Source organism: Hyla sarda, chromosome 2, assembly GCF_029499605.1.
Source record: "Hyla sarda isolate aHylSar1 chromosome 2, aHylSar1.hap1, whole genome shotgun sequence".
NCBI classification, from domain to species: Eukaryota; Metazoa; Chordata; class Amphibia; order Anura; family Hylidae; genus Hyla; species Hyla sarda.
This window is the reverse complement of record NC_079190.1, coordinates 243,274,743-243,418,921: the sequence shown is the minus strand read 5'-3', so window position 1 is coordinate 243,418,921 and position 144,179 is coordinate 243,274,743. Positions and strand designations below refer to the sequence as shown.

The following is a 144,179-nucleotide window of genomic DNA, read 5'->3' as shown; positions in this document are numbered from 1 at the left end:
CCGTGTTTGGGAATCACTGGCGTAGAATACCCCTATGTCCACCCCTATGCAAATCCCTAATTTGGGCCTCAAATGTGCATAGCGCTCTCTCACTTTGGAGCCCTGTTGTATTTCAAGGAAACAGTCTAGGGCCACATATGGGGTATTTCCGTACTCGAGAGAAATTGCCTAACAACTTTTGGGGAGCTTTTTCTCCTTTTACCCCTTATGAAAAGGTAAAGTTGGGGTCTATTCCAGCATGTTATTGTAATTTTTTTTCTTTTTTTACACTAACTTGCTGGTGTTGCCCCATACTTTTTATTTTCACAAGAGGTAAAAGGAAAAAAAGACCCCCAACATTTTTAACACAATTTCTCCTGAGTACGGAAATACCCTATATGTGGACGTAAAATGCTCTGCGGACGCACAACATGGCTCAGGAATGAGAGCGCCATGTACATTTGAGGTGATTTGCACAGGGGTGGCTGATCGTTACAGCAGTTCTGACATAAACACACACAAAAAAACATCCCCATGTGACCCCATTTTGGAAACTACACCCCTTAAGGAACGTAACAAGGGGTATAGTGAGCCTAAACACCTTACAGGTGTTTCAAGAATTTTCGTTGAAAATTGAAAACATTAATTTTTTCACTAAAATGCTGGTGTTATCCCAAATTTTTCATTTTCACAAGGGGTAATAGGAAAAGAGCCCCCCAAAATGTGTAACACCATTTCTTCTGAGTATACAAATTCCCCATGTGTGGATGTAAAGTGTTCTGCTGGCGCACTACAGGGCTCAGAAGAGAAGAAGCACCATTGGGCTTTTGGAGAGAGAATTTGGCTGGAATTGAAGGCCAATTTACAAAGCCCCCATGGCGCCAGAATGGTGGAACCCCCCCCCCCCCCACATGTGACCCCATTTTGGAACTACACCCCTCACGGAATGTAATAAGGGGTGAAGTGAGCATTTAAACCCCACATTTGTCTGACAGATTTTTGGAAAAATGGTCAGTGAAAATGAAAAATGTTATTTTTCATTTGCACAGCCCACTGTTCCAAAAGTCTGTCAAACTTTTGGAACAGTAGGGTGAAAATGCTCGCTGCACCCCTTATTACATTCCGTGAGGGGTGTAGTTTCCAAAATGGGGTCATGTGGGGGGGGGGTTGGGGGTCCACTGTAACTGTTCTGGTTACATGGGGGCTTTGTAAATGCACATGGCCCCCGACTTCCATTCCAAACAAATTCTCTCTCCAAAAGCGCCTTCTCTTCTGAGCATTGTAGTTCACACACAGAGCACTTTACATCCACACATGGGGTATTTCCATACTCAGAAGAAATGGGGTTACACATTTTGTGGGGAATTTTCTCCTATTACCTCTTGTAAAGATGTTAAATTTGGGGAAAAAACTGCATTTTTGTGAAAAAAAAAAATTCCTTTACATATCCGAATTTAACAAAAAGTCCTCAAACACCTGTGGGGTGTTTAGGCTCTCTGTACCCCTTGTTACGTGCCTTGAGGGGTGTAGTTTCCAAAATAGTATGCCATGTATTTTTTTCATTTTTTTTACTCTTATGGAACCATAGAGACTTCCTAAATGCGACGTGCCCCTCCAAAACCATTTCAGCAAAATTTGCTTTCTAAAAGCCAAATGTGACTCCTCCTCTTCTGAGCATTGTAGTGCGCATGCAGAACACTTTACATCTACACATGGGGTCTTTCCATACTCTGAAAAAATGGGGTTACAAATTTTGGGGGGCATTTTTTCCTATTACCTCTTGTAAAAAAGGTAATTTTGAGGAAAAACTGTATTTTAGTGAAAAAAGTTTTTTCTCATTTACACATATGTAGTTCATAATATAGTGTATATACCTGTGTTTGATGGTTGGCTTGCAATTCTTATGTGTCTTTACCCCCATGTTCATTTTTAGCAGCATACAAAATTAGTGTTGTCTCAGCTTTTCCCAGGTTGTAGTGTGGCCTGAGACATTACATCACTAGGTGTTTAAAGGGTGGAGCGACAACTGGGTTGGAGGGAAATCATTCTCCACAGGGCTGCAGGGAATTGTAGTTTCAATCACAGCAAAGCATGCAAGGTAATGCAAAAGTGGGGGAAAAAAACTACAGATCAAATTTTAGGGCAATGTTAAACATACTTATTTTGAATTTTTTTTTTTTTTTTTAAAGCAGTACAATATTAGTAAAGCATGTAAACATGGGCATCATTTTAATTGTATTTATTCATAATCAGAAGCATTATGGGGGAGATTTATCAAAACTTGTGCAGAGAAAAAGTTGACCAGTTGCACAAACCAATCAGCTTGCTTCTTTCATTTTTGAAAAGACCTCTGAAAAATGAAAGAAGCGGTCTGATTTGTTACTATGGGCATCTCAGGGAAGTTGTCTCCTCTGGCTGCTTGATATTATTTTTCATCCTTCCCTCCTTTTCAGCATGAATACTACATTTCCCGGCAGCCATTGCAGCTCTGTTCTCACTGTCCTCCAGCTCCTCACAGCTCGCTCTCCGAGAACAGTTCCCACCCTCCTACTCTGTGAGCAGAGAGATACAGTTTCTGATTGGCTAAGTTTGCACACACCTTCCAGCTAAATGGAGCATGACTCAACAGTACAGGACAGAAACATGTCTGTGTCTCTCAGCAGGGTGGGGGCTGCTTTCAGAGAGGGACTTTGAAAGAATGACGTATTTTCCTCACTCCCTGCATGTAAGTAAAAACTGACAGAGGAGAACCTGTTCTATATAGCTAATGAATATTCGTTAGACAATTAAAAAGGTTAGTCAGAGAAAAAGGATGGACTATGGGTTTAGTTTCCTGGAGAACACTTTCTTTTAATAATTCACACAATTTCGTAGGCAGTGATATAAAATTAAATTTTTTTTTTTTTTGTTAAATGGAAAAAAAAGAGACAATGGTGAAGGGGTGAAGGAGCAATAATACTGAATTTGTTGAACATTTTCTAAGTCAAGGAGGGATCGCATGATGTTGCTCTTTTGATTATTTATGTGAGCGAAGACCTCCATTGTGGTATCACCAATGCAAGCCATGTCAGAAGGGCATGTGTGACCCCAGGGTGCCAGAACTCACTTGGGACTTGACTGATGGCACACAGCACGCACTTTTTCTCTCACTCTTCTGAGCACTCACCTCTAGCGTTCCGGCCTTCTGGCTCTTGATCTGCGGAGGAATTTTTATAAATCCGGCCGGATGTACATCCACCTACTTATTTTATATGTTTTGTCACTGTGCTCACGTTTGTGTTCTTCTTATGTTCTTCTTATGCACTAGGATTTGGTCAGGGTGCGGTAGCCCTTCTGGGTATCCCTCCTTCCGGTCTTGGGGAGGTGTGTGTGGCCATCAGGTTCCTCATCTCCCTGCCATGCCCGTGGCATTCCTTTTTCAGTAGGAATGCTGAACCGGTTTTACTTGTTCCTCGGTTTTACTTGGTTAACGCCTAGTTGTTCACCAGGAACACTTTTCGGTCCCTGAGTAGCTTTGGCGGAAGGGGACATCGTACCTGGAACCTTGCATGTGCCTTTTGGCCCAGAGGCGAAGGGTTTGGTTTGTTGGGGGGCCTCTCTTCTGTTGGAGAAGGGCTTGCGATGGACCACATCCTCGTGCATGTTTTTTTGTGTGAACACTTGCACTTTTTACTTGCACTTGGGTGATTTGAGAGCGTGTACCTTGGCTTTCAATAATAAAAAAAAAACAAGGGCATGTGAACATATAGACCACAAAGTGAGATGTGCATGTGTAACTTCTTTTGAGCGGAAAGGGTTGACCTGTCTAAGGATGTACACAGGAGTCACACTTGAGCAGATTTCAACTGCACAGCCAGCACAATTTAGACAGGGGAAGTTCCCATGATTGGGGGGTAGAAAAGAAAAGGTTGTGTAGGGCCCTTCCTTATCTCTGCTAGGGTATGTTCACACAGTAGGAAAATGTGCGGAATGTCTGCCCGGAAAATATGGGAAGACATTCTGCACATTTGCACATTCCGCGATGGGAAATCTATTTTCAAGCAAAATCCGCACAAAGAATAGACATGTCTTTCCTTTCTGCAGATACCAGAATCGTGATTTCAGGAAATCCCTCCGTGTGCACAGTGCAGCAGAATCCTATTTAAATCAATGGGACTCTGCTGCAGCAGAATGTCCCTGCAGAATATTTCAGTAGAATTTCACACGGACATTCCACCATGTGAACATACCCTTAGTGTCTTTACCATAAGGATCAACTAGTGACATAAAGTGCCAAAATTACTTTATTTTTATTTATTTTTTAACTCAGGCCTTCCAGCACTTCTTAGCTGCTGTATTCTCTGGAATAAGTTGTACAGTGGTCCCTCAACATACAATGGTAATTCATTCCAAATGGCCCATCGTTTGTCGAATCCATGGTATGTTGAGGGATCCGTGCAATGTAAAGTATAGGAAGCTGTACTCACCTGTCCCCGCCGCTTCGGACCAGGTCCTCACCGCTCCCGATGCTGTCCCAGGGGCTACCGATGCTGTCCCGCTGCTCTGGTGTCTTCTTCGCGATCCTCCATATTCTTCCGCATCTTCTGCAGGGTCCGGGCCTCGCTTTCTGGTGACGTTATTACGCTGTTGCGGCGGCACGGTGGGCGTAGTGACGTAATAACAACGCTGAAAAGCGAGGCCCGGACCCCGGAGAAGATGCAGAAGACGCCGGAGGATCGCGAAGTGGACCCGGAGCAGCGGGAATAGGTAAGCGAACCTGCCCGGGATGCTTAAACTGCTATCCGACTGCAGCTTAAGCATTTTGCGCTGTCAGATAGCAGTTAATGCGATGGCCCCGACATATAAAAGCATCGTATGTCGATGCTGACATCGACATGCGATGGCCTCTGAGAGGCCATCGTATGTCGATTTTATCATATGTCGGGGCCATCGCATGGTGCAAATACCCAAAGTAAATCTGCCTTCTGTCTCAAAGGTTCCCACAAAGGTTTAAAGTGGGGTAACCTTTTTACTACAGCATTGCCTGGTACAAATCAAAAGTGCAGTGTACGGCAGCATAAAACATGATCAAACAGCTAATAATTCAATAAACATAATTACATTAAACCGTACCTGTCAGATCTGACAAAAAAAATATTATATGTTCTTCAGTGTCACGTTCTGCGCTCCGGCCAGGCACCCTGTCCGTGAGTGCTCCCTTCCCGCATTTGCGGTGGGGCTGGCTTTCGCATCGCGGGACGCGCCGGCATGCGAGTCCCAGCCTGTCACTCACCTCCGTCCTCTTCCGTCCCTTCTGTCTTCTCGCAGTGCGGGCGCGCATGCCCCCGTCTCTTAGCGCGCATGCCAGCGTTCTAAAATTTAGAGCGCCAGCGCCCTTAATTAGTACATGTACCTGCACTGTTTTTTTTGTTTTTTTTTATAAATATCTGCACCTCCCATCACTCCCTGCTGGATCTTAGTTGCCCCAGAGCCTAAGAGAAAGCATTTGTTGTCTAGCCTTGCCGTGTTCCAGACCCTTGAATTCCATGACCTGACCCCGCTCCTTGCCGCCTGCCTATTGACCTCCTGCTACGTCCCTGTCTATGCATCTGTGCCGCCAGCCCTGACCTCCTGCTATCCTGACCACATCTTGCTTATCCCTCCTGTTCCTTGCATCATTTCAGCCACCTGTGTGGTCGAGTAGTGCTAGGGGTAGCGACCTGGGTGCCACCTGCCGCAGCAAGACCATCCTGCTTTGCGGCGGGCTCTGGTGAAGTCCAATGGCACCTTAAACTCCACTCCCTGGCACAGCCCACGTCATCTGCCACACAGGTCCAGCGGATCCACTACCACCAGAGTGTCCTGCCAACTGACGTGAGTCCTTACACTCAGTACCTAATCCTGATCATGTATATATAATTATTATGCCTCTATCACCTATATTTTTTACAAAATACTTCTTTTCATTAGCTCACAGTGTTAGAAATCCTCACGGGAAGGGGGCTTGTGTCCTCATATAATGACCGGTTGTCATACCTGCATGGTATGCATGGTAACCCTTCAGATTTGTTAGCAAGGTTATTTTAGTTATCTCTTTGCAGTTATTGAACCAGTATGAGTCCCCTTCATGATCCATAGCTGTTTCTTATTCTCTCCATTTTTCCAGCAGCATTCTCACCTGGACTACCTTGCCTTTCCTCTGGCCAATGACAAGAGACCACCTATTCACAACTCCTGCGTTCTATCATACCTGTATGACATTACTAGAGAATTGTACACACAATGCTAGAGAGAAGTGTGCTGGACGTAATAAACAGGCCGTCACTTTTCTGGCAGATGATTTTCAGTATATAGTACCACTATAATGGTATGTGGGTGGAGAAGGGGCTATTAATGTCCTATGTTTTCAAGATGTAGCATGAGCAGAAAACAGAAGTTTGTAGAGAAGTGAAATATCTTGTGGCCAAATGACAGTTCCCATTTAATTATATTTTTAAGCTGGCCATAGATGACATCACTGTCATCAGTCAATAGCTAATCCTCCTGTCTATAAACATGTACCTTGGCTTAAAAATCAAAGATAACATCCTAAAACATAATCTTTCTGTAACTAAAGGAACCCTACCCTAAAAACTATCCATGACATACTATGGTCTGAAACTGCCCCCATTGAAATAAACATGCACCCTTAACAAAGTCAAGCATGCAGATTTATGGGGACTTTGGAGGATATAGCTGTGTGTGATAGCTATCTTTCCGCTTTCCCTTATACTTTTTCCTAAACTTCTGCTTTTGGTCAAGCAATGCTTTAAATGAGCCATAAAATGTACAGCCATCAAGTTCAGAGTTAGGCTGGGTTTACATCACGTTTTAGGCAATACGGGATCACATACGGCTGGGGGAAGCTAAAACCGGGCGCTCCCGTATGCGGCCCGTATGAAATGTATTGCAATGAGCCGACCAAAGTGAAACGCTGACTCCGGTCGGATCATTTTTGCCCCGTATGCGGTTTTCCCATCGGTATACCATGGTTTTAGGTCCAGTGGGAAAACCGCATACGGGGCAAAAATGATCCGACCGGAGTCAGCGTTTCACTCTGGTTGGCTCATTGAAATACATTACATTCGGGCTGCCCGGTTTTAGCTCCCCCCAGCCATACGCAGTCCCGTATTGCCTAGAACGTGGTGTGAACCCAGCCTTAAAGGAGTACTCCGACGCAAACCTTTTATGGGGGAAATGGAGCATGAAGCAAAGTTATATTACATTGTAATATACTTACGTTATCCATATCGTCTTCTTCCCGGACTTCTCCTTGCGTTTCCATCCGTCCGGAAGCTGGGTCCTTTGATGACGCTCGACCGCGTTTTCTTCATGATTCGGCGCCATCTTAGCCCGTTGACTCATAGCTCCCATGAGTCACTGCGGGCTGTGCCGGCCTCCCAGCCCGGAGTCGGCTTCTCCTCCCTAAGTAATTTATTCATTTATGCGCTGAGCTGCCATAGGCTCAGCTCAGCAAACGCCTATCGCTAGGGAAGAGCAGAGGGAGGGAGAATAGGACCGGACATACTACCAGGGCATTGTGGGAGATGTAGTCATTCAGGCTGAAAAACATGTGAACAGAACCCGGAAGTACCAGGAACTTCAGAGCGGCGTTGCAAGCGAACGGCTGGACCAAATCGCACGATTGGGGGCTCTATCAAAAGGTATGAGCTGGGGCTACATTTAGGGATTAGTTTATTTTTTATTGTGAGCATCGGACTTCTCCTTTAATATAGTAATAACCGTTTAGTTTTTATAAGATACAAAGATAGTGATAACATATGATTTCTTAACCTAATAATTCCATATAATAGTATATATATATATATATATATATATATATATATATATATATATACACACATACATGTATAAAAAAAATTAAGCATTTTCTCAGTTATAAGTGGAAACGTAGTTAAAAAAATATTTAGCAATGGTTTTCAGAATCCTGTTTTCTTTCCATGTATGGTCGTATGTTCTGAACAAATTAATCACTGTATATCCTCGGACTCCTCCTGAAAGCCCCTATCAGTCTCCACTTTCTATCAACAACCAGAGATTTGTAATTTTAGGCACTATCTGCTACTGCCTTCCTGAAACTTGAGCCACACTTTCTCTGAGCCCACCTGAAAGTCTTTTTCCAAGGTTCAGTCTTTGTGATTTTTTCTTTATTTATCCACACTAGTAAGGTTTAGGAATAGAGCCTTATTCCATTAATAGAAGCTACAGATCAAAGGCATAAACTCCTGACTGAGCTAGAGTGACAGCCCTATTGTCCACATGATGACTAATAATTATTTTGCTTTTTTATGCAAGTTCCATGATCTAACCAAAAGCAGCAAAGCAGGTTTTGAAAATTAATACGGTCTTTGGGGAGAAATTGAAGATGAGGTATGTATGTCTCTTTGTATAATATTCTTCTGTGAAACCTTTTATTCATCTGTGTGTATGCGATGTTTAATAACTTTATGAAAACATTTAACAAAAAATTTACATCCAAGATACTATATGAAACTGAATATATCTTACAAGCATTTCAAAGCTGTTGCAGTAAAAAGAACTACATAAAAATCTTCTCTGTCTGGACATTTGTATGTCCTTGTAATATTATTCTATTCTTAGTGTAGAGAATATTTTAAATAAAATTATATAGAAAAACATATACCTATTTTACTCTTGCAGCTTTTGCAAGTAAATAGCAGGGATAGGCGCCCATATTTTGAGTATACACTTTAGTAGAAGAGCTGATCATACAGAAGATCGCCACAGAGTAATTATGTTCGGGTAAGATCTAGCTAAAGGCAAGAAGAGTTATTTGTAATCGGCCCCCACAGTGCATTCCTAATGTGTCAGTATGATGAATGCACAAGTGGACAGGTTCTGTTTGTATAAATAAGTTAAAGATAGCTATGGTCCTATTTGATAAGTATGTGTGAATTAGGAATAAAGCTGTGCAGATGGCAAAGAAGATGTGGGCAATTTTTGGTACTCTTCCTTAGACCTTAATCCCAACTGCTACTGTTCAGGCATTGTCACTATATAAGGGAATCACAAACAAGCAAATTATGTGTGTAAAAATAACGAATGAGTTCAAAATATACTATTCACATAAATATAAATGTACACATGAAAGCATTTCTTCACGCGAAAGTTTAATTTGACGTCGGTAAAATCTGCAACTAGTAGACTACAGTATAGATTCCCATTAAAGATAGTGAAATTGAAGTGGGTTTCGATAGGTGCAGATTCTTAGACCAAAATTAGCACCGATTTCCATCGTTTGAATGGGGCCTTAATGTCAGTTTTCATCATCCACAATTATCACTAAGAAATAAGAAATTGTTACTAGATCCCCTAGAAGCTCCCTGATGTTACAGCTACATCGAAAGATATGCTGGTAGTCTACAATTAGCTAGGGTTGACTAGGTTAAGCCAAAATGCAAAGTCTGATGGGAAAGTGAATTTATACACTTGTTCGCATGTGCTAAATCATCAAATATACATCCTTGCAAACGCCACAGACAAAGACTGTTAGTAGTATGGATTGTTCATTGACTTTACATGTGGCACTGCATAGGATGTTGCTTATCCCATGAATCTGAAATTCTGGCCTGCTAGGTCTACCCTGGTCAACTGTAAGTGCTAGTAATATGAAGTGAAAGTGTCTGGGAGTAACAACAGGTCAGCTACAAAATAGTTTAAAGTTTCAGTCTCCCCAGCCAGCTTTATGAAATGGGTTTCCATGGCCAAGCAGTTGCAGACAAGTCTCAGATCCCCAAGCAAAATGCCAAACCTCAGCTGGAGTACTGTAAAACGTGTCACTGGCCATTGGAGCCATGGGAGCATGCTCTCTTAATTGATGACTCACGCTTCACTATCTGGCAGTCTGATGGGAGAATTTGTGTTTAGAAGATGCCTAGAAAGCACCACCTAGTGGAATGCATAGAGCCTACTATAAAATTTGGTGAAGGGCAGATAATGATATGTAGCCTTTTTTTTTTTTATTGGGATTAGGCTCTTATGTTTAGTGAAAAGTAATTTTATAGCAAACCAGTCAGCTGTTTTGGCTTTGGGAAGTCTATACATACCTGATATCTTGTACAAGTAAGATAAAGATTGCACAGCCACCACACGTACCCAGAAGGTGGGTTCATTTTCTTAGGTACCATGAGCTTTCTTCATTAAGAGTGTTCTTGGCCACTTCTCTCAGCAATGACTGATAGCTCGAACAGTCTCCTAAATGGATGCTTAAAGGAGTAGCAGCCGAGAGCATTGTGGCCAGGCTGGAAAAAATTACACAACTTCCTCTGGAGTATACAGCAGCTAATAAGTACTGGAAGGATTAAGATTTTTTAATAGATGTTATTTACAAATCTGTATAACTTTCTGGCACTCGTTGATTTGAAAGCATATGTTTTCCACCAGAGTATCCCTTTAAACAATCGTCATAGATGAGAGTAGGGCCGTAACCACTCTAAATGCAGAAAGCTCTGGGCACCTAAGAAGAAGAACCCTCTTTCTGGACACTTGTGGCATCTGTGAGATTTTTCATAAAGCACTGGGAGTAATTTATCAAGGATGGAATAGGTGAACAGTTTTTCTACACCTTTTATTTTGTGAGGTGGTAATCCATATGTGGAAACAAAAGAAATGTTTAGCATCACGGTGCGGTAAAGATGAGAAAAACTTTATTGCTTTATTTAACGAAAGACACACATATCACAGTAACTCCCGGGCTTAACTGTTCTGATATGTCTTTCGTTAGATGAAGCAATAAAGTTTTCCTTGTTTTTACCGCACTGCGAAGCAAGAATTTCCTTTTGTTTCTGCATAGTTGGAAATGCTGCCGCCCTGTCTGGGCTCAGGTGTTCAGTGAGTGGAGATGGGAGCTGTTATTCCAGGACTTGTAATTTGTACGTGGACCATATTTATTAAATGGTCGCATGGCATGTAATAAATATGGTGCTAGTACAATTTTTTTCTGAATAGGCATAAATTCCTTTGGAAATTCCACCCTTCCCAAAAGAGTGGAGGCTATTAGACATATAAGGGACCCAACTCCAAAAACACCTATGCTCCTGTGTGATGTCAGATATCCCCATATTTTAGGCCACATGATGTTTATCTGTTACAGTATTTGGATAATAACAAAATTCATGGGGGAGATTTATCAAAACCTGTCTAGAAGAAAAGTTGCTAAGTTGTCCATAGCAACCAATCAGATCGCTTCTTTCATTTATGAAAAGGCCTCTGAAAAATGAAAGAAGAGATCTGATTGGTTGCTATGGACAACTCAGCAACCTTTCCTCTGGACAGGTTTTGATAAATATCCTCCCATGTGTCTGCATAGGCTTTTATTGAAAGTTCTCCTTTCTCATAAAATACTGTATATTGAAAAGCTTATATTTAAATGTACTATTGATTTTGCAAAGTTTATTAAAAGGGCAGTGCACATGAGTACTCGAATAAGGATTCTAATGAGTTAACTTGTAGTACTGGGTTGGAGCATAATATGATGAATTATCATTAAATAAAAGTATGTGTTTATATTATTGTATTATAAGAATAGTAAGACCCCATCTGCAGCTGAACAGCATCACTTGGGTGGCTCTGGTGTGCTGGGGACTGCAGTTTACTTTATTCACAAGTCTGTGTTGCTGTTCAACTGCACAGAAGGTTGATTGGGGGGGGGGGGGGGGGGATGTGCAGAGGGACTATAAAGGGACCAACGTTGAGGTTCACTGGTCATTCAGTGATGGCAAATTATAGTGACGTGATGGGAATGCCCAAACTATGTGTATTGGTGTTATACTTTTATTTCTACAGTATATCCCCTGTATGCAATGTATAAACAGTACTGTATGGTACATTTTTATATTGTGTCCCACACTGTTTGTGTACATTGTGGTCTGTAGTAAAGTGGGCTGGCAGGCTGTGATACTTGGCAGCACTGCCATACTGTCCGGGTAGCTGGGCAGCAGGAGGTACCAACACCATCACAGGTCCAGAAAAAGCACTTTGCTGGAGTAAGCATATACTTTGTGGCAGTAAAGCACTAACAACAATGGTAAAAGAGGACAATGAGGAGCTTATAAATGGGCAGGTATTTGGTACCAAAATGCGCAATGTGGGCACAAAGACGGTATGAGTTACCTGAGGCTTTTTTCATTGGCCTGTGAGAACAGTAAGGCTGGGTTCACACCACGTTTTGTTAAATACGGTTCCCGTATATGGCTGGGAGGAGGGGGGGCGGAGCTTAACTGCGGTGCCCGCACTCAGCCGTATTCGGGAACCGTATTTAATGTATGTCTATGAGCCGACCGGAGTGAACCGCAGCCTCCGGTTGGCTTCGTTTTCGGCCGTATGCGGTTTCCCGATTGCAGGCAAAAACGTGCTCGACCGCGTTTTAGCCTACGTTCGGGAAACCGCATATGGCCGAAAACGAAGCCGACCAAAAGCTGCGGTTCACTCCGGTCGGCTCATAGACATACATTAAATACGGTTCCCGAATACGGCTGAGTGCGGGCGCCGTGATTAAGCCCCCCTCCTCCCAGCCTTATACGGGAACCGTATTTAACAAAGCATGGTGTGAACCCAGCCTAAGCCTGGAATTGTCCACCGAGGGCTGGAAGCTAAAGCAAGGGACTAAGTGAAAGTTGCAATGTGAGATAGAGATACAGAGGTCCAGAAAGAGGAGACTCGATGCCCTGTGGGCCTTCACAGTGGTCTGTCGCTTTAGTCCTAAGGAACCAGTGCACTTTGTGGGAGTTTGATGATTCACAGGGATCTTGGGAGATAAAAGCATATGAAGAATATCCATCCCTCCTATGTAAAAAAAAAAAAAAAAAAAAAGGCCTGAGTGTTTCCCCTTTCACAGCAAGTCAGAGTTAAGTTAAAGAGGTCTGTGTAAAAGTTAAGTTATTGACCTGTGTGAACATAAAGTTTCGGTGAAGTATTGTTTCAAGTATACTACTGTATTGCTGCTGTTGCAAATAAAGGTGAGGAATTATTTACCAGTAAAGCGATACCCTATTGCTTTCAAGGACTTGAACTGAGACTGTGTGACCACCCAGTGGTCTGTTACCATACTCTTGTTGAACAGAGAGTTGAGTGACATGCACATTAAGTCAAAACTAAATAAAAAAAAAAAACAGTGGTCAATGTTTAGCAGGGGCGGATCCAGAGTCTAGTCTCAGGAGGGGCACAATCAGAGTATCATGCGGGGGTTGACACGCCCCTCTTGACATCACGCCACACCCCCTCAATGCAAGTCTATGGGAGGGGGTATGTCAACCCCCGCAGCCCGCACCCAACTGAGGCAGTGGACTACCCCTTTAAGTACGCAGCATAGTTCCCCCTACATTAGCAGTGGCGTCGCTAGGGGGGGGGGCAGAGGGGGCCATGGCCCCCCCTAGATCAGGCCGTGCCCCCCCTTGTGCCCCCCCAATTTAAAATAAATAGGGCTGTTCCGATCAGTGGTGGGTCCGGGGGGGGGGGGGGTAACGGGGCAATTGCTGACCCCCACCCCCCCCCCCGAGATTGCTGCCCCTCCCGATACTATAGTATTGATGATCGGGAGCTGTCAGCCCCGGCTCCACTGTCCCCTCACCTGCAGCATTTGCAGCGTGTGAACCGCGGGGACACCATCCTCTGCAGGCTGCCTGTCAGTACTGAAGATGCTTCGGTCTCAGCATCATTCAGTCTGCAGGCATTACACTGTGCAGGGGCTGGGAAGAGAGATAAGCTCCTCCCCCTCTCACTCCTCTGTATTTCCTGCAGGCCGGGCTGAGTTTCCTGCACCTCCACCACAGGCCCGGACACCCACCCAATGCCTCCAGCCCCCACATGTGACTACTGTCGCCTCACCTACTTACCTGCTACCCGGCTTTTGGATTCCGTTTCTTCCTTAATTACTCTTTCCCCGCAGCAATCCGGTTTGAGGAAAGTCATTATTGACCGAAACGTCACATATCTTTGGATTGCAAGGATAAAATTTATCCTTATTTTCACATAATTTTGGATTGCAAGAATAAAATGTATCCTTATTTTCACCGCAAGTGGAGTGCTATGTTATCATTTCTTTGATTATTACAAGGGTTGGGACCCTAACTGTGCACCCACGCCTTGACAAAGAGTGCTGTATCTTCTATCAATAGTGTGATAGCTTAGTACAGGAGTTGCTCTCCTGCACCCTTTCTGTCCTGTGTAGCGGACTCTATTTCAGAGCCCCCTGAGTCCACCTTCATTATATGTACCTAAATGGTTAACAGTGTCCTATGTTGTTTGTTCATTTGTCTTTATAATGTTCATATACCTTTAAATGTTGTTACAGAGTCCTATGTAACCAGGGAAGGTGTCAGTGACCAGGTGACTTGTGTGGTGACCTATGAGAGTCCTACAAATTGCTCTCTTAAATACCAGGGAGGAGCTAGCTTAGAGCAGAACAGTTTAGACCTTGCTGAGGAGCAGTACAGTCAAGACCTGAGAGTGTCTGGTGTCCTGAAGAGACCCAAGGCTTAAACATGCAGCCACGCTTCTATTAACAAAGTGCCCCTTCAGGTGAATGTCAAAGCCTGGTAAGCAGTCACAGGGGTGAAGCCTAGTCAGTCATAGTCAAGTCAGTCAAATCTGCTAAAGTCAGCGTGGGTCTTCATAATTCAGTCCAACTCCATTACAAGTCCCAGTGAGCCCGCAAGTCTCCTAAGTCACTGGTCATCTCCTTTGGCCTAACTGAGCTTTAAAGACTATTCCATCTGTCTGCCTCAGTAAAGCTGCCGTTGTTCTGTAACTTTGCATCGGAGTGATTATTTGCCCTGTGCCTAGCCCAGGAACCAGCGGCCATACCTGGGGTGGTGTAGAGGGATAACCACGCCCTGGTGTCACGAACTCAAGGAGTTAATGCCATCTTCCCCTAGGGTCATAACATCTGCCCTTACCATCAACACCCTTACCACAACAGCATGCCTAGACTGGAGCACCAGAGTGACAGCGGGTTTAGGAATGAGTAAAAATCCCCTAAAAAAAAAACACCATTTAAATTAAGGGAATGGGTCATTAACTGACAACATACAGCATCCTCTCTCTAAATTTAAGATATATAGGCAGAGGAAAAAAAAAAGGCAGAGATGGTGCTAATATAGTGCAGTTAATCCAGGTTTAAAGGGCTGGATATTGTTACAACAAAAGGTATATTGCTCACCTGTAGGTATGTAAATGTAGATTAATATATAGGATGGGCATGTGCACAACTCAGAAAGGAAAGCTAATCAATCAAATATTACATACTGTATACAATATACACTGATTTTGTGGTTTGCCTATGGGTGCCACTTTAAAGTGAAACCATCAAGAGGTTTTTTGGGTATAAAGTAAGGGCCTGGCCGTGACCCAAAATCTGTATATACCTCTCCTAATTAATTAGCCCCATCAGCGCCGAGATGGGAGAGTTTAACATAATATGCAAATTGGCTTCGGAGCCCACTGGGCATTCCTATCTGCTTCTAGATTACAGGGAAGAGGCAGAGATTACAGTAAAGTCTGATGGCTGCTAATCAAGGGGGATTGAGGATGTGATCAGTGTGTTCATTACATTTCGTGTCCCTAAGCAGCTTTAAACTGTGTATGGGAAAATCTATGGGAAGGGGGTGCGACCGCTGTCACGCCCCCTTCCCATAGACTTTGGTTGAGGGGGCAGGCGTGACGTCACGAGGGGCCGGGCGTGACGTCACAAGGGGGCGGCCGCGAACACGGAAGCCCGCACACAGCGTTCAGAGTAATGAACTTCCGGACGCTGCGAGCGGAGCTCCAAAAGGCAGGGCAGCGCACAACCCCTTTAAAAGGTTGTGCAACAAAATATTAAGTTCAGGTACCATTATTTTTGTCCAGGACAGTTTTACTTTTTGTTTTTCAAAATTATTATGTTTAACCACAATATAAAAGCAATGCTCATTTTCATCAGTTAATTTTTTAGTAAATTTTTATTCATTATTTCTTTTGTCACTTTCAAGTTATTTCAGGGAGCACTGTGAATTTTTCAGTTTTTTTTTGTCCACGTCTGTATATTGTTATTTCATAAGACTTATTGTATGCATTTACCTACTATAGACCTATAATTCTGGTCCTTTAGATAAGGCAGAAATATCTTTAGCAGCTTGAGACTGACCTTAGGGCTGTGCCATGACGTGAATGCAGGCACCTGCCTAGGGCGCCTTTGCCTTCCTCACCCATGGGGGCACACTAGCAGCAGGGAATCCAGGGCACTTGTCCTAGATACCTATGCTAGCAAGCAAGATGATCCTTCCTTTTTGTGTGGGAGCACGAGTAGGTATTGGTAAGTGATGGTTTTTTTTCTGGCCTGAGGGGACATCTATCTACTTGCACAGGGAGGCATCTGTCTACTCTACCTACAAAGGGCACTTGTCTACGTACAGTGGCATCTAGACAAATCCAAAAGAAGAACGCAGCACTCCAAGATAAGGTGAACAAAACGTAGCTTTTATTCCATCAAGTTCAAAGTGGCAAGTTTCGCTTGAAAAAGGCTGCATGCACGCAGCTGAAACGTTGCCACTTTGAACTTGATGGAATAAGCGCTATTCACGTTTTGTTCACCTTATCTTGGAGTGCTGCGGTCTTCTTTTGGATTTATCTATGGTATATCCCGTGACCGGGGATCTGCACCGATAGCACCCACATCTATCTTAGGTGTGCTGCTTCCTTCTTGTCTTTTCTACAGTGGCATCTATCTACCTTTAGAGACCTATTGACCTGCTGGGGGGGGGGATTGTCCTTATACTGGGGGCACCTAACTACATATTTGGTACACCTACTGTATTTACCTAAAGGGGACTCCCTAGGCTACCTATCTACTTTTACATACTTTCTTGGGTGACTTACCTAACAGGGGAAATATTATAATTTTTGGGGGCACTATGGGTGGGTAAAAGGTGAGAAAGAGGCTGGAAAAATGTGCCTAAGATGTTTGTCTGGCAGGTTCTGCAGAGAAAATGAGTGGACGGGGGAAGTTTTAAAGGCTAGTATTTTCTTATATGGTCTGCAGAACCTGTGCACAACTGGCACAGCTATAAGGTCACTGTAAAAGCAAGGAGATTATATATATGGTATGTATGGTGATAATATTTGTTCCTTGTACAGTACATTAGAGAAATGTTATCCAAACCCACCACCCACATTCAATGTGTAATGTGGCTCTCCTACTGTTCCTGAAGGCAGATTTTGGGGGAGATATGGGTCTGGCCATTGGTTTTAAACTACTTTATCCTTTTGCTCTCAGAAAGATAAGCCACACCAGAGATTCTCTCTCCTCTGCATTAACAACACATACACACTTATCCTAGCTAAGCAGTAGGTGTATGGGAGATCAGGAGAGACAGAGCTGTCTATTAAAATGTAAATACATTGTAATATATAATATACATTGGTTAAAAAATGTGTATATTGTTCAGTGAAAAAAATCTGTCCCAGCAGCTATTGCCTGTGTGTCTCTGTGAGGAGACCAAATATAGGAAGTCAGGGCAGGACAAGCAGGGCTCTGTGCAGGCTCCTGGCTTGTGAAATCATCTAGATGTGTGAGACGGGAGTGTGTCACAGAACCTCATTGTACAGAGCCCTGCTTGTTTTCACTGCACAGAGCCCTGCTTGCCTTCAGTGCACAGAGCGCTGCTTGTCCTCACTGCACAGAGCCCTGCTTGTCCTCAGTGTACAGAGCCCTGCATGTCCTCACTGCAAAGAGCCCTGCTTGTCCTCACTGCACAGAGCCCTGCTTGTCCTCAGTGCACAGAGCCCTGCTTGTCCTCAGTGTACAGAGCCCTGCTTGTCCTCACTGCACAGAGCCCTGCTTGTCCTCAGTGTACAGAGCCCTGCTTGTCCTCACTGCACAGAGACCTGTTTGTCCTCAGTGCACAGAGCCCTGCTTGTCCTCATTGTACAGAGCCCTGCTTGTCCTCACTGCACAGAGCCCTGCTTGTCCTCAGTGTACAGAGCCCTGCTTGTCCTCACTGCACAGAGACCTGCTTGTCCTCAGTGTACAGAGCCCTGCTTGTCCTCACTGCACAGAGCCCTGCTTGTCCTCAGTGCACAGAGCAATGCTTGTCCTCGGTGCACAGAGCCCTGCTTGTCCTTGGTGCACAGAGCCCTGCTTGTCTTCAGTGCACAGATCCATGCTTGTCCTCGGTGCACAGAGCCCTGCTTGTTCTCGGTGCACAGAGCCCTGCTTGTCCTCACTGCACAGAGCTCTGCTTGTCCTCAGTGCACAGAGCCCTGCTTGTCCTCAGTGTACAGAGCCCTGCTTGTCCTCACTGCACAGAGCCCTGCTTGTCCTCACTGCACAGAGCCCTGCTTGTCCTCACTGCACAGAGCCCTGCTTGTCCTCAGTGTACAGAGCTCTGCTTGTCCTCACTGCACAGAGCTCTGCTTGTCCCCAGTGCACAGAGCCCTGCTTGTCCTCAGTGCACAGAGCCCTGCTTGTCCTCACTGCACAGAGCCCTGCTTGTCCTCAGTGTACAGAGCCCTGCTTGTCCTCACTGCACAGAGCTCTGCTTGACCCCAGAGACACACAGGCAATAGCTGCAAGGACAAAAATATGCATATTTTCTAACCAATGTATATTACAAATATAATGTTATTTTCCACATAATATAAAAAGTTTATCTAATGACCGTGTGGTGTCCCAGTACCATATTGCATACCGTACCTAGTGTAGAGGTCCCCTGCTTGTCCTCAGTGCACAGAGCAATGCTTGTCCTCGGTGCACAGAGCCCTGCTTGTCCTTGGTGCACAGAGCGCTGCTTGTCCTCACTGCACAGAGCCCTGCTTGTCCTCAGTGTACAGAGCCCTGCATGTCCTCACTGCAAAGAGCCCTGCTTGTCCTCACTGCACAGAGCCCTGCTTGTCTTCAGTGCACAGATCCATGCTTGTCCTCGGTGCACAGAGCCCTGCTTGTTCTCGGTGCACAGAGCGCTGCTTGTCCTCACTGCACAGAGCTCTGCTTGTCCTCAGTGCACAGAGCCCTGCTTGTCCTCACTGCACAGAGCCCTGCTTGTCCTCAGTGCACAGAGCCCTGCTTGTCCTCAGTGTACAGAGCTCTGCTTGTCCTCACTGCACAGAGCCCTGCTTGTCCCCAGTGCACAGAGCCCTGCTTGTCCTCAGTGCACAGAGCCCTGCTTGTCCTCACTGCACAGAGCCCTGCTTGTCCTCAGTGTACAGAGCCCTGCTTGTCCTCACTGCACAGAGCTCTGCTTGACCCCAGAGACACACAGGCAATAGCTGCAAGGACAAAAATATGCATATTTTCTAACCAATGTATATTACAAATATAATGTTATTTTCCACATAATATAAAAAGTTTATCTAATGACCGTGTGGTGTCCCAGTACCATATTGCATACCGTACCTAGTGTAGAGGTCCCCTGCTTGTCCTCAGTGCACAGAGCAATGCTTGTCCTCGGTGCACAGAGCCCTGCTTGTCCTTGGTGCACAGAGCGCTGCTTGTCCTCACTGCACAGAGCCCTGCTTGTCCTCAGTGTACAGAGCCCTGCATGTCCTCACTGCAAAGAGCCCTGCTTGTCCTCACTGCACAGAGCCCTGCTTGTCTTCAGTGCACAGATCCATGCTTGTCCTCGGTGCACAGAGCCCTGCTTGTTCTCGGTGCACAGAGCGCTGCTTGTCCTCACTGCACAGAGCCCTGCTTGTCCTCAGTGCACAGAGCCCTGCTTGTCCTCACTGCACAGAGCCCTGCTTGTCCTCAGTGCACAGAGCCCTGCTTGTCCTCAGTGTACAGAGCTCTGCTTGTCCTCACTGCACAGAGCTCTGCTTGTCCCCAGTGCACAGAGCCCTGCTTGTCCTCAGTGCACAGAGCCCTGCTTGTCCTCACTGCACAGAGCCCTGCTTGTCCTCAGTGTACAGAGCCCTGCTTGTCCTCACTGCACAGAGCTCTGCTTGACCCCAGAGACACACAGGCAATAGCTGCAAGGACAAAAATATGCATATTTTCTAACCAATGTATATTACAAATATAATGTTATTTTCCACATAATATAAAAAGTTTATCTAATGACCGTGTGGTGTCCCAGTACCATATTGCATACCGTACCTAGTGTAGAGGTCCCCAAAGTCAGAGTAACTACGTTCAGGTAGGGTTCCTCAGGTGGGACAGCCCCTAGTCACCTCTCCTCAAGTCTAATTATCTAATGATAATACATGTATATATTTAATAATCATATATATTTTAGGATAATGTATAGTGCTTACCTTGTTTGGCATCGCAGGACCTTCGGTCATGTGACCATGCTAATAACCTCTATGGTATGTTGGAGGACCTTTGGAGGTCCTTGGGTCATGTGTTACCCACAAGTCTTTGTAATGGTGATTGACATCAGTATGGACCAATTAGCACTAGTCCAGCCCCTTCCCACATAAGGGAGCTGTGTCCAATTATCGCTCTCTTGGGTTGCTGCTCTCGTGGATGCCGGACTAACAGGGCGCTTCTGCGCAACTTTCAAAGACACGCTAGGCCTCAGCTGAACCAAAAGTTCAAATCTAAATCTAAATCCCCGCTAATGCTAGCGTGACTACTGGACCGCAACTAAACCCCAAAATCCAGTGGAACATCGCACAATACTAAAAGATTCTAAATGCTAAAGTCCCAACCTTTGTCAATCTCCAAGGGAAGCTGTTGTTATGCTTAGAGACTATTTTGTTATTGAAGCTTGCAGAAATTCTTCAGTAAAAGTTAATCCTGTTTCGGAAAACTCTCCGGTTGTGGACAATCTATTATTATATACCTCCCTATCGCTCTTGGGAAGGGTGGCGGTAGGACAAGTGTTACTGAGGAGTCCTCATCCTGGTGTCACGAATAGCAAGGGTCAACAAACACCCTTTAATTACTGCACAGCTACGCTCCCCATGCCCTACATCCCCCAGGCTATCACATAGCTTTTTGGCGTCCTACGAACTGGAAACGGGTGTGTGCCTCCAGCTGTTGCCACCAAGTTAAGTGTACTCCCCCCTAGGCAAAAGACTTTATTGATGTATTGTGAATCTCCTGCTAAACTACGGGACTGTGTTGCTGGTGCGGTGTGCAGAAAGTGCGCACGAAAAGTAAGGGGGGAGGCGAAAAATACTGCGGAGCCGCAATTCGCAGCGCAAGGGTTTAAGGGCACAGCTAGTCCTTCCCGCGCGCGTGATCCTGAAACTCCGCCCACCAAGGTCTTCGGAGCCGCGGCGGCCATTTTGGCGGAGCCTCGGACAGAAAACCTGCGGACAAGCCTAGCTGGTGCGAAAAGGAAATGCAGAGTGGGGCTGAAGACCAAAACCTTTAAAGAGCCAGTACAGTGTAAAACCCTGAAGCGCCAGATCGCTAAGCTGAAGTCTTGGCTGAATTCTATTCAACTCCCCATGGTCGCACTCAAGTTCCAGATCAAAGAACAGCTACGTCTCTTAAAGGGACTGACGTTCCCGAGCTTCATTTAAAGGGACAATTCCGTTTGCCAACATGTCGGATCCAGCATTAGCAATACCGCTTCCAGGACCTGCCCCACCACCGGATCCTGCTCCGGTACCTGCCCCAGCGTCACCTGCACCCCCTAGTCAGAAAGATGGTGGTGCTCTAGTGGTTTCCTCAGCGGAACCAACACAGCCGGCAGGACAGGTCCAACCTGATTCATCTCCAGCTACTGCATTGACCTCCAGGACACCTGCTGCTGCTCCTGTCTTTCTGGGGAACCCTGTTCTCCCACATTATTGTGGTGATCCGTTTACACTGAGGGACTTAAGGAGAAGATATCCAGCCTCTTCGCTTTTTATGCTTTCTCCCCTCATCTACAGGTGCAGTTACTCACATTAGAGGAGGTACGCACATGGCCATCGGCCGGCAAGTCTACAGTGGAGAAAATCTTTGAGGGGCTCTATCAAGTGTTCGAGTCTCACTCCCCCTCTGAGGTACGTCTTAGCCCCCCCCCCCATGAGCGACGTCAGAAACCAGGTGAGACTCTTTGGGCCTATGCTGTAGCCCTGCAGAACACATTAGAAGCGGTACAAAAGCTAGATGGCATCACGCCCAATCAGGGTAACCGGGTGTTGATGGACAGGTTCATTGATGGGGCCCAGAATAAGTGGGATAAGGCCCGATATGGCTTTCCCTGCCTTTAAGAGGTTGGCCATTAAAGTCATTGAGTAAGGGCCCGAAGCAGAAGAAGTTAGGCCCCCTTCTACTGAGTCATTGGGAGCCCCGGCTCCGGCCGTAACCACATCCCGGCCTGTCGCTGTCTCACCTCCCTTTAGTCTAGGGTTAATGACTTACAACTCATACGACAGGACATTGATCAGTTGACTAAAGCTGTTAAAGAGATGGTGGGCAGGGCTAACTCCCCTACATCCAAAGAGACTGCCCCTCGTCCTGCCAGGCCACCTAGTGCCCCCCCCTGTGCGGCCCCCTGTAACTCAACGACCTATTTGTAGCCATTGTAACAAAACTGGACACTGGAATGTTGGGCTTTAAACGGGCGTACCCTGGGGTCGAGGACTGCACCCCGGGAGTAACCACTGAAGGTCTGGAATCTACCAGCACCAAAACAGGACTCTCAATGCATGTTGCCCCCTGCCCCTATGTACAAATTGTAGTAGAGGGGGTTAAACTGCAAGCCTTAATCGACACTGGGTCCCAGGTGTCCACCATTCCTCAAGGGGTGTTTTACAAGTAATGGGGTCCTGAAATGTTATGTGAGCCTAATGACGTAGACTTTCAGGTGATGGCGGGGAATGGGAAACCAATACCCAAGCATGTCTACTGGGAGCCCACAGTGCAAGTAGTGAATCATGTTCTTAGAGGACAAGGTGTTATTGTTACTTGTGTTGTTGATGAACATGCAGCTGAGTTTATTCTGGGAATGAACATCATGAGACACTGTTTTGAGGACATAGTTAACTCCTTGCATGCTTCTCTTCCCTACATGTCGCCCTCTGGCCAGAGAGCCGCACAATACCACCTCAGGACACTCCAAGCCGAACAAAAGTTTGTCAATCCTCGCGGAGAGATCTGCCGGGTGAGAATCCAAGACATATGAGCCGTTACACTGCAGCTGTAGACGGAGACTATTATCTGGTGCCGCGCCCGACCCGGGGTGAAGAACCAAGATTATCAGGCACTCTTGGAACCCATGCAACTGGAGGACTACCCTTAGGTACGTGCAGCTAGAAGCCTTGTAACTGTGCGAAATGGGAGAGTTCCGGTTCGAGTGATTAACCTCTCCCAAGCCATTACCAGATTAACCAAGTATACCACTATTGCTCAGTTACACCATCTGGACCCCCGAGACGTGATGTCATAGCCACACATTGCAAGACAATGGACTGCTCAGACTGCCCCAGGGGCCGACAAGAGCCCTGTGGACCCTTGGTGGACTCAATTGCAGATAGGAGACGACGATACTCCCCAGGACCAGGTGGGAGGAGTCATTCAGGTGGCTAAACAGTTTCAGGAAGCCTTCAGTAAACACCCCACCGACTTTGGCCGGACCACGATGATCCAGCATCGGATCCTAACTGGAGATAGTCCCCTCATCAAGGAAAGGCACCGACCGGTCGCTCCTGCGATGTACCAGACAGTGAAAAAGATGCTGCAGGAGATGAAGGAAGCTGATGTCATTCGGGAGAGCCAGAGTCCTTGGGCTGCTCCCTTAGCCCTTGTCAAAAAGAAGGATGGAGCCATTCCATTTTGTGTGGACTACAGAAAGTTGAATGATGTAACCCACAAGGATGCCTACCCTCTTCCTAGGATAGAAGAGTCCCTCACTGCTCTGGGATCCGCAGCCTATTTCTCTACACTAGACCTGACTAGTGGGTACTGGCAAGTACCCATGGGCGAAGAGGATCGAGAAAAAACGGCATTTGTGACCCCAATGGGGCTCTTTGAGTTCAAAAGTATGCCCTTTGGACTTTGCAACGCACCGGCTACCTTTCAATGGTTGATGGAAAGGTGCCTTGGGCACCTGAACTTCCAAGGTGTTCTTCTTTATCTGGATGATGTCATTGTCTACTCTCGGACATATTAAGAACACCTCGATCATCTCAGAGAAGCCTTCCAAGTTCTGATACAACATGGCCTGAAAGTCAAACCCTCTAAGTGCCATCTACTGAAGCCCAAAGTCCACTATCTGGGACATGTCATCAGTGCCGAAGGAGTACAACCTGATCCTGAAAGATTGGCCTACGCCTAGAACTGTATGTGATGTCCGGAGTTTCTTGGGGTTTGCCGGCTATTATAGGCGGTTCATCCCTCATTTCGCTGAAATTGCCGGACCCCTGACTACACTGTTACGGTGGATTGCCAAAGAGAACTACAATGGAAGACTCCCGATACAGTGGGATAAAGACCAAGAAGTGGCTTTCCAGGCCCTGAAGCATCTCCTTACTGAACCTCCCATCCTAGCGTACCCCGACCATTCTGTCGCAGCTACAGGATGGTAAGGAGAGAGTTATAGCCTATGCCAGCCAACACCTTCGGGGCTCAGAAAGGAATGACGCTAACTACAGTTCCTTCAAGCTCGAACTTCTTGCTTTGGTCTGGGCGGTCACTGAAAAATTCAAGGACTATTTGGCAGCCACTCCCTTAACGGTTTACACCGACAACAACTCATTGGCACATTTGAACACTGCCAAGCTGGGGGCCATTGAGCAATGCTGGGCCTCTCGACTGGCCAACTACGATTTGAACATCAAGTATTGCAATGGGAAGACCAATGTTAATGCAGATGTGCTCTCCCGCATGGCTCCCGGTGAAGAGCCACCCATGGAAGATGTGTGGGAAGATTTCGAGATGCCGCCCTTTTACCAGAGGTTCGTGAGTCAGAACACTCTGACAGCTCAAGAAGGGGACGACCCAGGGCCTCTCAAGGTCCCCGAAGATCTGTATACCTGGAAAACCCTGCAGGACGAGAGCCGGGTCATGGGGGATCTTCTGGACTATCTATTGCAGAAGGGAGTGCCGACTAGGCTCCGCAAGGGGCAAGGGGACTTGGAGTTGAAGCGGTTATGGTGACAGAGAAATCGTCTGTTTCTCCACAAAGGACTGCTATGCCAAAATTCCTTAGACCCAGTCTCTGGAGAACGCCTGCATCAGATTTTGGTCCCATGAAGGGATGCCGCCATGGTTCTAAATGCCTATCACGACCAGTCGGGACAATTTGGGGTCCACAAGACCGAAGCTACTATCCGAAGGAGGTTCTATTGGGTGGGGATGCGTGGAGATATTGAGAAGTGGTGTGCCGAGTGCACCATCTGTAATGTCACCAAAAATTCTCGCAAACATGCAAGAACCCCGCTACATCCCATCTGTACTGAGAGGCCTAACCAACTGGTTGCTCTGGATCACGTGAAGTTATCCCCTACTTGATCAGGATATACCTATGCCCTGACCATGGTGGATCATTATTCCAAGTGGGTGGTCGTTGTGCCCGTCAAGGATCTAACTGCCAGGACAGCCGCCCAGGTCTTTACAGCCATGGGTCCAACCTCGTTTGAGGCTCAGCTATTCCAGGAACTCTGCCGATTTCATGATTGCAGGAAGCTCAGGACCACTGCATATCACCCTCAAGGGAATGGGCTGTGCGAGAGAATTAATCAGGTGTTCATTTACATGCTAAGGGCAGCATTTGTTTCGAAGCACGAAGAGTGATCCCGACTCCTGCCTGAACTGTTGGAGATCTACAATAATACTATCCACTGTTCCACCGGGTACACTCCCTTCTTCCTGATGATGGTCCGACACGGTCAACTGCCTAAAGATAGAGCCTTTGGGTTGCAAGCACCTTTCAACAACTCTCCTCAGGCCTCTCAAGACTGGGTTTCTGAGCATCAAAGGAGGATTGAAGAAGCTAAGGATATTGTGGAGAAGAAAATGGGCGAGGCTCAGTACAGACAGCAAAAGGATTACAACCGCCATGCACCCGCTCAACCACTGCAACTTGGGGATAGAGTCTGGCTCAGAAAGTTTCCTCGGTCACATAAGCTGCATTTTCTGTGGGAGACCGAGCCTTACACTATTACAGCAATGCCATACCCCGACACGGATGTTTATGTAGTACAGAAGGAGGGGTTTCAGACGCAGGTAGTCCACCGGAATAGGATAAAGCTGTGCATGAAGGACGACTTGCCCGAGCTGCCTCCTTCAGCTCCCTCAGAAGCAAGGCCGACAAGAGAGTATGTTCCAGGAGAAGGAATCCACCCCACGATGGATGTTCCACAGTTCTCCTCTCACCAGCCTACAATGTTCTTTGGCATACAGTGTCCGGCCGCAGCCCAACCGACTTTGATCTCCTCGCCTGGCACTGAGTGCGCTCCAGTGACGGTTCCAATGCTCCCGTACCTTCTCCTAGTACTCCAGGACTCCCCTCACCAAGCCTTATGGGTCACACCAGTCTTGCAGAAGATATGACTCCTGTTTCTAGCCCTCGAGAAGGACCGAAGTTGCCAGGGAGTTGTCTTTCGAGGAAGTTCCTGAGAGTCAAGAAGTGGTGTTGTGTCGGTCTCAAAGGTCCACTCAAAGGAAACTACCCCTAAGATATCAAGACTGACCTTACACATAGTACTGTGCACATAGTACCTCAAAAACAATCATTTGCCTCACTTAAACTTACCTCACTTAAACTTAGTACACAAAAAACAGCCAAACAAAAATATCTCACACTCAAGCAAATGTTTTGGGAATTGTAGCTAATGTCATTTACCAATTCCTGCCACTGTTATGTACTCTAATTCTCTTCTCTTATACGTGTGCGAGATGCCCTGCCTGGCCAGTAGGTACTCTTGTGAGCTAAAAATAATACACAGAGTTAAAGGTAACCTAGGTAAGGTTTATCTGTTGTGTTCTAGGGATAGGAGCGTGTAGCCTATGGACCCTAGTAGCCAGTCTTATTGGTAGAAAGCCTCAGGCAAGCCAATATACCCTCAATGTACTAAACAGGTAGCTAACATGGAAAAAAAAAATATATAGTGAGATTTAAATTGTCTAGTGAGCTTAGAAAAAAATGTTAAGTAAGATGGATCTCATGTGCATAATATCACCCTGTTACTAAATTCATGAACCAACCAATCCTGTTCATGAGCTTACCCAAACAAATGTATGTACCACAAAGAAAATGTAGCTTTATAATGTTGTACCCGACCTTCACTTTGTCCCTCTGTCTTAGGGGACAGACGTCGAGGCCGACTTATCTTAATTAAGGGGGTTTGTGGTGTCCCGGTACAGTATTGCATACCGTACCTAGTGTAGAGGTCCCCAAAGTCAGAGTAACTACGTTCAGGTAGGGTTCCTCAGGTGGGACTGCCCCTAGTCGCCTCTCCTCAAGTCTAATTCTCTAATGATAATACATGTATATATTTAATAATCATATATATTTTAGGATAATGTATAATGCTTACCTTGTTTGGCGTCGCAGGACCTTCAGTCATGTTACCATGCTAATAACCTCTATGGTATGTTGGAGGACCTTTGGAGGTCCTTGGGTCATGTGTTACCCACAAGTCTTTGTAGTGGTGATTCACATCAGTATGGACCAATTAGCACTAGTCCAGCCCCTGCCCATATAGGGGAGCTGTGTCCAATTATCGTTCTCTTGGGTTGCTGCTCTCGTGGATGCCGGACTAACAGGACCGTTCTTTCAAAGACACACTAGGCCTGAAAAACCTGCAGGCCTCAGCTAAACCAAAACCGTGAGTTCAAATCTAAATCCCCGGTAATGCTAGCGTGACTACTGGACCGCAACTAAACCCTTAAATCCAGTGGAACAGCGCACAATTCTAAAAGACTCTAAATGCTAAAGCCCCAACCTTTATCAATCTCCAAGGGAAGCCGTTGTTATGCTTAGAAACTGTTCTGTTATTGAAGCTTGCAGAAATTCTTCAGTAAAAGTTAATCCTGTTTCGGAAAACTCTCCGGTTGTGGACAATCTATTATTATATACCTCCCTATTGCTCTTGGGAAGTGTGGCGGTAGGACAAGCGTTACTGAGGAGCCCTCATCCTGGTGTGATGAATAGCAAGGGTTAACAAACACCCTTTAATTACAGCACAGCTACGCTCCCCATACCCTACATCCCCCAGGCTATCACAACAGGTACACTAATGGTTCAACAGCTATCTTATTTGTATGGCGAACTTATTGGGCCTCATTTACTAAGAGTGTTGGGTTTTTACTAGTGGGAAAAGTTGTTTCAGACTTGCAGGTTTCCTCTCTATTTACTATTGGGAAAAGTCGGGAACATTTTCTGACCAGCTTTTTCTAGGTCGATATTTCCAGCCATTTACCCACAGGATTTTCTGTGAATTCAATAGTAAATCGGTCGGGTTGTGAAACCTCGCCCCTTTTTTGGGCCAACCACGCCCCCTTTGCAACAGACCACGTTTCACATTGCAATGTCGGGTTTGTTGGATTTTTCAGGCACACACTGTCGCAAACTGGCGCAGACTGGCGCAGACATGTCTCAGACACTCTGCGCCAAAATAACCAGACAAAAACTGGTCGGTTTCAGCTTAGTAAATGAGGCCCATTGTCTTTTATGGAACGTAACATTATTAAAGGTGTTATCCAGGGATAGAAACACAGAGTTAATTTCTTCCAAAAACAGCACCACCTCTGTCCTCAGGTTGTGTGTGATATTGCAGCACAGTCCCACTGAGGTGAATGGAGCCAAGTTGTAATACCACACACGACCTGTGGACAGGACAGATGTTTGTGGAAAAAATATCTCTGTGGTTCTATCCCTGGATAACCCCTTTAAACATTCTTGTCTTAAATGAAGAAAAACTACTGGCATAATGTGTTTTGTACGCCTTTGTCTGCTCTGCTCAATTCTACTTTTATCTGATATCAAGGCTTCTTTGCTTCACAATGGGAAATCATATTTCTTATAGCAATTAAAAGAATTATATTAAATTCCTATGAATTTACTTGTCATCGTCTAGTGAAGATAATAAAAATTTTAACCAAATATATAATACAAAGCTTTCTAACAAAATTGGCTAGCAATATGAGTATAGCAAAAAACACAATGGTCAGTACAACAGATGACCGCATTCTGCTCTTGTTTGTTAAATAGCCATGCCTTGTCTCTACTGTGCCCTGAAATCATTCCAGTGCATAGTCTTCAATACCATCTTTCAGCCATTTTCAGCATTTCACAAATGAGGAGGGCAGATTCCCTTCGTCAGACAAAAGACAACATTATTCCATTTCAACCACAGAATGTTAACTGAATGAAGTATTGAAAACACAAAATTAGTCAGTAGATTGACTTTCAGCCCATTACAATTTTAGTATACAGCTACATCATAAAACATAATCTGTATTCACTTGTTACTCTCCATTTACACTTGATGACCAAACTTGTACTATGGAGCATGAGAATATTGTTGTCACTAATTGTATGTATCTATATGGTGGCTATTTTATCCTACTCCCTATCCACACTTATGGTTAGTGAGGGTAAGGACTAGAATAGGTAGGGAATTATATTGTCAGGCTACTCACCTGTATCCTTATCCCCTCCTGGTCAGCTCGTTTAGCTGACACCCTCCACGGTCATCTAAGGCTAAGTTTCTACATGTTTTTTGGAAAAACGCCAAGAAAAACACCAATTCTGCCGCATGGCGTTTTTTCGGCCAAAAAACGCTGTGGCCAGATGTTAGCTGTAAATCAATGAGAAATCGCTAAATTCTTATTCCACTTGACGTTTTTCACTTTGGCGTTTTTGTAATACTTTTGGCGTTCTTTCACTCTTTTTTGGCATTTCTCTGCTCCTTGGCGGTTTTCCAAAATCGCAGCATGTTGAGTCACTGGCGATTTTTTTTGTCAAAATCGTGGCGTTTTTCTACCATAAAAGTCTATGGGAGTGAAAAAACGCCAAGAAAAACGATATGTGGGTTTTAACTTTGGCATTTTTTCAGGCGGTTTTTATTCTAAAAAGTGATGGAGATAACTTTTTTAATAAAATTTCGTAGGGTACCATTAAAATTTTTTTTTTTTTAATGATACAGTAGTGAAGGAAAAAATAGTATCTAATGAAATGTATCTTTTTTAGAACAAAATTTTTATAAATTTTTAAAACAGGGATCCATTTATGTTGGCGGGTGGGGAGCTAAAAATATAGCCGACAATAATAAAAATGTAGTGTGTGTGTGTGTTTTTCACTTTTTTTCTTTATTTCTTAAATTTTTTTAGGTAGTACTACTACTCCCAGCAAGGAACACACTGTTCCATGATGGGAGTAGTAGTACCTGTACTAATTGACAGATCGCTCGTTGCGATCCTCCTGTATAATTTATAGATGCGGCCGGCCGCTCTTCTATGGTCCCCTGCACTGAGGTATATATATGTATATATTTGCCGCAGAGAGCTGTGATTGGCCAGATGGTTCCAGCTTATCACAGCTCTCTGTGGTAAATAGGAATATGTGTATATATACGTCAGTGCAGGGGACCATAGAAGAGCGGCAGGCCACATCTATACAATATACAGGAGGATCACAGCGGGTGTCAGGAGTGACATCCGCTGTTTTTTTTCCTTATCTGCAGGTACTACTACTCCCAACATAAAACACATTCTGCTCCATGCTGGGAGCTGTAGTACCTGCATTAATAGATCGCAGCGGGTGTCAGAAGTTACACTCACTGCGATCTGTCTATTAATACAGATACTACAGCTCCCGGCATGGAGCAGAGTGTGCTCCATGTTGGGAGTAGTAGTACCTGCAGGTAAGAACAGATCACAGCGGGTATCACTACTGACACTCGGTGCGATCGCTAATGCAGAGATGGAACGGCTTTCTCCTGCGCTCGCATCTCTGCACTGTACTCCAGCCAGTGATGTGAATAGAACATCGCACATTCATATTTCCATCAGGGCTGTGATTGGCTGCAACCAATCACCACTCTGGGCGGAAAATATGAATGAGTGATGTTCTATTCACATCACTGGCCGGAGTAAAGTGCAGAGATGTGAGTGCTGTATAGAGCCGCTTGCATCTCTGCTATATTATGGACGATCGCATCGGATGTCCCATCATGGAACAGTATGTTCCATACTGGCAGTAGTAGTACTACCTAAAAAAAATTAAAAAATAGAGAAAAAAGTGAAACACACACTTTATTAAAAATTATAAAAATTTTGTAATAAAATATATAAATTTCGTTAAATAAAATTTTTTCCATCACTACTGCATCCTTTTTTTTTTTGGTACCCAACAAATTTTGTGTACCAAAAGAAATTGCCAAGGTGCAATTTCCACACAAATGAAAAACGGCAGAAAAACGGCAGAAAAAACGCCAGAATTGCGTTTTTTCAGGCGTTTTTTTATTCAACCCAAAAAACGCAGGACAAAAAACCAAGTAGAAACTTACCGTATATACTCGAGTATAAGCCGAGGCCCCTAATTTCACCCCAAAATCCCAGGAAAAGTTATTGACTCGAGTATAAGCCTAGGGTGTGAAATACATCATCCCCCCCTGTCATCATCCAGACCCTCATCATCATCACCGCCTGTCATCATCCCCTTGTCATCATCCCACACCCCACCTTCATCATCCCCTTGTCATCATCCCCTTGTCATCATCCCACACCCCCCCTTCCTCATCCCCTTGTCATCATCCCCACCCCCCTTCATCATCCCCTTGTCATCATCCCACACCCCCCTTTCATCATCTCCTTGTCATCATCCCACACCCCCCTTTCATCATCCCCTTGTCATCATCTCCTTGTCATCATCCCACACCCCCCCCCTTCATCATCCCCTTGTCATCATCCTCTTGTGAACTATCCGCCCTCAGTGGTCTTCAACCTGCGGACCTCCACAGGTTTCAAAACTACAACTCCCAGCAAGCCCGGGCAGCCATCGGCTGTCCGGGCTTGCTGGGAGTTGTAGTTTTGAAACCTCTGGAGGTCCGCAGGTTGAAGACCACTGCGGCCTTCGACATCATCCAGCCCCCTCTCACCCCCTTTAATTCTGTACAGTACTCGCCTCCGCTCGGCGCTGGTCCGGTGCTGCAGGACTGTCCGGTGAGGAGGTCGTTTGGTGGGATAGTGGTTCCGGGCTGCTATCTTCACCAAGGGGGGCCTCTTCTCCATGCTTCGGGCCCAGAATAGAGGCGTTGCCTTGACGATGACGCAGAAGGACGTTGGTAATGAACGTACCTCTGCATCGTCGTCAAGGCAACGTGACTATTCTGGGGCCAGGCCCGAAGCGCTTAGAAGAGGCCTCCCTGGTGAAGATAGCAGCCCGGAACCACTATCCCACCGGACGACCTCCTCACCGGACAGTCCTGCAGCACCGGACCAGCGCCGAGCGGAGGCGAGTACTGTACAGAACTAAAGGGGGTGAGAGGGGGCTGGATGATGTCGAAGGCCGCAGTGGTCTTCAACCTGCGGACCTCCAGAGGTTTCAAAACTACAACTCCCAGCAAGCCCGGGCAGCCATCGGCTGAAGACCAATTGCGGGTGGAGCGTTCACTAGAGTATAAGCCGAGGGGGGTGTTTTCAGCACGAAAAATCGTGCTGAAAAACTCGGCTTATACTCGAGTATATACGGTAGCCTAATAAATATAAGTATATATTTGACTTGTAATTCAATGCTGAGGCTATTTTTTGCACTCTTGTAGTTGGGCACCACTTGTGGTCGTATGTATATTTTTGTATATTTTAATTGATATTTAGTAAAAGTTATATTTTACACTTCATCTTTGTGTCTAATTGGTAGAAATCAACTTCTGCTACATGTAACAATATTTTCTCCATGGACACCACTATCTTAGTCACCTAGAGGAGTGACGTACTATCCTATTTTTCTCTTTATATTTTTTTAGTCCGTAAAGTAGTCAGAATGACATTAAAGAAGTTTATTAACCCTTTAGGCGTTTCACAGAAATAAAAGCAAAGTGGAGGCAGACTTAAAATTATTATAATTTTTTTTTTTTTTGTAGATTTTTCATTTTAATCCATTTTTTTTCTGTAACACAGACAGACAAGAAATGACAAACAATACATGTTTATGGAGAGGGGAAGAAAGGAGATGTTAGGGGGGAGTGCACACAAGCTGCAAAAATCACACACAAGGATCACACACAAGCTGCAAAAATACAGTAATGGTATACCTCTCTAAGTAATAGATCTCAACCCAGGGCTTTATTCACAGTTTAGACAGTTCACCACTGCTTTATCGTGCTTTCCATGCTACTGATGCACTTTAGGCTCTGAATAAAGACATAGATGTGCAAGATATCCCCCTCTCTTTATGTACAATGTGTAATGTAAATGCTAGGCTCTGCCCACCGGCCTTAGGAGGACTGAAACTTATGGATAAAACCTGTAGAGCAGAAATCTGTTAAAAATGCTATAAATAAGTTATATAATGGCCATAAATAGTGCCGCTTCTTATGTACATACACATGGCAGCTTATCCTGAAAAGTCACCTAAAAAACAGGTATGCTCTAAGTAGGTGTTGACAAAGAAATAAAACTCAAGATTTATTCCCCGAATTCTGATATACTTAGAAATATCCCATATGTGACCTTTGTGGGCTACGTGTCTCTCACACAGGCCTCAGACATGAAAGCATGCTGTGTGGCTTTTGGGGCATCCTTTTAGTTTAGGATATTTGGCTGGCATCATATAAAATTACAGGGGCCTTGGGGTGCAAAAATATTTTTGGGAGACAAGTGGACGCTTTCATTGGTACCATTCTGGGGTACATGTGACACTGATTTTTTTTTTTTTTTTTTTTAATAAGGTGGTATACATAAAAAAATCTATTCTGTGTTTTTTTTTAAATTTTTTAGATAGTTCATCATGCGGTATAAATGACATGTTAACGTTACACTGCAGGTTGATAAAATTATGGCGATACCAAATTTGTATACTTTTTTTTATATTTTAGTTCAATTATGGCATAAAAATCATGTTTGTAAGTCCTGCATTCTATGAGCTGTAACTTTTTTATTTTTTCACTGATGCAATGATGCAATTGTGTGAGGACTCTTTTTTTGCGGGACATGTTGATGTATTTGGGGGGGTCTATTTTTGGGGGTGTATTGTGCACATTTTTTTATTTTTCAATTTTTCTAATTTTTTATACTTTTTTTTATTTTACAACCTTTTTCACTCTTTTTTTTTTTTTTTTACTATTATACACAGAATTCAATGGAGTACACATCTGTACTCCATTGAAGTATGCCTATGTCTGTCAGTACTGTAGGTAGGGACTGATCGCTCATGGGGCCATGACAACAGAGGCCAGTGTAAGGCCTCTGGTTGCCATGATAACCATCGGCGCTTTGCTTTCCCTTTGCAGAGCGACGATCAGTGACAGAGGGAGCTCCCTCCCTCTGTTACCCTAATAGATGCTGCGGTCTCAGCGTCTACAGGGTTAACCCAGGATCGGAGCGCAGCTGTGACAGTTTATTCTCATCTGGTACATGTACTTGGTGATGCGGGAAGTCATCCCTAATCACCACATCAAATAAAGTTCATAAAGTATACCTATTGTTATAAAAGATTTTTGTAAACCTGCATGGTTTTGTTAGATTAACAAGCTCAGTAACCTCTAGTATGGAGGACACAAGCATCTCAGCAATATGTGCAGGGCATCCTTTTACCATATGTGTCATTTTGTCTTTAGGCTAAAGGCCGCCCAACAGGGTACTAGGGTCTCCTTTTAGTTGCACAGTTTTCCTCACCTCAATAAGCTTATATTTTCACTCTAATATTGTAATCATTTACATATATCTTTATTAAATTCTCACATATTAAGTTTCATTTGACTTCAACAATTCCTTTTGGTGCATACATTTTGTCAATGAGTGTGTAAAGTTTCTCTTCTTCAAGCCTGTGTTAGAAGGCCAGGTAATTTAGGCTATTTGATTTGCTGATGCTTAAAACCAGTTTTCTCATACTACCTTATCCTCATCAAACATGAGTAGGTTGAACTAATTAAGTGACCAAAAATTATCTATCTATCTAGAGAAAGGTTAAGGAAATATCTGTATACTATTGTGCTGTTATAGATATATCATACTTTCTTATTTTTATTCTTTAATTCAAATTTTTTAGACCCTCTGCACTGTAATCCAACATTTCCATACCCTGTTATAAATGTGTCTACTGCGCAAAAAACACGGAACAAATGCCCTTGAAGGAGCAGAACTGGTGTTGAAGTAAGTATACTTTTGTGGGTGTCTACATTACACGCATTATGAAATGTGCACTAATGAGCATAATTGTCTTTTCTGTCCTAATCATAAGAGCCATACTAAGTTGAATTCGGATTTCTTCCACTTCAGGTTATAGGTCTGGAGGAAACTAATGCTTGTTACGTTGGCCAGAAATAAGAGCAGCCTAGGCTTACCAATGAACCCTGACCTTAACAAGGGACCACAAACTTGGTGATGGTCCCTACTCTGAGGAAAGTGCAGAGCGTAACAATGTCAGGGTCAGGTTAGGACACAATGGGATAAACAGGCTCAGACCAGGAAGCAATAACAAAACACAGGGAATGATTGAACAGAAAGATAAAGAGAAGTCAGGCAAGTCAAATTAAAACCAAGATAGCAACACAGTACCTAATCAGAAGGCAGAAGGGTACTAAGGTCAAAAGCCAAAGTAGTAAATGCAGGTCAGACAGTAACACAATAGATAGAGGACCAATGCAAGGAAGAATCTCTATCACAGGCAATGTGTAGAGGACAGACTGAAGTTTAAATACCTCAGCTCAATTTTGTGCATGCCAAGGCAAGATGCCTTTGGCTCATCATCCACAGTTCTGATTTGGCGCAGGTTTCGTCATGACAATGACTGACACTACAGCCAAAACACAGGAGGGTTTGAAACTGAAGCTAGGACTAGAGGTAGACACACAGGTTAGAATGCTCTTTTAAGAGAGCAGCATATTCTTTTTCTTTTTGTCCTAGGGTTTAATTATAGGAATGCTTTAACCAGGTGCCCATCTGAATAAGCTTACTAATGATCCCCTTATGAGCAGCCCAAATTATCGACGGAAAGATGGAATCAAAATAAAATTTTACCTCGTCGCCTATTTCCTGAAGACAGGTTGGGTTGAGGAGGGCAATATCATTAAATAGGCACTGTTATATACTGTTAATAAGCACTACTTTGCATAGATCAATAGAACAAGCCATTATTAAAAAATTTGTAATATATGTTATTCGGCAAAATCTGCTCAGTTTGTCCTGCAGTTCACTAAAGAAGAAAAATGACAAACAATACATGTTTATGGAGAGGGGAAGAAAGGAGATGTTAGGGGGGAGTGCACACAAGCTGCAAAAATCACACACAAGGATCACACACAAGCTGCAAAAATACAGTAATGGTATACCTCTCTAAGTAATAGATCTCAACCCAGGGCTTTATTCACAGTTTAGACAGTTCACCACTGCTTTATCGTGCTTTCCATGCTACTGATGCACTAGGCTCTGAATAAAGACATAGATGTGCAAGATATCCCCCTCTCTTTATGTACAATGTGTAATGTAAATGCTAGGCTCTGCCGACCGGCCTTAGGAGGACTGAAACTTATGGATAAAACCTGTAGAGCAGAAATCTGTTAAAAATGCTATAAATAAGTTATATAATGGCCATAAATAGTGCCGCTTCTTATGTACATACACATGGCAGCTTATCATGAAAAGTCACCTAAAAAACAGGTATGCTCTAAGTTCCAACGAAAAGCCAGTGGCCTTGACCACAGCAGGCTAAAATCAATCAAGATATCATAATCTGACCATGTACATGGGTGATTTTAGGCAAAGTAAAAAGGGGTAGAAGAACAGCATGGACAAGAATATGCTCAATCCTTCAGAAGGTTTTATCGGCAGATGAGATATACTCTCTTCTTGTCCTGTTATGATTGCACCAGGCATTAGTCAAGTCATTCTTTAATAACAACTATGCTAACAGGAGACCCCTGGGGTCAGTGTGGAGAGCTGAGGGTTTGATCTATCCAGGACATGGTCAAGTGCCACATTTCAGAATCTACACCCAGAAACAAAGAATGCTCTACGTGGGGAAGTAGTTGCTTGAATTAGTGTTAGGAGCATAAAAATAACTAAAGGAAACCACAGAACCCAATGACCAAAATAAACCGACTGGTTGGATGATGTGTGATATAATGGTAAGTGAAGGAAACCCAGTAAATCCAGACTCCCATATTATTCTCTGTTGCTTAGGCTAGGAAGCCATGTTTGAGACCATCTATGAAAATGAGTAGGAACAGAGTTATTGGAAAAGTGGGGCTCCTGAAGACGTATGTCAGCTGCCAAAAGAATGGTATTACTGAAAGTCTTACCTCCATCTAACTTGGGAGTTTAACCCTTGCACACTGTGGGATAAAATTTTTAAGTAAGAGCTGCCAGAGGGGACAGAGTAATAACACACTCTAGGGAGGCCAAATGTCAAACCACTTCATCAAAGAAAATTACTCAAGCTAAAGGCAGAGCCAAGCTTTCAATAGGACTAAAGGACGAGACAAGCAAACAAAAAGACACACAAGGAGAAGGAGAAAAAAACATTGGGCAAAATGTATATGAAATAGGTCAGTGACTCTAATGAACAAAGTAAGAAACAGACAGGAAGCTAATGTAAATAGCAGTTATGTACAACAGGTCCACCCAAAAGATCTGTATCCAAACACAGCATATAGAAAGTATAATAAAAATAATTATAAACAATAACTTGAAAAACAAATTGAGCCCCTCAGTGTGCCCCCTCTTCCCCCGAACCCATTAACAAGAGAAAATGAACAACAAAAGTGTCAGTAAGAAGAAAAAAGTACAAAAGAGGAAGCCATTTAATTTATTAAGATGACCTGGCTTGTCTTTTTTTTTCTTAAGAGGGGTTATGCATGTTGGTGGATCTGTTCTTTTGCTTTTGCTAAAGTAAAAAAAAGTGGCTGTCTGAAGTTGGGAGCTCCCTCTTGAAAAGAGACAAGGGAATGCATGCGGTTCTGATAGGGAAACCGCAAACAGAACAAAAATCCCTAGTGATATTTGATCTCATGGCGGGACTTGTATAAGCAGCTTCAGTACCCCCTGGATGGTTAGTGGAGCAATTTTAGCAAAAATGTGAATTGCATGGTCACCAAGCTGAAGTCCTTATTTTAGACCATCAGCATGACCTTCTCCTTACTTTTCTAAAAGGTAGGTGTCACGATGCCGGCTGGCAGGTAGTGGATCCTCTGTGCCAGAGAGGGATAGGCGTGGACCGTGCTAGTGGATCGGTTCTAAGTCACTACTGGTTTTCACCAGAGCCCGCCGCAAAGCGGGATGGTCTTGCTGCGGCGGTAGTGACCAGGTCGTATCCACTAGCAACGGCTCAACCTCTCTGACTGCTGAAGATAGGCGCGGTACAAGGGAGTAGACAGAAGCAAGGTCGGACGTAGCAGAAGGTCGGGGCAGGCAGCAAGGATCGTAGTCGGGGGCAACGGCAGGAGGTCTGGAACACAGGCTAGGAACACACAAGGAAACGCTTTCACTGGCACAATGGCAACAAGATCCGGCGAGGGAGTGAAGGGGAAGTGAGGTATAAATAGGGAGTGCACAGGTGAACACACTAATTGGAACCACTGCGCCAATCAGCGGCGCAGTGGCCCTTTAAATCGCAGAGACCCGGCGCGCGCGCGCCCTAGGGAGCGGGGCCGCGCGCGCCGGGACAGGACAGACGGAGAGCGAGTCAGGTACGGGAGCCGGGATGCGCATCGCGAGCGGGCGCTACCCGCATCGCGAATCGCATCCCGGCTGGAGACGGTATCGCAGCGCACCGGGTCAGTGGAGCTGCCCGGAGCGCTGCGGTAGCGAGAGAGAAGCGAGCGCTCCGGGGAGGAGCGGGGACCCGGAGCGCTCGGCGTAACAGTACCCCCCCCCTTGGGTCTCCCCCTCTTCTTAGAGCCTGAGAACCTGAGGAGCAGACTTTTGTCTAGGATGTTGTCCTCAGGTTCCCAGGATCTCTCTTCAGGTCCACAGCCCTCCCAATCCACCAAAAAGAACCTTTTTCCTCTGACCGTCTTGGAGGCCAGTATCTCTTTCACTGAGAAGACGTCAGAAGAACCGGAGACAGGAGTGGGAGAAACTAATTTGGGAGAGAAACGGTTGATGATGAGTGGTTTAAGAAGAGAGACATGAAAGGCATTAGGAATACGGAGAGAAGGAGGAAGAAGAAGTTTGTAAGAGACGGGATTAATTTGGCACAAGACTTTGAAAGGACCAAGATAGCGTGGACCCAGTTTGTAACTGGGGACACGAAAGCGGACATATTTAGCGGAGAGCCATACCTTGTCTCCGGGAGCAAAAATGGGGGGAGCTCTTCTTTTCTTATCGGCAAACTTTTTCATGCGAGATGAAGCCTGTAAAAGAGAATCTTGGGTCTCTTTCCATATGATGGAAAGGTCACGAGTCACTTCATCTACAGCGGGCAAACCAGAGGGCAAGGGAGTAGGGAGGGGGGGAAGAGGGTGACGGCCGTACACCACGAAAAATGGGGATTTGGAGGAAGATTCAGAGACTCTAAAGTTATACGAGAATTCGGCCCATGGTAGAAGATCTGCCCAATCATCCTGGCGGGAGGAAACAAAATGTCGTAAATAATCACCCAGGACCTGGTTAATTCTTTCTACTTGTCCATTGGATTGAGGATGATATGCAGAAGAAAAGTTTAATTTAATCTTGAGTTGTTTACAGAGAGCCCTCCAGAATTTTGACACGAATTGGACGCCTCTATCCGAGACTATCTGTGTGGGCAACCCGTGAAGACGAAAAATGTGTACAAAAAATTGTTTAGCCAACTGAGGCGCTGAAGGAAGACCAGGAAGAGGGATGAAATGTGCCATCTTGGAGAATCGATCAACGACCACCCAAACAACAGTGTTGCCACGGGATGGGGGTAGGTCTGTAATAAAATCCATACCAATCAGAGACCAAGGCTGTTCAGGGACAGGCAGAGGATGAAGAAAACCAGCGGGCTTCTGGCGAGGAGTCTTATCCCGGGCACAGACAGTGCAGGCTCGCACAAAGTCCACGACATCCGTCTCCAGAGTCGGCCACCAATAGAAGCGAGAGATGAGTTGCACAGATTTCTTGATGCCAGCATGACCTGCGAGATGGGAGGAGTGACCCCATTTGAGGATTCCGAGGCGTAGGCGTGGAGAGACGAAGGTCTTTCCTGGAGGAGTTTGCCTGATGGAGGCTGGAGAAGTGGAAATCAGGCAGTCAGGAGGAATGATGTGTTGCGGAGAGAGTTCAACTTCCGAGGCATCCGAGGAACGAGAGAGAGCATCGGCCCTAATGTTCTTATCGGCAGGCCGAAAGTGAATTTCAAAGTTAAATCGGGCAAAGAACAGAGACCACCTGGCCTGGCGAGGATTCAGCCGTTGGGCAGACTGGAGATAGGAGAGGTTCTTGTGATCGGTGTAAATAATAACTGGAAATCTTGATCCCTCCAGCAGATGCCTCCATTCCTCAAGTGCTAATTTAATGGCTAGAAGCTCTCGATCCCCGATGGAGTAGTTCCTCTCCGCCGGAGAGAAGGTCCTAGAAAAAAACCCACAAGTAACAGCATGCCCGGAAGAATTTTTTTGTAGAAGGACCGCTCCAGCTCCTACAGAGGAGGCATCAACCTCCAATAGGAAGGGTTTAGATGGGTCAGGTCTGGAGAGCACAGGAGCCGAAGAAAAGGCAGACTTGAGCCGTTTAAAGGCGTCTTCCGCTTGAGGAGGCCAAGACTTGGGATTGGCATTTTTTTTGGTTAAAGCCACGATAGGGGCCACAACGGTAGAAAAATGTGGAATAAATTGCCTGTAATAATTGGCGAACCCCAAAAAACGTTGGATAGCACGGAGTCCGGAGGGGCGTGGCCAATCTAAGACGGCAGAGAGTTTGTCTGGATCCATTTGTAGTCCCTGGCCAGAGACCAAGTATCCTAGGAAAGGAAGAGATTGGCATTCAAACAGACATTTCTCTATCTTGGCATAAAGTGGATTGTCACGAAGTCTCTGAAGAACCATACGGACATGCTGGCGGTGTTCTTCTAGATTGGCAGAAAAAATCAGGATATCGTCCAGATATACAACAACACAGGAGTATAAGAGATCACGAAAAATTTCATTAACAAAGTCTTGGAAGACGGCAGGGGCGTTGCACAGGCCAAAGGGCATGACCAGATACTCAAAGTGTCCATCTCTAGTGTTAAATGCCGTTTTCCATTCATCCCCCTCTCTGATGCGGATGAGATTATAAGCACCTCTTAAGTCCAGTTTGGTAAAGATGTGGGCACCTTGGAGGCGATCAAAGAGTTCAGAGATGAGGGGTAGGGGGTAGCGGTTCTTTACCGTGATTTTATTAAGACCGCGGTAGTCAATGCAAGGACGTAGAGAGCCATCTTTTTTGGACACAAAGAAAAATCCGGCTCCGGCAGGAGAGGAGGATTTACGGATAAAGCCTTTTTTTAAATTTTCCTGGATGTACTCCGACATAGCAAGAGTCTCTGGGGCGGACAGAGGATAGATTCTGCCCCGGGGTGGAGTAGTGCCCGGGAGGAGGTCAATAGGACAATCATAAGGCCTGTGAGGAGGTAGAGTCTCAGCTTGTTTTTTGCAAAAAACATCCGCAAAGTCCATATAGGCCTTAGGGAGACCGGTTACAGGGGGAACCACAGAGTCACGGCAAGGGGTACTGGGAACCGGTTTTAGGCAGTCCTTGAAACAAGAGGGCCCCCAACTCTTGATCTCCCCAGAGGACCAATCCAGGGTTGGGGAATGGAGTTGAAGCCAGGGTAGTCCAAGGAGGATTTCGGAAGTGCAATTGGGGAGGACCAAAAATTCAATCTTCTCGTGATGAGGTCCGATGCACATTAGAAGGGGCTCCGTGCGGAAACGTATGGTACAGTCCAATCTTTCATTGTTTACACAATTGATGTAGAGGGGTCTGGCGAGACTGGTCACTGGGATGTTGAACCTGTTGACGAGAGAGGCCAAAATAAAATTTCCTGCAGATCCGGAATCCAAGAAGGCCATAGTAGAGAAGGAGAAGGCAGAGGCAGATATCCGCACAGGCACAGTAAGACGTGGAGAAGCAGAGTAGACATCAAGGACTGTCTCACCTTTGTGCGGAGTCAGCGTACGTCTTTCCAGGCGGGGAGGACGGATAGGACAATCCTTCAGGAAGTGTTCGGTACTGGCACAGTACAGGCAGAGATTCTCCATGCGGCGTCGTGTCCTCTCTTGAGGTGTCAGGCGAGACCGGTCGACCTGCATAGCCTCCACGGCGGGAGGCACAGGAACGGATTGCAGGGGACCAGAGGAGAGAGGAGCCGGGGAGAAAAAACGCCTTGTGCGAACAAAGTCCATATCCTGGCGGAGCTCCTGACGCCTTTCGGAAAAACGCATGTCAATGCGAGTGGCAAGATGGATGAGTTCATGTAGGTTAGCAGGGATTTCTCGTGCGGCCAGAACATCTTTAATGTTGCTGGATAGGCCTTTTTTAAAGGTCGCGCAGAGGGCCTCATTATTCCAGGATAATTCTGAAGCAAGAGTACGGAATTGTACGGCGTACTCGCCAACGGAAGAATTACCCTGGACCAGGTTCAACAGGGCAGTCTCAGCAGAAGAGGCTCGGGCAGGTTCCTCAAAGACACTTCGAATTTCCGAGAAGAAGGAGTGTATAGAGGCAGTGACGGGGTCATTGCGGTCCCAGAGCGGTGTGGCCCATGACAGAGCTTTTCCAGACAGAAGGCTGACTACGAAAGCCACCTTAGACCTTTCAGTAGGGAACTGGTCGGACATCATCTCCAAGTGCAGGGAACATTGGGAAAGAAAGCCACGGCAGAATTTAGAGTCCCCATCAAATTTATCCGGCAAGGATAGTCGTAGACCAGAAGCGGCCACTCGCTGCGGAGGAGGTGCAGGAGCTGGCGGAGGAGATGATTGCTGAAGCTGTGGTAGTAGCTGCTGTAGCATCACGGTCAGTTGAGACAGCTGTTGGCCTTGTTGCGCTATCTGTTGTGACTGCTGGGCGACCACCGTGGTGAGGTCGGCGACAACTGGCAGAGGAACTTCAGCGGGATCCATGGCCGGATCTACTGTCACGATGCCGGCTGGCAGGTAATGGATCCTCTGTGCCAGAGAGGGATAGGCGTGGACCGTGCTAGTGGATCGGTTCTAAGTCACTACTGGTTTTCACCAGAGCCCGCCGCAAAGCGGGATGGTCTTGCTGCGGCGGTAGTGACCAGGTCGTATCCACTAGCAACGGCTCAACCTCTCTGACTGCTGAAGATAGGCGCGGTACAAGGGAGTAGACAGAAGCAAGGTCGGACGTAGCAGAAGGTCGGGGCAGGCAGCAAGGATCGTAGTCGGGGGCAACGGCAGGAGGTCTGGAACACAGGCTAGGAACACACAAGGAAACGCTTTCACTGGCACAATGGCAACAAGATCCGGCGAGGGAGTGAAGGGGAAGTGAGGTATAAATAGGGAGTGCACAGGTGAACACACTAATTGGAACCACTGCGCCAATCAGCGGCGCAGTGGCCCTTTAAATCGCAGAGACCCGGCGCGCGCGCGCCCTAGGGAGCGGGGCCGCGCGCGCCGGGACAGGACAGACGGAGAGCGAGTCAGGTACGGGAGCCGGGATGCGCATCGCGAGCGGGCGCTACCCGCATCGCGAATCGCATCCCGGCTGGAGACGGTATCGCAGCGCACCGGGTCAGTGGAGCTGCCCGGAGCGCTGCGGTAGCGAGAGAGAAGCGAGCGCTCCGGGGAGGAGCGGGGACCCGGAGCGCTCGGCGTAACAGTAGGCTTGACCACAACATCACAAGGAATGCAATCCAGACAGGGAGCCACAGAGCCCTGTGAATTCTGTCTCATAGAATATATATGGCATCCCTGGACAAATGATTTGTACAAGCCCTAAAGGTTTTTTAGCTTCTCGATTTTGGAGGTGGACAGATTAAAGTTGGTCATACAAATCAGAAATGTCCACATTTTGGTTGACCTTCACTACAGTAGAATCCAGCTTATTCTCCATCAGGTCAATCTGCTGAGCGAACTGTGTGGTCAAAACTATATTTCCCAATTAGGCTGCTTCCTGCAAACTTGTCCCTTAGCTTTAGAAGCCTACAAGAAGATAGCTGCCATTGCTTGATCAATAGAAGACTGGAGAGAATGTCATTGATCAAAAAATAAATCTGATCACAGACTCAGCAAGGATGGACTCACTGGATAAGTGGCAGCACAACGTACGGCAAAATAGATTTCCATTGGACACTTAGACATGATTGAACATCTTGTCACCAGCAATGACATAGAGGATGAGCGTCTCTAACAGCGTAGCAGAGTAATACATTTCAAAACCCACAGCAACACTTAAGAGCAATCAGAGTAAGTAGTGCAGATGATAATTGAGACCCTTCAGATGTAAGAACAGCCAGTCGCTATTCTCCAGAGCACTAGGTGGCAGCAGAAAACTATGGAAATGGGCTCAATACAAGTTCAAGAAGCTCAATGTAAGTCCAGGGGATCTTGTAGTGCAGAGTAAGCCCTCTGTATACAAGTCCTATCTAGAAGTTGCAATAAAGTGACAAGAGGCTGCTAAAATAGCACACAGTGTTAGGCTAACTTTGAGAGGCTGGCCAGTCCCAAATATATATGGGCACACTTTAGATATTCTTAATGCAGACAAAGCGTGGGCCTAGAAAAAACTGCCACTGTGTCCTGTTTATTAGGCTAAGAGGCAACAGTGCGGGTAAAACTAAAGGAAGTCCTGGCAAGTAATAGCAATCAACAGTGAGCCTGGCACCCCAGCTAGAAAGCTGCAGAAAACTTGTATCTCATGGGGTTGGCAGAAAGCCACTCAGAGTGGTCAGCAGCACAAAGGAGAGATGATGAGCATTCCTGAATAGCTCACTTTCACATAGCGGCACGGAGAGGTCAACAGACGCAAGCACTAGGTGCCAGGCAATCTCTTGAATGAGAGGTGAGTTAGAGGAGCCATCAGTATATTGGCAGCAGCACAAATATCTTCCTCACAGCTGCCGAGGGGGTGAGCAGTAAGAGTGGTGTGTGAGTCCCACCACAGGCCAATGTAGCCGATGGAACCATAAGGGATAATCCAGGCAGGAGACCCCTCAATGTGCTTGTGTTTGCGTTGACTGGGGAGAGAAAACTAGATACAGAAAGGGGCTCTAGGCTGGCACAAAATAAGGGAGAAGGGTCTGAGAGCAGGATCACCACACTCTCACGTATGCTCTCCTTGCTGCTAAAGCCATGCCCTCATCACATGGATTTTAAAATATATTTTGAAAATACAGTCAATGAAGGGAACCACCCATCCTACTACAGGCTTTGTTTTAGTGGGATTATGGAAAGAGCACAGCTCAGTTCTTTGTTATATTAACAAGTATTACTATTAAACTCTCAAAATAAGTCATTTTATGGCTCAGGTGACTTAAGGGCCACCCAGAGAGAATTGTATTATGTTGAGAAAATGCATTACAAGTTTTTTTTTCTTTTTTTCCTTTTCCCTTTCTGGAGATACTGCTTGGGAATTAGGGTTAGGTTGATGTGTATCAAACAATTGCCATGTCTTTTTTTGAGATTTAAAAAATAAAAATACAAACAAACCCATTCTAAGTCAATAGAGAATGTAGCAGGTATGTATGGGTAATTAATTATATATTCCCCAACAATGGGTGCAGCTCATTTGCCTTTCAGGAACAGAGTTTTTGCTAAAGAACATTGCCTAAAGCACAGTTGTTTCAGTCACCTAGACACATCTGGCAGCAGCAAGATGTATTCATGTATCATAAATCAACTTTTTACCTTCAGTTCCCTGTCAGTTTTCCAAAGGTTTCCTCGACCATGTCCATGAGTGAATGCTATGTCAATGTGGGGTGGCCACCAGTGCTGCTAAAGGTCTTAATGTAGCTGTTGCTGGTGCCAGTTCTATGTCTGCAGCTGATGAAGGTGGTGTGGTCCCTCTTGACCCTTCTGTCTGCTCTTGAGCTGCTCCCTCTGTATCCTCCAAAGGCTTCATGGTTGAGGTACTAGAGGATACCTACTACATCTGTTGATGCTCATCTTATACATCAAATGACTCTGCTAGGATACTATACAACAAAATATGTTCACATTGCTGTTTCCTAAAACTATGCTTGCTAGAGCTTGTGTGCATGCACATTAAAGGGGTACTCCACTTCCCCAGCGTTTGGAACATTTTGTTCGGAACTCTGTGTGCGGGGGTTGTGATATCATGGCCACTCCCCTCGTAACGTCATGCCACGCCCCCTCAATACAAGTCTATGGGAGGGAGTGTGACAGTCTATGGGAGGAGGCGTGACAACACAACCCCCGCAGCCCGCACCCAGCATTCAGAACAAAATGTTACGAACACTGGGGCAGTGGAGTGCCCCTTTAAGTACAGTGCAAGACAACATCTACATACTGCAAAATAGAAACGTGAGGTTTCTGTCCTCCCTGAGTTCACATCAATAAGACAAAAAAAAAATACCTCTTAAGGCATCCTCCAAATGTAGAAGAATAAACAAAGGACTCACCAGGTCTTCCCACCCCCCACACCACTGCTCTTGTCCATTCCCCCGCACAAGATGTATCCCGCTGATTTTCTACATTCAAGTTTGAAGATATTTGCTCTACAGACCCGGTGAGTGCTTTGTTTATTGTTCCACATTTGGAGGATTACCATTCACCTTGTTTCTTATGCATGAGCACCGCATATAGGGCTGAGCATACAGGGTTACGTAGCTGCCACAGACAAGAGTGGGCTTTCAGTGGTGTAGCTACAGTGGTGCCGAGGACTGTTTGTCACGATGCCGGCTGGCAGGTAGTGGATCCTCTGTGCCAGAGAGGGATTGGCGTGGACCGTGCTAGTGGATCGGTTCTAAGTCACTACTGGTTTTCACCAGAGCCCGCCGCAAAGCGGGATGGTCTTGCTGCGGCGGTAGTGACCAGGTCGTATCCACTAGCAACGGCTCAACCTCTCTGACTGCTGAAGATAGGCGCGGTACAAGGGAGTAGACAGAAGCAAGGTCGGACGTAGCAGAAGGTCGGGGCAGGCAGCAAGGATCGTAGTCGGGGGCAACGGCAGGAGGTCTGGAACACAGGCTAGGAACACACAAGGAAACGCTTTCACTGGCACAATGGCAACAAGATCCGGCGAGGGAGTGAAGGGGAAGTGAGGTATAAATAGGGAGTGCACAGGTGAACACACTAATTGGAACCACTGCGCCAATCAGCGGCGCAGTGGCCCTTTAAATCGCAGAGACCCGGCGCGCGCGCGCCCTAGGGAGCGGGGCCGCGCGCGCCGGGACAGGACAGACGGAGAGCGAGTCAGGTACGGGAGCCGGGATGCGCATCGCGAGCGGGCGCTACCCGCATCGCGAATCGCATCCCGGCTGGAGACGGTATCGCAGCGCACCGGGTCAGTAGAGCTGCCCGGAGCGCTGCGGTAGCGAGAGAGAAGCGAGCGCTCCGGGGAGGAGCGGGGACCCGGAGCGCTCGGCGTAACACTGTTCTCTATGTCTATGCTTTACCTTTTAAGGCATTTACCTTGGAAATCAATACACCATGAATTTTCACCCTCTGGTAGGCATGGATGCTTATTCACTACTTACCTCTGTATTTTCGGTGACACATATTTTAAATTTAAATGAAACAATTCTGAGAAGTCTGAAGAGAGACATGGATTTTCCATTAAAATAAATAGGTGTATTGTTAACAGACTACACATTTAAGGGAAGATTTCAGCATGGAATCAGATGTGCTGGTTGGTGACAAAGTGACAAAATTAATCTTCTCCTATAGCAGTCACCTTTCCTGGATCCTAATTGTGGCTCAAAATAACCCCCAGGACCAACTCATTAATAGACAACAAGAACCAAAGCGTTAGGAATGATGATGATGGAAGTCACCAACAAAGCAGAGAATAATAAACAAAGCAAATACAAAGAATTAACCCTAGAAAGCTATAACTACCGTATATACTCGAGTATAAGCCGAGTTTTTCAGCACGATTTTTCGTGCTGAAAACACCCCCCTCGGCTTATACTCGAGTGAACTCCCCCACCCGCAGTGGTCTTCAACCTGCGGACCTCCAGAGGTTTCAAAACTACAACTCCCAGCAAGCCCGGGCAGCCATCGGCTGTCCGGGCTTGCTGGGAGTTGTAGTTTTGAAACCTCCGGAGGTCCGCAGGTTGAAGACCACTGCGGCCTTCAACATCATCCAGCCCCCTCTCACCCCCTTTAGTTCTGAGTACTCACCTCCGCTCGGCGCTGGTCCGGTCCTGCAGGACTGTCCGGTGAGGTGGTGGTCCAGTGGGATACTGGTTCCGGGCTGCTATCTTCACCGGGGAGGCCTCTTCTAAGCGCTTCGGGCCCGGCCTCAGAATAGTCACGTTGCCGTGACAACGACGCAGAGGTGCGTTCATTGCCAACGTACTTCTGCGTCATTGTCAAGGCAATGCCTCTATTCCGGGCCGGAAGCGCGGAGAAGAGGCGCCCCCGGTGAAGATAGCAGCCCGGACCACCTCCTCACCGGACCACCTCCTCACCGGACAGCCCTGCAGGACCGGACCAGCGCCGAGCGGAGGTGAGTACTCAGAACTAAAGGGGGTGAGAGGAGGCTGGATGATGTTGAAGGCCGCAGTGGTCTTCAACCTGCGGACCTCCGGAGGTTTCAAAACTACAACTCCCAGCAAGCCCGGACAGCCGATGGCTGCCCGGGCTTGCTGGGAGTTGTAGTTTTGAAACCTCTGGAGGTCCGCAGGTTGAAGACCACTGAGGGCGAATGATGAGAAGAGGATGATGAAGGGGGGGTGTGGGGATGATGAAGGGGGGTGGGGATGATGAAGGGGGGGGTGTGGGATGATTACAAGGGGATGATGAAGGGGGGATGTGTGGGATGATAAGGGGGGATGATAAGGGGATGATGAAGGGGGGATGTGTGGGATGATAAGGGGATGATGAAGGGGGGATGATAAGGGGATGATGAAGGGGGGATGTGTGGGATGATAAGGGGATGATGAAGGGGGGATGTGTGGGATGATGACAAGGGGATGATGATGAGGATGTTAATGACGGGTCTGGATGATGACAGGGGGGGATGAGGTATTTCCCACCCTAGGCTTATACTCGAGTCAATAACTTTTCCTGGGATTTTGGGTTGAAATTAGGGGTCTCGGCTTATACTCGGGTCGGCTTATACTCGAGTATATACGGTAATTGTCTTTTTGACCCTAAACTTAACAGCATCTCACCTCCTCCTCAAATGCACTTTTTTGCTCCAATGCATCGTCAGGGGGCGTGACGAAGCATTGGTGCAAAAATGCGTGATTGGGGAGTAGGTGAGATGATTCCCTTCGGGGTGACCATCTATCTGTTGTAATTTGGGCATCATTTGTTATCTACTATTGTCTGAACCTTTCTTAAGCTATCCATTTTGTATATACCGGCATTTAACATACCCCATTGGGTTTATCCGTGGATGTTGGTATTTGTCCTTTTGTGTATACACCACATGGCCCACTTTGACTATGCTATATTACCACTGCAATAGTATCAGATGCTTGTATTGCATACCATATCATCAACTCTATCTCCATTTTTCTGCCTGTGTAACTGATCTATCCATCTCTCTCTTTTTACAGTATATGTATTTTTTACTGTGCGTATCAATAAAGATTAATATTATTTAGATATATTCACCTTGGTCTCTTTTTGGTGTACTGTATATGAGCATGTGCACATGCTTCAATGCCCTTCTTAGCAATTTCTTAGTATCACAATATTGTGCAATATAAATAATTATAAAATGCAACTAAGGATGATGAAAGTAATAATAATTATTCTGATATTCAAAATATATATTCTTAGTTACAGTTTACTGTTTGTTATTTCATAATAACATTATATAAACTGACTTTCATGAATTCTATTGACACATGCACCATATATTCTCATTAGTATATAGGTATGTAAATTAAAAAAGTGATTAGTTCCATTTGAGAATCCCTTTACTTATATATTTTTGTTTTTCTTCAGGTTTAGGGATCTCTCCCAGAATTTGGGGGATAAATGATTATTGGTGCTATAATATGACTGGAGAAATGAAAAAAGGACCATACCACTTAGTTGAACATCAAATATTTAGACTGGCTCTCTGGATGCTGACTGCTTACTTTGTGCCATCTTTTTTATTTCTTCTTCTAGTCAGTCCATCAGGTAAGGTATTCATATTTTAGATCTGTTGTCAAGCCTACTTTGCGTGTTGAGTATTTTAGTGATGATCAATTTTCTTTCTAACCTGTGTACTCTGGAAAGGAATTATGAATTAGTTTATGTTGACACTAATTTAACACAAAATCCATTCTGACGTCCAACAATTTCAATGGGGTTTCCACAACAGACATAGTAATTGACAATAATTAACATATTAGTTCTTCAGACAGAATCTGTCAGGAAACATCCTAGTCAATGGGACTTTTTATTAAGGGAGGTTAATTAATTAAAGGGGTATTCCAGGAAAAAACTTTTTTTTATATATCAACTGGCTCCAGAAAGTTAAACAGATTAGTAAATTACTTCTATTAAAAAATCTTAATCCTTTCAGTACTTATGAGCTTCTGAAGTTAAGGTTCTTTTCTGTCTAAATCCTATCTGATGACACCTGTCTCGGGAAACGCCCAGTTTAGAAGCAAATCCCCATAGCAAACCTCTTCTAAACTGGGCGTTTCCCGAGACAGGTGTCATCAGAGAGGATTTAGACAGAAAAGAACAACCTTAACTTCAGAAGCTCATAAGTACTGAAAGGATTAAGATTTTTTAATAGAAGTAATTTACAAATCTGTTTAATTTTCTGGAGCCAGTTGATATATATATATATATATATATATATATATATATATAAAGTTTTTTTTCCTCGAATACCCCTTTAACCCCTTAAGGACGCAGGACGTAAATGTACGTCCTGGTGAGGTGGTACTTAACGCACCAGGACGTACATTTACGTCCTAAGCATAACCGCGGGCATCGGAGCGATGCCCGTGTCATGCGCGGCTGATCCCGGCTGCTGATCGCAGCCAGGGACCCGCCGGCAATGGCCGACGCCCGCGATCTCGCGGGCGTCCGCCATTAACCCCTCAGGTGCCGGGATCAATACAGATCCCGGCATCTGCGGCAGTTCGCGATTTAAATGAACGATCGGATCGCCCGCAGCGCTGCTGCGGGGATCCGATCATTCATAACGCCGCACGGAGGTCCCCTCTCCTTCCTCCGTGCGGCTCCCGGCGTCTCCTGCTCTGGTCTGTGATCGAGCAGACCAGAGCAGGAGATGACCGATAATACTGATCTGTTCTATGTCCTATACATAGAACAGATCAGTATTAGCAATCATGGTATTGCTATGAATAGTCCCCTATGGGGACTATTCAAGTGTAAAAAAAAATGTAAAAAAAATGTAAAAGTAAAAGTAAAAAAAAAGTGAAAAATCCCCTCCCCCAATAAAAAAGTAAAACGTCCGTTTTTTCCTATTTTACCCCCAAAAAGCGTAAAAATTTTTTTTTATAGACATATTTGGTATCGCCGCGTGCGTAAATGTCCGAACTTTAAAATAAAATGTTAATGATCCCATACGGTGAACGGCGTGAACGAAAAAAAAATAAAAAAGTCCAAAATTCCTACTTTTTTAATACATTTTATTAAAAAAAAATTATAAAAAATGTATTAAAAGTTTTTTATATGCAAATGTGGTATCAAAAAAAAGTACAGATCATGGCGCAAAAAATGAGCCCCCATACCGCCACTTATACGGAAAAATAAAAAAGTTAGAGGTCATCAAAATAAAGGGATTATAAACGTACTAATTTGGTTAAAAAGTTTGTGATTTTTTTTAAGCGCAACAATAATATAAAAGTATATAATAATGGGTATCATTTTAATTGTATTGACCCTCAGAATAAAGAACACATGTAATTTTTTCCATAAATTGTACGGCGTGAAAACAAAACCTTCCATAATTAGCAAAATTGCGTTTTTCGTTTTAATTTCCCCACAAAAATAGTGTTTTTTGGTTGCGCCATACATTTTATGATATAATGAGTGATGTCATTACAAAGGTAAACTGGTCGCGCAAAAAACAAGCCCTCATACTAGTCTGTGGATGAAAATATAAAAGAGTTATGATTTTTAGAAGGCGAGGAGGAAAAAATGAAAACGTAAAAATTTAATTGTCTGAGTCCTTAAGGCCAAAATGGGCTGAGTCCTTAAGGGGTTAAGTTTCTCTCAGTTTGTTATATTACTTTGCCTTCAATCACTCTCCCATGATTTGTTCCTCAAAAGCACTGATTTGTGGGGTAACTGTCAAAATGACGTGTGCTTGGACAGTCATGTGCCCCATTTATTTCAATGGCCTGAGTTTAGTCAGCTAATGACTTTGTTTGGGCCATTTTCCGATATTATACAAGTTTTGGCTCAGACTCAGAAGCGTGGCTTGCAGTATTTTTCAGTTCCAGACAAAACTGGAATATGTTTGTAAAATGACCTGAATATAGTCACTAGTGTTGCTCGCGAATATTCGCAATGCAAATTTTATTTGCGAGTATTGCATATTCGCGAATTCGTGAATATTCGCGAATATAGCTCTATATATGCGCAATTACGAATATTCGTATTTTTTTCACAGTACACATCACAGTGATCATCCCTCTCTGCTTCCAGCTTGTGTGGTGTAAAGAAGGCTCTAATACTACTGTGTGAGACTGGTGCACGAATTTTCATGTGCGAAAATTTGCAGATGCTAATTTTTGCATATGCGAATTTTCGCATACGCTAATTTTTGCATATGCGAATTTTTCGCTTATGCTGATTTTTGCTTATGCAAATTTTCGCATATGCAAATTTTTGCATACGCAAATTTTTCGCATATGCGAAAATAAAACGTGAATATTACAAATATGTGAATTAAGCGAATATATGACGAATATTCGTCCATATGTTTGCGAAATACCACAAATTCGAATATGGCCTATGCCGTCAACACTAAATTAGTCACTAGCTTACTCTGCTCAGGCCATTGAAATGAATGGTGCCCATACCTGTCTGTGCACAGATAAGTTGGCATGCCGTATTGATAGTTTCTCGACATATTCAAATATTGTAAGCACAAATCATGATGTGAAATTTGCTAGTGGGTTAGTGGGATCTCAAAACAATACCAAGCAATGCCAAATGCAAACAGGAAAAGACATAAAAAGATAAACATGTAAGAAAGTAACATATTCTTAACAATGTAAAATCACAAGCTCAAAATCACCACATTATACTATGAATATTGCAAATTCTTCCTCATTTATTTTTTTCATTATATCTAGAGGTAACTATTATTCCAATTTCTATTTAATATTGGTCTTGAATTGCCTAAGGTCCCAATAACAAGAAGTCATGTTGTTACTATTTCATGTCTTTTTTCAGTTCTGAGCATGATTTGACAGTACTTTGTTTGTATAACCAGACTAAATCGATATATTTCTCAATTTGATCATTAACGAGGACATGCGGCTAACCCTAAGTGCACCCTAAGCTATTTAATGGTAATGCAATCTCATATTTTTGGCTGTCAAATCTTTCAGCATCATGTTATAGAGAAGGAGGAGTTGTATCAAAATATCCAGGCTAAGGTTGAAACCAAACACCTGAGGCATAGGGCGTGCCAGCACTTTCAATGTAACCCCAGTGTTTTTGGAAATGAAGGGAATATAAATACAATATTCAAAGCTTAAAGGGGTACTCCGATGGAAACCTTTTTTTTTTTTTTTTTTTTTAAATCAACTGGTGCCAGAAAGTTAAAGATTTGTAAATTGCTTCTATTAAAAAATCTTAATCCTTCCAGTATTTATTAGCTGCGTAATACTACAGAGAAAATTATTTTCTTTTTAGAACAGAGTTCTCTGCTGAATCAAGAGCAAAGTGCTCTCTGCTGATAGCGCTGTCATTTTAAGTCCAGAGTAAGAGAAAATCCCCATAGCAAACATATGCTGCTCTCGACAGTTCCTAATATGGACAGAGATGTCAGTAGAGAGCACTTTGCTCGTGATGTCAGCAGAGAGCACTATGTTCCAAAAAGAAAAGAATTTCCTCTGTAGTATTCCTCTGAGTACCCCTTTGACTTGCCTTTTTTTTGTGTAAACTGTGCCAAAAAGTGGTGTAGCATACATTTTCAAATTTTGCCTTATTTGGACCATGTACAAATTTTTTATATTAATCAGACTTTTTGTTCACTTTTTATTCCATTCATTTATCGAATGTGATGTGATAAAAAAAAAAATTTTTTTTTTTACATTTACGCTATTCACTGTATGGTTTCATTAATGTTATATCGGTTAACACCATTGGATGTGTTTTTCTTTTACACTTTATTAGCCCCTGAAGGGACTAATAAATCTGCGCTCTTTTGGAACAGTAGAAGAGTCCCAGAAATGATAGAGGCTCAGGCAAGTGCTCTGGCTGCTAGGGCAAGGTTTAAATCTCCTGGTCGAGTTATGATTGTGGCAAGGAGAGCCAAACCACTGCACCACTAACAATGGCTGTAACCTGCATTAAGATGAAAAGTTGACAGCAGGATTTAAATGGTTGATAGCAGCCAGTGGGAATCAGTGGCTCCCAGCTACTAAAATCAACTGGGAGTCACATGGTATGGAGTGAGATTGCATCAGGATCCCACTCCCACGAAACACATAAACACATAAAACGGCTGTCCGGGAATGCTGGGAGTTGTAGTTTTGCAACATCTGGAGGACCGCTGGTTGAAGATCACTGTGACCTATACTTTACATTGTATTCTAGATTTTCCTCATTTAAAATAAGGTGCGTCTTATATGCCGGAGCATCCTATAGTGCAAAAAATACGGTATACAGTATACTTTATACACAGAATTAATTGGCTATCCTACAGAGCATAAATATAGCAATGAATGCAAACCAGTGCTGGATACTAGACAGGGGATTAGATGGATGCAGGTATGAACAGGTCACAACATGTGCCCCCCACAGAGCCATGCATTTTAGGATCACACTCCCAGACCAAGGGGTTGAATGGGCATGGCCTCAGGAAAGGGTCAGACTAAGGACAGGGCTTAAACTGTGCACATATTTTAAAAGCCTGCCCCCCACCCCAAAAAACTGTCCAACTCAGAGGTGGTGTAGACTGAGCACACAGTGTAAGATGCACCAGATTTTTAAACAGTCACTTTAAAAAATCTAGCACAATCTTAGACTGTTTAGTCTAAGTAAAACTAGACACGGTTTTGTCTATGTCCTCCACAGTTTTTTTTTAGAAAGTACTTTAATTTAAGAAGAATAGTATACTAAAATGAATAAATAAAATGTAATAGTATATTGTGAATGTACGGAATACAGAATAGTTGTGTAATGTAAAACTATAAATGGACTGGGAAGCAGAGACTTGATAATTGGATAAAATATCTCAATGTGTTTATAAATATGGCATAGAAGTAGTGAGGGATGGTGAATATATCATATAACATCAGGAACTCTTTCAACTCACAAAGAAGCTGAGAAAATGTCAAGCACGGCATTATTTCAGGAGAAATTCTGAGCCGACTGCCAAGACCGGAAACCAAAGACAGACTGATGATTAGAAGATAAAAAAGAGCCAAAGTCATGTAATAAAAGGTCCAGGAAGTACACCGATTGCACAACAGAACACGGCTAAGTGAAATGGCAAATAACTAGACTAGACTGCTCTTGGTATGGTTGCCAGAGTAATCCCTTACTTGGCACACATTCAAAGGTTCCATCTCCCACCTATCACTCACAATATAAGGAAGAATAAATAAATCAATTCTGTTTAGTAATATGGAAATAGACTATTAACCGGTAAAAGGTTGAACAGCATATGGTTGCAATACCAGAGTCTGTGCAAATGGTGAAACTCTCTGCAAAGAATCCTGTACTGCATAAACTAAATTAGGCACCATATTCACCAGAACAAAGAAAAAACATTGCAAATCTTTTCACTGCAGTTTTTTCTGTTTTAATTCCACTACTGGATTTGATTGAAAACACTGACCAAAATACCGACCAAATAATGATCAAAATACTGTGTGAGAACATCAAGATCTGCTTCTAGGAGAGAGTAAAGCTGGGTTCATGTCTAGCATCTTGAACAGTATTTTTAACCAAAACCAGAACTGGGTTTAAAAAGATGAAAATCTTCTCATTATAGTTTTTCTGTGTGTTGGTTCCACTGTTGTAAACATTTATTTTATTGCAGCCGTTATACATAAAAAAATATATTGGCCCATATTTACTGTTTGTAACACATGTTTCTGAAGACAGGAACTCTGGTGAATGTGGATCTGCTGGACCTGTGAGGCAGATGACTCGGACCGTACCAGGGAGCGGAGTCTAAGGTGCCGGTGGTTTTCACCAGAGCCCGCCACAAAGTGGGATGGACTTGCTGCGGCAGGCGGCACCCAGGTCGCTACCCCTGGCACGGCTCGACCACACAGGCGGCTGAGGAGATGCGAGGCACAGGAGGGATAAGGCAGCTCATAGTCAGAATAGCAGAAGGTCAAGGCAGGCGGCACAGTAGCGTAGTCAGGACATAGCAGGAAGTCAGTGGGCAGGTGGCAGAGGAGCAAGGTCAAGTCACAGAGCAAAGGATCAGATACACGGCAAAACAACTCTCAGGAATGCTTTCTCTCAGGCACAAGGCAACAAATATCTGGCAGGGAAGTGAGGAGGGTGGAGGAATTTATCAATGAGCCACAGGTGAATTAAACTAATGAGCACACTGGCCCTTTAAATCTTAAAGCTCTGGCACCCTAGGGGACAGGGACACGCATGCTGGAGCAGAGATGCAGAGGTGGGGGCAGGAGAAGCACCAGGTGAGTGAAGGACTGGGGCTAGCAGAATCTCTTTAACCTTGAAGACGTCAGAAGAGCCGGAGACAGGTGTGGGGACAAGATTCTTCTGAGAAAACCGGTTTATGACAAGAGGCTTGAGGAAAGAGATGTGAAAGGAATTGTGAATATGTCACGTAGCAGGTAGATGGAGTTTGTAGGAGACAGGGTTGATATTTTGTAGAATCTGGAAGGGACCAAGGTAGCGAGGACCAAGCTTGTAACGGGATCTTGAAGCGGATGTATTTGGATGAAAGCCACACCATGTCACCGGGAGAGAAGGACGGAGGAGGTCTTCTACTTTTATCAGCTTGCACCTTCATACGTGAAGAAGCCTGGGATGACTGTCGGGCCTGTTGCCAGATTGTGGAGAAGTCAAGGACCAGCTCATCAACAGCAGGTACTCTGGAGGAAACTGGGAGAGGAAGAGGAGAACGGAGATGGGGTCCGTAGACAACAAAAAAGGGAGACAACCTCGTGGACTCGAAATCCTTATGATTATAAGAGAATTCAGTCCAGGGGAGAAGGTCGACCCAATCGTCTTGGCGAGCTGAAACAAAATGCCGAAGATAAGTCTCAAGGATTTGATTAACCCCCTCCACCTGACCATTGGACTGAGGGTGGTAGGCCGAGGAGAAGTCCAGCTTATGTCCAGACGATTACAAAGGGCTCACCAGAACTTAGACAAAGTTAAACTGCACACCACTATCCGTAATGATATGTTGAGGAAGACCATGTAAACGAAAGACATGCAGCAAGAAGTACTTTGCCAGCTGTGGAGCAGATGGAAGAACAGGTAGAGGAATGAAATGAGCCATCTTGGAAAACCGATCTACAACAACCCAAATGACAGTGTTATTATGAGATGGTGGCAAATCGATTATGAAATCCATGGCAATATGAGACCAGGGAGTCTCCGGAATGGGTAAAGGCTGTAAGAGTCCTACAGGTCTCTGTTGAGGGGTTTTGTCACGGGCACAAGTTTCACAGGAGCAAACAAAATCAGAAACATCAAATTCAAGATGGGACCACCAGTAATACCATATAAGAAGAACCTTCCAATAAATGTTGCCATTCCTCCAAAGCGAGCTTGATAGCGAGGAATTCACAATCTCCAATGGAGTAATTCCTCTCAGCAGGAGAGAATGTCTGAGAGAAGAACCCACAAATTACTGTCTTGCCCTTGGCGTTTCTTTGAGTAAGAACGGCATCCGCTCCAATAGATGAAGCATCAACTTTCAAAGCAAAGGGCCTCTCCATATAAGATCTTGTAAGCATGGGAGCAGAGGCAAACGCAGACTTTAAATGGGAGAAGGCCTCTTCAGTCTCTTGAGGCCAAGATTTAAGATTAGAAGCCTTCTTAGTGAGAACCACAATTGGAGCAACCAAGGATTAAAAATGTGGGATAAATTGACGATAATAGTTAGCGAATCCCAGAAAGCATCGAATAGCACGTAGGCCCCTGGGACGAGGCAAATCCAACATTGCAGACAATTTATCTGGAACCATCTGCAGGCCCCGATGAGAGACAATGTAGCCAAGAAATGGAAGACTAGACTTCTTGAACAGACATTTCTCCAGTTTGGCGTAGAGATGATTCTTCCGTAGTCGCTGAAGAACCAGACGAACATGAGTACGATGCTCCTCACAGTTGGAAGAGAAGATCAGGATGTCATCTTGGTATATGACAACACAAGTGTAGAGAAGATCACAGAAGATATCATTGACAAACTCTTGAAAAACGGCTGGAGCATTGCAGAGACCAAAAGGCATTACGAGATACTCAAAATGTCCATCATGAGTATTGAAGGCCGTTTTCCATTCATCTCCCTTGTGGATACGAATGAGGTTATACGCTCCACGTAAGTCCAACTTGGAGAAGACCTTGGCACCACGTAGACGGTCAAAAAGTTCTGAGATTAGAGGTAGTGGGTAACAGTTCTTGATCGCGATTTTGTTAAGTCCCCTGTAGTCAATGCATGGACGGAGTGAGCCCTTTTTCTTCCCTACAAAGAAGAAACCAGCTCCAGCAGGAGAAGAGGAGAAGGCTTATGGATAAATCCCTTTTGGAGATTCTCCTGGATATACTCAGCCATGGCTTTGGTCTCAGGAACCGATAGAGGGTATATCCTTCCACAAGGAGGAGTGGTACTAGGCAGAAGATCAATAGTGCAGTCGTAAGGACGATGTGGAGGCAGAGACTCCACCTGTTTCTTGCAGAATACATCAGAGAAATATTTGTAAGGTGGAGGCAGACCAGGCAGAGGAAGAGGACAAGAAACTATTTTAGGCTGGACTGGACTGAGACAAAGATTTTGACTGAACTGTCCCCAGCGAATAATTTCTCCAGTTCTCCAATCTAGTTGCGGAGAGTGATGATGTCAGAGCCAAGGAAGGCCAAGAAGTAGCTCAGAAATACAGTGAGACAGTACATAGAATTCAACCTTTTCTTTATGCAATTTACCCACTTGCATGACGAGAGGCTCAGCACCTTACAATCCAAATTTTGTCCATTAACAGAGGAGATGAACAAAGGCTTGGCAAGCCAAGTAACAGGAAGATGATATTTGTGAATGGAAGAAGCATCAATAAAGACATCTGCAGATCCAGAATCCAAAAATGCTGTAACGCTAAAGGAAGACTTAGCAGAAGCGAAGACTTGTACAGAAATGGTCAAGCGAGGAGAGGTGGTATTCACACCTAGGAGAGTTTTCCCAGATACTGTGGACGAACAGAACAGTCTTTTTAAAAAAAAATGTTATTCGTTTTATTGAAAAGTAAACAACAACAGACCACAGGCCCATACAAGTGAACACAATATACATCCATAAAATATAGGTAAAGGGCCATGACGCCCAGGACACAAACAGAATGTAAGCGACAGAATAATCCAACTTGTATCACAATGTACATCACATATACAATGAACATCATCAAACTGAGGTAGTAGTAACCAGAAACAAGAGGCGAATAAGCGTCTACAACTATAACCTCGAACCATACATTGAGTTATGAGGAAACCACCGTGATTCCTAGGGAGATGTAGGTAAGTAGAAACAGTCGACCCACGCATTAAGGGAAATGACAAGGAGGTGACACAGACAAGCACAGAAAGAGGGATAGACTTGAAGGAACATCAGACAACACGCAAGACAACTGAGGGGCCACTACCAGGCCCGAGGAGAGGACACAGAGTGAGCACATTGGGTCAATGGAGAGGAGCACCAGCCACCCCAAGAACAGTCTTTGAGGAAATTCTCCGGGCAAGCACAATACAAACACAAATTCTCACTGCGTCTTCGTGATCTCTCCTGTTGCGTAAGATGGGAACGATCCACTTGCATAGCCTCTTCGGCAAGAGGTGCAGGAAACTGTAGAGGTGGATGTTGAAACACGGGGGCCAGGTGAGGATATCTCCGTGTTCGAGCAGGTTCCCTCTCTAAGCGCAGTTCTTCCTGCCTCTCAGCAAAATGCACATCAATACGTGTGGCCAGGTGGATAAGTTCAGTCAGAGAAGAAGGAGGATCACGTGCAGCCAGGGCATCTTTAATCCTGCTAGACAGTCCTTTTTTGAATGTGGCACACAAGGCCTCATCATTCCAAGCTAGTTCTGAGGCTAGAGTGCGGAATTGAACCACGTAGTCACCAACAGTAGAATTCCCTTGACATAGGTTCAGCAAAGCCGCCTCAGCAGAAGAGGCACGTGCGGGTTCCTCAAAGACACAGCAAAATTCTTCCAGAAAAGCCATCAAGTTGTAAGCTACCGGATCACCCCGTTCCCAAAGGGGTGTAGCCCAGGCCAGGGCTTTTCCGGACAGTAGGCTAATAACAAAGGCCACCTTAGCATGTTACATCAGAAACAGTTCAGACATGAGCTCCAAATGCATGGAGCACTGTGTAACGAAGTCTCTGCATAACTTGGAATCACCGTCATATTTAGAGGGTAATGGTAGATGTAGCTGGGAGCCAGAAAACACTGCAGGAGCTGGAAGAGGGAGTGGGACAGATTGCGGGTGCTGCTGCTGTTGCAAGGCCAAAAGCTGTTGTATCATAGCAGACCGTTGGGTAAGTTGCTGCGCCTGTAGCGCCAGTTGCTGAGACTGATGTACGACAACCGAGGGAACATCTGCGACTTCAGACAGGGGTACCTTAGCGGGATCCATGGCCGGATCTTACTGTAACACTCATGTTTCAGAGGTCACGAACTCCGGTGGATGTGGATCCGCTGGACCTGTGTGGCAGATGACTCGGACCGTACCAGGGAGCGGAGTCTAAGGTGCCGTTGGTTTTCACCAGAGCCCGCCGCAAAACCGTGATGAACTTGCTGCGGCAGGCGACACCCAGGTAAGTCAGTAGGCAGGCGGCAGAGGAGCAAGGTCAAATCACAGAGCAAAGGATCAGATACATGGCAAAACAACTCTCAGGAATGCTTTCTCTCAGGCACAAGGCAACAAAGATCCGGCAGGGAAGTGAGGAGGGTGGAGGAATTTATCAATGAGCCACAGGTGAATTACACGAATGAGCGCACTGTCCCTTTAAATCTTAAATCTCCTGCGCTCGTGCGCCCTAGGGGACAGGGACACACGCGCCGGAGCAGAGAGGCAGGGGCGGGGGCAGGAGATGCACCAGGTGAGTGACAGACTGGGGCTTGCATGCGGGCGCGTCCCGCGATGCCAGTCCCAGCCCCGCCGGCAGCAGCATGTAACTAGACCATGCGCTCACGGCCAGCGTGTGCAGCCGGAGTGCTTAATATAACACTGTTACCATTGTTAGAAGAGAAAAAGGAATTGCATAGTTAGAGAAAATTATTCCGGGGTTTTGTATTATAATTTTTTATATTCTGTTAATAGTTTGTTTAACCACTTACGGACGCAGGACATACAGGTACAACCTTGTCCCCTAGTAGTTAAGGACGCAGGGCGTACCTGTACGTCATGACACCTTAAGTGGCTTTGAAGCAAGTGCAGGAGCTGCGCTCTCTTCAGAGCAGTGAATCTCGGCTGCTATCAGTAACCAGGCACTTACTACTTATGCCGCGCAGCCGTGATCCCGCCGCTGCCCGGCATTTAACCCTTTAGATGCCGTAATCTATGTTGATCACAGCATCTAAAGTAAAAGTAAAAGTCTGCGGTAGGTCAGAGGGGCTTATCTAACCCCCGCGACCTGATCAATACAGGGCTCAATACATCAAGGAGAATCTCCAGAAGGGTTATATCCAGAAATCCTCCTCCCCTGCCAGTGCTGGATTCTTCTTTGTGGAAAAGAAGGACGGCTCTCAGCCCTTGTATTGATTACCGGGTACTTAATAAAATCACTGTCAAGAATCGATACCCCTTAACTTTGATTTCAGAACTTTTTGATGTGGGGTGCCAAATCCATCTCCAGAGATCTAGATTTGCCTTTGTCCACAGTGCACAACATTATCAAGAAGTTTGCAAACCATGGCACTGTAGCTAATCTCCCTGGGCGTGGACTGAAGAGAAAAATTTATGAAAGGTGTCAATGCAGGATAGTCCGGATGATGGATAAGCAGCCTCATACAAGTTCCAAAGATATTCCAAGCTGTCCTGCAGGCTCAGGGAGCATTAGTGTTAGCGCAAACTATCTGTCGACATTTAAATGAAATTAAACGCTATGGCAGGAGACCCGGGAGGACCCCACTGCTGACACAGAGACATAACTTAGAGTAAGTCAAAATCCTTATGGGAAAACGTCTTGTGGACAGATGAGACCAAGACAGAGCTTTTTGGTAAAGCACATCACTCTACTGTTTACTGAAAACTGAATGAGGCCTACAAAGAAAAGAACACAGTACCTACAGTGAAATATGGTGGAGGTTCAATGATGTTTTGGGGTTGTTTTGCTGCCTTGAATGTGTGCAAATCTGAAATAATGAAATCTGACAATTACCAATGGATTTTGGGACGCACTGTACAGCCCAGTGTCACAAAGCTGGGTATGCGTCCGAGATCTTGGGTCTTCCAGCAGGACAATGAACCCAAACATACATCAAAAAGCACCCAGAAATGGATGGCAACAAAGCTCTTGAGAGTTCTGAAGTGGCCAGCAATGAGTCCAGATCTAAATCCCTTTGAACACCTGTGGAGAGATCTTAAAATTGCTGTTGGGAAAAGTCGCCCTTCCAATAAGAGAGACCTGGAGACTGATTTCAGTTATTCCTTTTCCAAAGGGTGTGCAACCAAATATTAAGTTAAGGGTGCCAATAATTTTGTCCAGCCCATTTTTGGAGTTGGTGTGACATTATGCCCAATTTGCTTTTTTCTCCCTTTTTTGGTTTAGTTCCAATACACACAAAGGGAATTAACATGCGTTTAGCAAAACGAGTTACTGCAATCCTTTTCTGTGAGAAATACTTTATTTTCTAGAAAAAATTCAGGGGTGCCAACATTTACGGCCATGACTGTATAGTCTCCAATCAAGGCCTCCAGATGAACCCTGATAAGTTGTCTTCGGTTCTTAACTGGCCTCGACCTACTGGCCTGCGGGCTATACAACGCTTTCTAGGGTTTGCCACTTATTATTGACATTTTATTCCACACTTTTCCTCCTTGGTTGCTCTGATTGTGGCTCTTGAGACTGAAGAAGCCTTCTCCTGATTGAAATCGGAGTTTACCTCTGCTCCAGTTTTATCGAGACCGGACTCAGAAAAACCCTTCTTCCTTGAAGTAGATGCCTCTTCGGTAGGAGGTAGAGCTATTCTGACCCAAAAGTCTTCCAGGGGTAAAACCGTGACTTGTGTTTTTTTTTCTCCAAGACCTTTTCGCCTGTCGAGAGGAATTATTCCATTGGAGATGATGAACTATTGGCCATTAAGCTCACCTTGGAAGAATGGCATCACCTAGTCGAAGGCTCTACTCATCCTTTTGTACCTTCAGTCTGCTCAGTGTCTGAATCCCCGGCAGGCCAGGTGGTCTCTTTTCTTCTCCAGATTCAATTTTCTAATCCATTTTCGACCCACGGATAACAATATGCAATGCTCTCTCCAGGGCTTCTGGTGTGGTGGGTCTGGACTCCTCCCCTCGGTACATAGTGCCTCCTGAACATTTGGTCTCTGTTGCACTTTTTGACCTACAGCAAGTTCCACCTGGGAAGTCTTTTGTACCATCCCCCTTAGAATGAAGGCTTTGAATTGGGGACATTCTTCTCTATTGGCCGGGCCCCCCAGAATTCAAAAGTCTACTCAGCTCATCTCTCGTCATTATTGGTGGCCGAACTTGGAACGCGATGTTTCTGATTTTGTCCGTTCCTGCACTACTTGTGCCAGAGACAAGACTCCACGTCTTAAGCCGGCAGACCTATTCCAGAGTGCCCTTGGACACACATTGCCATGGACTTCATGACTGACCTACCATCCTCCTATAACAACATAGTCATCTGGGTTGTCACAGATCATTTCTCCAAAATGTCCCTTTTTGTTCCTTTGCCTGGACTTCCCTCTGCTCCTCAGCTGGCGAATCAATTCTTCAGGCATATTTTTCATTTACATGGTTTTCCGTTACACATTGTTTCTGACCGATACAATTTGTCTCCAAATTCTGGCGGGCGCTCTGTTCACACCTCAAAGTCAAGTTGGACTTTTCTTCTGCTTATCCCCCGCAGACCAATGTCCAGGTAGAGATAGTGAACCAAATTCTGGGTGACTACCTCCGTCAGAACAATTGGGCCAATTTGTTGCCGTGGGCTGAGTTTTCTTATAATCACCGGGACTCTGAGGCTACTAAAAGATCTCCATTCTTCATTGTCTATTGCCACCATCCTCGCCCTCCTCTTCCTCTACCTGCTTCTTCTGGGGTACCTGCTGTGGATGACCAGATCCAGGATTTCATGAGTATTTGACAGGAGACTCGACAGTCCTTGGTACAGGCCTCTACCCTTATGAAGTCTCACTCAGACAAGAGAAGACCTCCTCCAATCTTCTCTCCTGGTGATAAAGTTTGGCTGTCTGCCAAATACTTTCGACTGAAGATCCCCAGCTAAAAACCTGGTCCTCAGTTCCTCGGTCCTTTTAGGATTTTACGTCAAGTCAATCCGGTCTCTTATAAGCTCTGTCTGCCTCCTTCTTTACGCATTCCAAATTCCTTCCTTGTCTCTCTCCTCAAACCACTGGTCCTCAACTGTTTCTCCCAGGGTGAAGTCTCTCCTACTCCCGTGTTTGGCGCTGCCGATGTTTTTGAGGTTAAGGAGATTCTTGCCACCAAGACCATCAGGGGGAAATGGTACTTCTTGGTGGATTGGAAGGGTTTTGGTCCCGAGGAAGGGTTTTGGTTCCTGGGAACCTGACGAGAACATCCTAGATCGGGACCTGGTGCTGAGGTTTCTGCAGCGCAAAAAGAGGGGGAGACCTAAGGGGGGTGCTGTTACGAGTAGTGCTGCAGCCAGACGCACTGGCTGCGAGTGCACTCCTGCCTCGTCCTCCTGTGCTGGCTCTGCTGCGGTTCGCATTGCGGGATGCACCCGCATGCGAACACTGGGCCGTCACTTACCTCCCCACGTCTCTGTCCCTGTTAAAGGGCCAGCGCACCATTGATTGGTTCTTGTCTGGTTCTGATGTTATTTAACCCCTCCCTTCCTCTTGACCCCTGCCGGATCTTTGTGCCATTCAGCCTAAGAGAAAGCATTCTCTTTGTGTCTGGCCTTGAGATGTATCTGACCCCATTGCTACATATTCTGACCTTGCTCCTGTGCCGTCTGCCCTCTGACCTCTTGCTACAGTTCTGCCAGTCCTGACCTCCTGCCTGTCCCTCTTTACGACTCAGTCTCATTCCTTCTGTGCCACATATCTCCTCAGCAGCCTTTACGGACAAGTTGTGCCAGGGGTAACGACCTGGGAGCCGCCTGTCGCAGCAAGTCCATCCTGCTTTGCGGCGGGCTGTGGTGAAAACTAGTGGCTCCTTAGACTCCGCTCCCTGGTATGGCCATCGTCCACAACAGGTATAGTGGATCCACACCACCAGCCGTTACAGACAATTTTATGCATACCAATTTTGTTAAATAAAATTTGCATTTTTTTAAGTAGTACAATAAAAGAAAAACTATATAAATTGGGTTTTGTTTTAATTACATTGACCTACAGGATAAAGATATTTTAACCATAAAGTGCACTGCGTGTAAAAACCAAACCCACCAAAATTAGCAAAATTGCTGTTTTTTTTTATACATTTCTGCCCACATATAATATTTTTTTTGTTTTACGGTACATTTTATGCTAAAATAAAAGGTGTCATTACAAAGTACAAATGGTCGTGTAAAAAAACAAGCCCTCATATAGGTCTGTAGGTAGAAAAATATAAGAGTTATGGATTTTAAAATGCAAAAGTAAATGAAAAAATGAAAATTTCCTAAATCCTTGAGGCCATAATGGGCTGAGTCCTTAAGGAGTTAAACCCAATTGGGAAGCAATTTTGTGGAGACATGCACCAAATTAATATATCTGGTAAAAAAACAAAACGCATATTCAGATAAAATCCTAACAGGAAAAAAACTTACAACAATAGTAAGTGAGCATTACAAGACATTTTCCATTAACCCCTTCAGGACGGAGCCCATTTTGGCCTTAAGGACCGGAGCGTTTTTTGCACATCTGACCACTGTCACTTTAAACATTAATAACTCTGGAATGCTTTTAGTTATCATTCTGATTCCGAGATTGTTTTTTCGTGACATATTCTACTTTAACATAGTGGTAAATTTTTGTCGATACTTGCATCCTTTCTTGGTGAAAAATCCGTAAATTTGATGAAAAATTTGAAAATTTTGCATTTTTCTAACTTTGAAGCTTTCTGCTTGTAAGGAAAATTGATATTACGAATACATATTTTTTTGGTTCACATATACAATATGTCTACTTTATGTTTGCATCATAAAATTGACGTGTTTTTACTTTTGAAAGACACCAGAGGGCTTCAACGGTCAGCAGCAATTTTCCGATTTTTCACAAAATTTTCAAACTCAGTATTTTTCAGGGACCAGTTCAGGTTTGAAGTGGATTTGAAGGGTCTTCATATTAGAAATACCCCATAAATGACCCCATTATAAAAACTACACCCCCCAAAGTATTCAAAATGACATTCAGTCAGCATTTTAACCCTTTAGGTGTTTCACACGAATAGCAGCAAAGTGAAGGAGAAAATTCACAATCTTCATTTTTTACACTCACATGTTCTTGTAGACCCAATTTTTGAATTTTTACAAGGGGTAAAAGGACAAAATTTTTACTTGTATTTGTAGCTCAATTTCTCTCGAGTAAGCACATACCTCATATGTCTATGTAAAGTGTTCGGCGGGCGCAGTAGAGGGCTCAGAAGGGAAGGAGCGACAAGGGGATTTTGGAGAGTACGTTTTTCTGAAATGGTTTTTGGGGGGCATGTTACGTTTAGGAAGCCCTTATGGTGCCAGAACAGCAAAAAAAAACCACATGGCATACCATTTTGGAAACTAGACCCCTCGGGGAATGTAACATGGGATAAAGTGAACCTTAATACCCCACAGGTGTTTCACGACTTTTGCAAATGTAAAAAAAAAAAAAAAAATTTTACCTAAAATGCTTGTTTTCCCAAAAAAATTTTATTTTTAAAAAGGGTAATAGCAGAAAATACCCCTAAAAATTTGAAGCCCAATTTCTCCCGATTCATAAAACACCCCATATGGGGGTGAAAAGTGCTCTGCTGGCGCACTACAGGTCTCAGAAGAGAAGGAGTCACATTTGGCTTTTTGAACGCAAATTTTGCTCTGGGGGCATGCCGCATTTAGGAAGCCCCTATGGTGCCAGGATAGCAAAAAAAACCCACATGGCATACCATTTTGGAAACTAGACCCCTCGGGGAACGTAACAAGGGGTTAAGTGAACCTTTATACCCCACAGGTGTTTCACGACTTTTGCATATGTAAAAAAAATTTTTTTTTTACCTAAAATGCTTGTTTTCCCAAAAATTTTACATTTTTAAAAGGGTAAAAGCAGAAAATACCCCCCAAAATTTGTAACACAAATTCTCCCGAGTACGGCGATACCCCATATGTGACCCTAAACTGTTGCCTTGAAATACGACAGGGCTCCAAAGTGAGAGCGCCATGCGCATTTGAGGCCTAAATTAGGGATTGCATAGGGGTGGACATAGGGGTATTCTACGCCAGTGATTCCCAAACAGGGTGCCTCCAGCTGTTTCAAAACTCCCAGCATGCCTGGACAGTCAACGGCTGTCCGACAATACTGGGAGTTGTTTTGCAACAGCTGGAGGCTCCGTTCTGGAAACAGTGGCGTACCAGACGTTTTTCATTTTTATTGGGGAGGGGAGGGGGGCTGTGTAGGGGTATGTGTTTATGTAGTGTTTTTTTACTTTTTATTTTATTTTTTGTGTTAGTGTAGTGTAGTGTTTTTAGGGTACAGTCGCACGGGCGGGGGTTCACAGTAGTTTCTCGCTGGCAATTTGAGCTGCAGCAGAAAGTTTGCGGCAGCTCAAATTTGCAGTCAGATACTTACTGTAATCCTCCGCCCATGTGAGTGTACCCTGTATGTTCACATTGGGGGGGGGACATCCAGCTGTTGCATAACTACAACTCCCAGCATGCCCGTTGGCTGTCGGTGACTGCTGAGAGTTGCAGTTTTGCAACAACTGTAGGCACACTGGTTATGTATCACTGAGTTTGTGACCTAACTCAGTGTTTCACAACCAGTGTGCCTCCAGCTGTTGCAAAACTACAACTCCCAGCATGTACGGTGCATGGTGTACGGTGACTGCTGAGAGTTGTAGTTTGCAACAGCTGGAGGCACACCGGTCGTGAAACACTGAGTTAGGTAAAAAAAAACTCTGAGTTTCACAACCAGTGTGCCTTCAGGTGATGCAAAACTACAACTCTCAGCAGTCACCGACAGCCAACGGGCATGCTGGGAGTTGTAGTTATGCAACCAGCAGATGTACCACTACAACTCCCAGCATGCACTTTAGCTGTTTGTGCAAGCTGGGAGTTGTAGTTATACAACAGCTGAAGGTACACTTTTCCATAGAAAGAATGTGCCTCCAGCTGTTGCAAAACCATAAGTCCCAGCATGCCCATAAGGGAATGCTGGGAGTTGTGGTGGTCTGCCTCCTGCTGTTGCATAACTACAGCTCCCAGCATGCCCTTTTTGCATGCTGGGAGCTGTTGCTAAGCAACAGCAGGAGGCTGTCACTCACCTCCAACGATCCAGACGCTGCAGGTCAGTCCCGCCGCCGCAGCTGCTCCTGGGGCCCCGATCCCAACAGGGACGCCGGGGATCGGGGTCCCCAGCACCGGGGGTCGTCTTCCCGCACCCGCTCAGTGCTTAAGGACTCGGGATTCAGGGCGTATCCATACGCCCTATGTCCTGAAGAGGTTAAGCTCCACTGAATTGAAAAAAGGAAGATGATTTTTGGCTGTTGACAAAATAACAACTTAAAAAAAAAAAAGGAAATATGATGTAAGAACAAAGACTCACAATGTAATTTAATGTTATAGATAATGTTATGGCTTCATAAGTAAAAGAAAAACTCTGTGCTTGTCTACAACATTGAAAGTACAATAGCGGGTTTTGCCCTCCATATTGCAGATCCTTACAACAAAAATCTGTAATACGGCCATATGCCTTGATTAAAAATATTTTTCAGACAACACTGGACATTAAAGTAAAGGTGTACATTGGTAGACACATTTATAGTTATTGAATGTTATGGAAACACTGGAATTATTATTATTTTTTTTGCCTTAATGGGTCCCATTACCTTTGCTATTGGGTGGCAAGAATTCCTAAAGGATTCCCCTCTTTAGGTGAAGCTGCAAAAAAGTTATGGAAATTGCTTAAAGAGAAACAATCATCATGCCATTCTGTCCTAGGTAGCAAAGCCCATCATAATAGTGGGCCCATTTGGATGGGGCCCTCTTTTGCATGCTTCAAATTTCTGGATGCAAAAGCATAAATGATAAGAAGCTTAGAAATATATAATATTGCTAGTCTGAATTCACTTATTTTGCTTATTACCAATAGAAAAAAAACAGTAAAAGTAGATGTTTTCTAATAACTATTGAAATTGACCAAAAAAAAAGGAAGATCTAGTTGCTACTAATCTAACACAAAAGCTCCAGGACAAACTCAAAACTTCTATCAACAAGACAGAAAGTAGACTTGTTCAAAATAGTCTTAGACAGATAAGATTGTGAATAGAATATTTACATTTACTTTACTGTAAAAAAGGAAGTAACGGATTTCATTTAATGATAAGAAGAATGTCAATGTTTTGTCTTAGGAGAAGGGTAATCAGTTATAACAGTATATATTGTCCTGTACATGTCTGACAGAAGAGCATGTGTTTTTGACTTTATCCATCTAAATATATTTGTGAAGACTTTTTACTTTTGACAACACAATAAGTTAGGTTCAACATCATCAAAATGAATAGTAAGTGCAGTGATTTTATATTTACATGGGAAGCAAACATCTCAATGTATATTTCAAGTTAGAAGATTCATTTTTTTAAACTTGACATGTGCTGAACACAGTTGTCACTTTAACCCCTTAAGGACCCAGGGTTTTTCCGTTTTTGCATTTTGTTTTTTTCCTCCTTACCTTTAAAAAATCATAACTCTTTCAATGTTTCACCTAAAAATCCATATGATCGCTTATTTATTGCGCCACCAATTCTACTTTGTAATTACGTCAGTCATTTTAACAAAAAATCTATGGCGAGATGGAAAAACAAATCATTGTGAGACAAAATTGAAAAAAAAAAACGCCATTTTGTAACTTTTGGGGGCTTCCGTTTCTACACAGTACATTTTTGGAAAAAAGACACATTCTCTTTATTCTGTAGGTCCAAACGGTTAAAATAATACCCTACTTATGTAGGTTTGATTTTGTCGTACTTCTGGAAAAAATCAAAACTACATGCAGGAAAATTTATAAGTTTAAAATTGTCATCTTCTGACCCCTATAACTTTTTTATTTTTCTGCATATGGGGCGGTATGAGGGCTCATTTTTTGCGCTTTGTATTGATCGGACTTATTGAGCGATTTTTATTCATTTTTTTCATGACCTAAAAAGTGACCAAAAATGCACTATTTTGGACTTTGGAATTTTTTTTGCGTGTACGCTATTGACCGTGCGGTTTAATTAACTATATATTTTTATAATTCGGACATTTCCACACGCGGCGATACCACATATGTTTATTTTTATTTTTATCTACACAGTTTTTTTTATGGGAAAAGGGGGGTGATTCAAACTTTTATTAGGGGAGGGTTAAATGATCTTTATTCACTTTTTTTTCCACTTTTTTTTTTGCAGTGTTATAGCTCCCATAGGGACCTATAACACTGCACACACTGAGCTTTTACATTGATCACTGGTTTCTCATAAGAAACCACTGATCGATGATTCTGACGCTTGACTGCTCATGCCTGGATCTCAGGCACTGAGCAGTCATTCGGCGATCGGACAGCGAGGAGGCAGGTAGGGATCCTCCGACTGTCATATAAGCTGTTCGGAATGCCGCGCGATCCCGAACAGCTCACTGAGCTAACCGGCATGGTTTCACTTTCATTTTAGACGCGGTGTTCAACTTTGAACGCTGCGTCTAAAGGGCTAATAGCGCACGGCACCGCGATCAAACCGCGCGCTATTAGCCATGGGTCCGGGTTGTTAGAGCCCAGGCCCAACCCGCTATGACTTACAGGTACGCCCTGGGTCCTTAACAGGTTAATTGCCTATGCTGCCATTGATCGTTTTGGCTAGGCAGCAAGGGGTTAATCCCCCCTCACACACACACACACACACTCTCACATGATGAAAAAATAAATAAATAAAAAATGATTTACAGTTACATGTGACATAGCTCATTAACTCACCAAGAAGAAATGTAATGGGACTTGTGGACTTTCAGTACTATTGTGTATGTCAAAAAAGTGTTATGATAGATACAACTTTCCTTAACATTAAAATTGCAACACCAAGCCATAAGATTATGCAAACTTGCAAGAAAATGTTTTTAGCCACATGAACATCAGAAATAGGATCAAGTCAGTACAATAAATTTGGGCGATACCTCCTCTTTGCCAATGTGTCAGTTGGTGCCACATGTCGCAAACTCAAAGAGACAGAATCTAAGAGCTTAAGGGTGTATTCACACATACAGTATTCTGCGCAGATTTGATGCGCGGGATTTCAAGTTGTGTTCAGTCATTCAGTTTACAAAACTTTTCTTTGGTTACTTATCGATTAACCTTTACTAACTCTTTCTGGGTGGATGGAAAAAAACTGAAATTCCATATTGTTTCTGAGGTTTTAAATTTTACAAACATATTACCTTTATTCTGCAAGTCAGTACAGTTGTGGCAATAAAAAATTCATATATATTTTTCTTTATGTTTTACTTCTTTTGCAAAATCATTTTGATTCTAAAAATAAGTGATTTGTTATTCTGTGAAGTACAATTTTCTTATTTTTATGCCAGTGGAGTGGTGTAGGGACTTGTTTTTTGGGGGGAATAATTGGCAGTTATAATTTGTACCAGCCGATCTAGAGCCCCACTGAGTGGCAGTATGTCCATCAGGGCCCGTCAGGAGTTTCCTATATCTTTTTGCTTTCTTCATAGCACAACCGAGTTTTGTTGGATATACACATGATCATGCAGCCAAAAGGTAGATGCAGTGATGACAATTTCATCACAACATGAAACAGTATTTCCCTGGTAATTACTTTAGGTCTTTTACATACTTTAAATACCTTTGAAAACTATATATTTTATTATTTAGTGAATAAAAAAAATGTGTACTAGTACCATTTATCATATGTCCTGCACCATTTAATAAATTTAGTGCATGTACACTCCAACTACATTATCAAAACCTGTGTATAGCATCAGTGCATCTGCACTGACTCTGATAAATGCCCCATATGCTTACATTTTTTATGCGTTATATCAATGATCATATCACACATTTCAAACAGATGCTACTTGTAAGTATTAGATTAGGTTTGTTATGAATTTTCTACCTGTCATAATTTTGAGGTTTTTATTTATTTTACTCATAGAAATGATATCCGTGATGAGAAGAGAAGAAGCAGGTAAGCCACTAAACATATAAAGATTGTAGCTTTAACATAGCTATTATTGAATATTTCTGCTATTGAAAATAATTGCTATAGTTTACCCTGTCTTATTGTACCAATTTTGCATTAAGGCATAACAAAATACATTTTAGTTTAAATTGCAACAATAAAGTATCTTGATGTGGTGCAGAGGAAGTGTCCTAAAACAACTAATGTAAAGGAGGAATTAAATGGAAATGATTTTCTGATATATAATACTTAAAGGTATCACAATGGTGTAGTCTGATGGAATGGCAAAGCCACAGCCTAGATAAACTGCCGAGCTGCAGTCTCAAGTTACAGGACATGCTGCAGTTACAGACGAGATACATACATATGAATTAGCAATGAATGATGAGAGTAAAAAGGTGATAAAAATCAGTATGAAGTCCAATGAAAGAACACCTGCATAAAAATGTATATATAGTCACTCGTTGGAGACAGTCTATAATATAATCAGATAGGTAGGTTAAGCATAAATAAACATATGAGTCATTTGGTGCGCTGCACCACTCACCACCTGCCAGCCGGCAAATAGAGTGAGGTCCCCGCAGCTTTCAGAGGAGATATGTGATCTGGGTAGCAGTACTGTGATGTGAAGACCCACTCTTCCTAATGCTTGCACATGCGTCCGGCCCGAAATGTTAGTCTGCGGCTCCGGAGAATACTGCTTGTCGCGATCTGATCTTGCTTCAAAACGTGCATCCAGCCGTGATGGAAGTGGCTGTAGTTGGTAGCAGTGGTTGGTGGTGGGTGCAGTGGCCAGTTGTGGCATTTTTCATTTTTAGCCTAAGCCAGATTCTTTAACATGGCGTAAAGGGAGAGAAAGTACTTCCCCTAAAAAGATCTGTTATAAAATTAAGGTAAACATAAACCTAATAACTAAATTAATAAATCTGTTGGAGCTATCGGTGGGGTTGGGATTCATAATTACTTTTGCTTTGGGACCCTATGATTTCTGTCTGGCTACTGTCTCCCATACTGACTTCTCTAACTAATCTATCCTCTGCAACAACTTGTACAGTTCCAAATGAACAAAACGTATGCGTAAATTGAAGTAATACCATGTCAGATGCCAAGTCCTGCATTCTGCTTTTTTGAGCACACTACTCTAGTAGACAATCCTACAATCTTAAAAGTCCTCAAAGCAATAACCGAATGGCTCCCAGTGCTAATGGAAAAAACATGACATCTTACAATCAGACTTTGTCTTACTTTATGTAGATGTCAGTCTTTAAAAGAATGTGCAACAGAGATAGAAACCTGACATGGAAATTCTGCCGTGTGCAGAGCACAGCAGAATCCCATTGAATTCAATATGACTCTGCTGCTTGGGAATCTCAGTGCAAAATACCAATACAGAAATTCTAATGTGTGAACACAGCCTTAACCCCTTAAGGACTGAGCCCTTTTTCACCTTAAGGACTGAGCCCTTTTTTGCAATTCTGACCACTATCACTTTAACCATTAATAACTCTGGGATGCTTTTACCGATTGTTTTGATTCCGATAGTTTTTTCGTGACATATTCTACTTTAACATAGTGGTAAATTTTTGTCGTTACTTGCATCCTTTCTTGGTGAAAAATCCCCAAATTTCATGAAAATGTAGCATTTTTCTAACTTTGAAACTCTCTGCTTGTGAAGAAAATCAATATTCCGAATAAATTATATATTGATTCACAAATACAATATGTCTACTTAATGTTGGCATCATAAAGTTGACATGTTTTTACTTTTGAAAGACATCAGAGGGCTTCAAAGTTCAGCAGCAATTTTCCAATTTTTCACAAAATTTTCAAAATTTGAATTTTTCAGGGACCAGTTCAGTTTCAAAGTCGATTTGAGGGGTCTTCATATTAGAAATACCCCACAAATGACCTTATTATAAAAACTGCACCCCTCCAAGTATTCAAAATGACATCCAGTAAGTGTGTTAACCTTTTAGGTGTTTCACAGGAATAGCAGCAAGGTAAAGGAGAAAATTCAAAATCTTAATTTTTTACACTCGCATGTTCTTGTAGACCCAGTTTTTCAAATTTTACAAGGGGTAAAAGGAGAAAAAGCCCTTCAAACTTTGTAACCCAATTTCTCTCGAGTAAGGAAATTGTCACGATTCGGCTTCCAGGTAGTGGATCCTCTGTGTCAGCGAGGGATTGGCGTGGACCGTGCTAGTGGACCGGTTCTAAGAGGCTACTGGTTTTCACCAGAGCCCGCCGCAAAGCGGGATGGTCTTGCTGCGGCAGTAGCAACCAGGTCGTATCCACTAGCAACGGCTCTACCTCGCTGACTGCTGAGAAGGCGTGGGACAGAAGGACTAGGCAGAGGCAAGGTCAGACGTAGCAGAAGGTCGGGGGCAGGCGGCAAGGTTCGTAGTCAGGATGGGTAGCAGAAGTTCAGGTACACAGGCTTTGGACACACTAAACGCTTTCACTGGCACAAGGCAACAAGATCCGGCAAGGGAGTGCATGGGAGGAGGTCAGATAAAGGCAGGGAGCAGATGGGAGCCAATTAAGCTAATTGGGCCAGGCACCAATCATTGGTGCGCTGGCCCTTTAAGTCGCAGAGAGCTGGCGCGCGCGCGCCCTAGAGAGCGGAGCCGCGCGCGCCAGCACATGACAGCAGGGGACCGGGACGGGTAAGTGACCTGGGATGCGATTCGCGAGCGGGCGCGTCCCGCTGTGCGAATCGCATCCCCGACGGCCATGACAGTGCAGCGCTCCCGGTCAGCGGGACTGACCGGGGCGCTGCGGGGAGAGAGACGCCGTGAGCGCTCCGGGGAGGAGCGGGGACCCGGAGCGCTAGGCGTAACAGAAATACCTCATATGTGTATGTCAAATGTTCGGCGGGCGCAGTAGAGGGCTCAGAAGGGAAGGAGCAACAATGGGATTTTGGAGAGGGAATTTTGCTGAAATGGTTTTTTGGGGGCATGTCACATTTAGGAAGCCCCTATGGTGCCAGAACAGCAGAAAAGCCCACATGGCATACCATTTTGGAAACTACACCCCTCAAGGCACGTAACAAGGGGTCCAGTGAGCCTTAACACCCCACAGGCGTTTGACGACTTTTCGTTAAAATTGGATGTGTAAATAAATTTTTATTTTTTTCACTAAAATGCTGGTTTTCCCCTAACTTTTACATTTTTACAAGGGGTTATAGGAGAAAATGCCCCCCAAAATGTGTAACCCCATTTCTTCTGAGTATGGAAATACCCCATATATGGATGTAAAGTGTTCTGCGGGCGAACTACAATGCTCAGAAGAGAAGGAGCGCCATTGAGCTTATGGCGAGAGAATTGGTTTGGAATGAAAGTCAGGGGCCATGTGCGTTTATAAAGCCCCCCGTGGTGTCAGAACAGTGGACCCCCCACATGTGAACCTATTTTGGAAACTACACCCCTCAAAGAATTTAATAAGGGGTACAATGAGTATTAACACCCCACTGGCGTTTGACAGATCTTTGGAACAGTGGGCTGTGCAAATGAAAAATCTGTCAGACACCTGTGAGGTGTAAATGCTCACTGGACCCCTTATTACATTACGTGAGGGGTGTAGTTTCCAAAATGGGGTCACATCTGGGGATTTATTGTTTTGCGTTTATGTCAGAACCACTGTAAAATCAGCCACCCCTGTGTAAATCACCAATTTAGACCTCAAATGTACATGGCATGCTCTCACTTCTGAGCCATGTTGTGCGCTTGCAGAGCACTTAACGCCCACATGTGGGGTAGTTCTGTACTCAGGAGAAATTGTGTAACAAATTTTGGGGGTCTTTTTTTCCTTTTACCGCTTGTGAAAATTAAAAGTATGAGCCGACACCAGCATGTTAGTGTAAAAAAAAATGTTTTTTCACACTAACATGCTGGTGTAGACCCCAACTTTTCCTTTTCATAAGGGGTAAAAGGAGAAAAAGCCCCCCAAAATTTGTAACGCAATTTCTCCCGAGTACGGAGATACCCCATATGTGGCCCTAAACTCTTTCCTTGAAATACGACAGGGCTCTAAAGTGAGAGAGCGCCATGCGCATTTGAGGGCTAAATAGGGTATTTGAATTTCACATCAACTTTCTGGCACCAGTTTCTGGCACCATTTGTTTTCCACCAGAGTACCCCTTTAAGATTATGAAATTGATTTAGATGGAAACCTGAAGAAGAAGGATGTGATAGAGCTATCAATAGTTTCCCTCTGGTTTGGATAAGATATAAAATGAGTGACGTTTTTCGCAAATTGCATATGCTGTACAATTCCATCCTGGGAAGAGCCTGTCGTTTACCTAATACCATGTAAGAATATATAATAGTCCTGAATTCTAAGCCTGGATAGAACATAATGATTGTTGATTATATTAACTTACCTCCCTCCAAAATAAAGACATCTAACTTTTAGAGACTAAATAAAGTCATGACCAAAATTATAAACGTGGACAATTAGGCTTACCACAATTAAAATTTGAGGAAGCTATTCACCAAGAATAATGTAGACAGCGCTAGTAAATGGAGTGCTGTAACCGGGATGAGAATCATTAATTCCTCCGCATTAGAACATGTAACACAATATGAGGAAAAAGCAAATAAAACTTAACTTTTAATAAGTAGGTAAAATTGCAATAATTGCAAAATCGACCCTGTAAACACCAAGTAAGTGACTGCACACTTAAACAAAGGTTATATTAGTACAGTGCCCAAAGTTTGCATAGACAAGTTATCAAAGTGGGACCAAAGGGTATGAATGGGGGAAGGTCTATTTATCTAACATACTCTGACCCCTAGTCAACTCTTTTTGGCAAGTGCTACTCGCCTTATAAAAGGCGGACCCACACAGGAACCTGTCCCTGATTGGTCCTATTATTACCCTCTATTCCCTACACGTTTCATCCACCCGGTATGGTGGAATCCTCAGGGGAATAGAGAAGGGAATATTAAGCTATAAGAATGTTTCAAAAGGACAAAATCACTTAAAGGACAACTGCAGCATTATAACACTTATCCCCTATCCATCGGGGGGCGACCGCTGGGCCCCCCACGATCTCCTGAACTCAGTGAGAGTGGCTAATGCGCATAGCGTTGACCTAGAGAGGTCGACATTTACGCCCCCTCCCAATACAGTTATATGGTAGAGGTGGGGAGGAACAAACGTTGCATCCCCGCCTCTCCCATAGAACTGTATGGAGGAGGCGCGTCGGCCGCAATGTCATGCTGTGGCTGGCACGCCTCCTGCACGGGAGAGCCGCGGCAGAGCCGGGGCCCTGTGAAGGAGATCGTGGAGGGTCCCAGCGTTCGGACCCCCATTGATCAAAAACGTATCCACTAATCCCCTATCCTGCGGATAGGGGATAAGTTGTTTTCGGCCACAGATGGCTTTTAACAAATGTTTATACAGTGCAGTGCAAAAAACTGAGTGTCATATAAAAACATATTCATGGGTCACTTGTCACCAAACAATGTTGTCAGTATAGTAACAATCGTAGCTAAATGTACCAAATTGGATTGTCGTTTGAGTACTGTCATTTGTGTCTTCTCTAATAAAAAGCAGTATTAGCATAGAGCATCAATGGAGAAGCCAGCATAAAGATTATAACAGGCATAAAATGATTAGCTTCTATATGTAACCATGGTGTAGCTATTGTGACAGTGTGGCAGGGAAAGGGTTTATTTCCAGCCAACCCTGTAGAAACCTCCACCTGTGGCATAATTAATGAGGTAGCAGAGAGGGGAAGTGTGTTTAAAAGGAAGTCAGACAGTGTAGTCTGGGCTCTCCACAGAAGACAGAAAGCTGGCTGTAGGGGGAGGCAGGGGTCCTGGTGAGGAACACACAGCTCAAGCTGTGAGTGGCCCCAAGTGTGGACGAGACACACAGCAAGAGGTTGCAAATGCTGTGTGTGAACAGTGAGTAGAAGGTTGCAGGAGTCATAAGTTTCACTGGCCGGGAAAAGCCCACCAGTTGGTAGTCAGGACATGCTGGATTGTTTAGTTAGTGACTAGACGGTCTAGGGTTTTGTTTCTTCCTCTCTTATGTTTTAATTTATCCTGCAACCTGTCTAATAAAGCTGTCGAAGGGCCAGACTTGCATAAAGTACTTTTGTTTGCCTGCTGATTGAAGTAGAAACATGTCCTGTGGCGGTGTCAAGGACGATCCCAGAACTATTCCCAGGGAGAAATCCTTTCTCTATATACAGAACCCACAGCACTGAGCATAAAGGTCCCAGGTTACTACTCATGGTACCAGGAAAGGGCAAAATAGAGCTCAAATTAGAAACAGACAGACCTAGGGAAATAGTAACAAAAGGTAGCTGTCAGGTAGCTGTCAGATAGAGAATACATAGGAGACCTAATTCCTGCTTAAAGCATAGTAACCACATACCTTGCTGCGGGGAGATCCTACACTGACACCATACAATGGTTTCAGGCAGTGTGGTGAATACTCAGAGCGCGTGCTCTGAGACTTGTACATGCCGGGTGTGTGACATCACGTCTGGTCCTCCGTGTCAGCTGCCGTGCGGCGCCCTACCCGCTCACTGACAGCCGCGGGCTGCTTCTCACAGCTGATAGCTGCTGGGAGGAGCACTGGTCAGAAGTGTTAATCCTTTGGTGACTGTAACAAATCGGAAAGAACAGGGGATATTATAGGGCAGCCTACCAATAACGGCAGGAATGTACAAACAGAGACGCATCAAAGGTCCCTGGACTAAACAAAATCATAGTAATTATCAGTGATATCAATAGCGATAGTGATCACCAGTGGTATCAAAAAGGGGAATACTGGATAAAGCAAGAAGAACAAATAAATGATATCAAACACATTAAATCGAAAGTTGGCCCTAATAAAAGGGACAGGGAAGAAGGATGGTGTGTCATGGTGTGAAAGGTCAACGCAAAATTTTGTTCCAAAGGCATATCATCAGTGTTATATACCTATGATACACTGTCATACACTCAACACTAGGGGCGCCCCATTCAAAAACACATCATTACATACCCACCATATATCGTACTCGTAAGCGTACAGAATACATGAAAATGTGGTAATGAGGATAAATTACAATATTGACAGAAAAAGGTAACAATATTGGTATAAGTAGGTAAAAATAAGTTATAAAGAGATTTTTTTTTATATACCGTATTTATCGGGGTATAACACACACCGGCCTATAACACGCACCCTCATTTTTCCAAGGAATTTTTGTAAAAAAGTTTTTTTTACCAAAATATCCTTGGAAAAGTGAGGGTGCGTGTGTGTGCAGGTGTACCTTGATAAACTGTTTCTGGCAACTTCTGCAGTTCAATGATTTAAAGCAAGCGCTTTAAATCATTGAAGTGCAGTGGCTTCTGTGGGGCCAGAGTGCCGCTGCTCTATTCCCTCCCCGTTTTATAGTTACATATCCCGCCGCCACGGCACAATTCCCTCCCCGTCCTTGGTTTTATAGTTAAATATCCCACCGCCGCCATGGCACAATTCCCTCGCCGTCCCCATTTTATAGTTAAATATCCCGCCGCCACTGCCCAATTCCCTCCCCGTTCTCGGTTTTATAGTTACATGTGCCCTGGGGACTGCGGTCCTTCATGCTTCAGCGGTCTCCTGATCTGTCACTGTGCGCCGCGCACTGACTGACGAGTGACGTCGTGTTGAGGACGTCACTCGTCATTACGCAGCGCACAGTGACAGATCAGGAGACCGCCAGAGCATGAAGGACCGCAGTCCCCAGGGCACATGTAACTATAAAACCGGGGACGGGGAGGGAATTGGGCAGTGGCGGCGGCGGGATATTTAACTATAAAACCAGGGACGGGGAGGGAATCGGGCAGTGCGGCGGCGGGACATATAACTATAAAACCGGGGACAGGGAGGGAATCGGGCAGTGGCAGTGGGACTCTGGCCAGGCAGAAGCTGCTGCAGTTCAATGATTTAAGCGCCCGCTTTAAATCATTGAACTGCAGCGGCTTTTGTGTGGTCACAAACAGTCTATCGGCGTATAACACGCAGATAGACTTTAGGCTAAAAATTTTAGCATAAAAAATGCGTGTTATACGCCGATAAATACGGTATATTGAGGGGGTGGATGCAGCATTTATCTACATACAATCCCAAGTACCAATAATTGTGTCTGGTATTACCCTTGATGGAGATCTACATTTGGTTCCCTATAAAAACAGGGCACAATTAATTTGCTCATTAAGACCCAAGGGGGCGGTGAAGCGCAACTGGAAAATCCACCTACATTCCTGTTGCAGGAGGTATCTATCCAGGTCGCAGCCACGTGGAGATATTTTAACTTTTTCTGTACCCCTAAAGGTAAGTGTACGGGGATTACCACCTTGAAACTGTGTGATGTGCCTAGCCAGAGGAGTATCTCTATCATAGGTGATGTCCCCAACGTGTTCCAATATTCTACGTCTCAATTCCCGAATGGTCTTGCCAACTTAGACTAGAGGACACGTACAAGTGGCCATGTATACAACCCCCTTGGTCGTACAATTAATTAAGTCTTGGATCCTGTAAGTCTGACAAGTTACATTGGAAAAAAAGTATTTGTTTAGGTCATGTATTCACAAGCTTTACATTTACCACATTTATAATAACTGACCAGGATTAAGCCAAGTTTTAGGTACTTTCTCTGGACTGAGATGGCTATGTATTAACAAATCACCCAAATGTTTCCCTCTACGATAGGTAATAGAAGGATAGGGTTTGAGAACATCAATGAGATCTTGATTCATTCTTAAAATGTCCCAGTGGTTTATCAGAATTTTGCGCACTTGATTGGCTGCTTTATCAAAAGTGCCAATAAGGCATATTTCCCTTTGTGTCTCTTTACCTACTTATACCAATATTGTTACCTTTCCCTTGCTGTGATTTTCTGGCAATATTGTAATTTAACCTCATTACCACATTTTCATGTAATTCTGTATGCTTACTTCTGAGTGTGATATATGGGCCGACATTTATCATTGTCTTTAGACAGTTTTTTGTGTCTAGAAAAGGCGCCCAAAAGGAGCAAGCAGGGTTCATATGCGCCTTTTTTGCGCCTTTTTGTTTACACATTTCTGCAGATTTTTTTGTTGTAATCCACTCATTTTGGCAATACACATGATATGGAAGGGTTTTAGGAACTGCAAATTTTTTGTGAAAAAGCACAAAAAAGGCACAAAGCCACTGAAAAGTCTCTAAAACTACACCAGCCCAGACTTTGCTTAGCTTTTTAGTGTATGTGAAGAGTGAAATTTCAGAAAATGTGAACTGCACAAAATTTATCAAATGCTCTGTGACCACTTAATGAATTTGGTGCTCCTACACATTACCAGCACACAAAAAAAAGGTGTAGAAAAATGCTTTACCTTCACCTACAATGATAAATGCCGGCCATGGTGTGTATGCAATGGTGTATTTTTGAATGGGGCGCCCCTAGTGTTGAGTGCATGACAATGCATCATAGGTATACGACACTGATGGTATACCTTTGGAAAAATATTTTGCATCGACCTTTCATACCCTGACACACCATCCTTCTCCCCTCTCCCTTTTATTGGGGCCAACTTTCGTTTTAACATGTTTGATATCATTTATTTCTTCTTATTGCTTTATCCAGTATTCCCCTTTTTGATATCACTGGCAATCACTATCTCTATTTATATCACTGATAATTGCTATGATTTTGTTTAGTCCAGGGACCTTTGATGCGTCTCTGTACATTCCTGCAGTTATTGGTAAGCTGCCATAATATCCCCTGTTCTTCCCGATTTGTTACCGTCACCAGGGTCACAAGGGTTAACACTTCTGAGCAGTGCTCCTCCCAGCAGCTATCAGCTGTGAAAGCAGACCCCGGCCGTCAGTGGGTGGGGCACCGTGCGGCAGCCAACACGGAGGACCGGATGTGACGTCTCGGAGCGCGCACTCTGAGCATTCACCACACTGCCATCAACCATTGTGTGGTGTCAGTGTGGGATCTCTCCGTGATCACGGCACCACTGTGTTTTTGCCTGCGGTCGGGAAACCGCATACGGCCGAAAACGAAGCCGACCGGAGGCTGCGGTTCACTCCGGTCGGCTCATAGACTTGCATTAAATACGGTTCCCGAATACGGCTGAGTGCGGGCGCCGCGATTAAGCCCTGCCCCCCTCCTCCAAACTGTATACGGGAACCGTATTTAAGAAAACGTGGTGTGAACCCAGCCTAAGTAATGCTGAGCCACATTCTCAGTGCACAACAGTAGGAGATCAAACACAGGGGGAGGGTAATCCAGCTCCACATAGTCCAGATAAAATTCAAATCTTTAATAGAACTTCATATTAAAAAACATAATCATTACAACACAAAAAAAGGTGCTCAAGTGAGTTAAAACCCCACACGCCAACGCATTTCAAACTTTCCAGTTCTTAGTCATGGTACGTCTGAACTGAACAAACACTGATCTAAATACACCATTATCTTGCATAAGGACACATCCACAAGAACGCCCCCTTCACACACCAGAGGCAATTAAGATCCGGAAAAGAATCGATTGAACCACACTTCTTTGTTTCTTAACCCTATAGGTAACAAAAAAAACGCAAAAACTGTCATCCACGTCACGTGGTCCGTAACCTTCCAGTTGGTGAGTTCATACGTACAAAACGTGCGTCATCCACTGTACAGTCTTTTGCTAATGCTTGTCCTGATATTGATAACAGACTCAGGGCTAGGGGCTATTTTCAGCCCATGCTAACTAGAGCTAAGAATATAGTAAGCAGTTAGCAGTGATGTGGAAATCCTATCTCCCGACGCCCGGGACAAGTAGTTTTGGGCGCCGGGCAGGTGCATTTTTTTTTATAGATTTAGCCCTGTATCGGGCAAGCAGGGACAGACAGACTTCTCCCTTATTTTTTTTTAATGCCGGTGTGAGGTGCAGGAGCCAATGCAAGTCTGCACCTCACACCGGCGCTCAGAGTGTATGGAGGGGGCAGTGGCGGCCCCCAGCTGATCTCAGTAGCCGGGGGCCGCTGCTCAGAGCCCCCCAGCCGGTGTGAGGGGATCTCAGGAGCGAGGGCAGAGCCCGAGGTCGCACATCTGCAGGAGATGATTAAGCCCCCCCCCGGAGGATGGAGAGCGCAGCTATGCATAATACAAGAAGACAGGGGGAGAATGAGGACGTCCACAGATCCTCCCTCCCCTCCCCCACACACAGCCTCTCCCTTCCCCCTGCTCTGTCTACACAGGACCTTATTTATCACGGGGAGGTTTCAAGTATTCACAGGGAAATTACAGAGCGGGAAAAGGACGTGTGTGAGGATACTGCACTGCACAGGCTGGGGATTTCACCTCACACCGGCTCAGGTGAGGAGATCGAGCATGCAGGCGGCAGGAAGGGTGGTTGTATATGAATGTAATGTATGATTAGGGGGGGTGTATGTATGATGTGTGCATATGTATGGTGTAAGTGTCATGTGTATATTTGATGTGTGTATGGTGTATGTGTGATGTGTGTATGTAATGTATGATATAGGGGGCAGCGGCAGGTATATGTATGATGTGTGCATATGTATGGTGTATATTTATGGTGTGAGTGTATGTGTATATATGATGTGTGTATGGTATATGTGTGATGTGTGTATGTAATGTATGATATAGGGGGCAGCGGCAGGTGTATGTATGATGTGTGCATATGTATGGTGTATATTTATGGTGTGAGTGTATGTGTATATATGATGTGTGTATGGTATATGTGTGATGTGTGTATGTAATGTATGATATAGGGGGCAGCGGCAGGTGTATGTATGATGTGTGCATATGTATGGTGTATATTTATGGTGTGAGTGTATGTGTATATATGATGTGTGTATGGTATATGTGTGATGTGTGTATGTAATGTATGATATAGGGGGCAGCGGCAGGTGTATGTATGATGTATGCATATGTATGGTGTATATTTATGGTGTGAGTGTATGTGTATATATGATGTGTGTATGGTATATGTGTGATGTGTGTATGTAATGGGGGGGAAGCAGAGGCAGGTGTATGTATGTATGATGTGTCTATGTATGATGTATGTATGTAATGTATAATATAGGGGACAGTGACCCGGTGTATGTATATGTGTATGTATGATATGTGTATGCATGTATGTTTTGTACAGGGGCGGACTGACAAGTGCTGCTGCCAGTTGTGCAAATTTTTTAAATTTATTTTTTGTGGTTTCTGGCCACCCGCACTAAATTGCACCCCCAGAATCCCACCCTTCATACTCACCCGACGACCAAGAGCCCCACGGATGCACGAAAACACGCCTGAACCAAAACTACAACTCCCAGCATGCTGCACCATAACCTAAACTGTAGAACTATAAAGTGTAACATGCTGGGAGTTGTAGTTTTGGTTCGGGTCAGCTGCAGAGCCATAGGCTGCATCAGGGCATGCTGGGAGTTGTTGTTACTAACTGTAATTCCCAGTATTCCTTGACACAGCCTATGGCTCTGCAGCTGACACAAACCAAAACTACAACTCCCAGCATGTTACACAATAACCTTAACTGTACTACTATACAGTGCAACATGCTGCAACACCCACACAACCATAGGCTGTATCAGGGCATGCTGGGTGTTGTTGTTACTAACTGCAATTCCCAGTATTCCTTGACACAGCCTATGGCTCTGCCGCTGACACAAACCATAACTACAACTCCCAGCATGTTACACAATAACCTTACTGTCCTACTATACAGTGCAACATGCTGTATCAGGGCATGCTGGGTGTTGTAGTTATCTAGTAACTAAATGCAACGTCCAGCATTTTCTGACACATAAATTAGAGTAAATAAAATGCAGCACATAAACTAGAGAAGCAGAACCCCCACCCCCATTAACACAGCGCTGTTCAGTGTTTTCCAAGCAAAAGACTCAATATATAAGTCCCTATCAAGACTGAAAAATAGTGATTTAAATATTTTAAGAAGTGTGTATATATGTGAATAAGCCCTTTTCCTAATAAAAGTTCAGATAATAACAACAGATCATGTCACACAAGATTACCCTCATCCCTGTATATGGAAAAATTGGAGCTATAGGGGTCAGATGGGGGTGGGGGGCACAATTTTCTGTGGTTGCCTCGGGTGTAAAAGGAGCTAGCTGCAGCCCTCCCGCCGCTAATAGCCTGGCATGCTGCGATGACCGTGACCGCTATTAAACCATTAGATAACCACAGTCTAAGTTGACAGCAGTGTCTAAAGGAATCTTACATCCATCCCTGGTGGTCTAGTGGGGGAAATCGTACTATTTTGGTTGAAATTATTTCATCTACCAGGACAAGTGGATTTTCTTGAGGGACAAGTAGATTGTGTTCCGCTTTAGTCCCTTGGACAAGTAGTTTTTTTTTTTAATTTCCACACCCCTGAGTAAGACACGTGATGCATTACTCAAAAATACTACGAAAATAGTTTTCTCTACAGCATACAGCACAGAGTTTGTTCATATAAAATCCATAGTTTTCAAACATCTCCCAGTGCTGTATGAAAATTAGGTGCTTAATAATATTTTACAGGACGGTGTTCACATTGTAGCAAAAAGAAGCCGGTCATTACGTAATTGGCTTTCACCCAGTGACTTCCATAGTAAAGCAACTCAAATTGGATACATACCTAAGGTTGTTTTAAAAGTTCCAAAAAATAGGTGTAACCTATGTAGTCGATTGGTGAAGACCAACACATTTATGTCAACAGCTAATGGTAAAGTGTTCCCTATTCAATCATTCATTAACTGTGATTTTACTCACATTGTTTATTTGATAACATGTAAAGCATGCAATATTCAGTACGTCGGCTGCACTATACGAAAAAGACGCATCTATGAACATATATCCAGTGCTGGATCAGCCATCATTTCATTTAGCCAAAGCTAATATCTGAATTGTAAGCAATTCTCCATAGCAAGTCATAAATACCATAGCTGTCCCTAACCACCATCCCCTCAATGCAAGTCTATGGGAGGGGGCCCCCTCCCATAGACTTGCATTGAGGGGAGGGGGCGTGACGTCACACGGGGGCGGAGTCGTGACGTCACGGACTTCTGTACCGGTGGTCGGGACCCAGACCCTCCAGCGCTTCCGGAGCAGAAACAGGTCGGTGCCACATGCTATATTGCGGGGGTCCCCAGCGGCGAGACCCCCGTGATAGGGGATAAGATGTCTAGGGGTGGAGTATCCCTTTAAGGACCAGAGCGTTTTTTTGCACATCTGACCACTGTCACTTCAAGCATTAATAACACTGGGATGCTTTTAACTTTCAGTCTGATTCTGAGAGTTTTTTTCGTGACATATTCTACTTTATGTTAGTGATACATTTTCGTCAATACTTGCATCATTTCTTGGTGAAAAATGCAAAAAATTGGATGAAAAAATTTAAAATTTAGCATTTTTCTAACTTTGAAGCTCTCTGCTTGTAAGGAAAATAGACATTCCAAATAAATTATATATTGATTCATATATACAATATGTCTTCTTTATGTTTGCATCATAAAGTTGACATGTTTTTACTTTTGGCATCAGAGGGCTTCAAATCCAGCAGCAATTTCCTAATTTTTCACGAAATAAAAAAAAAAAATACAGAGTTTTTCAGGGACCAGTTCAGATTTGAAGTAGTTTTGAAGGGCCTTCATTTTAAAAATACCCCATAAATGACCCCATTATAAAAACTGCACCCCTACGTATTAAAAATGACATTCAGAAAGTTTGTTAACCCTTTAGGTGTTTCACAGGAATAGCAGCAAAGTGAAGGAGAAAATTCAAAATCTTCATTTTTTTACACTCGCATGTTCTTATAGACCCATTTTTTTAATTTTTACAAGGGGTAATAGGAGTAAAAGCCCCCCAAAATTTGTAACCCACTTTCTCTTGAGTAAGGAAATACCTCATATGTGTATGTGAAGTGTTTGGCGAGCGCAGTAGAGGGCTCAGAAGGGAAGGAGCGACAATGGGATTTTGGAGAGTGAATTTTGCTGAAATGTTTTTTGGGGGGGCATGTCACATTTAGGAAGCCCCTATGGTGCCAGAACAGCAAAAAAAAAAAAAAACATGGCCTACTATTTTGGAAACTACACCCCTCAAGGAACGTAACAAGGGGCACATTGAGCTTTCACCCCACAGGTGTTTGACGACTTTTTGTTAAAGTCGGATGTGTAAATGAAAAAAAAAAATTCACAAAAATGCTGTTTTTTCCCCCAATTTTACATTTTTACAAGGGGTAATAGGAGAAAATGCCTCCCAAAATTTGTAACCCCATTTCTTCTGAGTATGGAAATACCACATGTGTGGACGTCAAGTGATCTGCTGGCTCACTACAATGCTCAGAAGAGAAGGAGCACCATTGAGCTTTTGTAGAGAGAATTTGTTTGGAATGGAAGTCAGGGGCCATGTGCGTTTACAAATCTCCCCGTGTTGCCAGAACAGTGGACTCCCCACATGTGACCCCATTTTAGAAACTACACCCCTCACAGAATTTAATAAGGGGTGCAGTGAGCATTTACACCCCCACTGGCATTTGACAGATCTTTGGAACAGTGTATTTTACGTTCCGTGAGGGGTGTCATTTCCAAAATGGGATCACACGTGGGTATTTATTTTTTTGAGTTTATGTCAGAACCGCTGTAAAATCAGCCACCCCTGTGCAAATCACCAATTTAGGCCACAACTGTACATAGTGCACTCTCACTCCTGAGCCTTGTTGTGCATCGGCAGAGCATTTTACGCCCACAAATGGGGTATTTCCGTACTCAGGAAAAATTGGGTTACAAATTTTGGGGGTCTTTTTTGCCTTTTACCTCTTGTGAAAATGTATGAGCAGCACCAGCATGTTCATGTAAAAATTTTAATTTTTTTACACTAACAGGCTGGTGTAAACCCTAACTTTTTCTTTTCATAAGGGTTAAAAGGAGAAAAAGCCCCCAAAATTTGCAGTACAATTACTTTTGAGTACGGAAATACCCCATATGTGGCCCTAAACTGTTTCCTTGAAATACGACAGGGCTCCAAAGTGAGAGAACACCATGCGCATTTGAGGTCTAAATTAGGGATTGCATAGGGGTGGACATAGGGGTATTCTACGCCAGTGATTCCCAAACAGGGTACCTTCAGCTGTTGCTAAGCTCCCAGCATGCCTGGACAGTCAGTGGCTGTCCGGAAATGCTGGGAGTTGCTGTTTTGCAAAAGCTGGAGGCTCCTTTTTGGAAACACTGCCGTATGATACGTTTTCATTTTTATTGGGGGGGACAGTGTAAGGGGGTGTATATGTAGTGTTTTACCCTTTATTTTGTGTTAAAGTAGTGTAGTCTTTTTAGGGTACATTCGCACTTGCAGGGGTTTACGGTGAGTTTGCCGCAGCTCAAACATGAAGCAGGAAACTCACTGTAAACCCGCCCATGTGAATGTACCCTGTACATTTACATGGGGATGGGGGGGGGGGGGGAGAGCAAGCCTCCAGCTGTTCCAAAACTACAACTCCCAGCATGCACTGACAGACCGTGCATGCTGGGAGTTGCAGTTTTGCAACAGCTGGAGGCACACTGGTTGGAAAACCTTCAGTTAGGTTCTGTTACCAAACTCAGTATTTTCCAACCAGTTTGCCTCCAGCTTTTCAAAACTACAACTCCCAGCATGTACTGATCACCGAAGGGCATGCTGGGAAATGTAGTTATGCAGCAGCTGGAGGTACGCAACTACAACTCCCAGCATGCCAAGACAGCTGTTTGGGCATGCTGGGAGTTGTGGTTTTGTAAGATCTAGAGGGCCATAGTTTAGAGACCACTGCACAGTGATATCCAAACTGTAGTTCTCCAGCTGTTGCAAAACTACAAATCCCAGCATGCCCAAACAGCTGTCTGTATGGTGGTCTCAAACTGTAGCCCTCCAGATGTTGCTAGGCAACTCACCGGCTTCCAAAGTCTGCACCAGGGAGCCAGCCGCATGTCATCACTGCCCGCTGCCGCCGCCGATCGCCGCCCACTGCTGCCGCCTCCGTTGATAAGTGACCTCTGGCGCCAGTCACCGACGGTTTCCCTGCTCTGCCCGGACAACAGTGGGTGGGCAGAGCGGGGGAACGGAACTTTAACCCCCCCGACCAATAGCAGGGTTAGGAGGAGTGGCACCCATCCTGTCTTGGACACCCCTGATCCCCCTTATTTTCCGGGTCACCAGAAACCCGTATGACCTGGAATCGCCGCAAATCGCCTGTGTGAATTCACGGCGATTTGCGGCGATCGCCGACATGGGCATTGCCACAGGATGCCTGCTGAATGATTTCAGCAGGCATCCTGGTCCGGTCCCCGCCCAGCAGGAGGCAGGTACGGAAATTCCCATGGGATTATGGGCGTATATCAAGTGTACAAATGCAGCAAACCGCCTTTCTCAACTGCATGCTCAAACAGTCCAAAGTGGGGCAATATATATGTTAGGTCATATAATTAACACATCATCAGTAACCCAGCAACCCACTAAACAAAACACAATAACAGAAACAAAACCACACGTGGCTACTTCTTGAATGAAGCAGATAGTAGATGCTTTCATCCTCTCAGGTCAGTCTCTGAAAACAGAAAAGGAAAGCAAAACTACATATAATATAGAAAAATGATAAGTTCTAACAGATTACAATAGACCTATATCATCGGATAACAACCTAAACCCTATAATAACTGAACTAACTCATAATCCTGATTTCATGTGTCTGGCCTGGTATAGTGTAGTCTCCACCCCCCTCCGACACTGTTGCGTTGCTCCATTGTGCAGTGCAGCCAAGTGGGAGGGTGCACTGGTAGTAAATGACCTCTGTTAAGGAACAGGAATGTTTTTTTTCCCTCCTCGCCTTTTAATAGCCATAACACTTTCAACATCCCCCATTCAGATCTATATGAGGCTTGTTTTATGCGCTACCAATTGTACTTTTTAATGACATCACTCATTTTACGCCCAAAAATTCTACTGTGAAACAAAAAAGATATATTTATGGTCGGGGCTCCAAGCATGGACAGGCTGTCTGTCTAATAAACAACAATACGTAACAATGACGATAATACAATGACGATAATAATAATAACAATAGAGGCGACAATAATAATATAGATAACGATCACGGTAGTAATGATCACAACAACTATAATCTGTAATCAGATTACAAAGATAAGAGCAAAATTAATAACATACCTATAGCGGTCAGAAGTGTGCCCAAAACCGTGACCATGGGCTTGGCCTATAGAGGACCGAAAAACCTGGCTATAATCCAGAAACTAATTATCACATACCTCCTCCGAACACCTGCCATAGTTGAAATCTGAGAAATGATTATCAAGTACCAGGAACCATGTAATGACGACCCCCCCTCTGCTTAGAGGTGCCGGGCGTACCAATGCTCATTTCTCCTCCGATCGATCGGCCGTAAATGGTGAATCCACACCTGTATGAAATTCTGATATTCACAGGCTAGTTAGAGTCATAACCTCTTGCAGGGCCCAGCCAAAAAAGGGCCAGAAAACCCTAACAACATCCTTTGATTCACTACCACCACCTGTCAGGGACACTATTGCTCCGAAGACGTGTCAGTATTCATATGCTTTACCCTGCAGATGTAGCAGGCATAACAGGTATACTACCTGATATTATTGCACTAAAGATGAGTCAGTAACAATAATTGCGCAGTGTATCCACCTGCAGACGTGGCAGACGCATCGGAACTACTTCCTCCTAAGAGTCTTTTTATCGCTCTGGTAACGTGTTAGTAGCAATGCAGTGCATCTCCCTACAGACATGGCAGGCATAGCCAAGTCTTGTACCCTATACAGGACATGATATTATTGCTCTAAAAACGTGTGAGTAAACATAATTGCGCAGTGCAACCCCCTGCAGACATGGCAGATATAACAGGTATACTACTGCATGTAAGCCATGATATTGTCGCTCTGAAAAAGGTGACAGTAACAACAATTGCGGTGCATCCCCTTGCAGGCGTGGCAGGCACAATGGGTATACTACCGCCTATGGTTTTAATGTTTATGCTATGAATGTCAAACAACAATAATTACGCAGTGCATCCCCTGCAGACATGGCAGATGTACAGGTATACTACCGCATGGTTTGTGATATTATAGCTCTGAAGAGGTGTAAGTAACAACAATTGCAGTGTATCCCCCTGCAGGCGTGGCAGGCACAATGGGTATACTACCGTCTATGTTTTTTTTTTTGGTTAGGCTATGCCTGTCAATAATAATTACTCAGTGCCTCCCCTTGCAGACGTGGCAGATGTACAGATATACTACCACATGAGTCGTGATATTATTGCTCTGAAGATGAGTAAGTAACAACAATTGCGGTGCATCCCCTTGCAGGTGTGGCAGGCATAATGGGTATACTACCCCCTATGGTTTTTTAATGTTATACTATGCCTGTCAATAACAATTACTCAGTGCCTCCCCCTGCAGACAGGGCAGATGTACAGATATACTACCACATGGTTTGTGATATTATAGCTCTGAAGAGGTGTAAGTAACAACAATTGCAGTGTATCCCCCTGCAGGCGTGGCAGGCACAATGGGTATACTACTGTCTATGTTTTTTTTTTTTTGGTTAGGCTATGTCTGTCAATAATAATTACTCAGTGCCTCCCCTTGCAGACGTGGCAGATGTACAGATATACTACCACATGAGTCGTGATATTATTGCTCTGAAGATGAGTAAGTAACAACAATTGCGGTGCATCCCCCTGCAGGTGTGGCAGGCATAATGGGTATACTACCCCCTATGGTTTTTTAATGTTATACTATGCCTGTCAATAACAATTACTCAGTGCCTCCCCCTGCAGACAGGGCAGATGTACAGATATACTACCACATGAGTCGTGATATTATCACTCTGAAGATGAGTCAGTAACAACAATTGCAGTGCATCCCCCCTGCAGGCATAACGGGTATACTACCACTATGGTTCGTAGTGTTGTTCTGAAAGTGACCATAATATTTACGCAGTGCATCTCCCTGCAGACATTACAGGCATAACAGGTATACTAGCGTCTATGAGTCGTGGTATTATTGCTCTGAAAATGTGTCAGAAACAAAAATTACTCCCTACCTCCAGTGGCAGGCCTGACGTGAATGCTGTCATCTGTAACAAACCTCTGAATATGTACTAAGTTATATAAGGTTGTTGTTTTTTTTATTTTTTATAGTTATATATGAAAACTATGAAGTCCTGTGCTGTATAAATGCTACCAAAACGTATGCATACTATGAACGCTACGAGCGTACGTACAGAATAAATTCTATGAGCATATGAATCTTGCAAGCGTGTGTACCGTGTACGACCGTGTGTACCCTATACTACTAGCGTATGACCAATAAAATGTTATGAGCATATGAATAAACTGCCTGCTGTGAGCATATGTACCATAAGGAAGCTCTGAATGTACACCCAACCTAAACACTTTGCACTACACACAGCATCAATGTTCTGAGCCTATAACCCGTGTAAAAACTGTGCGCTTATGCATCGCACCACACTGTGCGCCTAAAACAGCACAAATGCTGTGGGCGTATGTGTGATGTACAAGTTGTGAGCCTATGTACCATATGAAGGCTAAAGCATCTAAACTGTATGACAGCTATGTGCGTACATGCATTATAAATGCTATAAGCGGGAGTACAGTATGAATGCTATGAACGTGCGTGCAGCATTAATGATCTGCAATATAGATGCTATGAACATATGTACCGTATGAACTCTGAGCGTATGCGCAGAAAGCTACGAGAGTATGTGCCGTATGAAACTGAGACCGTATGTACAGTATGATGCTACGAGCGTACATGCAGTATAATGCTATGAGCGTATGTGCTGTATGAATGCTATGGCATAAGTGCCACGAGAGCTTTATGGGAAATCTGTTATGAGCATACATGCAGAACTGCTGAGAGTATGCGAGCGGTATAAATGCTGTGAGAGTGTATGCAGCATGACTGTTATAACGTAGTGCCATTAACCAAACTATGAGCTCGTATGCTGTATAAATGCTGAGCAATGTGCATTATTTATTCTATGAACATACATGCTGTAAATTCAGTGAGTGTGCGTGCAGTATAAATGCTATGAACGTGCATGTGGTATAAATACTATGAGCGTGAGTGTGGTATTAATGGTATGAGTGTGAGTGCAATATTACAGCTATGAGCAATCATGCTGTATTAATGCCATGAGGCTGCATGCTGCAATATTACAGCTATGAGCAATCATGCCATACTAATGCCATGAGGCTGCATGCTGCAATATTACAGCTATGAGCAATCATGCCGTATTAATGCCATTAGGCTGCATGCAGTGTGACCGCCGTGAGAGCGGGAGCAATATAATGCCATGAGCATGCCAGCAGTCACTTGCTATGTATGTGTGCAGTATAAATGCTATAAGCATGCATGCAGATTTAACTGCTGAGCCTGCATGCGGAATGAATGTTATGAGCATGTATGCAGTATGAATTCTATGGGTGTACATGCAGTATAAGAGCTATGAGCGAGAGTGCAGTGGGAATGCTATGGTTGTATGTGCCGTGTAAGCTAAGCGAGTAAGTGTAATATCACTAGCGTATGACTGCTATGAGCTTAAGTGCAATATGAATGTACCTAGGTGCAGTATCACTGGTTTAATGCAATGTAAAAGGCTACGAGCTTACATGCAGTGTAAATGCTATGAGCGTGAGTGCAGTATGAATGCATGACCGTATGTGCCGTATACATGCTATGAGCTTATGTGCAGTATGAATGCATGACAGTGTATGCAGTATAAGTGCAATGAGCGTGAGTGCGGTATAAATGCATGACCGTATGTGCAGTATAAATGCTATAAATGTGAGTACAGCCTTAACTGCATGACTGTATGTGCAGTATAAACACTATGGGAGGATTCATCAAACTATATAGAGTACTTTTAAGTGTATTTTCTTGCGCAAAATCTTGCGTAATGATATTTTCTGTGTTCTTTTTGTGCGCCTTTTTTGGTGGAACTTTTTCTAAAGTTGTCACCCTTCGGGTGTACTGTAGAGCCCTTTTTCATATAGACATGGATTTATCAACTGCATTTTCTTTTTTTTGTACGCACAAAAAGAACGCAAGTCTAATTTTTTTGCGCAAATATATACCACCTCGGAGGACACGTACCAAAGTGTCTATTTTCACACAGTAAGGACTACAACTCCCATCATGGGCAGACTCTGCCCATGATGGGAGTTATAGTCCAGGGGTTGAGGTGCAGATCGCAGCAGGTCATTATCCAGAGACCCGCCGCGATCCGCATTTATTAACTGTAAAAGTCGGCGGTACATGCAACTACACTGCGCTGCCACCGGCTCTTGTATACACTGTCACAATTCATAATCCCCGCCGCCGGAACAAGGGAGCTCTGATTGGTCAATAGCTATCCACCAATCAGAGCTCCCCTCTCCCGGCAGGGATTATGAATTATAAGAACTGTACATAGGAGCGTGCAGCGCAGTGTAGCCGCATGTACCGGCATCTTGTATAGTTAATAAATGCGGATCGCAGGAGAGTGAACTGCAGTGATCTGCCCTTGGACTACTACTCCTATCATGGGACAGAGTCTGTCCCATGATGGGAGTAGTTGTAGTACCGCAGCGCTGCTGAGGCATGGCACTAGCACATCCCCCGACTGCCGGACTTTTAGGACTACTACTCCCATCATGGACAGACTCTGCCCATGATGGGAGTTATAGTCCAGGGGCTGAGGTGCAGATCGCACCGGATCATTCTGCAGAGACCCGCTGCGATCCGCATTTATTCAGATAACAAGGCGGCGGTACATGCGTCTACAATGCACTGCCCGCCAGCTTCTATATACAGCTGTCATAATTCTTAATCACCGCCGCCTGGAGAGGGGAGCTCTGATTGGTCAATAACTATTCTCCAATCACAGCTCCCGTGTTCCGGCAGAGATTATGAATTATGTCAGTGTATATAGGAGCGCAGTGTAGCTGCATGTACCGCCGGCTTTTTAACTTAAATGCGGATCGCATCAGATCATTCTCTGGCGATCTGTTGCGATCCGCATTTATTAACTAAATTAATGGCCTTACATGCGTCTACATCACGCTCCCCGACGGCTCCTATATACACTGACATAATTTGTAATCCCCGCTGCCGGAACACGGGAGCCCTGATTGGAGAATAGCTATTGACCAATCAGAGCTCCCGTCTCCCAGCGGGGATTATGAATTATGACAGTGTATATACAAGTCGGCGGACAGCGCGATGTAGCCGCATGTACCGCTGGCTTGTTAACTTACATGCGGATTGCAGCGGGTCTCTGCAGAATGACCCGGTGCGATCTGCACCTCAGCCCCTGGACTACAACTCCCATCATTGGTAGAGTCTGTCCATGATGGGAGTAGTAGTCCTAAAAGTCCTGCAGCCGGGGGATGTGCAAGTGCCATCCCTCAGCAGCGCTACTACTACAACTACTCCCATCATGGGACAGACTCTGTCCCATGATAGGAGTAGTAGTCCAAGGGCAGAGGGACAGATCTCTGTTCACATTATGCATTTTGCATAATGGGAACAGAGCCTTTCTGGCAGTGTGTTCCCAAACAGGGAGACTCCAGCTGTTGGTTAACTACAGCCCCCATGATGGGAGTTGTAGTTTAGCAACAATTGGAGGCTCCCTGTTTAGGAACACCCTCATTATGTGTGCCTTTCCCAGGGGAGAGTAAAAAAAATTGAACTAACCCATATTTCTTGTTTTTCTTTTCTTCTCATTTCAGATAAGTGAATGCGGAGGACTACGTCAGATTCGGTGGACTGCAACGATGACGAGCGTTTTTTTTTTAAATTCAATAAAATGGTTAACGAGGGCTGTGGGGGAGTGTTTTTTTTAAATAAAATTTTTTTTTTCAATGTGTCTTGTTTTTTATAATTGAATTTTCAGGGTTAGTAGTGGAAGCTGTCTTATAGACGGAATCCATTACTAAGCCAGGGCTTAGCGTAAGCCCAAAAATCAGCTAGCGCTAACCCCCAATTATTATCCCGGTACAAATGGCACTCCTGGGCCTAGACGGTAACAGGCTGGCGTTATTTAGGCTGGGGAGGGCCAGTAACAATGGTCCTCGTCCATCCTGGTAACGTCAGGCTGTAGCTGCTTGGTTGGTATCTGGCTGATACTGAAAATAGGGGGAACCCTATGCGTATTTTCTTTTTATTTTTTTATAAATAAAAAAAGTGTGTGGTTTCCTAATTTTTTCAGTATCAGCCAGATACCAACCAAGCAGCAACAGCCTCACGTTACGAGGGTGGGCGAGGACCATTGTTACTGGCCCTCCCCAGCCTAAATAATGCTAGCCTGTTACCGCCTAGGCCCAGGAGTGCCATTTTTGATGCTCCGGCCCTGTTGCTACCAGCTCTTCCTGGAACCCATGTGGCGGTGGGTACCGGGCTAATAATTGGGGGTTAGCACTAGCTGTTTTGGGGGCTAACGCTAAGACCCCGCCTAGTAATAGATTATGTCTACAAGACACCTTCCACTACTAAGCCTGAAAATTCAATTACAAAAAAACACAACACATTGAAAAAAAAATTTATTTATAAAAACACTCCCCTGCAGCCCTCGTTAACTCTTTTATTGACATTTAAAAAAAAATGCTGTTCATCATCGCAATCCACCAAATCTGACATAGTCCTCCTCATTCACGTATCTAAATTTCAAAGAAAAAAAAAAAAGTTTAGTACATTTTTTGGTTTCCACACACCAGCAAAAACAAAAGAAAAAAAAACTGACAAAACGCAGGAAAAAGCTGGGACAGTTTTTCTGGTCTTTTTTATGATGGACAAAAAACCACAATGGAAATAGAGCAAAATCCCTACGTCCACTTTTCCTGTTAGGTAGAGATGGAGTGCACGGTAGAGAAGGAGTGTACGGTAGAGCGAGGGGGGGGCGTTTCTATATTTGCACAAGATTTATCAAAGGAGTGCACAGCCTTAGTAAATTCTGAGCAAGAGTGTACAATAGACAAGAAGTGTAAAGGGGTAGAACTGTGTCTTTAATAGACACATTAATGAATCCCCCCCCAATGATCGTAAGTGCAGTATAAATGCGAGACCAAATGTGCGGTATAACTGCTGTGCGCGTGAGAGCAGTATAAATCTAAAATAGACTAGAATGCATCATGTTCTAAAAATCCTCTTGAGCAAAAGTCACAAAAAAGTCGCACATATTTAGACTGTGACTTTCTGTGCGACAAATTAAGACAGGAAAAACCAGTCAAAATCCTTTGATAAAAATCCCCCAATATGTCTACTTTATGTTGGCATCATAAAGTTGACATGTTTTAACTTTTGGAAGACATCAGAGGGCTTTAGGGTACGTTCCCACACGGTGTATTTGCTGCGTATTTGCTGCTGCGTATTTTATTTTCCCTGTTGAAGTCAAAGGGTAGGAAAATACGCAGCACCAAATACGCAGCAAATACGCAGCAAAATACGCCACGTGGGAATGCACCCTTAAAGTTCAGCAGCAATTTTCAAATTTTTCACAAAATTTTCCAAATCCAAATATTTCAGCCTTGTTGTGGGTGCACAACAAGGCTCAGAAGGGAAGGAGCGACGATGGGATTTTGGAGAGTGAGTTTTTCTGAAACAGTTTTTGGGGGGCATGTCACATTTAAGAAGCCCCTATGGTGCCAGAACAGCAAACAAAAAAAGAAACACATGGCATACTATTTTGGAAACTACACCCCCTCAATGAACGTAACAAGGGGTACAGTGAGCCTTAACACCCCACAGATGATTGACGACTCTTCGTTAAAGTTGGATCTGTAAATGTTTTTTTTTATTTTTTCACTAAAATGCTAGTTTTCCCCCAAATGTAAAATTTTAACAAGGGGTAATAGGAGAAAATGCCCGACAAATTAGTTTACCCCATCTATTCTGAGTCACATTTGGCTTTTGGGAAGCAAATTTTGCTGAAATGGTTTTTGAGGGGCATGTCGCATTTAGGAAGCCCCTATGGTGCCAGAACAGCAAAAAAAAAAAAAACACATGGCATGGCACTATGGGAACGACACCACTCAAGGAACGTAGCAAGGGGTACAGTGAGCCTTAACACCCCACAGGTGTTTGACGACTTTTCGTTAACTTTGGATGTGCACATTTTTTTTTTCACTAAAAGGCAGTTTCCCCCCAAATTTTACATTTTTACAAGGGGTTATAGGAGAAAATGCCCCCCAAAATTTGTAACCCCATCTCTTCTGAGTATGGAAATACCCCATGTGTGGACATCAAGGGCACTGCGGGCGCACTACAATGCTCAGAAGAGAAGGAGTCACATTTGCTAATTTTGCTGAAATGGGGGGGGGGGGGATGTCGCATTTAGGAAGCCCCTATGGTGCCAGAACAGCGAAAAAATTATATGGCATACTATTTTGGAAACTATGCCCCTCAAGGCACGTAACAAGGGGTACAGTGAACCTTAAAGGGGTTATCCACCATAAGGTGATTTTAGTACATACCTGGCAGGCAGTGATGGACATCCTTAGGAAGGATCTGCGCTTGTCTGGGGGCTAAATGGCTATGTCATGACATTACCATAACACTGTGGCTAGCTTTTTGTGAAATTGTATTTCCTGTTTGACTTTTCTTTTTTTGACTACAAATCCCACAATTCCATTTCCTCCCTACCACACATCAGCCACCCCACCCATTGAAGCAGACAGGCTCCCTGTCATCAGCTAACTAGTGAGTCAGGTCTCGGCCCATAGAAAGCTGGGAAAAATCCGAGACAACAGTCATTTTGTATGCTGTTAAAAATGAATATTTGGGTGAAAATCACAGAAGAATTGTGAGAAAACCATCACACACAGGTACAGACACTACAGTGGGGATCAAAAGTCTGGGCCCCCCAGATAAAAATTTATATTAATGTGCATAAAGAAGCCAAGGAAAGATGGAAAAAAAAATTCCAAAAGGCATTAAATTACAGATTAGCCATTCTTATAATATGTCAACAAAAGTTAGATTTTATTTCCATCATTTACACTTTCAAAATAAGCGAAAACAAAAAAAAAGGCGTCTGCAAAAGTTTGGGCACCCTGCAGAATTTATAGCATGCACTGCCCCCTTTGCAAAGCTGAGACCTACCAGTGTAATGGATTGTTCTCAATCATTATCTGGGAAGACCAGGTGATGTCAATCTCAAAGGTTTTAAATGCCCAGACTCATCTGACCTTGCCCCAACAATCAGCACCACGGATTCTTCTAAGCAGTTGTCTAGAAGCTCACAAAGCTGGAGAAGGCTATAAAAAGATAGCAAAACGTTTTCAGATGTCAATATCCTCTGTTCGTAATGTAATTAAGAAATGGCAGTCATCAGGAACAGTGGAAGTTAAAGCAAGATCTGGAAGACTAAGAAAATATCAGACAGAACAGCTTGCAGGATTGTGAGAAAAACAATTCAAAACCCACATTTGACTGCGCAATCCCTCCAGAAAGATCTTGCAGACACTGGAGTTGTGGTACACTATTCCACTATAAAGAGATACTTGTACAAATATGGTCTTCATGGAAGAGTCATCAGAAGAAAACCTCTTCTATGTGCTCACCACAAAAATCAGCATTTGAACTTTGCAAATGAACTTATAGACAAGCCTGATGCATTTTGGAAACAAGTTCTGTGGACCAACGAGGTTAAAATTGAACTTTTTGGCCAGAATGAGCAAAGGTACGTTTGGAGAAGAAGGGGAACAGAATTTAATGAAAAGAACCTCTGTCCAATTGTTAAGCATGGGGGTGGATCAATCATGCTTTGGGGGTTGTATTGCAGCCAGTGGCACAGGGAACACCTCACGAGTAGAAGGAAAAATGGATTCAATAAAATGTCAGCAAATTTTGGATGCTAACTTGATGCCATCTGTGAAAAAGCTGAAGTTAAAGAGAGAATGGCTTCTACAAATGGATAATGATCCTAAACACACCTCGAAATCCACGGGGGATTACATCAAGAGGCGTAAACTGAAGGTTTTGCCATGGCCTTCACAATCTCCTGACCTCAACATAATTGAAAATCTATGGATAGACCTTAAAAGAGCAGTGCGTGACAGACAGCCCAGAAATCTCAAAGAACTGGAAGACTTTTGTAAGGAAGAATGGGCAAAGATACCTCAAACAAGAATTGAAAGACTCTTGGCTGGCTACAAAAAGCGTTTACAAGCTGTGATACTTGCCAAAGGGGACAGTACAAGATAATAACTCTGCAGGGTGCCCAAACTTTTGCAGATGCCATTTTTTTTTTGTTTTATGTTATTTTGAAAGTGTAAATGATGGAAATAAAATCTAACTTTTGTTGACATATTATAAGAATGTCTAATCTGTAATTTGATGCCTTTTGAGTGCCCAAACTTTTGATCCCCACTGTCTATAAGTCTCCAGACATAACACCTGAACACCAGATAACCTCCTAAATAAATACCTCTAAACTATTACAGTTCCCAGATCAGATCCCCTAAACAAATGCAAACCAGAGAAGAATAATCTAAACAGACACCCCACAGATCCCAGACACCCTAAACAAATACAGACCCCAGACATTTACACGCAGGATCTCAAATTCCCCTCTTGGAGCCTTGATTCAAATACTCTTTATCATTAGTGAAGAATTCAGCCAGTCATAAAAGCCGAAGAAGGAAACAAAGTACTTAATGGGATTTTCTGTTTATGATTCTATAATATTTTCTCCCACTTGATCTGGAACAAAAAAAATATGCAATTAATCAATAAAATGTACTTTTATTTGTTTGAGGTATGTTTTATGAAACCAGAATGTTAGCTATTGTTTCGTGTCATATGATTTGTGTAATATGCTATAAAGTAAGAAATCAGTGAACTGCAAAATACTACAAAAATATTCCATATATTTTTGCCAGGGGTTTTAGCAATCCATTTCAATGTTACCAATATAATTTATGTTATTTGATGACAATTTTGTTCATTTTACTAAATAGTGAGCCATACCTATCTTGGTAGAATATGTTTTTCAATGTTTGGATATGAGACAAATAGCTGGAAACATATTTAACTTTCATCATACTAACTGTTGTTATACATATGTTCTGTTCTTGCTTGCAGATATTCGACTTGCGAATGGGGAGAGCCACTGTCAAGGGCGAGTTGAGGTTCTGTACAATGGGACGTGGGGAACAGTATGCGATGATGACTGGGACATTGTAGATGCCAATGTAGTTTGTCGACAGTTGGGCTGTGGTCATGCCATTGCTGTACCTCACCGACTCTCATTTGGCCAAGGCACAGGGCCTATTTTTTTAGACAACGTGGACTGCAAAGGGACAGAATCAGCACTGAGTCAGTGCAGAAGCCTTGGCTGGGGGATTCATAACTGCTACCACTATGAGGATGTTGCTGTCACCTGTAATGGTAAAAAGGTTTGGTTCCGGTTTGTCATGACAAAATGTTTTTATGGCTGAATGCTTTTCTTTTATGTAGACAATGTCTTAAACACCAGTGTTGTACCAATAGGGGTCACAACGGTAACATATGCGACCGGACCCCCTCGCCACATGCTGGTTCTGCTGCTGAAAGAAGACTTGTCATAGCGCTGCAGCGGCATCTGTATATAGATGCGCTGCAGAGGTCAGACATATATCCATATGTCTGGCCCCCACAGGGCTTCTATAATCAAATGCCGCTGCAGCGCTAATATGAATGAAAAGTATTCTACAGCAGCGCATCTGGCCGGTGCCATGTGCTGCTGAAAGAGTACTTGTCATTCATAGTGCTCCAGCGGCATCTATATAGATGCGATGCAGGGGCCAGACATATCCATATGTCTGACCCCACAGCGCTTCTATAATCAAATGCTACCGCAGCGCTAATATGAATGATAGGTATTCTTTCAGCAGCACATCGCACTGACCCGATGCCTGCTGTAGAATACTCCATTCATAACACTGCCGGGGGCTATATGATAGCGCTGCGGGGGGAACATATATATGCGCTGCATGGTGAACATATATAAATGCTCTACGGGGGGAACATATATAAATGTGCTGCGGGGAGAACATATATATGCACTGCGGGGGGAACATATATAAATGCGCTGCGGGGGGAACATATCTAATTGCGCTGCAGGGGGGGGGCAAGATATATAGAAGGGCTTTGGTGGCCAGATGTATTACCACAGCAATTCTATATATCTTTCCCCACCGCAGCGTTTCTATTTGAAAACCCCGCTGGGAGCCCTGAATGGCTCCTCAGTACCGGCCATTTGGGGCTCCCAGCGGGGACTTTAAAAAGTGAAGTAAATACATCATACATTGCAGGGGAGTGGAGCATGCCACCCGCTCCCCTGTTTAATAACTTTTAATCGCATCGGGTCTCAGAAGTGAGACCCGGTGCGATCAATCCCTCAGCCCCTGTACTACAACCCCCATCATGGAACAGAGTCTGTTCCATGATGGCAGTAGTAGTAGTCCCTCAGCACTACAGGAGTCTGCTGATGTCACCTCTTCTGAGCATGCTCAGAAGTAATAACGGATATAATAAACCAGGTGCAAACGGATGACATAAAGGCTCATCCGTTTGCCTTAGACTTCAATGTTAAAAATAACAGCTATTAATTTCCCCGTTTCTTGTGACGGAAGAAAAATTAGTGCATGTTCCGTTTTTTCTTTCGTCACCATTAACGTCCGTTATTCATGACTGGTCATAACGGATAATCAAAAAATCACATAGACTTGAATAGGATTTTGTAATGGACGGTTAACATCTGTTTTTAAAGCTTTTATAAATGACGTTTATAACGGATCTTTTAACGGATGAATTTTATAGTGTGAAAGCAGCTTAAGCTGACATAGGTGGACATATGTTTTCCAAAACAAAAACAAAAAAGGTAAAAAAGTGCACTAAAACAACTATGTAGTAAGGAAAAAAATGAGACATTTAAATAAAGATACTAAGATCAACTTTATCATTTAATCTAATCTGCCTTTCGCACACATGCGCAGAATCCATCTCACTTGTTTGAAGCAATGCCTTCTGCCCATCTCATCCTTAACCCTTTTGATGTTGCAAAATTTCAGCACCTTAGAATTGCCTCCAAGCTCTTCCAATACATTCTATATTACTTATGGAGAACCTTTTTTAGTTTTCAGGAAATAAATGTGTTCTTAGTATCACGTGTGCATGGGGTATATATTGCTACCTATATAAAGTCCCCAGCATGCACACACGATTTCATGCACTACAAAGTTTGTGCAGCAACATATGAAATCTCTAACCCAAGCTGAGACCCCCCCCCCCCTAGGAAAAAAAATATATAATTCTGAAGCTGTGGGCACCAATAACAGCTCCCACATGTAAGATTTCTTAGAGAGGAAGAGCTACACAACCAATCCTGGTTTTGTGCTCCTGACCTAAATCTGCTACAGGTAAGTACATCTCCCAAGTTTTTTACCTTTTCTTTTTTATAAAGCTTAAAGCATTATTTATTTTGCTACCTCTGCTAAGATTGGACATCCTTTAATTAGATACCAGTGTTTTACAATAGCATTTTTTTTATGACATTAGTTAGATGGCTGAATTTAAAGGCAAATCAGAAACATTGGGAACCATTCAATTTTTTTATTTTTTTTTTTTACGTTTTTTCTCCTTTGTGAAAGAATCCCTCTATCTTTCTTTGGAGCTCTTCTAAAAGCTTTATCCAAGATTTGTATTGGGTACCCTCTAAGGAGCAGTCTATCAAGCAACTCTTTGGACTGTTTTTCAAAGGCTTCATCAGTACTGTTAATCTGCCTTAGCCATAGAAACTGTCCATACGGCACAGCAGTGTTAGCATGTTGAGGATGAAAGCTGTTGAAATGCAAGAGTGCATTTCCAGCAGTAGGTTTCCAGTACCCGGCAGTCTGCAGACTACCATCCTCATTTCTGACAAGAACATCTAGGAATTCAAGTTCCACATGAAGTTCACATTTTGATATGAACAGCAAGTTTGTGTCATTAGTGGTGTTTAGTAGACAGACAAAATCTGTAAATTCCTCACCTGTGTCTGACATAACATTAATGAAAATGCCATCCACAACCCAATTTAAGGTATGAGTTTTCTGCAGAAAAAAATATTCTTTTTTTCAGACGCTAAAACGAACAGATTAGCAAGAGTACAGGCCACTGGAGTACCCATGACCACTCCACTTTTCTGTCTATTCCATATGTAATGTCCCAGTAGAGGTACATGGTCCTATACTACCTGTAGGTCCTGTCAGGTTGAGTCCCTCAGTGACATGGGGGCTCCCCTTGTTCTCTTGTTGGTTTGATAAATGTGTGTATGTTCCTTTAATGCATAGACAGGGTCCCTATGTATAGATAGTCTCAAGGACCTGTGGACCTGTGAGTAAGCCTGTCACATGTTATGTTATGCAGTTACATGATTTGTTGTAACCTGTACTCCCAGAGAGCACCAGCTTAACCTATGACCCACAGCTTGACCAATGGGCTTTAGTCCAGCCCCCACTCTATAAAGGTGTGGCCATTTGCAATTCTCTCAGATTCCATCTCTCTTGGATCTTACCATCTAATCTAAGAACAAGTCTTTGCTGAGGCAGCAAGCGCCCAGAGGCCTTAGAGTGAAGTGATCAGCATCTGGAGTACCCCAAAAGCTACAAGTCTCTCCAGTACGTCTGCAAGTTTATGTCTGCTGTCACTACATCTAGTCAAGTCCTGCACATAGTCAAGTCAAGTCCTGCACATAGTCAAGTCTTTATTACAAGTCAAGTCTAATTACAAGTCAAGTTAATTGGTCCAGTAAGCTGCGAGGTCCTCTGGGTGCTGGCCACCTCTCTGGCAATTCTCGCCTTAGCTGTGAAGATAATTACATCTGTCTTCTACTCAGTAAAGCCTCCATTTACCCATAACTGGTTGTGGACTCTTTATTCACTACTAGCCCGTGGGATAGTGGAGAATCTGGGCGTGTTGTGTTCTGGAACCCGAAAACCGCACTGGCATCACGAACACATAGGGGTTAATACCATCCAACCCCAGGGGTTAATAACATCTGATCCCACCACTCTCACCGCAACACCCGTGGTCCCGCCATACACCGGTGGTTACCACTTTTCTATTTTGGCATCACAGAACAGGATACAGGTGTGCGCATTAACCACTTAACCACCAAGTTGCCGCAAGTCCTTCCCCCAATTCTGAACGGTGTCGAATACCAAACCGCATAGAGTCGTGGGAAAGTGTGCTCCTGCAAAGTGTACGGGACTGTGTTGCAGAAGTTTGTTTTTACTGTGGCGTGGATAAAAGTAGTGTGGAAGGTGAAGGAAAGACTGTTAATTACAATTTCTAAGTGTGTGAAGTCCGTACCTGAAAGGGTTAAATCAAGCCACGCGTGTTTCCCACGCGCAGGAGCGGTTGCAGCTCCGCCCCGTCAGTCTCCAGCGATGACGCCTCTTTGGTGTGCAAGGAGGAACTACAGATCCGCCTCCTGTTGCCAGGGGACCGGAAGTCAGTGCTGCACTAAAGATGTCCTTCCGGCCGGTAGGCATTTTACCGGATCCCGTTGCAGAAGGGACAAAAGCAGGAAGATCCCTGGACGCAGCCGTGCAACGAATGTTGGTGGCTGCGTTCGGTTCCGTAAGTCCTGGTACAGCCCCCGCTTCAGCGCAGACTCTGCAAATTCCGACAGCTGAAAGAAGTAAGTCGCTGATACCGGGGGGGGGGGGGGGGGGCCTTATATTCACACTTTAGTGGCCAGCAGCATCCTTGATGATTTGCAGCAGCATAAGGGGAAAGTGCTATATCGGGGGTCCCAACCAATACTGACCAGGCCGCTGGAGCATATTACAGCATATTACAAATCATCTTAAAGAGACAGCGCATCCAAATAGTCTTAAAGAAACAGCACACTTTTTCCCCGATATCGCTAACAGTTGTCCCTCGGGGTCGAGAAGGCCTGTCACCTGATCCCGCTACCGGAGGATGATGACTGGCCAGCAACCCTGGAAGGGGAAAGTCCCAAGTCATCTGAGAGTGTGCCCAGGCCTACTCCTAGGAGCAAGGAGGTTTGACCTAGTCAGGGGGCACCAATGGAAGTTCCTCGGCCAACTCCAGATGTAGCGGAGGTTTGGCCGGCCCACCAGGCACCAACTGCTCATCCCCCAGCAGCCAAGAGGGTCTTGCCAGCCCTGCCTACAGTCCACGTTCACAGTCTTGATGTTCCAGTGTCTGCACCGATATTCATGGGGAACCCTGTCCTCCCTACCTATAACGGAGACCCCTTCACCCTGAGAAATTTCAAGGAAAAGATGCAGAATTTGTTTGCCTTTTACTCTCTCCCTCCTAATCAACAGGTGCAGCTGCTTACGGGACAACTACAAGGACCAGCTCTTGAGGAGGTCCGCACCTGCCCTGCCTCCAAGAAGTCACATTCTCCGTCAGAGGTACACTTCCGACTGTATGAAAGACGGCAGAAGCCAGGTGAGAGCTTATGCAGTAGCCTTACAAAATGCCCTAGAGACTGTCCAAAAGCTAGATAATATCACTCCTGAGCAGGGCAACAAGGTGATTATGGACAAATTTATTGATGTGGCTCTTAATAAGTGGGACAAAACCCAACTGAGAATGTTAGCAATCCAAAATCCCAAAATACCATTCCCCGCTTTCAAGAGACTGGCTATACAAGTGATTGAGTCCAGGACTGAGATAGAGGAAGTTTGCACACCCCTTACACCTGTCCAAGAGCCACTAGGGGTGGTAGCCAGACCTATACCACCACCGTCACCTGTCTCCGCCCCTGTGGCATCTACCTTGCCAGTCACCGTAGTCCAAGCAACCCTGTCAGTCACTGCAGATTCAGACCTACAGTGTATTAAACAAGACATTGCACAATTGACTAAGGTTATCCAGGAGCTCGGCACCCAGCCTGCTCCACTCTCCCTTGAGCAATCCTTGCCTAGAGACACTCCCTCTACTTCTGCCCCATATAATCCCAATTACTGTGCTCCTTCACCCGCTAGGTATTCTGGGAGTAATAGACCCTTCTGTACTCACTGTAACAAGTCTGGACACTGGACAATGCACTGCTGGGCTTTAAATGGAATTCCCCCTGGGGTCAAGGACTGGTCCCCAGGAAAACCGCCAGTAGTCATAACTTGCGAATGCCTTAAGTCAGGACTATCACATTATGTCGCCTCTTACCCCTATGTAAAGGTTATTGTGGAAGGTGTACAGTTGGAGGCATTGATAGATACAGGGTCACAAGTGTCTACTATACCTAAAAATGTATTCTATAAGTATTGGGATGCTCGCGTATTGTGTGAACCTGATGATGTTGACCTGAGAGTAGTTGCGGGTAACAGGTAACCAATACCCAGACATGGATAATGGGAGCCAATCATTCAGTTGGGAGAGCATGTACTTAGAGGGCAGGGAGTGATTGTAACTGATGTGTCGGATAAAGGGTCTGCCGAGTTCATACTGGGCATGAATATCATGAAACACTGCTTCACTGACATAGTATATTCTTTGCATGCCTCTCTCCCCTACATATCCCCCTCAGGACAGCGGGCTGCGCAGCACCACTTAAAGGTTCTTCAAGTGAAGCAGAAGTTTGCCAATCAACGAGGAGGAGTTTGCAAAGTCCGGATTCAAGATATCAGGTCAGTGACCTTACAGCCTAACAGCCTAACACAGATACAATCCTATGGTGCCATGCACGTCCTGGAGTGGGAAACCAAGACTATCAAGCCTTAATAGAACCTATACAGTCGGAGGATAGTCCATTAGTTTGAGCTGCGAGAAGCTTAGTCACAGTTGTCAACGGGAGAGCCCCAGTTCGTCTAGTCAATCTGTCCAGTGTGGCTACAGTCTTGCCCAAGTATACGCCAGTTGTATCTTCTAGAGTCAAGTGATGTTTTAACCGGGCGCAAAGTGGCTTGGCAAAAAGCAGCTCAAGTAGCCTCAGGTTCTGCAGAATGTCCCCCTGGACCCTGGTTGGTGCAACTTCAAGGGGGAGATGAGACCACCCCAAAAGATCAATTCAACGGGGTTATCAATGTCGCAAAAAGGTACCAAGAAACCTTCAGTAAACATCCTACAGACTTTGGATGTACGTCCATGATTCAGCATCGGATTTTAACCGGTGACAAGCCACCTATCAAGGAGAGGCACCGTCCACTCGCACCAGGCATGTACCAAACTGTTAAGAAGATGTTTGTCTAAATGAAAGACGCAGATATCATTCAAGAAAGTCAGAGCCCCATTGAAGAAAGTCAGAGTCAAGAAGAAGGATGGGACCATCCATTTTTGTGTTGACTACAGGAAGCTGAATGATATTACTCATAAGGACACTTCTCCTCTTCTAAGAATTGAGGAATCTCTCACCGCCCTTGGCCGCCCACTTCTCCACCTTGGACTTAACCAGTAGGTATTGGCAAGTGCCTATGGCTGTGGAAGACCGAGAGAAGACAGCCTTAGTGACCCCTATGAGATTGTCCGAGTTCAAGAGCATGCCATTCGGGCTATGCAATGCCCCTGCTACCTTCCAACTGCTAATGGAGCGATGCCTGGGCCATCTAAACTTCCAGAGTGTCCTGCTGTACCTCACCTGGGTCAGCTGTCAGATGTCTTCCAAGTATTAATTAAACATGGACTAAAGGTCAAGCCGTCCAAGTGCCATCTGCTTAAACCTCAGGTACACTACCTAGGTCATATTGCCAGTGCTGAGGGAGTCTAGGCCAAATCCTGACAAGGTAGAAATCGTCAAGAACTGGCCTACCCTGTGCACGGAGAAAGATGTCCGGAGCTTCCTGGGATTTGACAGCTATTACCACTGCTTCACTCCTCACTATGCCCAGATCGCAGAACCCCTCACAGCTCTCTTGCAGGGCTCGGCGAAGGAGAACTACAGTGGGAAGCTACCTGTGGATTGGACCAAGCCCTGAAGTACCTGTTGACAGAACCCCCATCCTGTTGTATCCAGACTACACTCAGCCATTTCGGCTATACACGGATGCCAGCTTAGAAGGGTTAGGAGCGGTCCTATCTCAAGTTCAAGGAGGACAAGAGCGAGTGATAGCCTATGCCAGTCGCAATCTGCAAGGAGCCGAGAAGAATGATGCCAATTACCGCTCCTTCAAGTTGGAACTCCTAGCCCTCGTATGGGCTGTGACTAAGAAGTTTAAGGATTATTTGGCTGCCACACCGTTCACTGTCTGTACGGATAATAACACCCTGGCCCACCTGAACACTGCCAAGATGGGTGCCATTGAACAGCGATGGGCCTCGAGGCTAGCCAATTATAATTTCACCATAAAGTACAGAAGTGGCAAGTCAGATGTTAACGCCAAAGTACTGTCTCGGATGACCCCCAGCAGAGAACCACCTGTTGACGAGTGGGAAGACGTGCAGATGCCCCCATTCTACCAGAGATTTGTGAGGCAGAATGTTGCAACCACCCTCGAGAAGGGCGAATCTAGGTCCAAGAAGGTCCAGGAAGACTTCTATACCTGGAGGACTCTGCAGGAAGAAAGTCGAGTCATGGGGGATCTGTTGGACTACCTTCTAATGAAAAAGGTGCCAACCTGTCTATGCCGGACTCAGAGCGACTACGAATTGAAGCGTTTGTGGTGCCAGAGGAAACAGCTGTTAGTGCACAAAGGACTACTGTGCTGAAACTCTTTGGATCCAGTGTTGGGTGAAAGACTTCATCAGATCCTGGTTCCCCCGAAGGGACGCGGCAATGGTCCTTAATGCCTACCATGATCAGTCAGGGCACTCTGGGGTCCACAAGACCGAAGCTACTGTCAGACGACGGTTCTACTGGATTGGGATATGAAGTGACATCGAAAAATGGTGAAGTGAGTGTGCAGTCTGCAACGTCACCAAGGACAGTCGCAAGGATGCCAGAGCACCCCTCCATTCCATCCAGAGTGAAAGGCCTAACCAGTTGGTAGCCCTAGACCATGTCAAGTTATCTCCTACCCGGTCTGGGTATTCATATGCTCTCACCATGGTGGATCATTACTCCAAGTGGGTTGTAGTTGTACCAGTCAAAGATCTTACAGCCAAAACCACTGCCCAGATGTTTTACTCCCATTGGGTACAAATCCTCAGATGTCCAGAGTCTGTCCTTACCAACTGAGGAGTGGCCTTTGAGGCCCAACTCTTCCAAGAGTTATTTCAGTTTCATGCCTGCAAGAAGCTCAGGACAATCGTTTATCACCCTCAAGGGAATGAGCTTTGTGAAAGAATCAACCAGGTCTGTGTCCAGACATGAAGAATGGCCCCAGTTGTTACCAGAACTGTTGGAGACCTATAATAATACCGTCCACTGTTCCACTCCATTCTATTTGATGATGGGTCGACATGGCAGTGTTCAGGTGGGCAAGGGGGTCTTTAGGTCAGTTACCTAAATACAGGACATTTGGACTCCAAGCTCCTTTCAATAATTCTCCTCAATCTTCCATGGAGTGGATCTCAGATCACCAGAAAAGGATCCAGGAAGCGAAGGAAATTGTCAACAGAAAGATGGGCGAGGCTCAACAGAGGCAGCAGCAAGATTACAACCGTCATGCCTCTGCCAAACATCTCCCGATAGGTGACAAGGTTTGGTTGAAGAAATTCCCGAGAACCCACAAACTGGACTCCATCTGGGAAACAGAGCCCTATACGGTGATTGCGGTACCCTATCCCAACATGGATGTGTATGCAGTTCAGAAGACAGGGTACGAGCCTCAAGTTGTTCACTGTAACCAAGTCAAGTTGTATCACAAAGAAGATTTGCCAGTACCAACGCAGCCTCCTTCACTCCCAGTCAAAACTGTGAGGGAATATTTGCCCGGAGGAGAAATTCAACCTTCCATGGATGATCCCCTGTTCCCTCTGGACCAAGCTGCAGTCTTTGGGTTCATACCAGCCTGTGTGTCTTAGCAATTAACACGAGTTCTGTCACCGTTGGCGCAGGAGAATACTCCAATCTCCAGATCACCTACCTCACCCATGTCAGAACCTCCAGTTTCAAGTGTCAGTCCAGTATCATCATTTATTCCAGCTGTCGAAAGGGAAGAACCTGTCACCTGCCCAGCTGAGTCAAGAGCTCCTGAAGGGATTGCTGTTCCTGAGTCTCAAGAAATGGTGCTGCGTAGGTCCCAACGGTCCACGCAAGGACAGATACCAGCAAGATACAAAGATTAAAGTACACAAATGAATGTACACATAGTATAGAATACACAAGTCAAGTATATCTCAGTCACATAAAGTAGTACTGTATCGCTCACATTTCACAGACAACTCAAAGTAACATATCAAGTGTATGTAATGTAATATGTCATCATGTTCGTGCACAGGAAACTTTCCTGGCCAGTAAGTATTCCTGAAATTAACCTAAAGCACGTAAACAGTAAAAGGTAACATGAATGTCAAAGTGTTACCTGTATCAAATGTCTAGCATAAAAATGTCTAGAGTAAACCAAAAATAGTGTTCTGGGGAGATGTGTTTTATGCCAAAGCATTAGGCAGAGAGCCTCCGGCAACCCAATCCGCAACTATAAGTCTAAAGTCATAAGTCTAGTTGTGTATACAATGTCTAGTAAATAATGTCTAGTATATAGTCTAGTCGTGTACAGTATATCACATGCATAGTATATCACATGCATAGTCAAAAATGTCATGTTCTGTCTAGTAAACAGTTATGCAAGTCAGTAAATGCATAGTCAAAAGTGTCAGTTGTGTATAGTTAACTATAATATGCATAGTCCAGCTATAATATGCATAGTCCAATCATAAAATACATAGTCCAGTTATAAAGTGCATAGTAAAGGTCCTGTAAAGTAAAGTGACAGTATATATGTACCAGTTATATATAACCATCAATCTTGGTCATAATCCTGTTCAACACAAGACAAGAGTGTGTATGGATTATTATACAAAGACTCTAATGTTATTTGTTATTTCACCAGCCTGAAATGGATATTTGTGCATAAAATGCCTCAGGACTGCATTTGGCCCCATGGCCACTTTGTTCCTCAAGTCTGACAGAACCTTACGTCGAGGACGACTTATGTTAAGCTAGGGGTTTTTTAATGTCCCATAGACAGGATCCCTATGTATAGATAGTCTCAAGGACCTGTGGAGGTCCCAAGGACCTGTGAGTAAGCCTGTCACATATTATGTTATGTAGTTACATGATTTGTTGTAACCTGTACTCCCAGAGAGCACCAGCTTAACCTATGACCCCCAGCTTGACCAATGGGATTTAGTCCAGCCCCCACTATATAAAGGGGGGGGGGGCATTTCTCTCAGATTCCATCTCTCTTGGATCTTACCATCTAATCTGAGAACAAGTCTTTGCTGAGGCAGTAAGCAACAGAGGCCTTAGAGTGAAGTGATCAGCATCTGGATTACCCCAAAAGCTACAAGTCTCTCCCGTAAGTCTGCAAGTTTATGTCTGCTGTCACTACATCTAGTCAAGTCCTGCACATAGTCAATTGAAGTCCTGCACATAGTCAAGTCTAATTACAAGTCAAGTCTAATTACATGTCAAGTTAATTACAAGTATTGGTCCAGCAAGCTGCGAGGTCCTCTTCTACTCAGTAAAGCCTCCGTATAACCATAACTGGTTGTGGACTCTTTATTCACTACTAGCCCGTGAGAATCCGGGCGTGTGGTGTTTCGGAACCTGAAAACCAAACTAGCGTCACGAACACATAGGGGTTAATAACATCTGATCCCACTACTCTCACCGCAACACCCGTGGTCCTGCCATAAAATAGTGGTTACTTCACATACCTCATCAAATTGAAAGGCATTGTTGGTCAGGACAAAGGCGAAGACATCACAGATAAAGTATACGCAATTCTGACTTTTTTGGAGACATCAAAAAAAGCTTAGTGGCTGTTATACTAAAAAAGGGATTGCAAACATGAAGCAAACCTCTGCTTGGGATTAGTTTGAAAGCATTTATATTTAAACGTGTTCTGTAATTGGCTCAGAACTTCCCTGATTAAATACTCTTCTGTCATAAGAAGCCCTCCCCCTCATCTGATTTCATTATTACAACTTATTTAAGGTATCAAGGCTCAAGGCATCAATTGGGTACCTCAAGGCTTTGACCTCCTACAACACCTTGTGCGAAAAGAGGTCACTACCCGGTGTAATGGAGGGACAGAGGGTGGACTTCACCCCTCCTGTGAAGACTTGTTCCTTGGGGGGGAGCTGAACTTGGAGTGCCTTTATCTACATCAAACAACTCTGTTAATGAAGAAAAGCATTCTAATTCTGCTTTGTAAACCTCATCAAGGGGGTTGAATCCAAGGGGAACTATCAAAACATGCGATTTGCCTTCTTTTGTGCTTGGGCACAATTTTTTATAGAATACTTTCCTTAGATTTAGCTTGAAAATAGACATAACTATGTAAAGTTCAAATTTCACTTCATTAAATTTGAGTTAGACATTTTATATGCTGAAGTGGAAACTGAGTAGTGTATGGCATCGCATGTGCATGCAGGAGATTTTATACAGGTAACACTATATGCCCCATGCTCATGCGATACCGAGAACACACTAACAAAGGTTCCCCATGAGTAAAACAGCGTGTACTGGGAGAGCGTAGAGGCAGCTTCACGCCTGCAGCCACTAGAGGTCTTAGAGCATCCCTTACTTCTGGACACACAAGTGTAGGATAAATGACAATAAAGAGATATCCAGACCTCTAGTTGATGACGGCAAAAAGTTGCCTCCAGCCTATACAATGAGCACCGCTTTTAACTGTAAGCACATGTGAGCAGGGCTCAAACAAGTAATCCATCATATAAATGTATGGGTGTCCTCAGGACACCTATACAGTTAAAAAGGATTCAATAGGGCAGTTAAATCCATGAAACCACACCCTTTGTGTACACCCCTGGGGGGGGGGGGGTGGCACAGATCATCCAGGGACAATCCAGGCACTCCTCTGTGTTCTCTCCTGTCTCATAGGACTCCTCTGTGCTCTATCTTGTCTGATGGTACTCCTCTGTGCTCTCTCCTGACCTATCAGACACCGAGGAGTGCTAGCCCACCCTCACTTACTGGACTTTGTCCATGCCTGTGCTTCAGCTTGGACAAAGCCATGATTTTGTAAGCCATGATTTCTATAAAAAGGAAATAAAAGTTTCTAATGAAGTATATTAGAAAGGTTAATGTTTTGCCAAGATGTACAACATATACATTTTTTTTGAATATGACAGTGCCCATATAATTATTAATATTTAAACTATAATTAACCATTTAAGGTCTTTTGTTTGTTTTTGTCATCCTCACTATCCAAGAGCCATCACTTATTTATTATTCCGTTACTTTATCTGAATATGGACCTTTCTTTTGTGGGAAGAATTGTATTTTAATGGCACTTTTCAATGTGCAATATAATGTGTTGAGAAACTTAAATAAAATATTTGTGGTGTGATAACAAAACACTAATACAATTCTGGCATTTTTGGATTTTGTTTTGTTTTGTTTTTAAAGGAGTAGTATAGTGAAAACTATCTTCATCCTGTTGTGCCGGGGCTGCAAAAAAAAACCCAAAACATTAACTTACCTTCCTCCGTTCTCCCCCTGCCCCTTAATCGGTCTTCGGTCCTCTGGTCTCGGTCTTCTACCTGCTTCCGTGTGCACTGACCGTCACACTGCAGTCAGCATATTGCCAGCCACAGCAATGTCCCACCTCGGCCGCTAAGCGCAGTGTCATGTAAGGAGCCAGTTAATGTTTTTTGTTGTTTTTTTATTGCAGCCCAGGCACAACAGGATGAAGATCATTTTCACTATACTACTCCTTTAAGGAGTTTACTATGCACCATAAACAGGAAAAGGGGTGTTTTCAACTTTTAGTTTTTTTTTTTTAAAGCTTTAACAAGCTTTTGCTACTTAAACAATGTACACTGTGACTGTGTTGCGTTGTATTTTGCTTTTGCCATTATTATAAGACACCCTTAATTTTGTCAGGTGCATAATCGCATCATAGGGAGGGACCATTCTGGTGACAGTGCGTGCCACCTCCCTCTGTTTAACCCTTCAGATACCATGGTTGACATTGAGTATGGCATCATGAGGGATTAAATGGCCAGGATCTTGTATGGAGTGGGCTCAGCTTCAAAGCCTGCATCTTATTGTCCTCATACATTTCTGCCATGAATGTAAAATAGATGTTGGCAAGGGGTCCAAGAGGTTCTTCGGGACTTAAATATTAATGATCATAAATGTCTGATCAGAACCCCAACCAATTAAAACAAAAGCCAGTAGAGTCCCAAAGGACCTATAACTTTGCATATGAATTAAACTAGATGTCTAAAGTATAATATACTATCTAATACTTAAAGGGGTTATACAGATACAAAATAAAAATGTTTATTTTGCTGTGGATGGCATAAAAATAAAATTAAAATAACATACACACACTCACTTTCCTTGGTGCCCCGAAGCTCCCGCTGTGACGTCAACTGTTTCCCAGCAGTTAAGACTACTTTGTACTACTGAAACTGAGTGCTCACAGCAGTGACTCAGGGCTCACCTCATCGAGTGAGATGCTACGTGCTGAGGTAGGTGAGTGTGTGTTTTTTTTTCATGCCATCAGGAGCTAATTTCTTTTTAAAGGACATCTTCAGCAAAAGACAACATCCCCTATCCACAGGATAAGGGATAAGTGTCTGATCGCGGGGGGTCCAACTGCTGGGACCCCCGCAATCTCCCAAACAGTGCCCCCCCCCCATTGCCGCTCTATATGAGCGGCTAATGCGCTCTCTGAGGTCGATGGTATGCCACCTCCACGCCCCCGCCCCATACAGTTCTATGGGAGAGTGGGGAGGCACGAACGCTGCCTCCCCACCTCTCCCTTTGAGATACATGGAGGTAGCGTGTCAGCCGCGATATCACGCTGCGGCCAGCACATCTCCTGCACTGAAGAGCCGCGGCAGTGCTTTGGCCCCGTGCCGGAGATACCGGGGGTCACAGCGGTCGGACCCCCCGCGATCAGACACTTATCCCCTATTCTGTGAATAGGGGATAAGTTGTCTTTAGCTGCAGATTTCCTTTAAAAGGAATTTTTTTGCCATGGATAATTGCCTTTAAACCTGTCTTACTTGCATTAGTATGATACATTGTAAAATGTTACTAAGGCATTACCAAGTTTAGAACATACCGTAGTTATATTTTATTATTATCCTTCTCAACTTTTCTTATTTGTTAGGAAAACGCATTTTAATACATAGTTTCTAATTATATAAAATTTGCTTTTATTTTAGAGATTGTGTCAACACCTAGTAACAAGGGTCAGCTCACAAAACCTTCCTCTACACTCTTACAAAATGTTCTACGTAAGTAACCATCTTTTGTTTTGTGTATTTGACTTTCTATTGAAGTTTCCAATAACAATGTTTGATCTTGAACAATGATCACAATAAAATCACTCAAATAGTAGAAGAAGAAAAAAGGGAACTTTCCACAGTGCTGGTCCTCTGTTATAAACAGAAATTAAAGGGGTATTCCAGGATTTTTTTTTATTTGACTATGCTACAGGGGCTGTAAAGTTAGTGTAGTTCATACTATAGTGTCTGTACCTGTATGTGACGGTTTTATCACAATTCTTATGTGATTTTCATCTCAATATTTATTTTTAACAGCAAACAAAATGACTAGTGTCTCAGATTTTTCCCAGGTTGCAATGCGGCCGAGACCTGACTTACTAGTCAGCTGATGACAGGGAGCATGTCTGCCTCAATGGGTGGAGTCATTGCTTGGTGGGAGAGAGATCAAACTGCAACTAATGCAACAGCTGTAGGCACCCTGATTGAAAACCACAGGTCTTTTGAATGGATGCAGCTCATTTATGTTTCATGGTTGGAGTTGCTGATGTGTGGGAGGGAGAAAAATGGAATTATGGGATTTGTAGGCAAAAGAAGAAAACTTAAACAGGAAATACCAGTTCACAAAAAGCTAGCCACAGTATTTTGGTAATCTAACAACATAGCCATTTAGCCCCAAGACAAGCGCAGATCCTTTCTAAGCATGTCCATTACTGTCTGCCAGGTATGTACTAAAATCACCTTATGGTGGATAAACCCTTTTAAACATCTGGTATTGTTCTTGAAGATTAGTTTATTTAGCACAAACAACGCATTTCCAGTCCGTAACGGACTCTTCGTCAGGCTAGTGCACCTGCACTTTATGCTAAATAAACTCATTGTTAAGAACAATACCAGATGTTTCAACTCCTGTTTTTACCAGAGGACGAGCGCTGTAGAAAGTTCCCTTTTTTTCTTCTACTATTTGAGTGTACTTTACGGGGAGAACCAAGCCTCCACCGGATGAACTACAGCAGTAGGTCCCATTGTGATTATAGAGGTCTTGATAGGTGTTGTGTTCTGAGCGCAACACATCTAGGTAAGTGCAATTTCAGGCACTTATGTTGCATCTATATCTGAATGTATTGCACTAGGGGTGCGTTTTCTCTCTTTTTGTCTTTATCTGTGGTAATGATCACAATAAGGTCATGTTTGATAGGCTATGTACTATGTGACTCTTGAAAGGAACAAATCACAATGGTTTATTCCTTTCTGGAAATTGAAATATAAAAGTACAACATTTTTCTATTTCTGCATGTGTCACACAGAGATTGCCATTGGAAAAAAAATAAAAAGAATACTAACACCCAAGGTCGGCATTAGGGGGGCAACCTGGGAAATTGCCCAGGGTGCCCATCCCCAAGGGGGTCCCCAGATCAGCTACAGGACCATAGGCACCTTAATGCATTTTTCTGCCACATAAAACACTATATAGGGGGAAGGGGGGCATAGGGAGCAGTATATCTGAAAGAAGGGCAATAGGGAGCAGTGTATGGGGGCATAAGAAGAAGTATATAAGATTGAGGAGACCATAGGAAGCAGTATATTTGGAGGTGGGACATAGGGAGCAGTACATGTGCTATAAGGAATAGCAGTAGTAAACCTTGAATGTAGTATTTAGGGCATTAGGCAGCGCTGTATATACAGTTTCATGACTGGGCGACTGGGGAGCAACAGGATAAAGTATTAGCATCAGGATGGCAATGTAAAGAATGGGGTTGTGTTGCTGTAAAGGAAGATGATGGCTGCAGTAGCGAAGGGCCACAAATGTGTTGGTATAATCTACAGTATGCAATAGAAGTTGTCATTTGGTCTGGATTGGATGAAAAAGAAAAGGGAAGATAATATCTTCAGTCACCTTACCTGTACGTTGCTGGGTGTAAATACCATGTATTATGTGACTGCTTCTGATCAGGTCAAACTGTTCTAACACGGCCTTTAAACTTAGAAAATATTCTCTATAAAACTTAGATTTGTCCCCTTACATACATTTGTGTTATGGTCTTAGATGCATTTATCATTATTGAGATCTCAGGCTGTATTCATATCAGTTGAATCAGTAACTGAGTATATTCTGTATCACATAATGAATCCCATAGGAGGAAACCAGAAAAACTGTCCCCAATGGAAAGCTTTGGGAAAGGTTATCCTGATGATGGTTTCCAATCAGTTTTTGGCCGACTATAATACAATAGTGCGGAATACAGATGCAAAGAAATGTCAGGTGTAGGAAGCCTTTGGCTGTCCACGCATGCTGGGAGTTGTAGTTTTGCAACAGCTGGAGGCACCCTGGTTGGGAAATACTGACTTAGCATTTAAAGGGAAACTGTCACCTCCGTACGAGGTAGGGCGGTGCAGGCATCATCAGTTAGGGCATAATGCGATCTAAGAGAAGGTCCTTTTCCTTACTTTGCCCACGGTTTGTGAATTTATATTCATGCTGCCTTGTAATGCTGATGAACAGTCTGAGGGGCCGGCTGGCTCACATTGACACACCTCTGCCCCGCCCTAACCTGCTCCCAATATGGAGCCCTATACGTCAATCATGCGAAAAATCATGTACATTTTTTTTTATTATTATTTATATTCTTTATGCTAACCATATTTTACTTGAATGTCATTTCAGGAGATGGCAGTATAAGGTTGGTCAATGGAGCTGACTCCTGCCAAGGGAGAGTAGAAATCTTCTACAAGGGTAACTGGGGTACAATATGTGATGATGACTGGGGAATGAAGGATGCAATTGTTGTATGCAGACAAATTAACTGTGGTGAAGCCTTGGACTATAAAAGTAATGCCTACTTTGGTTATGGAACTGGCCTAATACTACTGGACAATGTGAATTGCGATGGGTCAGAGTCATACCTATCTGCTTGCTACAGTCTTGGCTGGGGAATTCACAACTGTGGCCACCATGAAGATGCTGGAATCATCTGTGCTGGTAAATGACTCTTGCAGTCTAAGAAGAAATGTCTGCTATATAAACTAGGCCCATCAAATTCCCTGGATAGAATACCCTCAAAACTTGAAAGCATTAGAACTAGTAAGCGCTTAGCTGAAAGATCACTTTCACTCACTTAAATGCAAACCATCATTTAAAAAAAAACTTTTGACATGTTGTAGAGACATGACAAAAGTTTTGATCAGTTGAGGTCTGGGTGTTCAGACTGCAACTGAAAGCTAGAAGTAGCTGAGGGAATGAATGGAAACCATACTAAAGGATAGGATTGTAGAATGTCTAAAATCACAGGAATTGCAAGATGAGAAAAAACATGGGTTTGCTTCAGGGAGATCATGGCAACCTAATCTTATAGATTTTTTTTAATTGGGTGACTAACCTTTTTGATAAAGAAGGTGCAGTAGACATTGCTTATCTAGATTTTAGTAAGGTTTCTGACACTGTCCTATATAGAAGACTTAAAGGAAATGTCCGGTGCGGATTATTCTTATTCCATCCTGCAAAAAAAGAGAAAACAAACTTTCACTTACCTTCCTACGTTCCCCCGGAGCTCCGCAACAGCTGATCGGTCTGCTGGGCTGTCTACTTACTACTTCCCTTAGCCTGGGATGTCACACGGCGCTTCAGCCTATCACCGGCCGAGGCGGGACATTGCTGCGGCCGCTGATAGGCTAAAGGAAGTAGGAAGCAGACAGCCCCGCCGACCGATCAGCTGTTGCGGAGCTCCGGGGGAACGTTGGAAGGTAAGTGAAAGTTTGTTTTCTCTTTTTTTGCAGCCCGGGCAGGATGGAATAAGAATAATCCGCACCGGACATCTCCTTTAATAAACTGCAGTCATTGAGCTTGGACTCCCATATTGTTGAATGGATTAGGCGGTGGCTGAGGGACAGACAACAGAGGGTTGTAGTTGATGGAATATATTCAGAGCAAGGTCTTATTACCAGTGAGGTACCTCAGGGATCTGTACTGGGATCCGCCAAATGACAAATGATTTAGGTAAACTAGAAAATGGTCAGAACTCTGGCAACTGAAATTTAATGTGGATAAGTGCAAGATAATGCACCTTGGGCTTAAAAACCCAAGGGCAGAATATACAATTACATAGTTACATAGTTACTTATATGGTCAAAAAAAAAGACATACGTCCATCAAGTTCAACCAAGGAATTGAAGGAAGGGGTGTGGTGGGATGAAGGGGAAGGCATGTGATTATATTTCTGAATAGGCATTAATGTTATTTTATTTTAGGAATGTATCTAACCCTGCTTAAAAGCTTTCAACTGTTTCTGCTGTGACCAGTTCCTGAGGTAGACTGATTCATAAATTCACAGTTCTAATGGTAAAGAAGGTGTGTCGCCCCTTGAGACCAAACCTTTTCTTCTCCAAACAGAGGGAGTGCCCCCTTGTCCTTTGAGGGGGTTTAACCTGGAACAGTTTTTCCCCATGTTTTTTGTATGGGCCATTTATATACTTATATACGTTGATCATATCCCCCTTAAATGTCTCTTCTCAAGACTAAACAAATGCAATTCTTTTAATCTTTCCTCTTAGCTAAGATGTCCCATGCCCCAAATTAGTTTAGTCTCGTGTTTCTGCACCTTCTCCAGCTCCACAAAGTCCCTTATATGAACTGGTGACCAAAACTGAACAGCATATTCCATGTGAGGCCATACCAATGGTTAATAAATGGGTAGTATTATGTCCCTGTCCCTCAAGTCCCTGCCTCTTTTGATACAGGACAATATCCCGCTGGCCTTAGAAGCAGCTGCCTGACGATGCATGCTATTTTGTAGTCTATGATCTACAAGTATATTCAGTAGAAAGAGAGAAGTGCTTATGCCGCTGTACAGAACACTGGTGAGATCTCACTTGGAGTATTGTGCGCAGTACTGGAGGCCGTATTTCCAGAAGGATATAGATATTTTGGAGAGAGTTCAGAGAAGAGCTACTAAACTAGTACATGGACTCAGGATAAAACTTACCAGGAAAGGTTAAAGGACCTTAAAGGGGTACTCCGGTGAAAACCTTTTTTCTTTTAAATCAACTGGTGGCAGAAAGTTAAAGATATTTGTAAATTACTTCTATTAAAAAATCGTAATCCTTCCTGTACTTATTAGCTGCTGAATACTACAGAGGAAATTCTTTTCTTTTTGGAATGCTCTCTGATGACATCACGAGCACAGTTCTCTCTGCTGACGTTATTATAATAATAATAATAATAATAATGCTCTATTTATTGTTGTCCTTAGCGGGATTTGAACCCAAGTCCCCAGCACTGCAAGGCAGCAGTGCTAACCACTGAGCCACCATGTTGCCCTTAGCATACATCCGCTATGCATCTGCTATGCATGGTTGCTAAAATGGACAGAGATGTCAGCAGAGAGCACTGTGCTCGTGATGTCATCAGTGTTCCAAAAAGAAAGGAATTTCCTCTGTAGCATTCAGCAGCTAATAAGTACTGGAAGGATTAAGATTTTTTAATAGAAGTAATTTACAAATATGTTTAACTTTCTGCCACCAGTTGATTTAAAAGAAAAAAGGTTTTCACCGGAGTACCCCTTTAACATGTATAGCTTGGAAGAAAGACGAGACAGAGGGGATATGATAGAAACCCATTAGGGACAATTTTTTATTTTTGCACTTTCATTTTTTCCTCCTAGCCTTCTATTAGCCATAACACTTTCAATTTTCCACCTATAAACCCAAATGAGGGCTTGATTTTTTTTCCCTTTCATTTGAACAAACTGAGCAAAATAACAATGCAAATAGGTAATAAATCTTATGTGAGAGAAAAAACATTGTAAATATAGAAATAATAATAATAACTCCTCACTATGATCTCATACAACATACTTTAAGTATACTATTTATGGTAGTGTGTATTAGGTATCAACAAAGCCTACTTTAATTTGATTAAAGTAAACATGCATACACAATAAAGATATCAATGTAGGCAGGTGATTTAGATCTGTAACCAAATGGAGCAAGGGGGGGGGGGGGGGGGTTGGAGTATGTTCTATTGATGACCACCCTTTGTTTTGTATTACCAAGCAAGTTGATAACCCGATTGCCCATATTTTCTTCTAGTCCTACTGTAGCAAATAGTGTTGCTCACGAATATTCGCAATTCGATTTTTAATCGCGAATATCGCATATTCGCGAATATTGCGAATATAGCACTATATATTCGTAATTACGAATATTCGTTTTTTGTTTTTGTTTTTTGCGTATGTGAAAAAAATATTGAGCCCTCCCTTCTTTAATGGTATAGGGAACTATGATTAGTGCATTAACTCTGTGATTTTTTGTGCATTGAAACAAATAGGCTCATTGAGGTCTATGGGGATCTTGTGGCATGTAAGATAAGCAGGACTGTCTTGGCAGCACAGTGGATGGGAGACCACCACAGGTTTGAGTCCCAGGGTGGGACACAGTGTTGTGGTTAAACTTTACTTTCCTGGAAAAGCTGCTGAATTGCCCATAGCAACCAGATTGCTTCCTTCATTTTTCAGAGGCCTTTTCAAAAATGAAAGAAGCAATCTGATTGGTTGCTATGGGCAACTGCACAACTCTTCTTCTACACTAGTTTTGATGAATCTCCCCCATGGAGGGAGATTTATCAAAACCTGTCCAGAGGAAAAGTTTGTTAGTTGCCCATAGCAACCAATCAGATCACTTCTTTCATTTTTCAGAGGCTTTTTCAAAAATGAAAGAAGCAATCTGCTTGGTTGCTATGGGCAACTCAGCAGCTTTTCCAGGAAAGTAAAGTTAACCACAACACTGTAACACCCCAGGACTTGAACTTGTGGTGGTCTCCCATCCACTGTGCTGCCAAGACAGTCCTGCTTATCTTACTTTTTTACATGCCATGCGATCCCCATAGACCACAATGGGCCTATTGGTTTCAATGAGCAAAAAATCACAGAGTTAATGCACTAGTCATTGTTCCCTATACCATTAGAGAAGGGAGGGCTCACTATTCGCGAATATGAGCATATGCGGAAAACCAGTGTAGAGGAAGAGTTGTGCAGTTGCCCATAGCAACCAATCAGATTGCTTCCTTCATTTTTTAAAAGGCCTCTGAAAAATTAAAGAAGAGATCTGATTGGTTGCTATGGGCAACTCAGAAACTTTTCCTCTGGACAGGTTTTGATAAATCTCTCTCTATGGGGGAGAGTCATCAAAACCAGTGTAGAGGAAGAGCTGTGCAGTTGCCCATAGCAACCAATCAGATTGCTTCTTTCATTTTTTTAAATGAAGGAAGCGATCTGATTGGTTGTTATGGGCAATTCAGCAGCTTTTCCAGGAAAGTAAAGTTTAAATCACAAAACTGTAACACACTGTCCCACCCCGTGCCTCGAACCAGTAGTGGTCTCCCATTCCACTGTGGTGCCAAGATGGTCCTGTTCATCTTACTGTTTTACATGCCGTGAGATCCCCATAGATCACAATAGGCCTATCACTTTCAATGGGCATAAAATCACAGTGTTAATGCACTAGTCATAGTTCCCTATACCATTAAAGAAGGGAGGGCTCAATATTCGAGAATATGCGCATATATTTTCGCATATGCGAAAAAAACTAACGAATATGCGAATTTCGCGACTATATGACGAATATTTGTCTATATATTCGCGAAATATTGTGAATTCGAATATGGCCTATGCCGCTCATCACTAGTAGTAAACACCTTTGATACATATAATGCACAACCTTATCCAGATCCTTTCTGGAACTTACTTCCTCATAAAAGCTTATCAAATTACCTTGACAGGCCTAATTCCTCATAAACCTATGCTTCAGAAAAGCATTAGTTTCTGGGCTCACTTCTTGACCATTTTTTTTTATACTGGCACCACAGTTGCTATGTGCCAGTCCTGAAACTACCAAAAACCACTCTTGGGGTTCTTATTCCTGTACATTCTGATTAAGCTGTTGTTCAGTACTACAATGGATTTCTTTCCTTCAGCTTTCCTGTCTGTTTCTCTGCTTGGGGCATTGTTTAGCACAAGCACTGTGTAAAAAAAACAACATTCTCCCTAAATATCTCAATAAAGATGTATCCGTGTAGAGAGATGTGATGTAGGCCATTGGGGCTGGTCAGAGGTGATGACATTACTCAGGGGGTCGGGATAGAGCTCAGAGACCAGATCCAGCTACACACCCTTAGCAGTAGATGGTAATGCTTCGAGAGAGGGGTGCTGTTGAGACAACTTCACACTGACAATGAAAGAACTACACATCTTCTTGCCAGAGGAGAATGACGCACAATGCTAAAGACAGAACAATTTGTGATAACAATATATTAGTAAGCTATATACCTTGGGGAGACAGTCTTATTAAAATGCAATATTGTGTTATCGTAATACCCCTATACCCCTTTAAATATATGATGTAAGGGTCTGTCTATTACAGTATTTAATTCCTCCACGTTAGGCTGCTTTCACACTATAAGCATTCATCCGTTATTAAACGTCTGTTTTCCGTGTAAAAACGGACGTTTAATAACGGATGAAATAACGGGTGCTAACGGCTGAATAAATATTCATCCATTAAGACCCGTTATCCCTCATGTATGGCCAAACAACTCTGCCTACAGACTCCCACAGCCGGGACTACTACTACTCCCATCATGGAACAGACTTCTTTCCATGATGGGAGTAGTAATTCTCCGGCTGCAGGAGGCTGCAGACAGCTGGGGAGGCTACATTAGTGTTTGTACTACAACCCCCATCATGGAACAGAGTCTGTTCCATTATGGGGGTTGTAGTACAGGGGCTGAGGGATTGATCGCATTGAGGGGCTGAGACCCGATGCGATCTGAAGTTATTAAGCAGGGGAGCAGGCGGCAAGCTCCACAACCCTGCGATGTATCAGTGTGTTTTAACTTTCATTTTTGAATCCCCCGCTGGGAGCCCTGAATGGTCGGTACTGCGGAGCCAATCAGGGATCTCAGTGGGAGATTTAAAAATGAACATTTTAGCAGGGGCCAAAAAGCGCTGTGGGGGGCAAGATATATAGCCTGCAGGTGGCGGCAGATATATAGCCTATATATCTAGCCCCCCAGCAGCGCATTAGATATGACCCCCGCCTGCGCATTAAATATATACCCCTGCCTGCGCATTAAATATATACCCCCGCCTGCGCATTAAATATATACCCCCCGCTGGCGCATTAAATATATATACCCCCGCAGCACATGTATATGTGCCCTTGCAGCGCAGCACTTCTATATACCTATCACAGTGCAGCGCTGTATGTGAAAAGCATTCTAGCAGCAGCATCGGCTGCCCGATGCTGCTGATAGAAATACTTTTCATACATAGCGCTGCAACGGCATATGTATATAGAAACGCTGTGAGGGGCAGATAACACTATATGTCTGCCCCCCCCCCCCCCAGTGCTTCTATATACATAAAGTTCAATAGTGTAGGGCGGCACTTGGAGTCGCGTAATGCACGAGAATAGAAGTAATCATAAGATAAGTAATGAATCGCGACACTCACTTGTCTCCATGCGGTTATACTTTTATTCAAACGCAAGACGCGTTTCTGCTACAGTCGCCTTTTTCAATTGCAAAGATATGTTTGCAATTGAAAAAGGCGACTGTAGCCGAAACGCGTCTTGCGTTTGAATAAAAGTATAACCGCATGAAGACAAGTGAGTGCCGGGATTCATTACTTATCTTCTATATACATATACCCCTGCTGCCATATGAATGAAAAGGATTTCTATTAGCAGCGCATAGTGACGGCTCCCGGCACTATGCGCTGCTAATCGAAATACTTTTCATTCATATGGCAGCAGGGGTATATGTATATAGAAGCACTGGAGGGGGCAGACATAAAGCGTTATCTGCCCCCCCAGTGCTTCTATATACATATACCCCTGCCGCCATATGAATGAAAAGTATTTCTGTTAGCAGCGCATAGTGCCGGCTCCCAGCACTATGCGCTGCTAAAAGAAATCCTTTTCATTCATACGGCAGCAGGGGTATATGTATATAGAAGCACTGGGGGGCAGACATATAGCTTTATCTGCCCCCCACAGCGCTTCTATATACATATGCTGCTGCAGCGCTATGTATGAAAAGTATTTCTATCAGCAGCATCGAGCGGCCGATGCTGCTGCTAGAATGCTTTTCACATATAGTGCTGCAGTGGTATAGGTATATAGAAGTGCTGTGCTGTGAGGGCACATATCCATGCAGTGCGGGGGTAAATATTGAATGCGCCAGCGGGGGGTATATATTTAATGCGTAGGCGGGGGTATATATTTAATGCGCAGGCGGGGGGTATATATTTAATGCGCAGACGGGGGTCATATCTAATGCGCTGATGGGGGCTAGATATATAGGCTATATGTCTGCCCCCCCCCCTGCAGCGCTATATATCTTGCCCCCCACAGCTGCAGGCTATGTTCCTCCTGCAGCCTTGTCAATCAGCCATCTCGTGTCCATGACCCTTGGACACACTCATGCTGCTGTGCGACTCATCAGTGTCCCAGGAGGTATGGGGACCCCTAGTGGTGGGATTTTCAAAGGTAGTTTTCTTTAATAAAATGTGAACATTTTTTAAAGAAGTATAATAGAAAAACAATTGTTTTGCCAAGATGTTCAACACATAAAACGTTTTTATATCTGACAGTGCCTATTTTAAAAAAAATGTTTAGGGATTGTCTTCATGAGACAGTACCTTTAAGTATATACACAGTGGAATCATCCATCAATAGTTCTGCGTGGGTACATCTTTCACAAAGTACTAACAATCTAAGCACTGTCACTATTCCTGATTTCTCAAGTGACAGGGAGCTGTTGTATTCTCCAAACAATGTCAGGATCTAGCCTCTAGCAATTCATCTTGTAAGTAACATTGATACCTACAGTTTGGGGATCAAGGTTCTAAATCATTACTATTAAATGTACAGTATAGTTATGAAAGTTGACAAAGTGGATTACCCTCTAAATTTAGTATCTATATATGTATGACATGACTGCATGCCTACAAAACTTAAATATCATAATCTCAATCATGTGTTTTCTTCTGTTATTATGCAATAATATCCTATTGACCAGGTCTGGGAATTTTAACTACAACCCTGAGCACCAGTCGTATAGCCCATGACACTGCAGAGTCATTTACTGACACAGCCACAGGTAAATAAGACCATACTTATTACTATGGCATATTGCTCAACAAACAACTTACTCTGAGCTTTCTCACTGTTTATAGTTACATGGGGAGGAAGTCAACCATCTCCTGCGACTGAACTGCTCACTACTGCATTGTTTCAGCCCTGGAGAAAAGGTATGTTATTTTCCTTTACCATTTCTTTCACCTTTGTTGCTAAAAAGAAAATGTAAAGAAATAAAATTTAAAGGAGGACTATGGCAAAAATTAACTTATCCCCTTTTCCTCTATCCCGTCATCTCCGGGACAGAATCTGGCGCTCAGTGAAGAGCACGTGCTGCAGATGGCATGCACTCCATTTATTTCTTTGGGAGAGCCAAAAAGAACTGAGTACAACACATTGGGCATCATCAGCGCTTTCATATAAATTTATGGAGCTGTCTACCGATAGAAGACACGCGTTCCTCAGTGAGAGAGACAGGGTCAGGTGATTATCCCCTATCCCGTGGATAGTGGATAAGTTAACTTTTGCTAGAGTTCTCCTTTAAAAGTTAGAAGCCTATCTTGCCCATATACCCACTCATGGTCTGGTAAAAATAATTTTTCATAAAGTTACCTAAGAGCCTGAAGCAGACCCAGTGCAAAATCTGTAACTTGGCCACATGTGTTCCATGTGACACCTATAATACTGGTATCTTCTTATGGAGCAGAGATGCCTTTGGGGGCCCCTCAGGCACCAGGGTCCTTGTGCAACTGCTACCACTGCACCCCCTATAGTTACGCCCTTGGCCTGAATTTTTCAGGAAGTAGAGATAGAAATCTGATGGCTGTAGATAATATCCTAAATATTATCATCCAACAATTAAGAAACCAAGTGTTTTATGTCAGTATAGTAATGTAAATGAAGATACAGGCAATCCTGTATTTCCTTGAATCTGGAAGGTAAGACTATAAATCTGTTAAATGTGTAGAGGTACAAATATTGCAACTGCACCCAGGCACTGATCCTGCAAAGGGCCAAATGCTTCTGCCATCTAACAAGGCACCACTTTTGGTGCAGTTTAACCACTAAGGACGAAGGTTGTACAGGAACACCCTTGCGTCCTGGGACTTAAGGACATAGGCCTGTACGCCTTCCGTTTTTCCGCTCACTGCTGTGATATCTATCAGCACCCATCTCGGCACATCGCCCAGGGGGGTCCTGAGACCCCACAGGTGTCTGAAATACACACCTCAAGGAATGTAATAAAGGGTGCAATGAGCATTTAGACCCCACAGGTGTCTGAAAGATTTTTGGAACAGTGGTCCGTGAAAATGAAAAAATGTTAGTTCTCATATGCACAGCCCACTGTTCCAAAAATCTGTCAAACACCAGTGGGGTGTAAATGCTCACTGCTCCCCTTCTCACATTTCTTGACGGGTGTAGTTTCCAAAACGGGGTCACTTGTGAAGGATTTCCACTGTTCTGGCACCATGGAGGCTTTATAAACGTGTTATAGCCCCCAACATCCATTTTAGTAAAATGCACGGCACGCCTTCACTTCTGAGCCCTGCCGTGCACTCAGAGAGCACTTTATGTCCCCATATGGGGTATTTCCGTGCTCAAAAGAAATTGGGTTCCAAATTTTGTGAGGCTTATTCTCATTTTACGATTGTAAAATGAAAGGTTTTGGGCTACACCAATTTGTTAGTTTGTTTAGAACACCTATGGTGTCCAAATGCTCACTACACCCCTTATTACATTCCCTGAGGGGTGCCATTTCAAAAATAGTGTCCCATGAGGGGGGGGGGGTTTCCAATGTCTGGGCATATGGGGGCCTTTTAAATGTGACATGGCCCCCAAAAACTATTTTAGCCAACTTCTCTCTCAAAAAGCCAAATGGCGCGTCTTCCCTCCTGAGCCATGCCATGCACCCGCCGAACACTTTACATCCACATATTTGGTATTTCCTTACTTGGGAGAAAAAGGATTACAAATACAGTGGTACTTTTTATGCTTTTACCCCTTATAAAATGAGAGGTTATACCAGCTTTTTTGTGTAAAAATTTTAATTTTTCATTTTCACCGGCCAATATCCCAAAATTGTGTCAAACAGCTGTGGGGTGTAAATACTCACTACCCCCCTTATTACATTCCTTGAGGGGTGTCGTTTCCAAAATGGTGTTACATGAGGGGGGTTTCCACTGTCCTAGCACCATGGGGGCTTTGTAAATGCGACATGGCCCCAAAAACTATTCTAGCCAAATTCTCTCTCCATAAGCCAATGTTGCTCCTTCCCTTCTTAGCCCTGTTGCGCACAGCTCTTTATGTCCGCTTATGGGGTATTTCAGTATTTAGGAGAAATAGGGTTACACATTTTAAGGGGCTTTTTTTCCTTTTACCCCTTGTAAAAGAAAAATAAATTGGGTCTACAACATGTAAGTGTAAAACATGGAGATTTTTACTTTTCATCTCCACTTCGCTGCTATTCCTGTGAAACACAAGGGTTAACATACTTTCCGAATGTCATTTTAAATACTTTGAGGGGTACAGTTTCTATAATGGGGTAATTTATGGGGGATTTCTTACAGTAAGGCCTCTCAAATTCAATTCAGATTTTGAATGTTTCAGGAAAATTTGGAAAATTGCTGCCATACCTTGAAGCCCTCTATTTGGCATGTCCATTTTACTTACATGCAGAGAATATTAAATTCATAAATATGCAGATTTTTTTTTTTTTTTAGACAATAATTTTCGAATCTTTCACAAAGAAATTATGCAAGCCTTGACACAAATTGACCACTATGTTAAAGTAAAATATGTCATGAAAAACAATCTCAAAGTCAGCATGATAAGTAAAAGCATCTCATAGTTATTAATGCATAAAGCAACACAGGTCATAATTAGAAAAATTTGTTGATGTCCTAAAGGGGTACTCAGGTGGGGAAAAAAAAATGTTCATATCATTTGGCTCCAGAAAGTTAAACAGATTTGTAAATTACTTCTATTAAAAAAATAGATAGCAGGGTATAAAAAATGTAGTGCATCCTCGTTTGTACGCCCTGCTATCGGCAAATAACGCAGCAAGTCGAAGCAGAACTTCGAGTGCCGTGTTGTCATCAATGCCTCTGAATGGTATTTATGCATGTTGCGTTATAGACACTGGCACCCAGTGATCTGCGGAGCGCCCAGACCTGTGGTTTTTCCTGACCCTGAGATTTGAAAGTGTGGGTGGAGTGATGCTAACAAGTATTTCTCAGGACTGTGATCATTTACAAATCTGTTTAACTTTCTGGCATCAGTCGGTTTAAAAAAAAATGTCCTTAAGGGGTTAAGCCAAGTTATAGTTGGTCCAAACCTATAATAACAAGTCTAAGAATATAACAGTTTTATTAAGCAGCCTGAGCCACTTTGATAATTATTAGTCTGTAGTCTAAGCTCTAAAGCTGGGCCACTGTTTATTTGTTTTTTTAAAAACTTCATTGCATTTTTTATGTAGTTTTTTTGAGTCAATATAGAACTGGATCCAGCAGAAAGAAGTATGTTCCTTCATTTTTCTATTCATTTTTGATCAATTTATCAAGAACAGATTTCTAATCCCCTTCTGGCTTTGACTAAAAATTTTATAATAAAAAAAACTCCATAAAAGATCTCTCTAATACGCAATCCATCCCTCCATCCCAATAACTGTGTAGCAACCAAATCAGACACATTTGTCTGTGAGATAAAACAATGTTTTAATTAAATGGGTTGCCTTGTGTAATACTTTTTACTTATATATATATCGATATAAAAATGAGGATAGCACTCACCGCCAGACTTGCAACTAGAACGCTTTATTGTAGACTTTACATGGAGACCACACGTGTGAACATCAGCTACCTGGATGAGGCAGGTGCCGGAGCGTTCAGTGAAACGGTGTAAGTCTGGTGGTGAGTGCTATCCTCATTCTTATATCGATATATTGTGGATGTGGCGCTTTGTGCATATATGGAGTAAGCACCACTACCAAGCATTATACTACACCACAGTGCCTTTACTGACCTGAATTGCTGGTACTGCTGCGGTGCTGCATGGATCTGTGTCTCCCCCTGTGCTTTTTCCTTAAATACTCCTCAGAATTCTGGATTTTAGGTTGAACTCGATGGACAGTTTGGGTACAGGTGTGCAGTACACCATTTATTCTTTTTTACCATGCAGTGGTTACGTATTAACTGTGACATTAGAAAAAAAAGTTTGTTCAAATCTACACCATCTAAAAGACATGAGAAAAACCTCTACCCTAAGGAAACATACAAAATACTGATAACACAGTAAATTCATCATTGTCGTTGCGACTTTTTGATAAATTTGTTGCTCGCACGCAAACACATTAGCAACTGAAGTATAAGTAATAGCAAATACACTTTCTTGATTTATAATTTAGATAAAAACTGAAATGAAAATGCAGATTTACATAGTTACATTTTGTTCTTTAATTTGTTAGCTTATAGTTTTGGAAAGAAGATTATTGTTACATTAACTGCTTTTACTTTTTATCCACTAGGTGGCAGCATTAGACTTGTAAATGGAAACAGCAGCTGCCAAGGAAGAGTAGAAGTTCTCTATCAGAATACTTGGGGAACTGTATGTGATGATGACTGGGATTACAACAATGCACAGGTGGTTTGCAAGCAGATGGGTTGTGGTCCTGCCATTGTGGCTACAACTCTTAGTTATTTTGGCTATGGCAGTGGTCCTATCCTCCTTGATAATGTAGATTGTGTTGGTACAGAGAAAGACTTAATAGAATGCTTCAACCTAGGTTGGGGACAGCATAATTGTGGACATCATGAAGATGCAGGTGTAATCTGTCAAGGTGAGAATGTTTAAATTATTCATATGCCAGCTCACTGTATACATATAAACACAACTTGAATGTACCCTAATATATGGTGTCACTAGTGTCAGGGTAGGATCAGGGTTTATATAGACTGCACAGTCAAAGCTCAAAGTGTAAGGCTGGGTTCACACTATGGAATTTCCACCTACAATTCTGCTTTGAAATTGCAGGCAGAAATTCTGATTACTAAAATATATAGTATAGTGAATGGGTTTTCCGTTCACAAATTCACACTTAAGAAAGTTTGACTCGGAATTTGTGAACGGAAAATCCGCTTTAAAATTTCCGCCTGAAGAATGACGTTGCTCATTCTTCATGTGGAAATACTCGCAGAACACATTGAGGTCTATTGGGGACTTCAGTGTCCACGCGATCCTAGCGCCGACTGATTAAGTCAGCGCAGGCCGCACTCAGAATCTCCAGGTGGAAATTTTCTGTCTGGAGATTCCGCAGTGTGAACCTATCCTAACTGTTAGAAAACTTTCACACATGTCAGGTACACTGCAGTTTTTTTTTTGTCTGCAGGGTCATTACAGAGGATCAGCAGATATGCAATTAAAAAAAAATCTATGTATTTTAAATCTGCAGTCATGGATCGTGCTGCAGATTTAGGAAGGGACAAAAGTGCCGTATTTTGCTGCTGTGTATTTGCTGCAGCTGATTTTGCTACCCATTGACTTCAATGGGTAGGAAAGCACAGAGTAGCAAATATGCAGCAGCAAATACACAGCAAAATTTGGCATGTGCCACCCTACCCTTATTGTGGATTATGAAGTCAATGTGGAAGAAGAAAGGATGAGCATGCTGTAGATTTAAAGGGGTACTCCGGTGATAACCTTTTAAATCAACTGGTGGCAGAAAGTTAAACATATTTGTAAATTACTTCTATTAAAAAATCTTAATCCTTCCTGTACTTATTAGCTGCTGAATACTACAGAGGAAATTCTTTTCTTTTTGGAATGCTCTCTGATGACATCACGAGCACAGTTCTCTCTGCTGATGTTATTATAATAATAATAACGCTTTATTTATTGTTGTCCTCAGTGGGATTTGAACCCAAGTCCCCAGCACTGGAAGGCAGCAGTGCTAACCACTGAGCCACCATGCTGCCCTTAGCATACATCTGCTATGCACGGTTGCTAAAATGGACAGAGATGTCAGCAGAGAGCACTGTGCTCGGGATGTCATCAGTGTTCCAAAAATAAAGGAATTTCCTCTGTACGATTCAGCAGCTAATACGTACTGGAAGGATTAAGATTTTTTAATAGAAGTAATTTACAAATATGTTTAACTTTCTGCCACCAGTTGATTTAAAAGAAAAAAGGTTTTCACCGGAGTACCCCTTTAAAGTCTGCAATGAAAACACATTGAAAGCAAAGGTACTTCAAATCCAATGAACATTTTCTACTAGAGAATCCACAGCTGAAAATCTGCAGTGGATCTAACCCATGTGATGGTGACATGCAGCTGTTTTCTCTAATATAGGGGTAAAGGGGTAAGGTAGTTAAGATTAAGGTAGTTCTGCGTAGTCCCTACAATGCTTCAGCGTGGTTCTATTTTACTCTACTTATGGATAGTATCAAAGGTAGCCCAGGAGATGCACAACATTTTGCTCTAATGTGAAATATTGTGCATTTATAGAGAATATGGGCATTTTCATCAAGAGGGTACAGTGGAAATTTAATCTTAGGGGTACAGAGTAAATTAAAGGGAACCTGTCATCATTTTTAAGCTGTACCATAAATTATCTGGATATCCTGCCCCGCCTTGATTCATAGATTAACAGGGAGAGATCTATCAAAGTAAGTGGGGAGGGGAGAAGTTGCTGGGGACCAGCACAGTGACGGATTCCTTTTAAAGAGACTCATCTTAGGGAATGTTTATTGCATTAATGTATAAATACGTTATAGAGGGAGCACCTGTCAAAGCTGTACATGTTAAGTTTACACATTGGGCATTCTATTTCTTTGGGTAACCTTGAATTGATCTAATAACAAATAGTAACTGGTCTTAATTCTGAAGAATAACCATCTATATAAATTTTTAGGTGTGAAAGACTCTGAATTGTTTTCCAAAGGAAGCAGCTTTGATGTGACAACTAAAGCCGCAACACCTCCAAAAGATGGTATATATGCCCAAAGTCTCATACTGGAATCTCTGGAGAGCCCTTTAGATTAAAGCTGTACTCCTATGGGAAACTTGTTTTTTTAAATCAACTGGTCCCAGAAAGTTAAACATTTGTAAATTACTTCTATAAAAAATCTTAATCCTTCCAGTACTTTTTAGGGGCTGTATATTACAAATGAGCTGTTTTTCTTTTTGGATTTCTCTGATGTCACAACCACAGTGCTCTCTGCTGACAACTCTGTCCATTTTAGGAACTGTCCAGAGCAACATATATTTGATATGGGGATTTTTCCTGCTCTGGACTGTTCCTGGACAGCAGAGGCCAGCAGAGAGCACTGTGGGCGTAACATAATTGAAATCTAAAAAGAAAAAAATTTCCTCTGTAATATACAGCCCCTAAAAAGTACTGGAAGGATTAAGATTTTTTAATAGAAGTAATTTACAAATCTGTTTAACTTTCTGGCACCAGTTAATCTAAACAAAAAACGTTTTCCACGGGAGTACCCCTTTAAAATCTAAACATATTTTAACTACAGTTGGTTATTTATGACCACTCAACATTTCCATTATAGTGATTGGAAACAACAAAGAGAATCAAAAGGACAATATTAACACAACATATATTAACGCCACACTAACATCATGAAGTATGCTGACCAAATTTGTACTGTTTGTATACACCAATCAGTCAAAACACAAAAAATTAAAGTGTTGGCAAATACACAAGAGATGCCCCCACACAATTATCAGTATGTGCCATCTGAGTTATCTCCTCCCCCTAACATTTATAAGAGAAGAAGGACATCTGTAAAAACAATGGCTCCTCACAATGTACTTTTATAACCACACCGACTAGTACAATAAAGTTAATATATTTATTATAGCATAGAACATAAAAAACTACAGCACATGATAAAATTGCCATTTTTGTTTTGTTTTTTTAATCCAATCCCAAAAATGAAAATGAAATGTTAATCAATGAAGGATATTTACCTGGTGCCACAAAATGACTACAGTGGTCTCTCAACATACAATGGTAATTCATTCCAAACGACCCATCGTTTGTGGAATCCATCGTATGTTGAGGGATTTGTGCAATGTAAAGTATAGGAAGTTATACTCACCTGTCCCCGCCGCTCCGGACCGCGTCCTCACCGCTCCTGATGCTGTCCCAGGGGCTCCCGATGCTGTCCCGCTGCTCCGGCATCTTCTTTGGGATTCTCCGGCTTCTTCCGCATCTTCTCCGGTGTCCGGGCCTCGCTTTCTGGTGACCTTATTACGTTGCGGCGCCGGGACGGCGTGTGCAGCGACGTAATAACGACGCCGGAAAGCGAGGCCCGGACCCCGGAGAAAATGCAGAAAACACCGGAGGATCGCGAACTGGACCCGGAGCAGTGGGGATAGGTAAGTGAACCTGTCCGGAATGCTTAAACTGCTATCCGACAGCAGCTTAAGCATTTTGCGCTGTCGGATAGCAGTTAATGCGATGGCCCCGACATATAAAAGCATCGTATGTCGGGGGGTTACTGTATATCCCCCAGTAGGCAAGCCACTATACAGCTTAGTTGATGGAAAGCTGAAAAGGTGATTAGAATAAATCAGTGAAAAAGACTAACCAACAAAAAAAATTTTTTTTTTTGTTTTTTTTGTACTGGAAGCCAAAAATAGGCTGCATCATTATGGGGGTGAAGAAGCTTTATAAAACCCTAAAAATACTTATCCTCACACCTCCAAATCTGAGAGTACTTTAGGACCTTCCATGTTACTCCTGTAGATACCCACCTCCAATGTTGTCAACCCCTTACCAAGGGTATAAATAAAGATACTAGATATTACGATCTGAATATGCAGTTTTTTTCCCCTTGGTATTAATTAACATATTATATAACATAAATAACATAACTATTTTATATGGTCAGCCACTCCTTAAAACAAAGAACCTTTGCGATTTCTCCACATCTTTAGAACATTATTACAGTAGTTCAAGTTTATTGCCCTAGTATACCCCATCCTTATTGCCAGTATATGTCAGTAGATAACCAAAGGTAAAATTACTCTCTGGTGTTAAAATGCATTTGTTTAAAGGAATTGATATTGTGGTTTAATAAAATTTGCAGCTTAGAATTTAAACTAATAGAAAATAACAAATTTCTCTGTTTTGTCAGGCTCTATCCGCTTAGTGAATGGAAGCCATCGATGTGAAGGGCGTTTGGAAATATTTTTTTCATTGCAGTGGGGGACCGTGTGTGATGATGCATGGGACCTAAAGGCTGCCAAAGTGGTCTGTCGATCTTTAGGCTGTGGAGCAGCTTTGAACGCATGCGGAGAATCCTGGTATGGACAAGGGGCTGGCATTATATTCCTTGACAATGTCAAATGTCATGGCAATGAAAGTTCCATATTGCAGTGCTCCTATATCCACTGGAATGTTCACAACTGCGATCACTCCGAAGATGCTGGAGTTAAATGTGAGCTGTTGTGAACAACATAGTCAGCCAACCTGAACATATGTAAATGTATACATTATGTAAATAATTCTGTATTGTCCCTTGACTGTAATTTTGCACTTTATTAAACCATTTAGACCATGACTACATGATGTTAAACAAAGAAGTATATTAAACAATACTTGCCATTTGCTTATAAGAAATATGCATTTATAATATACATAGAATGTAGTTTTAAGTTGACCTTTAAAATAAAAGATAAAGCAATTAATTTTTCCCCATTCACAATTTTCAGATCACAGAGATCAGCTATGGAAAATTAAGAGAAGTTTCATTAAAACTTCTTCTCTCACAAATAATGTAAACAATGGCCCTGATTTACCAACATGATCCCGACTCTTTTTATCGGATTATGCTACACAATTTGTGTTGCACATCCTCTGCGACACTTTGAGCGACACATTTTACTCGTAAAAACCTGAAGGTTTTCTAATTACTCCGAATATTTTTTTAACCCAACTAAAGGGGCGTGGTTTGCATAACTAGGGGCGTGTTCCTGACATTTTCCTGAAAACCCAACAGTTGTATTTAAAAAACCACCAGAAAAATAGTAAAATACTGAACTTGAAAACTGCCGACCGCCTTTAGGTGTGTGGAATCTTAAAAAAAATTTGGGTTTTTTGAAAATCCTGTTACTTTGTCCCCTTAGTAGCTTTTTATATTACATTTTTTATTTTACAAAATTTTTGGGGGAATTTCTCTTTAAAAAAAAAAAAAATCTTGGCTTTCATTTCCTTTTTATTTTTATTTTTTACTTTTTGTTTGTTAACCCTTTAACAACCGTGAATGTAAAGTCACGTCCTGGTGCAGAGTTACTTTGCTTTATTTATTTGTTTTACACTTTATTTTTCCTGTGCGACACTTTTTTTTCCCCGTGCGACAGAATTTAATATCATGCGACAGAATTTTACCGACATGTGCGAAACATTGATAAATATGTGCGACAAAAAATAGTCGGGGAAAAAAAAAACACTCTGAAAATAACCCGACACTCTTAGTAAATCAGGGCCAATGTATTAATTTGCTATTGCAATTTAGTAGGGCAGTCTGATAGGACTAGTAATATATCTTACAGGATATTTAACTAGTTTTAGAATTCAGTTTTACAGAAATTCTGTTTTGCTGAAAAACAATCTAAGGTTCCATTTTGTTTGATGCATCAACCATCTTACCGTTCCAGGTTTTACCATTCAGACCTTCACCCACCTATTACTTATTATGACAAAGCTGTGAACCCTAGTGGTCAACAATAAAAAGTGCATTTTTCACGTTTTCAAGTATTATTTGGTTCTGAAGTTGAACCCATGCTCACTTCTTAGTATTTTGATGTTAGGTTACATAGCAAAAGTTGTTATAAATCTAAACCAAATGCTTGACAAATGTCCTATGGCCACTATAAATAAAGTCTTACATTTCTTAACCCCTTAAGGATCACAGGTTTTTTCATTTTTGCACTTTCATTTTTTCCTCCTCACCTTCTAAAAATCTGATAAAAAGAACACCATATCTTTATTCTGTAGGTACATACGTTTACAAGGATACCTAATTTATATAGGCTTTATTTTATTTTACTACTGAAAAAAATTATAACTACATGCACCAAAATTAGTATGTTTAAAATTGTCATCTTCTGACCCCTATAACTTTTTTATTTTTCCATATACGGAGATGTATGAGGGCTCATTTTTTGTGCTGTAATCTGAAGTTTTTATCAGTACCGTTTTAGTTTTGATGGGGCTTTTTGATCACTTTTTATACATTTTTTATATCGTATATAAAGTGACCAAAAATATGCAATTTTAAACTTTGGAATTCTTTTTAACATGTACGCCATTGACCGTGCGGTTTAATTGATATTATATTTTTATAGTTCAGACATTTACACACGCAGCGATACCACATATGTTTATTTGTATTATGTTTATATATTTTTTTATATGGAATTTGGGAAAAGGGAGTGATTTAAACTTTTAATGCGGAAAAGGTTAATGGGTGTTTTTTTAACTTTTTATACAACTTTTGTTCTTTTTTTTACACTTTTAGTCCCCTTAGGGGACTTTTAGGAGGAATCAGTAGATTCCTCATAAAGAGCAAGGTAGTTCCATAAAACTACATTGATCTGTGTGCTCTGTGCTTGATTGATAAAGCCTTGTTCAGCCAGGCTTTATCAATCTCTGAGCCGGGACCAGTGCAGCAGTCGGGACCACCAGGGAGTGTTCAAAGGTCCCTTTAGACACCGCTGTCAGCTTTGACAACGGCAATCTAAGGTGTTAATAGTCGTCTGTCGACTATTAACGACAGTCCCCAGCTACAGGAATCAGCTGGGGGCCAGCCGGTATGGCGTGGGCTCGAGTCGGGAGCCCGCACCATACACTATTAATGGCACAAGGACGTGTAAACACATCCTTGGTCGTTAACAAGTTAAAATATGGCTTCTTTGTGTGGTTATTCTATAAGTTTTATCATTTAAATAACATGTAAACTGGACTCAGCAAAGATATAGTTCTAACATTTTATAGGGTGTGTCATCTTGCTTTGATATGAATTTCAATAATAGACTGCATCATGAGTGACAATTATTAGAATTTTTATTTTATTTTTTATTTATTACATTTTTTTGCTTATATGGTGCACCATAGTCATAGTATTATTAGAGAATAATGTAGAGGTTCTTTTGTATGCCTTGTGCTCACCTGTTTTGACTGATTTGGCTTCATATTGGATGCAGATCCATCACTGAAATCACTTGATATTGCTGCCTAAATTTCCAATGAATCCTCTGGCTTTGGGTGTGGCATTTGGTCACTGCACCTGGCAGGGCCGGCGTTAGGGCAGGACCGGCATTAGGGCAGGGCACACAGGGCAATTGCCCAGGGCCCCCATCCTCCAGAGGGCCCCTGCAGCTTCCCTGATACACATGGGTCCAGAGAGTGCGTTGGCAGCAGCCTGCAGCATTTTGGAGTGCACCTCGCTGTAGTTAATTACTGCTAACAGCAGAAGCTCACTCCACAGGGCAGTGTGTGCTGTCGGTCCTCTGCTCCTTTAAGAACCCCCATCCCTCCACTCCCCTTCCCCCGGCCCCTCTCCTCACTGGGATATCTTCAGTCTTCCTACTGCTGCTGGTTTAATACAACTGAGCAGTCGAGACGAAGAGGATGGGAGGTAGTAAACAGCGTCATGAAGCTCACAGCCCTGCCTCCACAGCTGCTAAATGATATGGCCTCCTATCCCACTGCACACAGCTAGTTTTGTAAGAAAATGTAAGTGTATTCCTATGTAGTGTGGCCATGTATTGTGTATATGTGTGCAATGTGCAAATTGTGAATGAATGGCTTGTATACTGTATTGTTAATAAACATGTACATTGTGGATCATTTTAATATGTTGAGGTATTAAAGAGGTTGTGAATTACCTCTGCATTAAAAAATGCTGCTGTGCGCCAGGCAGCACGGCAGCCAAGGTGACCATCTCATGCATGACAGTCAGTTATCGTGCACACACACTATTAAAATAGGACACATGACCAGTACTTTTCAGGTGTTAAACAGGTGCTGCAGCAGCTCTGCAACTGGAACGCAGCAGCGCCACTCCATACCGAGTAAAGCGGCACTGCACAACCCTTTAAAGGGTACCTCCCATCAAAAAAAAATGCAGAATACCTTCACAATTGCATGTTATTAAAAAATATGCTTCTTTCTATTTAATTTTCCACTTTGAAGAAATGACCACTAGGGGTCTCCCTACCAGTCCTGGCAGCAAGCATTTCAGACTCATGCTGGAGTCCTAAACACTACGAGCTGCCAGTCTGTTTTGTTCACAAAGGAGAACACTCAGAGCTGCCAGCCTGCTTTGTTCACAGCCTTGTTGGCTGTGAACAAAGCAGGCTGGCAGCTCTGAGTGTTTAGGACTCCAGCATGAGTCAGAAATGCTTGCTGGCAGGACTGATTGGGAAAAATACAATAGAAAGAAGCATATTTTTCATTAACATGCTATTGGAAAGTTATTCAACATTCATTAATCTAAAATATATAAAAAGTTTATTTGATGAGAGGTACCCTTTAAAGGAAAATGGTAATCCTGGGTTATACTGTGGGTGAACTGGAGACTGATGAGGGGTCACTGATTAAAATATGTACCTTAGGTCTAAGGTATATCCCACTGAAGATCCCCTTCTATATGAATTGAAGGACCTGCCAGCTGAATTTGCATATTCATTGTGACTGTACATCCTAGTGACCTCAAGTTGCTGGTCATGTGAGCGCATGGGCCAACTGAGCGCTCACATAACCAGCGACAATGAATATGCAAATTGAGCCGTCAGGGCCCGCCTCAAGCACACAATTCAGTGAAGATAGAAGAGGATATTCGGAGGGACATATCCCGGACCTAAGGTACGTATTTTAGTCAGTGACCCCTCATCAGACTTCTGTTTACCCACAGTATAACCTAGTGTATTGGGTTTAGTGTGGGTGAACAGGATGACTGTTTTCTTTCAAGTTCCATTATCATTACGATGCACACATATGTGTGTATGTGTAAGTTTAAAGGGGTACTCCTGTGGAAAACTTTTTCTTTTAAATCAACTGGTGCCAGAAAGTTAAACAGATTTGTAAATTACTTCTATAAAAAATTCTTAATCCTTCAAGTACTTATTAGTGGCTGCATACTACAGAGGAAATTATTTTCTTTTTGGATTTCTTTTCTGTCACGACCACATTGCTCTCTTCTGACATCTCTGTCCATTTTAGCAGGTAAAAGAATCCAAAAAAGACTGCACACAATACTTTATTCAGGTGAGTATGGACATACGGCAGCAGAGCCAGTGGCACACCGAGACAAGTTGTTTCGCTTGGTCTTGCGCTTCTTCAAGCCGGAGTGTAGCGTCCATCATCACCGCAGCGTCTTAAAAAGGCTAAAGGCGGCGGACGTCATCACAGGCTGACATGAAATGAGTCATGTGATATGATATCATATGACCGTAACTGACCATGTAACGAACTAAAAAGATAGGTATTAACAAACCAATGTTACATACATAGTTAATAGGAATAAAGCCAGCTGACAAAGAGAGATGCATAATGGACTAAGAGAGCTAGTGTGCCAAAGGTGAGAAAATTAAAGAAACAGCGCTAATTCAAGCTGATCATTAAGCCCTAATGATCGAGCTCAAAAATCAAATATGCCTCTCTTCTAAGCAGGCAGGAGTGCCGATCACCACCTCTGGAAGGTTGTTTTACTTTTTCGAGGCTGGCAAATTTCATGAGATTAGCATTACTGTTGTGTACCTCTTTCATGCGGGCAACCAGACGGGGAGCACCAGAACCGGTCTTGATGGAACGGACATGCTCATGATATTGGACATGTAAAGGCTGAATGGTTTTGTCCACATAAAAGAAGCCACAAGGACACAAGATCATGTAAACAACAAAAGATGTCCGACATGTTATCAGACCTTTGGCTGAAATAAAACGACTACCAAATTTCAATGAATCTAATGCTATATTATACGAGCAAAAGGAAAAAGTACCACATGGATGATTGCCGATGAGACTCAAATCAGTAAGCCATTTACACCCTGGTTTTCCTCTGTCAGCTTTATTAGGACTTTTTAGCTTATCGCCAACAGTCCTATTCTTACGGTACATAATTAGAGGAGAATTAAGAGCGATTCCCTTTAAATTGGGATCAGCTTCTATAATATATCAGTTGTTTCTTATTGCTCTGGCTGCTGTCTCATTGATATTTGCAAGAGAAAATATGAATCTCTTCGGTACAGAAGCTTTAAGTAATCCTTCCTCAATAATTTTTAATGGGTATTGTCGTTCTAATAAATGGTGTTTTAAATCAGTACCTTGTTTTTGGAATTCTGAGTCTTCACTATTCACTTTTCTCAATCGGAAAAACTGTGAATAGGGAATGCTTCTTTTTACATGTAGGGGATGGGAACTATGGAAATGGAATAAAGAATTATGGGCAATACTTTTACGGTAACTTTATAAAGTTTGACGTCTAAAAAATCAACTTCAGCCCCCCCCCCTGAATTTAGATGTAAAAAACATATTCTCTTTGTTGGTGGCAATAAGATGGGCAACAAAATCATTAAACATAGAATCAGAGCTTTC

General features: G+C 43.4%; 1 protein-coding gene across 1 annotated transcript; it reads left to right on the top strand.

The window, feature by feature from the left end:
• Positions 1-35,122: 35,122 nt before the first annotated feature.
• Positions 35,123-139,467, top strand: SSC4D (scavenger receptor cysteine rich family member with 4 domains). Its single transcript, XM_056556788.1, has 11 exons — positions 35,123-35,209; positions 50,107-50,286; positions 73,046-73,078; positions 102,214-102,519; positions 117,376-117,447; positions 120,101-120,415; positions 128,507-128,587; positions 128,664-128,738; positions 133,088-133,399; positions 135,471-135,548; positions 137,716-139,467. The coding sequence occupies exons 2-11, from the start codon at positions 50,160-50,162 to the stop codon at positions 138,030-138,032; spliced, it is 1,716 nt and encodes a 571-aa protein (XP_056412763.1). The 5' UTR covers positions 35,123-35,209; positions 50,107-50,159; the 3' UTR covers positions 138,033-139,467.
• Positions 139,468-144,179: the final 4,712 nt, after the last annotated feature.

What these genes read in the sequence shown, in the direction of transcription:
- SSC4D (XM_056556788.1), top strand. Translation starts at nt 50,160, where the DNA reads ATGACTGGAGAAATGAAAAAAGGACCATACCACTTAGTTGAACATCAA. An exon ending in GATGAGAAGAGAAGAAGCAG is followed by an intron (nt 73,079 to 102,213) that starts GTAAGCCACTAA and finishes TCTTGCTTGCAG; the next exon opens with ATATTCGACTTGCGAATGGG. An exon ending in ATTTACTGACACAGCCACAG is followed by an intron (nt 128,588 to 128,663) that starts GTAAATAAGACC and finishes CACTGTTTATAG; the next exon opens with TTACATGGGGAGGAAGTCAA.